Here is a 142,432-nt window from a genome sequence, read left to right as displayed (position 1 = left end):
AAGCAGCTGATGCGCTCTGCCAGCTCTCCCCTTGTCTGGGAGAGTGGACGGGGCAGGACGACTGCATCATCCCCACGACACCGGGGCAACCTATGACCGAGGGCAGAGGTCGGGACAGGGGACTGCTGGAGGACACCAGTCCAGCCCTGATGGCCAGTAGCCTGGGAATGTCACTGACCTTGAGTTTGCTCAGCATTTTCCCTTAAGGACAGAGATGCCAGTGTCAGGCGGTGTTGGAGGGGTCGGAGGTGATGACAGACGGAAGGGCAGCGGGACCCCTGCATTCTCTCGTCTCTCTATTAACAGGCGTAGCTGACAAGCCATGTGGGCGAGGGGAGTCCGTAAACAGGCTCTTCCTTCACAGCACCCACAGAGAACCAGGTCGTGCTCTGACATCGCCACCGCGCAGGGCCAGTTTCAGAGACTCCCCCCGATGCTCTGCCCCGTCCACAGCAGCCTGCGTTCAGCCTTCTCCGCGTGCCCCGCGCCCTTCCTGGCTTCTCCCCTCTGGTCCGCCTGGCTCCTGTCCCGTGGAGTCTGTGTAGTCGCCTTTGGAAGGTAACAGCTTTTCTCTGCCTCCTGTGGCCCCGGGGGTGTGTTCTGTGACATGTCAGATGTGTCCTCAGAATTGGATTCAGGTGAGGCACGTCATGCAGGACTGTCCCTACATGTCCCATGTCAACAGGCCTATGGAGTCTGTCTGAACACTGAGCATGTGGACTTTCATCCCTGGGTGGAGGTCGTGTCAGCAGGTGTCTGCACGGGGGCCATGTCCTTGTCCTTCCGCCACCATGGAGTTGAAGGAGTTGTGAGGCAAAGGGGAGGGTGGGACAATCGACCGGGAGGGCGAGAGAGTCTCAGGACAGCCCGGGAACTCTGGTGGGAGCGGTGGGGCAGCCGGCTCTGGGCTGCTCTGAGTGCCTTCATAGTCAGCAAGCAGGGGACTCGGGTCATGGGTCTGTGTCCACCTCAGACAGCTAGGATTGGGCATGGGGTGGTGGTCTCACCCAGGACCGGAATGCATGTGTGTGTGTGTGAATATATGTGGATATGTGTGTGTACATGCAACATTGTGTGTGTACTTATGTGTGAGGCCTGTGTGGGTAGGTATGTGAGCAGGTGCACATGTGTATATGCATGTGCAAGAGTGTGAGCATGTGTGTGAGTATGTGTGAGGGTAAGTCTGCCTGTGCGTGTATGCATGTGAATGTGTACTATGCTGTGAGGGTGTGTGTGTGTGCATGTGTGTGAGAGCATGAGTGTGTGTGAGAGCATGAGTGTGAGTGTGAGAGCATGTATGTGTGAGCATGTGTGTGAGAGCATGAGTGTGCATCAGCAATGGTGGCCTTGGCAGGCAGTCACACCACACATGCACCACTGCCCTGCTGGGAGGAGCCATTTGTTCCACTGCCCGACCCTCGGGCTGCACACATCCTGCGGGGAGGAGGGCGCCCAGGGGCTCCGCGTGGATGGAGGAGAAGCCGTGGGAGCCAGAGGTACCGGTGCTGACACAATCTCTGTGGGCAGCCCAGCACGGGGAAGGAAGGCCGAGCCCACCCACCAGGGAGCGGAAGCTCCTGCAGATGGGGGCCCCGAGGAAGAGGACAGTTGCCCCGACGCGTGCAGAGGCGCCCTCTTCCCCAGCCACAGCGGCTCCCTGGCTCGGCTTTCTTCGAGTGGTCTGTTGGACGCATAGATCGGTTTTCAGCATCTCGGGAAACGTAAAAGCAGCCTGCATGCCCCCAGCTGGGGTGCCCCCGGGTGAGCCTTGCACAGGTGCACCTATGCGGACCTGCAACCAGTCTGCTTGCCTGTGCGGAGGGCGTTTGTAACCCTCTGGAGCTGTGGCTGTGCATCTATTGCCCCACGTGTATGTGCACACGCACACATGCACCAGTGCACATGCACACACGCAGATGTGCACGCATACAGATGCACACACACAGATGTATACGTGCACACAGATGCACACACACATACACAGGTGCACACACGCACTCACGCACATGCACAAGCACAAATGCGCACACATACACATTTTCCTTCAGGGCAAGCACCTGAGGACTCTTTCATCCTCACCGGGAAGAAATGTTTCACGAAGCTGTTGGTCACTCCTAGGGGAGCCAGCTTGCAGGCTCATGGAGGGTCCCCTTGTGTGGGGCAGCTCTCAGAAACAAGGGGCACTCGAGGCGACAGAGGCGGCACTGTGTCCTTCCGCTGCAGCCTGGGTCCCGGCTGTGGCAGCCCCTCCTAGGCTGGACCAGGCAGCTGCCCTGGGGACGCTGCTGCCCCGCTTGTTTGTGAGCGTGGGCTCCGCTCTGCGTGCGTCCCCACCCCACGGCTCCACCGCCAGCGGCTTCCTTTGACCTCCGCCTAGCCGGGCCGCTTTCCTGAGCCTGTCGCTTTTGTAAGCACGTTGCTTATTGGTGTTTGGGTCCTAGGTGATCGCAGCACTGCTGGGGCACTGGGATTCACATGCTGTGGACAGAAGGACAGAGAATCCCGCCCAGCAGGCCTGTCAGTACATGCTGAGTGGGCTCACTCGTGTCCCCGCCCCTCTCTCTTCCTCATGCGCCTGAGTCCTGGTGATTTTAATATATTTTCTTTATTGATTTTAGAGAGCGAGGAAGGGAGAGAGAAAGAGACAGAAACATAGATGAGCATCAACTGGCCGCCTCCTGCACGCCCCCCACTGGGGATGGGCCCACAACCTGGGCATGTGCCCTGACCGGGAATCCAACTGGCAACTTCTTGGTGCAGGGGTCATGCTCAACCACTGAGCCACACTGGTCAAGCAAGTCCTAATGATTTTATAACACACAGATGAAGTATGTCGGGTTACTGAGGAAATGAGAGGAAGGATGAGGAGAAAATCAAGTGAGTGTGTATTTCTTTAAATCCATTTAAAACAACAGTCTCTGAATTTGGCCTTCCCTCCCACTCGCTGAGCCAGAGGAAGGCGGTGCCTGGGGTCCTGCCGGTGGGTTCTGCCCATGGGTTCGGCCCAGCTTTCACCCCCGGAGGGATCTGCAGCCGGCTGGCTGGGCATCGTGGCTGGGCCAAGGACCGTCTCTGGGGCGTTGCTGGGCTCAGACTACCGCGGGCCTCCAGTCCCTCCAACGAAGGCTTCTTTCTCAGGGTGAGTGGAGCCCGGAGCGGGACGGTGTCTTCCATGTAGAATGACTGCCCCCAAGTGTCCTTCCGAGGGAGACGAGAGGAGACAGGCTTGGGATGCTTGGACACCGCGGCCAGGGGAGGGTGCTGTGTGAGCAGAGCCAAGTGCCCCGGCCACCACTGCGGGGGCAGAGCCGGGTGGAAATGTTCGTGCTTCCAGGGACAAGCACTGTCTCATGGGCCAGCCTGGTCCCCTCCAAGTGGCTGCCACCCATGTCTGAGTCACATGGTGATGGAGGTGCTGTGCTTGAGGGACAGAAGGCTGCCCTTCTCTGTGGGGCCCCTTTTCCCCCAGACAAGCCTGACTGCGGGTTCCCACTGGGCAGATGGACGGGCAGCCGTGGGCGGGTGGGTGGGGGCTGGAAAAGTGACCTGGTGGTCTGTAAAACATCTTTATTGAGGTCTAATTGACATACTGGAATGCACATACTTAAAAAGTACAATTGGGTAAATTTATCATAGGCACACACCTGTGAACTGATCACCATGATCAAGACAGCAGACATAGGAATCACCCCCGGAGTCTCCTCAGGTACCCTCATGATCCTGGTCACCTCCCACGCCCGCCTCCTCCCCTGGCATCACTCACCCGCTTCCTGCCGCTGTGCACCGCCGTACCTTTCGTAAAGTTAATGGAATCTTCCAATGAAGTTGGACAAGGCTTCTTCCACTCAGTGTGATTATTCTGAAAGTGATCCTTTTGGGAGCGACGATGGATGTTTTTTATTGCTGAACGTTGTCCTGTCGCTAGGATGTATCAGTCCGTCGTCCGTTTGGACTGCTCTGACTTGGATGCTACAGATGACGCTGCCGTGCTCACGGGGCAAGTCTTTCTGTGAGCGTGGGCTTCCTTTTGTCTCGGGTAATGCCTAGGAGTGAAACGGCTGGGTTTTAAGGTTTCTATGTTTAGTTTGTCGGAAACTATCAAGTGACGCCCACAAAGCTGGCACGTTTCTTCCAGCTGCCCCACTCCCGACCGGCTTCACGTGGTCTTGCATGTTGGCTGCTTCTCGTGGCTGTGCGGTGGGTTCGCACTGTTTTTCATCCCATTTTCTTGACTATTGATGTTGAGTTTTTCGTGGGCTTTTTTTTGGTCAACTGTATGTCTTCTTTAATGAAGTTTCTACTTAAATCTTTGGGTGGGTGGTTCTTTGTTTTCTTCTTAATATTTTTGCAAGCTCTTTATAGAGTATGTGTACTAGTCTGCTTTATTTATAAAATTACAAAATATTTTAAATGTGGAAAATCAAAGATAATAATATAAAAATCCTATAAGACTGTCGCCCATATTTAATACATAATTACGTATTCTGAGATATACTTTGGATGTTATTTTAAAAATTTTATTTTTCTTTATTAGAGAAAGAGGAAGGGAGAGAGAGACAGAGAGAAACATCGATGAGAGAGACCACTGATGGGTCGCCTCCTGCACAACCCCCGCTGGGGATCGGGCTCACAATCTGGGCTTGTGCCCTGTCCGGGAATCAAACCAGCGACCTCTTGGTGCAGGGTCAACACTCAACCACGAACCACACTGGCCGGGCTCCCTGTCGTCTTGAGGGGGCAAGGATCTTGCTAGGACCTCCGCCCCCACCCTGTTCCAGAGGACGGAGTGGGAGCCACGGTGATGGGAGCTGCCCCAGCGCACGGCTGAGAGGGGAGAGCGCCCATCGCTGGCCCAGGCTTCGGGGGAATGGGTCTGCTGTTCTGTTCCTCTGGCTGCCCTGTTTCTGGTGCCTGGCCCGTGGCTGCCAATCAAGGGCCGATGTGCAGGGTTTACTCATTTCCTCTATGAGAACATGTTGACTCCCTCAAACAGAACTTCTCAGGCCATGAGCAGCAAGTATAAAGTCGGGGTGCTGACTACTTAAAACAAGAGTGACCGCAACTCATCACACGATACCTGGGTTTTCAAAGTGATGTATTCAGCTGAAATGCACAGAACACGAAATTTATTCCTTAAAAACAAGTAATTCGGTGGCATTCAGGACACAAGTGTTGCGGTGCCACCACCTTCATCTGGTTCAGAAGCATCTTCCCCCACAGAAAACCCCATGCCCATGAAGCGGGCACTGCCCATTCTTTCGTACCCAGCTCCTGGCAAACAGCCGTGTCTGTCTATGGAGTGACTGTCCTGAACATGTCACATAGATGGACTCATTCGATGGTGACCCCTGTGTGTGTGGCTCCTTGCACTTGGCATGTTTCCCTGGTCCATCCCGCCAGCATAATGCCTGTAGCATGTATTCGACTTCATTTCCTTTAATGGCTGCATAGCACACCGTCTTGTATGATATCACTATTTGTGATTTTCATCTATTCGTTCATCCATTGATGGACATTTGGGCTGTTTCTTCTGCATGTACAAGTATTTATAAATACCGGTTTTTTTTGGGGGGGGTATCTACCTAGGAGTAGAATTGAGGTGGCATATAGTAACTCTATGTTTAACTTTTTGAGAAACTGCCAAATTGTTTTTCAAAGCGGTTTCTTCATTTTACAATCCCACAAGCAGTGTTTGGGGTCCTGGTTTCTCCACAATTTTGCCAACACTTGTTATTGTTCTTTTTTTTTTTTTTTTTTTTTTTTTAATTGTAACCGTCCTAGTGGGTATAGAGTGGCCTCTCGTGGCTTTGACTTGCACGTTCTTATTGGCGAAGGGTATTGAGCATCTTTTCATGTGCTTTTGGCTATTTGTACATCTGCTTTGGAGAAATGTCGGTTCGGCTGCTTTGCCTATTTTTAAACCGGGTTCCCTTTTCATTGCTGAGTTGTAAGAGTTCGTCATCTTTTCCAGATTCAGGTCCCTTATCAGACATGCGACTTGAAATGTGTGACGCCGTCCATTCATTCTCTCTTCATTTTCTCACAGTGTCCTCTGAAACCCAAAGACTTCGATGAAACTTAGCTTATCTACTTGCTGTTTGGTTTGTCGTGTATGCCTTCGGTGTTGTACTTGGGAAATCATTTCCTAACCCAAAGACTTGAACATTGACTCCTATGTGTCCTTCTGCTATTGTTGTCATTTACAATTTCAGCTCTTGCATTTAAGTTTATGACTCCTTTTGAGTTAATTTTTGTATATGGTGTGAGGTAGGGGGTCCAATGTTATTCTTTTTCTGATAATAAAAATAATTGTATATGTTTAAGGTACACAACATGATGATTTGACACATGTGTATGTAGCGAAATGGTTCCCAGAGTCAAGTTAATTAATATACAATCTCCCTACATAGTTACCATTCATGATCTGTTTTGATCTTTATGTTCTTCTCTTACGTTGTGACTATTTGAAAACAAGAGCCATTCTGTTTTCTCACCGCTATTTGCTCGACGCCTTGTTCCACCTCTTGTACACTCAGAATAAATGAGACCTGGAGAGTCATTTGACCTGGAGAGTCAGCGTCTAGTCTGTGAACAGGAGGTCTAGACCCGTGTTCTCTGCGGGCCTTCGGGTCGTGTTTGCTGAATTATATAATGTTTTCTCTCCTGAGATAGTTTAGTAATATGACTATATATCCTTTAATAATTAGTCTAAGATTAGACAATGACCTAATTTTAGCTTGAGAACTCTCTGGAAAAGCCTACTGTTTTTCTGGAACATGGTAGCTTTTGTGGGCGAAGAGGGGCCCACGCTCAGCGGACGAGCTCAGGGAGGCCTGCGTGGGGCCATGCAGACTCGGAGACCAAAGGAGCCACAAAGGGTGGTCTGGAATTAAACTTTCTAACTAAAATCAGTTTCTGGCAGGTAGCCATGTCCTAGGCTAGAATCTTCCCTGACAAAGGTCAATCTTTACTTTCACTGAGCCTGTCTGTTGTCTTTTTAGCATCTCTGATAACATGTCTTTGGAAGGTCAAAGTGATTTTCCTTTTTCCATACTCCTCACAGCACAGGCACCGCTCTGCGGAGACCACACATTCCCTCACTGATACAGAGTTAACTGTCCTGTGAACATGCACCTGTCTATCATTGTACTTTTCATCCAGTCCTAGAGGCTCCCCGCTTTGCTCTCCCCCCTCCCTTATCTATCACCCATGGGTTACGCTCCGTCTCCTCTTCTGACTGCAGCGTATAAATCAGGTGCACGCCCGCGCTCTCGGGAGCGCTCCGTCCGCCGAGGTCTGCTTCCCAGCAGCTGTCGGCAGTTTTGACTCAAATAAACTCACAGAAATTCTTCACAGATTTGAATGTTTCTTATGTCGAAACTTTGAATAATTCTATTTTATGGCAGAACCAAGAACAGTAATCATTTCTCATCGTTGGAGACTATTCAAACACCATACAGAGCCATGCCCTTCGGGCATCCCAGAGACAGATCACTTTTACATGGCAGCCTCAGAAACCACTGTGATTGCACAGCAAAGGCACTTCCTGTGAAATACCTGGAAGCGTTCACATGAACACTTTATCTGCATTGTGCCCTTGTAAAGAAAAGGGTTGAGCCCGGCCGGTGTGGCTCCGTGGCTGAGCATCAACCCATGAACCAGGAGGTCGCTGGTTCGACTCCCGGTCAGGGCCCAGGCCCAGGCTGTGGGCCCATCCCTAGTGGGGGCGTGCAGGAGGCGGTCCGTCCATGTTCTCTCTCATCCATGTTTCCATCTCCCCCTCTCCTTTCCTCTCTCTAAAATCAATAAAGAAAAAACAAAAACAAAAAACTAAACAAAACTATAAAATGTCAACAAATCAAATTCCAAAATGAATTAGAAAACAAATCCTGCTCGACCAAGTGGAATTACTCCAAGAATGTGAAAATGATTCAACATGTTTAGCTAACTCATTACAAAAACACATTAAAGAATGATATAATTATATCAACAGATTTAAATATAACAGTTGAGTAATTTTTAGCTATTTGTAACATAAGCTGTTAATAAAATAGGACTAGGGGTAAGCTGTTAAAACATAATGAAAGCAATTTATAAAAATATCTACATATTAAATTGTTAAGCAAGTAAAATGTGGAGAAGGACTGTAATGCCCTCAGTCACCACCATTAAATGACATTATTTTGGAAGGTCTATAGAAAGTAATAAAATAAAAAGTAAGTAAGTCATATCAATGTTAGAATAGAAGAATCAAAATTATCTTTACTTGTAGGTGTAGGATTGCAGGCTGGAAAAATACAACAGACCAAATAATAATAATAACAACAACAAACACACACGCAACTCTTGAATTAAAAAGATTATTTTGTGCACAAAACAACTAAAACGCATTAGCTTTAAAAATAAGACCAATAAACAAAAATTAAGTAAAAACAACTCCACTTATAATAAAAAAAGCTGTGAAATAAATGGAAATGAACGAGAAGGCGGGTTCACAACCTACAGGCGTGATGAGCTCTGCCTCCCCGTGTGGGTTTCCTCCCCGCAGGTGGTCAGATGCCTGTAGCAAGCCCAGGCCCTTCTAATTCCCCAGGAGGGAGAAGAGAGACGGGCAGACCTTTCCCCAGAGTCCCAGCACCAGTCCGGGGGGACACGCTCACTCTGAGTCAGTCTCTGTTAGGAGCTATAGGGTGAGGCCAGTCAGGGTGACCCTGGAGCCAAGTGAGGTCAACATCTCATGAAGAACAGGCAGAGAGCTTTGTGTCCTGAACACGTGACAAGATATTAGGGTTGGGTAAAATCAGTCATTAATTTGGGAGACAACAAAGACAGATCTGTACCTTGCTATATATACATACACCCCAGAAGGTTTAAGTAGCTGACTATGAAACAAACCCACAAAAATATTAGAAGAAAATGAATAAGAAAATGTATCTAATAGCAGAGTGAGGAACAAAGAGACCCCAGAGGGCAGAAAGGGGGTGCAGGCTCACCACAGAAGTAAGCATCTCTACCCAACAAAGGGTGTTCAAAAGAGTCAAATGACAAACGATGGCCAAGCATAATGGTAAAATGATAGTGAAACATTTGCCAATACGTGTGGACAAAAATAGTTTAGCGCTCATATACGAAGAATTTTCTGCCGAAGAGGAAGAAACAAAGATGCCATTGAAAAAATATCACAGATTGAGTGGCAAGAAATATTCAGAGTGATGAACAGCAAGGACCTACAACCATGATTACTCTATCCTGCAAAGCTGTCATTTAGAATCGATGGCCATATAAAGACTTTCCCAGACAAGAAAAAGCTAAAGGAGTTCATCACCACCAAACCAGTATTATATGAAATGTTGAAGGGTCTTCTTGAAGGAGAAGATAAAAAATATGAACAAACAAAATGGCAATAAATACATATCTATCGACAATTGAATCTACAAACAAGATGAACAAACTGAACAGAAACATTCTCATAGATACAGAGAACATTTTGTTGGTTGCCAGATGGGAGGGGGTTGGAGAAATGGGTGAAAAAGGTGAAGGAATTAAGAAGTACAAATTGGTTGTTAGACTGAGGAACCTCAAAGGGAAGGGGGGTTGGGGGGAGGGAAGAAATATACCAAATAAGTTATATGCATATATGCATAACCAATGGACACAGACAATAGTGTGGGGAAGGCAGGAGGGGGTCAATAGGGGAAAAAGGAGGAACATCTGTAATACATTCAACAATAAAGATAAGTTTAAAAAATCAATATGACATATTTCAAAACAAAAAGAAAGAGAAAATATCAAAGACTATGAATAGGCAAGAGAAAACCCAAACACGGAAGCAACGTGAAAGCCCAGTTTACTATCAGATGCTAACGGTTCCGAGAAAGGCCTTAGAGAACGTGCTGTCCTTGCACTGACAGGAGTGTAAAAGCCGTCTGCCGGTGCTTCATGGGACGTTGACCTCACTTGGCTCCAGAATCTGTTATCTCTGTGATGTGGGAACCCCACTTTAAACAACAGAATTGACCAAACTAAGGGAAGTCGGACTGTGGAATGTCCCCAACTCTCTCAACAAATCCATCAGAGCAACTGGGAGGACAGTGGTCACTGTGCATGGGCACATCCACAACAAAGCTAAGTGCGCTGGTGTCCACCGAACCCCAGAAACCACAGCTGGGGTCACACCGCACCTCACACCAACCGAGGGGCAAAGGCAGGAAGACCGGGTGTTCTGGGGCCGGGTGACCAAACATGCACACCAGCTGGTGCTCTCTGGCAGGCTCCAGGCCATCACAGCTTCATGTTGACGTCCAAGGTGATGGATGGCAAGGGACCCGGCTCCGTGTGATGAGACGGAGATAGGACTGTGGGTTTGGGGTCCTGTGACCCCCTGAAAACAACCAGTTCAGACTTTCCTCCCAAACTAACCTCCTCGAGAGGAGGCGCCTGCCCTTTGCTCCAGAAACCCTCCCGTCCACGTTCCTGGGGGACCGACGGGCATTCCCTCTCTGTGACGCTGGTTTTGGTAGCAAGCCGTTCAGGCTCCATGAACCAAGGCGGAGGTTTCCACTGCGCTGTTTTCTGGAGGGGTCTTTGAAAGGTTGGCACGGGCTTTTCACTGGGGTGACCATTTGGGCTTGGGGTCTTCTTTAAGGAGAGGTTTAAGATTGTAGTTTAAGGTTATTATTTCTCCTTGGGTCTGCGGCAGTAAGTTTCATCCAATTACAAATGTGTCTGTCTTCTAAAAATTTCAATGTATTTCGACGTTATGAGTTCTGCATTGTAATTACCACCTGAGAATTTTGTGTTTTTGTTTATTTTTAAATGTTTTTATTGATTTCCTAGGGTAAGAAGGTGGGAGAGAGATAGAAACATCGATTAGCTGCCTCCTGCACGCCCCCTACTGGGGATTGAGCCTGTAACCCAGGCATGCGGCCCACCAGGGAATCCAACCGGGCCCTCTCAGTCCATGGACGACCTCAATCCACTGAGCCACACTGGCCGGGATGTCCATCTATTCCTTTTGTCTCCTTCTTTTTGGTTGAATGTTATTTAACTCTTATTAGCTTAAGAGTTACATAATCTTTTATGACGCTTACTGTGATTTTCTTAAAGGTCACTTGCCTTAACCATATGTATGGTATTACTCACTATATTTCACCCTTACCAGGCAATTCAGGGACCTCAGGGCACTGGAAACCTGTTCACTCCCTCCCATATCGATTATTTATATATACCACATCCCCTTAGGTTAGCCGTATTTCAGTCTTTCTTCCCCTCCCTGCATTCCCAAGCTCGTGTCTGTTTGTTTCCTTCCTCTCGTGGCTCTCTGCCTGCTGATTCCTTCGCTAAGTGTGTTCTGACGAGAATTCTTTGTTTATGTTTAATATGGTTCTATTTCACTCCCTATTATTATTTAAAAAACTTTTTTTTTCTTCATTGATTCCCAAAGAGAGAGGAAGGGAGAGCGAGATAGAAACATCGATGAGAGAGAACATCGACTGGCCGCCTCCTGCATGCCCCCCACTGGGGATGGGCCCACAACCTGGGCGTGTGCCCTGACCGGGAATCGAACCGGCGACCTCCTGGTTCATGGGTCAGTGCTCAACCACGGAGCCACCCCGGCCGGGCAACGCCCCTTATTATTGAAGAATATTTTCACTAGGCATGCAATTCTATTTTGGTATGTAGAAAAAATCTTTAGTATCATGCTATTGTCTTCTGGCTTTTAATATTTCTATTACAGAATCAGACATTGTTTTAATCATGGCTCCTTTGAAGATAATGTATGTTTTTCTTTGAATACTTCTATGACTTTCTCTTCATCATTGATCTTTAGCAGCTTCTTCCTATGCTCTGATTTGAGTAGGTTTGTAAGTGTGTGTGTTTAGTACTTTCAGGGTTTACGAGGCCAGTGAAATCTGCGCTCGATATCTGTGTGGATCCTGGTTCTCAGGAAAGCAGAGTCTACGGTACAAAAGGCACAGTGTCCGACAGGGCGGAGGGCGGGGGAGGCAGGTCAGGGAAGCAAATGCGAGAGTGCTGGCTGCCCATAGTGGGGGGACAGCAGGAGCCCCACATTCCCAGGGAATCTGCAGGCAGGCTGAACAACAGTGTCTCAGAGCAGCCTGCGCCAGGACGGGGAGAGGAGTCTGCTGGTGCTGGCTGGCGGGGACCCCTGCCCTCCCGCTCCTCGTGCCCCCGCCTTCTCCGCGCTGCTCCACATCGTCTCCTCGTCTGGGCTCCCGGCCGGTGCTTTCTCCTCCGCTGTGTCTGAACGGCCGGCGAGCATGGAGTCAGCCTTCCCGTCAGTAACTCGACTCTTGAGTTTTGGAATGACTATTGCTTTTCTTCGTACGTTTCTAGTTTTCTGCCAGAATTTCCCATTTTGTTCTTAATCTGACTGCCCATATGAAATGGAGTTGCTTCAAGTCTGTGACTCAAACTGGAATTGAGAGTCTGTTGAGAAATGATGGGTACTTTTATTGGGTATGATCATGGTTAGGTTGTTTGAATTGTATACTGAACCCTTAGAGGTGAAATTATATCATGTTTGGTATTTGTGTAAGATGCCCCTCCCCTAGGGTGTGTGTGCGTGCGTGCGCGCGTACTTGTTGAAGACAAATAATTTGTACATGGGGGTTCATTAGGCTACTCTTTCTTTGGTGTATGCTTACATCTTTCCAAAATTTTTTAAAAAAGAGTGTTTTAAAGTCTGGTCCTCATAACTCCATTTTGGATGGGGGTTTTCAAGAGTTTGCTTCTATTTCCTGTTGCCTTTCTTGTTTGCACTCCTGTGTTTTGTCTTGTGAGTGTTTGGTCATTGATGAGTGAGGGTCAAGTGTCATATGTGACCAGGAGCAGGGACACTGGAGGCCCCGTCCGAAGTGGTCTCCCTCCAGGGGCAGCTGATGCTCGCTCCTGCTGGCTGCCAGGCCCATTCTGCTCAGATCCACCAGAACCGATTTCACACGAGACCAGAAGCTGGGGCACAGAGCCTAACGGCAGATGATGTTCTGGGTCACCCTTACTCCCAGGATGTGGCCCTGCATGGTTCCAGGGCCACATCCTGGGAGTAAGGGTGACCCAGACATTGTGGGGGGCCCGTGAGACTCCCTCGTTCACGGGCTCCAGGCCCAGGTCCCCACTCCCAGCTCTGAGAGGCTTCCAGGAGCCTCTGGCTCCTGGTCACCTCTCGACTGCTCGGTCCGGGAGGGGCGAAGCTCTCTGGGAACACGTGCCTGGAAGCTGGGACCAGGCCCTGTCTGCTCCCTCGGTGTTTCCTCTGAGGGGTCTCTCCTCTTTTCCTTTTTAAATTATTATTAATTCATTAATTTTTTGTTACCCATTGTTTCTCCTTTCTCCCCCTAGACCCCCCATCCTGCCCCTCCTACTAGCATTGCTGTCTGTGTCCGTTGGTCATGCACACACGCGTGTGAGTTCTGTGGTCTATCTCACCCCCACGTCTTTAGCATCTCCCTGCTGTGTGCTGTGCAGGCTGCCTGGGGTTCGGGTCGGGCTCGGTTCCGCTGAGCCAGGAGCCGCGCTGGCCGTCCTCAGCCGGCTGATGCTGGCAGAGCCTCCGAGGGCCCCGCTCCCGCTCCCGGTAACCGAGGGGCTGCGCTGGGGGGCAGAGCGTGGCTGCCCTTGCAGGGCCTCCTGGACTCAGAGAAAACGTCTGCGGCAGGTGAGGGCACCTGACGGCGAACCCTGAACGCATCCAGGAGGACCGGGGAGCGGACCACTCGCCATCACGACGCCACTTGGCACGGGTCTCGTCTCTCCCAGCTGCGCCCTCGGGGTGCTTTTGGGGGCTGGACTTGGTGTGACACTGAAAGCCTTCGTCAGCACTCTGGGGGCTGAGGGAGAAACCATACGGGAGGGCCTCGGGTGCCGAGCCCGTTGGGCATGAGCCCAGGCCGAGAGCCGGCCAGGAGAACCCACCGCGTCTCCACCCCTGCATGGGCGTGGCTTGAAGCCAGAGTCAAGGGAGGGAGACACCCCAATTTTCAGAGTGTCCTAGACACAGGCACTGAGCTGATATGACTCCACCCCGTAATTGAGATTTATGGGGAGGATGTCAGGGGACAAATGGAGTTCTGCCCATGTCCATTCCCAGTCTACCCAGCGGCTCTGGACATCCACGCTGTGCTCATTTCCCTGGTTCCTGAAGGTCCAGGTAAGATACAAATGCTCGCCCAGCCGGGGTGGCTCAGCAGTTGAGCATCGACCCTGCACCAAGAGGTCACCGGTTCAATTCCCGGTCAGGGCACATGCCCAGGTTGTGGGCCCATCCCCAGTGGGGGGCATGCAGGAGGCGGCCCATCGATGTTCTCGCTCATCGATGTTTCTATCTCTCTCTTCCTCTCCCTTCCTCTCTCTCTAAAATCAATAAAGAAAAGAAAAGAAAAAGGTACAAATGCTCAATAATTGGCTGATCTGTGAACTGACTTCATTACAGAGGGTGGGGAAGGGCCCTCTGCTAGAAATGGTCAGGGAGCCCCTGGAACTACCTCTCCACGGGGACCAGGATTGGGGCGGCGTCTCAGGGAGACCTGTCGAGGCGAGAGCCACCTTCCAAACCCGTCCCTGAGCCCGTTCACGGACCAGCGCAGGACGAAGCATTTTTACAGCGTGACAGCGGACGTCTGCACAGTGGTCCATGCAGGCTGTCCTGCAGGAGGTGGTCTCTTCTTCTGAAGCCGGTTGGCACAGCCTGACGCCTGGTGGCACCTTGCATTCCGGCGGATGCCTCCTTGTCATTCAAATGAGTGAGCAGCAGCAGAGACACCTCTTCCCTGGGCAGGACCACCGTCCTGGGCGCTCCACAGGCAGGCTGCCCACGGCGCTCCGTCCACAGGCAGGCTGCCCACGGCACTCTGTCCACAGGCAGGCTGCCCACGGCACTCCGTCCACAGGCAGGCTGCCCACGGCACTCCGTCCCAGGCGCTCCACGGGCAGGCTGCCCACGGCACTCTGTCCACAGGCAGGCTGCCCACGGCACTCTGTCCACGGGCAGGCTGCACACGGCACTCTGTCCACAGGCAGACTGCACACGGCGCTCCGTCCCGGGCGCTCCACAGGCAGGCTGCACACGGCATTTCCAGACTCCGCCGCAGCTCAGATTTAGGAGATAAACAAATTTCACTTTGATTTGGGGGGGTGGGCCCGCGGGCCGAGCCGGGCCGTCTGTCTCTGTGCCAGGCACGGGAGGCTCATTGGTCCCGCATTTTCTGTGTGCGTGGCACTACGATGTCCAGCCGGGTCAGTGTGACCGAGGCCCACAGAGCCAGAAAGTGTTTCCTGGCCTTTCCCAGGAAGAGTTTGCTGGGCCTGGTCCAGAGCAGGACAGGGAGCCAGGGTTGGGGCTGAGCCCGCTCGCTGGGGCTTCTGTGCTGCTTTGTCCTCCTCCCCCCAGTGGCTCTGGGTTCGTCCTCTGGGTTTCTGCGCACCAGGAAAGTCCCTTCTCCACGTGTTGAGGCCTCGGGCTCACAGCTCTGCACTTGGCCTGCGGGGTCCAGCAATGACCTAGGAGGCAGCGATCCCCACGGAGCTAGAACTTAAGGTTTTGAAAGGCATCCCAAGAATCCTAGCCCAAAACCTGTCCCTTCAGTGATTTTTAAAACACTTACTTTCAGTATTAATGTCCAGATCCAGTATCCAGTATTATTCTTTCAGTTTCCAAGACCAAATACTGACTGCCCCGTGTCTCAATTGACGTCTACCCAAATACAGCAGCTCTCCAGAGATGTCAATCACGCACACTTTAGAACCCTCATGGACACGCTATACGTATAAATCAGAGACCAAGACACCCCAGGCTTTCATTTCATGACTTGAAAGGCAGAGGCGCGCTGTATGTGAAACCCCAACCGGTTGGGTGGAAGCCCCTGGCCGTGGTAGGAACATGACCAGACCAGCTCTCGAGTCTGCAGGGCTGGCCCACTGCTGGCTGGCGTCTGCCCTGGCCGTAGCTTCTGAGCTCCCAGACGCAGAACGTCCCTGCAGAGTCCTCCCTGCCTTCCTGAGCGAGCTCCCTGCGCTGAGGCCTGTTGCACAGGTGTGGGGTGGGGATTCGGAAAGACGTTCTCATGCACCCGGGCTTCCGCAGGAGGTCACTGGTGGCGAGGCGGGTGTGCTCAATGAGGAGCTCAGTCCTCCAGAAAACACTGCTTCACTGGACAAGAGCTGAGGGCGACACTCCGGAGCCAGCTAGGACGGGATAGCATCAGGGCCCCAGCAGGTGGGCACCGCGCACCCTTTATTATGATTATCTGATGTTTCCCAGGTGCCCAGAGGCGGGAGAGGGCTGGGCTGCAGACCGAAACCCAGGCCAGTTCTCCTGGTGCTTGGCCGTTCTGCGGACTCGGCAACGCTGCCAGCTCACCCCCGTCCCCGAGTCAGAAGACAGGTCCCCCGCCCCGACCCCCAGGCCACCGTCGCTGGGAACAGACTGAGAGCCTGCAGGAGCACTGGGTCATTCCTTCGAGTTTAGTGCAAAGTTCGAGAAGCTAGATGTCTTTGTCTTCTCCCCATCTACCTTCCCGTCAGCCTCCACCTTGGCTGACAGCCGCAGGGTGAGAATGAGCGCCTCTCTGAAAGTCATCACGGGGAGGGAACAGGGAACTGGTCCTGGAGGTAGGAGCAGGTTGGCCTCCCATCTGTCGGCACAGACTCTGCCCCAGACCACGTCCCGTGCTCGCCCTCGGGAAACGTCCAGATGGGAATTCACCTGCGCTGCCGTGGAGATGAGAATCTCTATCTGCAATTCTAGAAAAGAGATCCAGGAAATCTCTCGATCCTCCAGGACACGGTTGCACCATGGACCAGACATTGTTTTTAAGACAGAGGAGGGGATGAGTTGGCAGGTAATTTTCAGAGTGATGGCAGGTGTCTCCCCTGTGATGTCCTCAGACCCACAATTCAAGCTGCAAAGCGAAACTTTTCCTTGAGAAACAGGAAGAGGGGTCCTGGGAACCCCAAAAGCATACATCAGGGAAGCTGGAGGTGGGTAGGGGAAACGATGTCGCCTTATAAGAGCCTTGTGGCCATGAGATCATCCTTACACGATTCTGATTCTTCCTCCCGTGGTCTCCGGGAGGGCTTTCCGGCTGCTCCAGCAATGTATTTTCTTTTTTTAATAATTGTTCTTCATTGAATTTAGAGAAAGAGGAAGGTAGAGAGAGATGGAAACATCGATGAGAGAGAACATGAATTGGCTGCCTCCTGCACGCCCCCCACTGGGGATCGGGCCCACAATCTGGGCATGTGCCCTGACAGGGAATCGAACCAGCGACCTCTTGGTGCAGGGTCGACGCTCAGCCACTGAGCAACACCAGCCGGGCTCCAGTGCTGTACTTTCATAGGACACTTTCAAGCAGAAGCAGAGTAGGGGCAGACTGAACACGAAAACTTTGCCTTTGCTCGTGGGCTGCGGGGGAAATGCCACATCTCCTCCTCCGCCCCGGAAGATCTGATCACCTGCGTGTCTTTCGGCCCCACCGACTCAACCCACTTCGCTTCCAGGAAATGTTACACACACTTAGGATCATAAACAGAAATCTAACTATTTGGACGATGAAGTCTGGTTGAGTCCAAAGCATCTGAAAATGCGAGTGTTTGGTTTCTCTGTCTCACTCCGGCACTGGTGTAACCGCCCCGCGTGGAGAAGGCAAACTGTTCTGGGTGCGACATGCCCAGACCTGTTGGCTGCATGATCCCAGCCCTGCTTCCTGCCGCTCGGGCCTCTCTGGGGTCCTCCCTGCACGGCCTTTGCGGAGGGGGCCGTGTGCTGAGCCGCTCCAAGGGCCCTCCTGGGCCACACCGCTGCGTCAGGCTCCACGGCCAGCCCTGCTGCAGGACTCTTCTGTGACACTCGTGGGGCACGAGCGGAGCTGGTCCGGGTTCCGATCTCCTCTTTACAAAGAGCAGGGTATTCAGACGGGGGATCGACAGAGCTGCTCCTGGCCCGGCCGCCCGTCTGGGACGAAAACCAGTCATCACAAGCAACTGAAAACTGCAAATGTCCCCTTTGTTTTATTTTTGTTCCATACACACATGCATGCATGTCACACACACACGCGCACACGCACGCACACGCACACGCACACACACACGCGCGCACACACCCGCACCCGCACACACACGCACGCACATGCACACGTGTGCACACGCACACGCGCACACGCACACACACGCACGCACATGCACACGTGTGCACACGCACGCACGCACACGCGCACACGCACGCACACGTACACACGCACGCACGCACAGTCTTTCCCGAGCTCTCAGCCGCAGCGAGAATGAATGTGTAAACACACTGGCTGTACTCACACTCGTGCAGGTGAGTGAGTTGAAAAAGACCCCCCAGAACGGAAAGGTCCCATGGAAGTTCAGTTCGGCACAAAATCCATTGCAAGACAGCACCCATGAGGCCGCTTTTCCAGGAATTCCTGAAACTTTCTAGATGTCATACAGTGGAACGTGGGATGTTGTCATGGGTCTGAGAGACTTGGGTTCGTCACGCTAGTCCGGGAGCACTCAGCTTTACCGTGGCTTTAGCTGTGTCCTTACAGAATCCCCCCTTTCTGCTCCTCCTCTCTCCCTCCATCCCCTCGTTTCCCCTCCCCCCTCTCTTATCTCCCCCCCCCCCCCCCGTCTTGGTGCACGTGTACCTCTCAGAGGCCCTGTGTGGGGCTAGGCCGGCTGCATTCTGTAAAGACGGTCGCCTGCCCGTGCACTGCGCCCCCGAGCCCCTCTGCGGGCAGGGATGAGGACACAGACCCCCGCTTCTTCGACTGCCGAGCACGTGTGTGGAGGTGGCATTGGCTGCCGTGGGCTCGGTCACCCGGGGCGGGTCCGCACACCTGCACGCGGAGAAGGCAGGCGTTCCCAGAGCTCCTCTCAGAGTGGCGGCCGCGTCACGTCCGCCAGCGCCCGCTCCCTGCCGCACGGAGACTGGTAACTGGTAAAATGCCCTGATGACCAAAGAGAACCCCGTTTGTCCCGAGAAAGGTGTTCGTGTGTCCTGGTTTGTGGCGGTGGGCACTAGGGTCGGGCAGCTCTCTGACATGGGGTGGCCTTCGGCCCAGCTCCGTCCTGGGCCTGCCTCTGCTTCCTGCCAGGGCCTGCGGGAGGGTCAGCGGCTACCAGACGCCGCACGGGGTTGCCGTGTCAAGTCTCGTTATTTTCGATATCAACTACGAATATATCAACATAAATACACTTATCTATTATACATCATTTTCAATCTCAACTAGAAATTAGTTAAAAATGTGCGTTGAATAATTAGTCACATGATGTCATAATTACATATGCTTTTTACATTATTATCGATTTTTGGAGCCAAATTTCTTAGCCTCCTGGGTGTATGAAACAGATCATCTTTTTTTTTCATTTTATTTTATTTTATTTTATTTATTTATTTTATTTATTTATTTTATTTCTCACCTGAGGATATTTTTCTACTTATTATCAGATAGAATGAGAGGGAAGAAGAGGGGCAGAGAGAAACATCAATGTGATAGAGCCGCATTGACTGGCTGCCTCCCACAAGACCTGACCAGAGCCGGGGACGAACCACAGCCGAGGTACGTACCCTCGACCGGAATCAAACCCACGACTCACTGGCTTGCGGACCTACGCTCTAACCTCTGAGCCAGACCGGCCAGAGCTGGGTCACCTTGTCTTATGTTCTGTGATCACAAGAAGTCGGACGCCCGTGGAATGAGCAGGACTAGACACGGGAAACAGCCCTGAAGGACCAGACGAGGGCTGCCCAGCCTCACAGAGCGCCATTCCAGTGAGCGCCATTCCAGTGAGCGCCATTCCAGTGAGCGCCATTCCAGTGAGCGCCATTCCAGTGAGCACCATTCCAGTGAGCACCATTCCAGTGAGCGCCATTCCAGTGAGCGCCATTCCAATGAGCACCATTCCAGTGAGCGCCATTCCAGTGAGCGCCATTCCAGTGAGCGCCATTCCAGTGAGCGCCATTCCAGTGAGCGCCATTCCAGTGAGCGCCATTCCAGTGAGCGCCACACTCGGTGGCTGGACTCACCAGCACCCATTTATTCCTGTCACAAATCTGCTTCGGGGGAACCAACCCGGGACAGTCCCACCCGGGACAACGTGTGCTCAGGCCTTTCCTGGCTGGTTAGAGACATCCGGGGGACATGCGTGAGGCTGATGATGGGTTCCGAGGGTGCACGAAATAAACACACGTGCCCGGGGTCAAACCCGCGCTCAGGTGGCGACACAGCTTCTCCTCCCGGCTTCCAGTCCACATTCCTGGTACGGCTTCTATAAACCAAATTCCTGTTGGCAAGGCCAAACAGACATTAACGGTGCGATTCTAGTGGTCTTAACCCTAAGGTGGTTTAAAATGCATTGTCCTCTAAATCATGTGGTAACTGAAGCAGAAACACAGCCCGGCTTTCGACTTGTAAGGGCAGGTCCTGGCGGCCGGGACAATGAGCAATGACATCACTGTTTTCCGCACACAGACAGGGCGCACGTGTCTCCAAATCCACCATGGAAAGCAGAGAAGGGGAGTCACGTGCTTGATCCGAGTGTGTGAATCACCACCCAGGACACAGTGTTTCCAGCCCCAGAACCCACAGGGATGTGTAATCCCTTGGGGGAGGGACTATCCGATGGCCAGACCAGCTCGGGCATCTCGTAGATCTTTCCAGAAGCCACACTTCAGAGGAGTCAGTGGTCTCATCTGTTAGTGAGGGAGCTAACAGCGGCTGGGACTTTGTGTGCACACTGGGCAGAACCAGTCTGGGTGATGGGCTGGGCCAAGGACATCTGGGTACGAGAAGCCGTTGACAGTTTGTCCAGTGCCTCTGCAGAGGCAGGTTCAGCTCTGCAGGAGGAAGACAGAGGAAGGGGCCCTCTAGGGCGCCCACGGCTCCTCCCCTGTGATGTCCAGAGAAATTCTCCTTGGCCCCAAACTTGCATTTATCCTCACAGTCCACCTTCTCACCGTTTGTCCCTCTGTACCCTCCCACACCTCCCACGGGCCACGAACAGCCCTTCCCAGTGAATGTCCTCCACTGGTCCTAAGAGGAGCGTGGCTACGGTGTTTGTCATTCTTCACCTTAGGGCGCGTGGCACCCACCCGTCTGGCTGGAACTCAAGGGAGTTCTCTGAGAGCCAAGTCAGCAGACACCGTACAAAGTTTAAACTCAGGGCGAAGTCTGTGGTCCAGTGGGACGTAGCCCCCGCCGACAGAGCTCAGCCAGGAATGAAGCAGATTCTAGGATCCCCGTTTGAAAGTGGGGCATCTAGACAGGCTGGCACCGCTGGTCTGCGGGTGGGTGGGGCACACGGTTCTGCATGCAGTTCTGTGTGTGTTGATTTCATCCCCACAACCGCAGAGCAGCCACGCTGACATAGGAACACAGGAGGAGTGGTATTCAGTGACCACAGGCTGCTTATCCCAAATGTCCCCTTGTCTGGACTTGACTGGTACCCACAGGTGCCAGAATTTCCTGGGTGGGCTGTTAAACTTTAAGGGTATTACAAGTAGGCATCCCTTTAAACCACTGTCTGTTGTTGGTGTGGGAGGGTGCAAGTGGGTTTTCCTGAGAAGAGGGTGGGGTGGCCTCGGGGAGGGCAGGGAGCCCAGGAGCTGGGAGGAGGGGAGCAGGCAGTGGGACATGGGGTTCAGCTTCATGGCTCTCAAAGGGGAAGTAGGTGTGGAGAGCAGACTTGAAAGACGGGCAACGACAGACAGAGATGTGGCCCAGACACACTGTCTATTTCTGAAAAGCCTCAGGTGGTGCTGGCGAGGCCCCTGCACAGGGGACAGGGTGGGAGGGATGGCAGAACCCCTGGTCCCGGTCAGTGAAGGGGCCGCCAGCTGCTCACCACACCAGCTGTGGGTGGGCCCTGCACGGCACCATGTGCCGATGTGCAGCGATAAGGAACCTAAAGGAGCATTTGATTCCTCCGAATTTTGCCCTGGGCCAGGTGCTGTGCACTGAGATTGGTTTGGTGCCCAGAGAAGCTGAGACGCTAGCAATAAAAGTATGTGCATGTACGCATGTGCGCACGTAGGTGAAGACGGTGTGCGGGGCCAACCTGACTTTGCAGCACTGAAGGGAGCCCAGGCCCGCTGAGCGTCCGTGTGGACGGCAGCTCTAGTGGGGCCTGGCAGGTGCCCTGGGGTGTGAGGGTGTCTCCAGGGCATCACACGGGGCAGACAGACCCCTGAGGAGGGCCAGCGGGGGGTAAGGACCTGGTTCCGACCCCTGCTCTGTGGCTGTGAGGCTGCTCACGGGTGTGACCCCTGGGTCCCGGCTGTGCCATCCCTGCAGGGGGGTCGTGTTCCCTCCGCGGGCTCTGGTGGGCGTCAGGTGTGACGCACCTACTGTGCCCGCGAGCCAGGGTGAGGACACCGCTCCCCACTCACCCTTATTGCCAGTTTTCAAGTAATTAAAGGGGCCAAGAATGTCTTTGTAAAAATACAAATAATTGGCAGTTATTAAGATTCACGAGTCATGAGAAAGATTGGCCTTCCCCAACTCCCTAGCCCCAATGCCCTGGTAAGAAACCGAAGCAAAGCAAACACTTTATCAAACGAGTGATGCATCTCTGTGGAGAAACCCAAGCCACAGAGACGTGACTAGAGTAAAGATCCCGTTCTTAGCCCTGCCGGTGTGGCTCGGTGGTTGAGCTCAACCCTGCACCAAGGGGTTGTGGGTTCAACTCCTGGTCAGGGCACACGCCCAGGTTGTGCGGGGCATGCAGGAGATGCCAATCGATGTTCTTTCTCGTCAATGTTTCTATCTCTCTCTACCTCTCCCTTCCTCTCTCTCTAAAATCAATTTAAAAAAATTAAAAAAAATCAATAAAGAAAAAAATGAATTCTCATTAAAAAAAAAAATCCCGTCTTGGAAACGGCTGTCAGGCAGCCTCGGGTGTTTTCCTGTGCGGTGGCCCACCTGTCCACAGGCACACACACAGATCGCTTTGACAAGGGTGGGACTTACCAGGCGTAATATTTCATGACTCTCCTTTTAAAAATATAGCCTGGAGAATGCTTCCTATGTTAATCTGAAACCTCCCCCTTATTATTTTAAGGAACAAAATAATATTCTATGGTATGGACATAGCATCTTTCACTTAACCTTTTTCCTCTTGAAGAGCATGTTAATTATTTTCCATATTTTTGACACCCCCGTGTTTGTGGCCTGGTATTTTTGCAGATGGACCAGGAGTGGAGTTATAGGTGCAAGGATGTGCCCGCTCGTGGCGCTGAGCTGACCACGTGGTTCTCCGTGGACAAACGCCCTGGCGTGCCGAGCTCTCGTCAACAGTGTGTTCTTCGTTTCAATCTGTGGCGATGGGTGACCCATGTCACCTGTTCTTTATTTATTAGCGAGGTTGATTGTTTAGGAAACACACTGGTCACTTGTGTTTCTTCCCTTCTGTTCAATTCCTTTGCTGAGTTTTCTAGGCATGATCTCACTATTTGTGGGAGTTGACAGAACTTTGAGGAAATGATGCTCCCCTCCCTCGGTCTAGCTGTCTTTAAATTTTCATACTTTTTATTCAGCAGATGTTTTTTCATTTTCTCTGGTGAGTCCGTTTTTTCATTGATGGCTTCGGGGTTTGACACCTTCCTTGGAGAAGTTTCTTCCAAGTTCTCTGTGTTTTTTCTTTCTTTTGAATTTGTATCTACTGTGCAGTGAGGTCTGTTCAAGTGCCTCCTTTAGTTTAAACACATTTATTGTATAGACATCCGTTTGTTTCTGGACTTTTAAACTCTATTCTGTTGATTGATTCACCTTTTCTGTGTCAAAATCCACTCTGGTGATTGTTACAACTCTCGTGTGGAGTAGGGCACATCCCTCTCCCAGAAACTCTAGCTTGGCCATCACACTTCCCTCTCCTGGGCATATTTTAAAATCAGCTCCCCAAATTTCAAAACTGGTAATAGCGCAACTGGTATGGCTCAGTGGCTGAGCATCACCCATGCACCAAGAGTTCGCCAGTTCAATTCCCGGTCAGGGCACATGCCCAGGTTGTAGGCCTGATCCCCAGTGGGGGGTGTGCAGGAGGCGGCCCATCGATGTTCTCTCTCATCGATGTTTCTATCTCTCTCTCTCCCTCTCCCTTCCTCTCTCTTTCTAATATCAATAAAGAAAAAAATAGTTAATAGATCGTTCAGCTACTCATCAATCACTGAATGGATCACCACAGCTCAGACACACACGCGCGTGCACACACACACACACACTGAGTGACATGCCAGGCAGGAAACATAGAACTGAACTCCAGATACAGGCAAACATTCGGCTGAATCCACAGTGACCACCCCGAGGAACAGCGGTTAGATACCAGAGAGCACACACTGGGGGTCCCCTTTGCGCAAACTTCTGGAAAAGTCAGCGCAGACCCGAGGGGGAAGAAGCCGGAAGGTGTCTGCCTCGGAGCGGGAGTAGGGATCCCTGGGCAGGTGTGGGGAGCACTTTCTGGGGTAGTGTCAGTGTTTCATCTCGGGTACTCGTTTGTGTCACACAGGCGTCTCCCTCCGGAACCTTTGGGGATGTTTACTTACAATCTGTGCATTTAATTGTATGTAAATGAAAGAACACTACGAAAAGGTCAAGAGCCTAGCTAATGATATGTTTACGGTGTTTGGGGGTGAGGGTAATGAAGTCTACAACTTTGATACGAGTTTAAGCAGATGGATTGATGGTTAGGTGGAGGAATAATAGACGTCTCCTGATAAAGCAAATACGATAAAATGTTTATAGTAGAGTCTAGATGGCAGGTGTATGAATGTTCACGGTGAAACTCTTGAATTTTCCATGATAAAATATTGGGAGGAAATCCTGTTGACCTTTTGATGAGCTTTCCACTGAATGCAGAGATGTCGTTGGAGGAGAGTTTGCCTCTTCACAATATTGATTCTTCAAGAAGATACCTGTGTCTCCATATATTCAGGGGTCCTTTTGGTCTTTGAAGTATGATTTTTTTGTTTTGGAAGGTTTGCAAAGTGCTTGTAGGTATTATATGATACTGTTTCTAACGTGAATGGATTTTTCCCCATTACATTTTCTAATCGGCCATTGTTGTGTAGAGAAAAGGTCGGTGTTTCTTTTCTTTTTTAAATGTATTTATTTTATCCTCACCCGAGGACATTTTTGCATTTATCTTCAGATAGAGCAAGAGGGAGAGAGGAAGGAAGAGAGAGAGAGAAACATCGATGTGAGATGTGAGAGAGACACATCGACTGGTTGCCACCCACACGACCCCAGTCGGGGCCGGGGACAAACCGCAAGCGAGGCGCGTGCCCCTAGCGGGAACCGAACCTGCTGTAACCGCAGAGCCAAACCGGCCGGGCCGGCGTTTCTTTGTGGGTGTCTCATCTGGTGAGTTTGTTGAACTCTCTCATACAGTTTCATGATTTGTTAGGATTGTCTAAATATACAATCACTTTGTCTTCAAACAATGACTGTTTTGACTGTATTCATTTCTCTGTTGTTTACCTATTTTAACGTTGATTTCTCATTCTTCTTCTTATCTCATTGACAAAAATGCATGCCAGCCACAGCAAGGAGAGCGGCCTGGGGCAGGACACCAGGTGGAGGGTGGGCAGGACCGTGGGGGCCACGGCGGTCTTGAAGCCACGGGAGGACCTCAGACTGCGCTGTGGGAAACGCCTGGAGAGTGTGCCCTGGGAGCGACCCCCTGGGAGCGACCCCCTGGGAGCGACCCCCTGGGAGCAACCCCCTGGGAGCGACCCCCTGGGCGCTCACGGGGCGGAGCAGCTGAGCGCGGACACGCTGCAGCCAGACGGAGATGCCGGCGGCCTGGGGAGAAGGGGTGTGGGGAAGGACAGCACTAAAGGGACTCCAGGGGTTCATCTTGAGCAGTGGGGTGCTGCTCAGTGTGGAGAGCGGGGAAGCGGCTGGAGTGAACAGCATAGGCTTCACGTTTGGGCATGTTGGTGGTCCTTTCTGACCTCCAACCAGAGACGGTGATTTTGAGGGTCAGGAGGTCGGGTGGGTTTAGAGGCCGATGTGCAGATGACACGCAGACCAGGACCGAGTGAGCCGGCCGCTGAGCACTTTGCAGTTGGGGACATGGCGGGTCCTGGCCCCATGGCCCAGGAGCAGCCCTCAGCGACGGGAGGGATGCAGGGCGCTGGGGTCTGGAAGTCGCGTCTGAAGGGGGGTCACTGTGTCGGAGCCTGGGTCTGAGGGCAAAGTGGTCCTGACCTTGGGGGTGGGGTGACACTGCCATGGGTTGGCAGGACTCATTTTCAGAACTCTTTCCTGAAAGGGATGCTAAAGCTTGGGGCAGTAGCGGGGGGAGGGGCGTGTAAATAAAGGGGGACTCCTCCTCCCTAGGGGTGTGCTGCCCAATGGAGAGGGGAGAGCGGACACGCAGGGTGGAGAGGGCACAGGGGGGCTGGGTCTGGGGGGGAGGGGAGCAGAGCTTCACCCACGGTGACCTCACAGCCTCTGTGTGTGAGGTCCTCTTGCTCCTTCTGAGGACACTGATGAGGCCGATTTGGCCACATTTACGTCAGGTCCTGCCAGTCCCTCTCGAAGGGGTTTTCTCGTTTGTTTGTAGTCCTGGCGCAGTTCATGGAGCTCTCTCTGGGCTGTGCTCACATGGGGCGCTGGGCGCCCCCCAGAGCGTGGTCGCAAATGCTCTCTCCGAGGAGGTGCCCTCGCCTTGCTGTGGGCACGGTGTGGGCTGGGTCAGGGGAGCTGGCCATGCCTTCTGGCCTCTGCCCTGTTATCTCTGGGCCCACGGGAGACTCCCCTCCCCCATGCCCAGCTCCCCTGGCTGGGCCTCTGCAGTCCACCGATGGCCGCAGGGCCCTCCTGCCCCTCTGTCCTCACACCTGTGGTGGCCAGCATCTCTGCTCTGGTCCCTGCAGCAGCGTGGCCTCCCCTGACAGTCCCACAGGAATTGTCCTCCCTTCTGACCTCCCGGAGGTATTGTTTCTTGCTGTCTGCTCCTTTGTGAATTGATTCTATGACTAATTTGTCCTTATTATTTTAAATATCATGTTAGTGTAATTTGCCATCTCGATCGAATGGTTTTCAGCAGCCAGTTCCCTGGAGGGCTGGCCCCCTCTTGTGGCACCAGCTGGCTCTTCATGCCAGCGTGCCCCGGCCTCACACTGTGGGAGCCCCGACAGCGGGGCCTCTCCTTTACCAACCCCACCTCCGAGCGCGCTGTTCCGGGCTCTCCCGCTGCCGCGCCCTGGGTCCCGTCACCTGACGCTCGTGTGTTCTTTGCTTCAGGCCTGGCGCTGTCCTAGGACCTGGCCTGGTGCCCTGGCGTGGGGCCCCCTGCCCTGCTCTGCCAGCTCCCACGCTTCACCCTCAGGGCCCTCCCGACCTCTCCAGGAGCCCGACAGGGGACACTCCGGCAAGCCCAACGCACTGTCTGCTCAGCCTCCTTTCAAATCTCCCCTGATCCTGCACACATTTGGTGGCTCCTCAATGTCCCCTGGCCATATCCCGACACCCTGAGCTAGAAGACATGGAAGGAGGAGACATAGGAACCTCCTGGGTGGAAGGGCAGCAAGGAAATGTCCCTCTCTGAACACACTGTCGACACATATTGTACCCAAGGGTATTTGTGCAGCCGGCTCCTCCCGGGGACGGGAACAGCCGGGGGCTGCTCCCTCGGTCTCCAGGCCTCATTCGGAGGCGGGCGGGGACGCGCCGGCCCCACGTCTAAATCCGACCCCAGGAACAGGTGGAGAGCGCTGTGCAGGTGTGGGAAGTCCGTTGGGGCCCCTGGACATCGATATTTTTGTCTTCTTGCCTCGAGGAAGCTGGTGGCCAGGGTGACAGTTAGAAGGCTAGGCAGATAGGCACATCTCTGCTCACTCATGACACTTTCGGACCCGAGTCCCTATAATTAGGGATCCCAGATGCTGCGGTCCAGCCTCGCCCACCACAGGCAGAGGCCCCCTGCCTCCCTCAAAGGATATTTTGGACTGAGGGTTTTGATTTTATTTTTGCCTACGATTCACCTTGGATGGCAATGCCAGGGTTGATTGATGGCCCAGGCCACACTGCTGTTTTCCCCCTTGTCTGAGGCGCAGGCCGGGGCTGTGGCTTCAGTCAGCGGCAGCAGGACGCCCTCTGGACGGCTGCCGAATCCCACAGGCGGTGCCTGACTTCCGGCAGATGTCCCCGACCCCGGGCAGGACAGCCCACCACAAACATGGTTGCGTAAAGAAGGCCTGCTCAGCGTGACCTGCCAGCCCCAGGGTGGCCGCACCCAGCGGGGGGTGCAGGGTGCAGGCGAGCTGAGCCCGCAGCACAGGGCGTCCATCTCCCAGGCCGGGCGTCCCGTCCTCCGGCTGTGGCGAGTGGGACTTCTGCAGTGTCCAGCCTGAGTGGAAGGCCAGCTGCCCCAGACACGCCTTGTCCCTCCCGGGGCCGGGCTGGGGGCCAGGGCAGGACCCCGGAGGCAGCGCGATGGGCAGCCAGCATGCTCCCACATCCAGGCATGTGCAGCTGGCGTCTGCTGGGGGGACACTCGAGGCTGGCATAGTCCAGGGCAGGGACATACATGGCAGGGAGCACAGAGCTCACTTTCGGGACCCGGGGAGGGCCACCTGCTCAGGGACCAGAGAAGCCAGTTGAGTACGTAGTGTGAAGGATGGTACCAGATGCCTTGGAGAAGACAGGGGAGAGCGGGGGGCGGAGGGCGTGGGCAGGCAGGCCCGCATGGCCGGAGACAGCCTGGAGGAGGCGGCTGGGTGCGCCTGTGCAGGGGAAGGGCTGGCAGCCGCCGGCCCCCGGGGTTCACACCTTCCCTCCAAACGCAGCCCGCGCGTGGGAAGGGCTGGGCCTTGTGGATGGGACTAAGGGTCTTGTGGCTTGGCTGTTTCGGGCTGGGGTTTGAGTCAGGTCTCCTTGGTCCTTTATGGAAAATACAGGACGAGCATCGCTCTGAAAAGGGAGAAGACCCGAGGACTTCCAAGGTCACAGAGCAACGGGTCTCCTCTTTGGAAAGTATAACAACTACCCAGAGTGCCCGGCCGGTGTGGCTCAGTGGCTGAGCGTCGACCCTGCACCAAGAGGTCACCGGTTCGATTCCCGGTCAGGGCACATGCCCAGGTGTGGGCCCGATCCCCAGTGGGGGGCGTGCAGGAGGCGGCCCATCGATGCTCTCTTTTATCATCGCTGTTTCTCTCTCCCTCTCCCTTCCTCTCTCTCTAACTCAGTAACCTTACTGGTCCCCCTTCCTCTGTCCAGGTCTGTTCCCAGGGCTCAGCTCAGTCATTGCCTCCTGTGTGTTGTTCCCTGTCCCTCCTATGCCCCATTCCTGCCCCTCCCCACCTGTCCCACCCTTCCATGGTCCCGAGATGCCCTCTCTTCTCCCATGGCTCTGGCCTCACCCCTGCTCCCTGTCGGCCGGCCTGCTGTGAGCGGCTGCCGGCTCTGCTGCCTGCTGGAGCCACGCAGTGTGTGGTCCTCCGTGGAAGCCACGACCTCCCAGAAAGGCACGGGCTGGCTGAGCAGGGAGCAGGTGGAGGACTGAAGCCAGGGTGGGCCCCATCCACAGCTCGGGGGCCCTCAGTAGAGGAGGAGCCGGTTCCTGTTCGGGGGCAGAGGGCCAGCTCCGCCTGGGAGGGGCTGACCCCGCGGAGGAGTGTGGGCAGCGGAGGTGAGGGGCACCTCGCTGCTCTCCGCCGCGCGACCTCGGGCATCCACAGGCCTCTCTGCGCTCGGCCGAATCGCTGGGCGTTTACTTCCCTCCCAGGCAGAGCTGCAGTGAAGAGAGAATAAAGTCTGCAAAGGAAAGCGCACCTGGGGGTTCCGTCGAAATGGGGGAGTTCTTGAGTTTCCAGGGCACGGACATCCTCAGTGCCCAGGGAGCGGCCTTATCGGGGCTTGATCCAGTTTTTCCTTCCTGGACCGCGAACTCCTTGGCAGTGCGAGGCCCCTGGGCTCCTTCTCAGAATATTTGAAAATCTGCACAGAATCCTGAGGTGTCACGAAAACCAGCCCCGAATGTGTCCGTCTGCAAAGACGGCGGTGCTGCTGGGGAAACAGCTGAGGTTTCTAAGGCGACGAGACCTTGACCGGGGCTCGGCCTACGGTGGTGTGTCGCCCACATTCACAACCAAAGTCCGTGCTCGAGTTCAACCATAGGTGAATAAAAACAAAGATTTGTCTTTCAGATTTTAAAAAACATATATGTTTTTATTGATTTTAGAGAGAGGAAGGGAGAGGGAGAGAGAGAGAAACATCCATCGCTGCCTCCTGCACCGTGACCGGGAACCAAACCCGCAACCTGGGCATGTGCCCTGATGGGGAATCAAACTGGCAACCCTTCAGTGCACAGGACAGTGCTCAACCAACTGAGCCACACCGGCCAGGGCCTCTCCTCCCAGATTTTATGCCCATTCTTGGGGATCCATGGCCCCTGGTTAAGAATCTAGGACTCAGAAGAATCATCTCTCTAGGTGGACTAAGAAAAAGACCAGGCAGATAATTTTATTTGGACATTTAGATGAACTAATCCAAATATTAAAAGGTAAAATTAGATGAAAATTCCATATTTTTACTGAGATTTTAAAAAATTATTTAGAAGACTCCTCTAGCTATAGGGACCACGTACAATCTTGCCACTAAAGATAAAATAAGAAGGTTTGTGGCTACTTTCATGTCAGGGCTGACTTCCTAGTGGGGGCCTTGCGATTTCCACCTCGAAGTGTAAATGGTTCCTCTAAAGAGGTGGGGGAGGAGATTCCAGTGTCTCTGGGGGGCTTTGCCTGTTCCAATGGGTTCAGGTGTTTATAGTAGATCAGATCTGGGATCAGATAGGTCACAGAGGATCAGATCTGGGATCCGGTAGGTCACAGAGGATCAGATCTGGGATCCGGTAGGTCACAGAGGATCAGATCTGGGATCCGGTAGGTCACAGAAGATGAGATCTGGGATCAGGAAGGTCACAGAGGATCAGATCTGGGATCTGATATGCCTCAGTGGATAAGGTTCACGATCAGGTTGGTCATAAAGGACCAGATCCAGCATCAGGGAGGTCAGAGAATCAGATCCATGATCGCCCAGGTCATAGAGAATTAGATCCAGGTTCAGGAAGAACATAAAGGAGTAGACCCATGAGGAGAGAAGGGTATCCCTGATGGAGCACAAGGTGACCTGCCCACGTGCTTGGTGGCAAGTTCCAGTCACACAGGTGTTTGGGGAAGCCTGTTTCCTACGCACAGGCTACAAGAGCAACTCAGGGAACTGCACCATCTGCACGGGTGACATTGTGAAGAGACAGCTGAGTATGTGATGGGTGATGTCATCTTCTAAAAGCACTTGGTATGGGACATGGCAGGAATAACGACTTTCAGGGACCAGATTGGGGAGCACGATTATTGATGTGACTTGTGAAATAAATACAGGGACCTGGGTATGCATTCCTTCTATTTGAATTCAACAGGCACTTGATTTCCACTTTTCTTCATTAAATAATAAAATCACCTTTCCAGAGACAAAGGGACACAGCCAATTGCTGGGGCGGCACCCTAGATCTTTCCCACACCCTTCACCCCTAAAGCTGTGTGCCCGTCACGGGGTCTGGCCTGCCCCCCGTAGATAGGCGGCAATGTGGGGAGCTGGCATCCGTGTTGAGCCATGCCAGGACGTGGGCCCGGGAGGCTCCCCAGCAGTGTTGTACGGTCCATAGCGGGCTCTTGGGACACACAAGACCGGGCTGGGCATTGGTGAGTGCCCACAGTCTCCAGGGCACAGACACGGCCTCAGGTCTTTTGTTGTTGCTAATGCTCACCTGAGAATATTTTTTCCATTGATTTTTAGAGAGAGGAAGGGAAGGAAGGGGAGAAAGAGAGAGAGAAACATCGATTGGTTACCTCCGCACACAACCCAACCCGGGCTGGGGATGGAACCTGCAACCAAGCACGTGCCCTGGACCAGGAATCAAACCTGCGATCCTTCGGCGTGTCGGCCCCTCTAACCACTGAACCACACTGGCGACGACCCTCACATCTTTTTATTTTTATTTTTATTTATTTATTTTTTTATCCTCACTCGAGGACATTTTTGCATTTATCTTCAGCTAAAGCAGGAGGGAGAGGGAGGAAGAGAGAGAAAAACATTGATGTGTGAGAGACACATCGAGTGGTCGTCACCCACACAACCCCAACCAGGACCGGGGACAAACTGCAACCGAGGTGCGTGCCCTTAGTAGGAACGGAACCCGCGACTCTGGTCTGCTGGCCGATGCTGTAACCACTGAGCCAAACCGGCCAGGGCACCTCACATCTTTTTAAATGACTCACACCGGGCCCCCGGCTCTAAGACTGGGCACGTCGCCCAGAGGTCCGTCTGTGAGAAGGCAGCGGGTGCCAGCCTGGTGCCAGCCTCGGTGGCACTGGACCTGCCGTGGGAGCAGGCCCCTGGGACGGGAGGGGAAGATGCTGTGACCCAGGTCCTGTGCTTCGAGCATCGCCCTTTACAGCGTTTCGGTCACAGAGAGACCGGTCTCCTGCTGACGCAGCGCAGGGGGCGGCTGTGAAGCCTGGGGGGGCGCCGTCCCCTGGGCAGGGCCGCGGGCCCCATGCCGTCCGTCCCTGCACGGAGCACCGGGCGGCGGCGGGACACCTGTGCCGTCTCGGAATCAGTCAGGGCTGCTCTGCTCTCACTCTGGCCCTTTCACGCTCCGTTGGTTGTGGGACGTTTTGAGTCCTGGTGCCCCCGAAGCTCACACAGGTGGTGACAGTGTCTGCTCCACAGGGAGAGCGCGTCACCCCGAGATGGGGGCTCGGCCAGGGAGGCCCGGGGTCTCCGTGCCCTCCTCCCGGCTCACTGGCTCCAGTTTTCTTTCTCTGTGACAAGGATGGTCACAGTTTTTAGACTGATCACGGAGACGGAGGCGGTGACGCAGTTTCTGGGCGCGGTGTGAACTCCCTCCGGGAGACAGCCCCCCGTGGCCGGGCGGGAGCACGGTGCTCCGTGACGCCTCTGCTTCCCCACGGCGAGGGGTCTTGATGTCTGACCCCTGGTGGAAGGTTTGCCCCGAGCAGGGCCCAGCTGGCATCTGCTCCAGGCCGAGCCCCGGCCGCGGGCGGTGGGCCTGGGCGGGGACGCAGCTCACAGCAGCCCCGTCTCGTCCCAGACCCTGCAGGAAGAGGTCTGCTGGCCTCTGGCCCGTTCCGCCCACCAGACTTCCACGCTTCAGATCCCGGGTCTGCCTACACCATGAGGCTGGACCTAAGGAAAAACAAGCATGATTTACTTTGAACATTGATCATCATGAACCAGTTAACTAGATTGAACCACTTAAAACATAGCTTCCTTTTCAGACGCAGTTTGATTGACTGAGTCAGAGGCCGACCCTCCGGGCCGGCTGTTCCCCTGGAGACGAGGTGGATGGGTCAGGGCCTTCCAGCGCCAGGGCTCCGGCCACCGAGGCAGGCCGCGGCGTGACCTCGGTTACCAAGCCCTGGGCCTGCCGGGCAAGGCGTGCTCTCCTTCCCCCGTGTCTGCTCTTTCTGTGACCTCACACCTGCTGTGCCCAAAGCCAGGTCACCCCGACAAACTGGTTGTTCCCGACGCTGCATCCACTAACTGACTTTTTAAAAGAAATAATTTTAGAGAGTTTTAGGGTCACAACAAAGAGGAGGGGAAGACACAGCGATGCCCCACATGCCCTCATCCAGCCTGCTCCACGTCCACAGCCCACCAGAGCTGACAGTGATGACACGGCCCTGATTGTCACCATAACCGTGGTCACAGCTCACCTGGGCTCCCTCCTGGGGGAGCACATGGACACCCTCACAGCTCACCTGGCTCACTCCTGGGGGAGCACATGGACACCCTCACAGCTCACCTGGGCTCCCTCCTGGGGGAGCACATGGACACCCTCACAGCTCACCTGGGCTCTCTCCTGGGGGAGCACATGGACACCATCACACCTCACCTGGCTCACTCCTGGGGGAGCACATGGACACCCTCACAGCTCACCTGGGCTCTCTCCTGGGGGAGCACATGGACACCATCACACCTCACCTGGCTCACTCCTGGGGGAGCACATGGACACCATCACAGCTCACCTGGGCTCTCTCCTGGGGGAGCACATGGACACCATCACACCTCACCTGGCTCACTCCTGGGGGAGCATATGGACACCATCACAGCTCACCTGGGCTCACTCCTGGGGGAGCACATGGACACCCTCACAGCTCACCTGGGCTCCCTCCTGGGGGAGCACATGGACACCCTCACAGCTCACCTGGGCTCACTCCTGGGGGAGCACATGGACACCCTCACAGCTCACCTGGGCTCCCTCCTGGGGGAGCACATGGACACCCTCACAGCTCACCTGGGCTCACTCCTGGGGGAGCACATGGACACCCTCACAGCTCACCTGGGCTCACTCCTGGGGGAGCACATGGACACCCTCATAGCTCACCTGGGCTCCCTCCTGGGGGAGCACATGGACACCATCACAGCTCACCTGGGCTCACTCCTGGGGGAGCACATGGACACCCTCACAGCTCACCTGGGCTCCCTCCTGGGGGAGCACGTCGTCACCATCACAGCTCACCTGGGCTCCCTCCTGGGGGAGCACATGGACACCATCACAGCTCACCTGGGCTCACTCCTGGGGAGCACATGGACACCATCACAGCTCACCTGGGCTCACTCCTGGGGGAGCACATGGACACCCTCACAGCTCACCTGGGCTCACTCCTGGGGGAGCACATGGACACTCTCACAGCTCACCTGGGCTCCCTCCTGGGGGAGCACGTCGTCACCATCACAGCTCACCTGGGCTCCCTCCTGGGGGAGCACATGGACACCCTCACAGCTCACCTGGGCTCACTCCTGGGGGAGCACATGGACACCCTCACAGCTCACCTGGGCTCACTCCTGGGGAGCACATGGACACCCTCACAGCTCACCTGGGCTCCCTCCTGGGGGAGCACGTCGTCACCATCACAGCTCACCTGGGCTCCCTCCTGGGGGAGCACATGGACACCCTCACAGCTCACCTGGGCTCCCTCCTGGGGGAGCACGTCGTCACCATCACAGCTCACCTGGGCTCACTCCTGGGGGAGCACATGGACACCCTCACAGCTCACCTGGCTCACTCCTGGGGGAGCACATGGACACCATCACAGCTCACCTGGCTCACTCCTGGGGGAGCACATGGACACCATCACAGCTCACCTGGGCTCACTCCTGGGGAGCACGTCGTCACCATCACAGCTCACCTGGGCTCCCTCCTGGGGAGCACGTCGTCACTCCCGGTGGAGCACACGCTATGTCTTGGGACAGGTGTCGGAGAACTCACCGCACACGGTCAGTTACCGCCCTCGGAGTCCTCTGTGCCCCTCCCGACCACCACTGGTTCTTACTGCCTCCTGAGTGTCCCTGAGGTGACTTGGCTGCTTCTCCACCATCTTCAAAGACTCCTTCCAGTAGTTTTTCAAATTAATTTATTTTTGTTACAAATGTTACTCCTTTCCCCCCCATTGACCCCCTCCTCCCGATCCCCACCCTCTGCCCCGTCCCAGCATTGTTGTCTATGTCCATGGTTCCGAGTACAAGCATATACGTTCTGTGGTTTGTCTCTCCCCTCCCCCTCGGCCCTCTCTTCCGAGGTTTGTCAGTCTGTACCCCACTTCTCTGTCTTTGGGTCTATTTTGTTCATCAGTTTATTTTGTTCATTATAGTCCACAAGTAAGTGAGATCATGTGATATTTGTCTTTCTCTGCTTGGCTTGTTTCACTTAGGATTTTATATATATATATATATATATTTGTACTTACAGAGGGGACATTTTGATTATTCTTGGTATAGTACACTTCTACCTCTCTCTGTTTTTAATTTTTTTTCTTTATTGATGTTAGAGAGAGAGGAATGGAGAGGGAGAGAGATGGAAACATGGATGAGAGAGAACATCGACAGGCCGCCTCCTGCACGCCCCCCGCTGGGGATGGGCCCACAACCCGGGCATGTGCCCTGACCGGGAATCGAACTGGCGACCTGCTGGTGCAGGGGCGACGCTCATCCGCTGAGCCACAGCTGCGGGCTCTGTTTTGGTTTTGGTTTTAACAATGAAGTAGAGCATTTTGGCGAAGTGATGCCAGGCTGCCTCCTTAAGGAGGGAGGGGCTAGAGCAGAGCGGCCCCGGCTGGAGCGGGCAGCCCTGGTGAGCTGGCCCCGGGGCAGGTCTGCGGCCGGAAGGCTGTGCGACTCCTTCACTGGCTGGGGCTTTGCTGTTCGACCTCACTGGGCTGTGGTGCCCTCGTCTGTGAGATGCAGACGGAACATTCGGCCCCATTTTTTCCTGACTCGTAGACCAGGAGCTGGATTGGACAGGAAATGCTTAGACACTGCTTGTCACCCAACAGATGCCCCTACATGGGGGTGGGTGCCATTCTGTTTGCTTCCGAGCAAATATGAGGCCATCCCTCTGGGAGCCATAAAACGAAGAACCCCAAAGAAAGCATGTCGGTGTAATTCAATGTTTTAGTATGTACGCTTTTCACTCTGAGTCCTGTAGGACTGACTTAGCGATCGAGAGAAATGACTTCATATTTGTAGGGTGAGAGATAGCACTTTTTATCCTCACCCGAGGACATTTTTGCATTCATCTTCAGATAGAGCGGGAGGGAGAGAGGGAGGTAGAGAGAGAGCGAAACATCGATGTGAGAGAGACACATCGACTGGCTGCCACCCACACGACCCCAACCGGGGTCAGGGATAAACTACAACCGAGGTGCGTGCCCTTAGTGGGAGCTGAACCTAGGACTCTCTGGTTGGGGGGCTGATGCTGTAACCGCTGAGCCAAAGCAGCCAGGGCAGAGGTGGTACTTTTAAAGCCCGGTTGAGACTTGCTGGCTTCTGTGTGCCCAGAACAATGGGCTAGAGACGGGCTGGGCAGAGCGCCCATAGCAAGCCCACAGCTCTGAGGTCCTCGTTCACGGGGGTGCCTGTGGCGGTCGCCACGTGAACCAGGGTGCCGCAGGACTGCTGTCGCTGTGCCGGCAGGAGCGAGGCCTGCCCTCCTGGGTGGAGATCGCGTCCCCCCACCCGGAGCTCGAGGGCTGCTCAGGGAGAGCCCAGGCCTGCTGCATGGTCAGCGGCCGCCGCCTCTGCAGGGCTGCGGGCTCAGCCCTGAGAACTTGCTGGACAGCTTGGCCCAAGAGTAACGTGATTCCTTTCTGCTCCTGAACCGTTAGACACCGTAGTCTGTGTTCCTAGTTTTAGAATGAACCAAACAGAAATGTTTCACTTTTACTTACCACAAATACTTTGCCTTCCCTTCAAAACACACCATTTTTCTACACCATATACGTGTATTTTTGGTGTATTACTTGATGCTTTAGCCATATGTCAACGTAACTGATGACAATTGTGTCAGTGTAACTGATGACAATTGCCGGGAAGCAAAAACCTCAATGGTTGGGGAAAATGCTTCTGAGAATGGCAGTTTTGCATATTATTTTATTTCATTTATTATTATTATTTTTTAATCCTTACTGGAGGACATTTTTGCATTTATCTTCAGATAGAGCAGGGAGAGAGGGAGGAAGAGAGAGAGAGAAACATCAGTGTGAGAGAGACATCGAGTGGCTGCCACCCACATGACCCCAACAGGGCCGGGGAGAAACTGCAACCGATAACGTGCCCTTAGCGGAAACTGAACCCGGGACTCTGCGGTCCGCGGGCCGACGCTCTAACCGCTGAGCCAAACCGGCCAGGGTGCATATTATTTTATACATTACAATCAAAAGAGAAGGTGTAAGTGGGTTACATGAAATCCACTGGTGGTAGGTTGGGGAGGTGGGAGTTACACCAAGATGCTGTCTTCGGGATTCTTGGTTTTGTGGTTCCCAGAGGAACAGCCTTATATTTGCTCAGACGCAAAGCAGGAGGAGGGGAATCTCTGGGATTGGATGGAAATGATAGACACTGACCTCTTTTCATGGGCGGGTGCAGGAGAGTTAACAGTCAGCCACTAGCGTGGTAACAATGACAGCGAGAGGACCGTGTGCTGTGCTGTTGCGGCGGCTGTGCTGTGGGGTCTGGACCATGTGCTGTGCTGTTGCGGCGGCTGTGCTGTGGGGTCTGGACCATGTGCTGTGCTGTTGCGGCGGCTGTGCTGTGGGGTCTGGACCGTGTGCTGTGCTGTGGGGTCTGGACCGTGTGCTGTGCTGTGGGGTCTGGACCATGTGCTGTGCTGTTGCGGCGGCTGTGCTGTGGGGTCTGGACCATGTGCTGTGCTGTTGCGGCGGCTGTGCTGTGGGGTCTGGACCGTGTGCTGTGCTGTTGTGGCGGCTGTGCTGTGGGGTCTGGACCGTGTGCTGTGCTGTTGTGGCGGCTGTGCTGTGGGGTCTGGACCGTGTGCTGTGCTGTTGCGGCGGCTGTGCTGTGGGGTCTGGACCGTGTGCTGTGCTGTGGGGGTCTGGACCGTGTGCTGTGCTGTGGGGTCTGGACCGTGTGCTGTGCTGTTGCGGCGGCTGTGCTGTGGGGTCTGGACCGTGTGCTGTGCTGTGGGGTCTGGACCGTGTGCTGTGCTGTTGCGGCGGCTGTGCTGTGGGGTCTGGACCGTGTGCTGTGGGGTCTGGACCGTGTGCTGTGCTGCGGGGTCTGGACCGTGTGCTGTGCTGTGGGGTCTGGACCGTGTGCTGTGCTGTGGGGTCTGGACCGTGTGCTGTGCTGTGGGGTCTGGACCGTGTGCTGTGCTGTGGGGTCTGGACCGTGTGCTGTGCTGTTGCGGCGGCTGTGCTGTGGGGTCTGGACCATGTGCTGTGCTGTTGCGGCAGCTGTGCTGTGGGGTCTGGACCGTGTGCTGTGCTGTGGGGTCTGGACCGTGTGCTGTGCTGTTGTGGTGGCTGTGCTGTGGGGTCTGGACCGTGTGCTGTGCTGTGGGGTCTGGACCGTGTGCTGTGCTGTTGTGGTGGCTGTGCTGTGGGGTCTGGACCGTGTGCTGTGCGGTGGGGTCTGGACCGTGTGCTGTGCTGTTGCGGCGGCTGTGCTGCGGGGTCTGGAAAGGGACATGCTCGGTTATTGCAAAGGCATGTTGATCAGGTATGTTATTCTAGAAGGAAGAACAAGAGACAGGCTCAGTTCAGGGGAAGCTTGACTTTTTCTCAGGCACGTTCTAGCCTCGGACACAACCACCCGCCACAAACTGCTTTCAGTTAGGAAGTTCTCATTTCACACCACCCTTGGTGCTGGCCTCCGGCCTCTGAGTGTGTGAGGCCGTCACACAGGCCTCCCTGAGCTTGTCAGGCTGCCTGTGGCCCCGTACCGTCCTTACCGAGTTGGTAGCTCAAAAGACCCAAAGGATGGACGTCATCTGAGGCCAATGGGGCCTGTTGTGGGGAAGCAGGGATGGGCTGGAGGGGGGACCGGGTGGCCCTGTGGTGTTGACCTGCAGTTTCACGTGGGGGGCGTGCTCACGCTGTCAGTGTCTCAGTGGACATTAGAAAATGGGGCCTCAGGGAGGGGGGCAGTCAAAGTCGCCACCTGTCCAGGACATTCCAAGAAAATCTGCTCGTCTCAGATTCTGCACGTGTGGCCTGAGTAGGTAGTAGTAACAGCCATTCTTTTTCTTAACATTTTTTTCTTTATTGATCTTTAGAGTGAGAGGAAAGGAAAGGGAGAGAGAGGAACATGGATGAGAGAGAACTTCGATCGGCCGCCTCCTGCACGCCCCCCACTGGGGATGGGCCCACCACCTGGGCATGTGCCCTGACCGGGAATGGAACTGCCGACCTCTTGGTGCAGGGTCGACGCTCACCCACTGAGCCACACGGGCTGGCATATTTTTAACATCTGTGAGCTCATACAAACTGGAGCCCCGCGTGGGTCACACCGCAGACTGCCCCTCGCGCCTCCCCCCTCTCCTCCCTTCCCGGTCCATTCCCCACCCTGTCTGCTGACATTTTTCTGGTCAGTAAAAAGCAAACATTGGCTCCAGTTTAAATAGCCCTAAAAATAAGAACCCTCGCATCTGGTCAAATTCTGCCTCTTCCTCAGTTACAGAGTGGGAATGACGACACTCTGGGGACGTTGTGGACATTGGACAGACATGAAGGGTCGTCATTCCTCACAAGCAGAAATGTGCAGGAATATTCTCGCTTATAATAACCTAAAAGGTTGGCGTGATTCCGATGTGCCAAGTTCACCCTTCGATTGGGTGCCAGGTGGGCCCCGCTCTGTCCCAGCTGTCCCCCCCAGTGGGCAGGCCTCCCTGCTGGCACGGGGTTACCACGGTCGTCCTGGGGACTGTCAGAGCAGAGGCCCTGGTGAAAGCGTGTCAGACACGGAAAGCCCGGCGGGGCCCAGACTGACCTGGGGCCACGAGGAGCTGAGGAGGATGACCCGTGCGCCCGGGGCCCAGACTGACCCGGGGCCACGTGGAGCTGAGGAGGATGACCCGTGTGCCCGGGGCCCAGACTGACCCGGGGCCACGAGGAGCTGAGGAGGATGACCCGTGTGCCCGGGGCCCAGACTGACCCGGGGCCACGTGGAGCTGAGGAGGATGACCCGTGTGCCCGGCGGGGCCCAGACTGACCCGGGGCCCCGTGGAGCTGAGGAGGATGACCCGTGTGCCCGGGGCCCAGACTGACCCGGGGCCACGTGGAGCTGAGGAGGATGACCCGTGTGCCCGGGGCCCAGACTGACCCGGGGCCACGAGGAGCTGAGGAGCATGACCCGTGTGCCCGGGGCCCAGACTGACCCGGGGCCACGAGGAGCTGAGGAGGATGACCCGTGTGCCCGGGGCCCAGACTGACCCGGGGCCACGAGGAGCTGAGGAGCATGACCCGTGTGCCCGGGGCCCAGACTGACCCGGGGCCACGAGGAGCTGAGGAGCATGACCCGTGTGCCCGGGGCCCAGACTGACCCGGGGCCACGTGGAGCTGAGGAGGATGACCCGTGTGCCCGGGCTCCTGCGGAGGCAGCGGTCTCCCTGGGAAACGGGCCAGCCTCACGGGGCTCTGGGAGGGAGGGAGCTGGCTACCTGCTGTCTGCTGGGGTCTGGGGGCAGAGCCCAGAGGGTGGAGCAGGGGAGGTCCATGCTGTCCTTGGGGCTCTCACGTCCAACCTCTAAGGTGAGAATCAGGCAGAATGAATGAAATCAGAGTTCCCAGCGCCCCCGGGGCTTCAGGGGTAGGACGTAGACCGTCCGCAGCAGCGGCCTCAGCACGGGGAGGACACACGCTCAGCAGGCTGGTGTTTGGGCTCTGACCCAGCGATGCCTGTCCAGAGAGGGCGGCACTCTCACGGAGTTTCTGTGACATGCCAGGCACTGTGATTTACACGGGTCCTCCCAGCAGCCCTCGCTCACACTGAGCCCAGGCCTAAGTACTGGACCCTTGATTTTTTTTTAGTTTTATTTATTTATTTTATTTATTTTTGTTACAGATGTTTCTCCTTTATCCCCCATTGACACCCTCCACCCGTTCCCGCTCCCCACTCCCCAGCATTGCCGTCTATGTCCATCGGTTATGCATACACGCGTGTAAGTTCTGTGTTTATCTCTTCTCTCCCGCCCACCCCCTCTTTCAAGGTTTGTCCGTCTGAACCCTACTCCTTTCTATGTCTCTGGAACTATTTTGTTCATGATGTTCCACCAATAAGTGAGATCATGTGGTACTTGTCTTTCTCTGACTGCTTTATTTCACTCAGCATAATACTTTCCAGGTCCCTCCATGTCATCTCAAAGGATAAGGGATCTTTCTTTCTTACAGCTGCATAGTACTCCATTGTGTATATGTACCACAGCTTTTTGATCCATTCGTCTACTGATGGACACTTGGGCTGTTTCCAGATCTTAGCTATTGTAAATAGTGCTGCTATGAACATATATTCTTTCTGATTGGTGTTTCAGGCTTCTTAGGGTATATTCCTAGAAGCAGGATCACTGGGTCAAATGGCAGTTCCATTTTTAATTTTTTGGGGTAACACCATAGTGTTTTCCATGGTGGCTGCACCAGTCTGCATTCCCACCAGCAGTGCACTAGAGTCCCCTTTTCTCCACACCCTCGCCAACACTTGTTTGAGGATGTGTTGATAGCGGCCATTCTGGCGGGTGTGAGGTGAGACCTCAGTGTTGTTTTGACTATGATTTTGGGTGAAGACACTGCGGGGTTTGGACCAGGCGCTGGCTCGGAGTCCCTGGCTGTAGCACGGTGCCTTGCCCCGCGGCAAGGTGAGAGCGGACATCTTCTCAACGTGCGTTTGCAGCTCACGTCAATTGGAGAAACAGGGTAAACTCCTATGGGTACTTTTTCACGAAGAGCCTCTGATCTTAGTGTTTAGATTGTCTGGAGGAGAGCATGGAGTTTGCATAAATGCACGACGATAACCCTTCGCTCTGGAATTCCTCTCACAGAGCAGGGGTCCACACTGTGCGGGCTACGGGGTGGCAGCTGAAGGACGGTCCCGGTGGGGGTGCAGGTGGGCAAGGCAGGGCAAAGATTGGGGAAGGGAACAGAAACCCCCAAAGCAAGAGATGGAGCCCAGAGGACAAGCTGCACCCCAGTCCTTGCCCCCAACACAGTGTGGTGACTGGCTTTCCACGGGCACTCAGGACACCAGGAGACGTCTGCAAGTCACACGTCATCCTTAAAAAGTGCGGTCAAGACTAACACCGTCAGGAGAACCACTGGCCAAGGAACTGGGCCTTGAGGTCACAGGACTTCTTCCTCACACGCTGTGCGTTCGGGCTCACTGATGCAAAGGGTGCAGAGAGAAAGGTGGCCGTGTGGGCAGCGCCAGCCAGCCAGTCTGGTTGCCATGGTGACTGGTATCCGTAGCCACAAACCAGTCCTTCCTATGCCCAATGCCATGGCAGTCCTACCAACTCTGCTTCTTTATGGGAACTGGGAAGCACACAGCCAGCCACCGTCCCCCACACCCCTTCCCCCTTTCCTGTGAGTACTGGGACCCTCAGAGTGTGGACTGGGCACATGGGCTACACACGGTGTTTCCCAGCCTCCTTTGCTGCTGGTGACGGCCACTGAGGTGGGGGAGGAAGTGAAGCTACGTAGACACTGTGGGGTTGTCCCCACGGCCCGCCTGCCAGCTGGGAGTCACGACCACGGGCACTCGCTGTGGCCCGGCGTGGAAGCCGTGCCCCGAGAGGGCGGCGTGCCTTCTGCTGCCACTAGACAGGAAGCGTCGGTCCCAGCACGTGCCCTCGGTGTCTGTGAGGCCGTCGGGCTCCCACCCTCACTCGCCCCCGCCAGCCGTGGGCCCGTTCCGGTGCCGCTGGCCCAGGGGCGTCCACTGCGCCCTCTCGGCCTGCTCCTGTCTCCGCCCCGGACGCTGCCTGGCTGTCCCCGCGAGTCGGGGTCTGTGGCGAACCACGTCACACCCAGTAAGTCAGCAACTGCACTGAACTGAAAGCACGAGGGTTTCAGAAGCAAGACGGGGCGGACGCCGAGAGCCCTGCAGCCGCCCGGGCGCTGCGCACCTTGTCTGAGACCTGGAACTCCGGCCGTGCTGCTCCGTGGCTGGCGTCGGCCCTGCACCGAGAGGGCGCCGGTTTATTCCCAGTCAGGGCACATGCCCAGGCTGTGGGCACGTCCCCGTGGGGGGCGTGCAGGAGGCGGCCCGTCGATGTTCTCTCTCATCGATGTTCCTGTCTCTCTCTCCCTCTTCCTTCCTCTCTTTCTAAAAAAAAAAAAAATCAGTAAAGAAAAAATAATTAAAAAAACACATAAAAACTTATGTTCCTCTTCATTTGGATCTGAAATGATCACTGAGCAGGCATTGTACCCAGGACATACCAGGAATAAATCATACACGGGCTTTCTTCACTTGATCCAGAGAACCCGGGAAGGCAGACCCAAACGGGCAGAAAGCAAACAGAGAGGCGTTTCTCTCTGACAGGAGATGGGGTGTGCGTGGCCGGGTGGCTGCAGCAGGCTCCGGAGGTCTGGGGGCCGGGGGCCAGCGTCCAGCCTCTGCCCGGGCCTTGGCGTCGGCAGGGAGGAGGAGAGCGGTCTTCTGTCACCATCCACCAGGACCGGGTGAGCTGGGAGTCTTCAAAGATGCTTCGACGGCATATTTTGTCCCCACAGCTCCTCTGCCGTGGGATCTTGCTGCCTCTCCCCTCAGGAGTTTGGGGGGTCCAAATCCTTCCCTTGGATCCGTCCTCGTCCTGGGGTGACCGGGGCCCATAGCCTGCGCAGAAATAACGGCGCGTGACTTCTGAAGCTGTGGCGCTTCAGCCCGGGACCCGCAGAGCCCCGGGGACCAGGCCGTGAGGAGCTCCAGCCACGAGAGCCCACGAGAAGTCTTTCTGGGCTCAGTCATGAGAGGTTTCTGGGGGACTCTGGCCTCAGCCATCTGGGGTGCGCAGGGAGGCCCAGGCGCCCGGAGAAGAGCGCGTCCCCATGACACCCGCCTCGCCCCCGTGCCCAGAGCCCGTGTCGCGAGCTGCCATTTCCCCGGGGATCAGGTGGCAGCAGTGACAGGAACAGCACTGCACACCCTTCCCTCAGGGACAGTTCAGAGTGAAGTGAAAAGCGCCTCCTGAAACACTCGCCTCGAGCTACTCGTCGTCGGGAGACTTCCTGGTTGCAGGGCTGTGGGGGCAGCACCCCCGAGACAGCTGGTGGCGGAAGGAGCCGCTGAGCCCAGCAACTCCGAAAGGGCCGTCAGGGGCGTGGACACGGCCTCCGGACGCTCAGGGCAACGCACCCCGTGTGAGCCGCTCTGGGTGTCCGTGCAGGGCACCCCGATGCCCAGGACTGTGAGCGGGACGGAGGGGGGGCTGTGGGAATCAAGCCTTCACACACTGTCCCTTGGAACGCATTTGCTGTCACTCGGCGGCTCGGCACAGCTGCCCGCCTTGCTGGGACGCTTTCCTCGGAGTCAGAGCCCCGGCCTCGTGGGTACAGGGTCAGAATGGGGTGGTGGGGGCCCTCTGGGCCTTTCTGCAGGAGATGCTGGGCTCCCCGGAGGCCGAGGCTGCGGGGCCAGAGGGCCGGGCTGGAGGCACAGAGGAGCGTCAGGCCCGTCACAGGACAGGCCCCCCAGCATTGCTCCAGCCCCTGTCGCCGGCCGGGCCAGCTCCAGGACCCTCAGAACCCACGGGCAGTTAGGGCAGGGACTTCCAGACGCCGCCCTGGAAATCTTGGAGCCAATGTTCCGTACATTTGTTTTCTAATGTTGTTTTGTTTGCTCAGGATGGATTCAGATCCTTGGCAGGCCAGTGGGCGTGGGGTTCTCTGGGGTTCCCAATGAAAGAGGTTTTGCTAACTAGGAAGGAGGCTGCATTGGACGCTCTCCTTGGCACGGAGCAGGTGCGCAGTCACTTGGCTGATAAACCCAAACAGGTCTCGAGCGACAGCCCCTCCCCCGTGCCCCCTGCCCCAGCCCTGCATCCACCCTCATGAGCTGTGAGCCCTCCCACTTTCTAGAGGAGAGTGCAACGACACTTCCTTTCTTTCCCCTTCGCCCACAGAGAGCAACTTTCTCTGCCTTTGCTTCCAAGGGAGTAAGTATCCAACCATGACGTTCAGACTATTATTTAAATAATATCACTTTGAGTGCTGTTGTCACTGGGATAATTATTGTGTCAACTTAGCTCGGCTAGGAAGACCGGACGTTTGTTCAAACAGCAGCCAGGTCATGCCTGGGAAGGTACGTTTCAGGTGTGATGAACAGTTCAATTAGCAGGCTTTGACTAACACACATTCTCTTTCCTGTGTGGGTGGGCCTCGTCCAATCAGATGAAGGCCCTACAAACAGAAACGGAGGTCCCTCAAAGACGAGATTCTGCTCCAAGTCTGTGCCGCAGAAACCCTGCTGGCGCACCATCTTCCAGTCTGCCCTGAGGGTTTCAGCTTCAAGGCCAACCGCGACCCTTCCCTGAGTGTCTGGCCTGCTGGCCCACCCTGCAGGGCTGGCTTGCCAGCCCCACGGTGACCTGGGCCAATGCCTGGGGGTACATCTCTCTAGTACACATCGTAGGGCTCAGTTTCTCTGGAGAAACCTAACTATTGCAACGGTTATGTCTTTAGCGTCAGGAGCTGCTGGCTGATGGGGGTGCACGGCCATGTCTATAACTAACTTCCAGCTGGTGGAGAGAGAGAGGGCAACATGACAGTACGTGGCTCGTTGGACGCAGGTGGTGAGCTCGGTGTCCATTGCACCTGCCTTTCAGGTTCTCATGCGTCAACATTTCCCTAATGAGAGCCCGGGGCGGAACTTCCCACCTGCATTTGCACACGGGCCTTGCATGGAGGGGAGGGGCGGGGCAGCAGGGTCACACATGTGCGCCGTGTCATGGGGGTGGGAAGAGGCTGGTGCTCTGGGGAAGCCCAGCTCTGCTGCTTGTCCTCACCGCGCTCCCAGTGTCTCATCTCTGGTCCCTCGGGCAGGGCACGGGTCCTTCGCACCCGCCGCAGCATTGGCACTGTGGAGAGAGTGCAGGGAACATATAAATGAGGGATGGCGTGCCTCAGCCTAAATAAGCTCTTCTTGAGTTCATGTGTGGGTATGAAAGCAGCACCGATGTTTGTAAAATGGTTTGAATGTTGCAGCTGCTGTCTACTGGGGTGTCTGCACCCTCTGTTGGGGCTCTCCTGGCGCACAGCAGGTATGGGGATGCCCAGAGCATACACCTCGGTTCCTCATCTGTACGATGGTGACGACATGTTTGCCCACCCTAGGGTTACTGTAGACTAGGTTTGTGAAGCCCTCAGAGGGAAACCTGCTCCAGGTCTGACCACTCAGGAAATGTTATTTTTTATTTATTTATTTATTTAATAAACATGTTTGTGTCTGGAGAATCACAATTCTTAAGCACGATGAAGATTGAGACTGGGTGATGCCAAGAAGCAGTGGTCGGCATTTCTAGCACCTGTGACATCAGGCAGACCCAATTTGAGCTGAATGCAGAGACGTCGGCTTAACTAGACACAGATTTCTGACTGATAACAGGCAGGCTGAGCTGTCTCCAGCTGCTCTGGGCACAGGTGTGTTTTATTTTTTTGCTGTTCAACGGCCTTGGACACTTTCCCTGGAAAATTTACTGGTGTCTTCCTCAGGAGATGGTCAACACCTTCCCTCTTGCCTTACTTACATGGTCTGCATTCTTTGAATTCATTCCTATAGTTAATCAGGTGACTTCTTGTAAAAAACAGGTAAAGAAAATGACATAAGGGTGCTCAGAGAGATGATATGGAAACCATGAAGAGCCTTGATAACCTGGAATTGGTGCTATGGTTTCCTAAGCTGGAGGAACATATCTTCAATGGACTCTTTGAAAGAAACCTTCAAGCCCGGCAGGTGTGGCTCAGTAGCTGAGCATCGACCCTGTACCAGGAGGTTGCTGATTTGATTCCTGGTCAGGGCACATGCCCAGGTTGTGTGCCCGATCCCCAGTGGGGGGCATGCAGGAGGCGGCCAGTCGATGTTCTCTCTCATCGATGTCTCTATCTCTCTCCATCTCCCTTTTTCTCTCTCTAACATCAATGAAAGAGCCAGCCCCGGCACCGGGCTGGACGAAGGCTGCAGCTCTGCAGGGGAATGGTGGGGCGTGGGGTGTGGGGCGTGGGGCGTGGGGCGTGGGGCGTGGGGCGTGGGGCGTGGGGTGTGGGGTGTGGGGCGTGGTCCAGGTTGGCCGTCACATTGTTTGCCTCCTGTGCCATGTACACCTGTGTGCTTTGAAGAACAAATGCCTCTTTACAATTAACACTGGTTTGGGCATTTTTGGAAAACCTGCGATTTCTCAAAATGTTGGCACCCCTGCTGTCTGGTGGGGTAGCCAGCAGCCCAGAAAGCTGGTCACGTTTGAAATGTGCTGAGTCCACACTGAGATCCTGTGTGTGGTGAAGACACAGAGTAGCATGTCTCACCAGTAACTGGTTCCACCGCTGCACACGGAGCTATTTCCTGAGACAGTCGGATAAAATGTATTGTGAAAATTAATGTCACGTTGTTGTGATATTTCAACGTGGCTACTAGACCATTAAAAATGACACCTGGCTCCCATTTCTGATTTGCGTGGTATTTCCCTGGGGCAGTGCCCACCAAGACTGCTAGCCCTGGCTCGTTTCTGAATTCCGGGCGAGACGGGAGGGAAAGTGGATGAGAAGAGCTGGACTTGGTCCTACGGCCTCGGCTCCCTGGTGACATGAGCCTGGCCAAGCAACAGCTCTGTCCCCTTTGCAGGGCTGCAAACTTGGGCACGGAGACGTCTCTCACGGGAATGGGAGGACTTGGGGGGTAGTGACCACAGCGCCTGGCTACGGTGAACTCTCACCCACAGTCAGCTCCTGCCCTGGCAAAACAGAGTGCTGTTAGAGCTCATTCATTTGTGTTTGAACAGTCCTGCTGCCCTGGCTGGTGTGTCTCAGCGGTTAGAGCGTCAGCCCGCGGACCAGAGAGGCCCGGGTTCGGTTCCCGCTAAGGGCACGTACCTTGGTTGCAGTTTGTCCCTGGCCCCGGTTGGGATCGTGTGGGTGGCAACCACTCTATGTGTTTCTCTCACATCGATGTTTCTCTCTCTCTCTCTTTCCCTCTCACTCTATCTGAAGATGAATGCAAAGATGTCCTCGGGTGAGGACACAAACAAACAACAAAAAACCCAGTCCTGCCAACACCCTTTAGGAGGCGCTGGGCTGGTGGCCTGGGTGGGCATCATCCGTCAGGCAGGTGGGGCAGTGGGGTCATCAAAGATGAAAATAGTACACAAAAATATATGAATATTTTCAGTCTTTCTATTGCAGTATGTATTCCTGAATATATGTGTCTGATTATTCCTGTGTGTTTTGTGTTTATTATTATTGACTATTAGACATTTATTATGATGATGCATCTGTATTTGTTTTGGTGGTTCCCGGTGGCCCTGGTGTTCAGGCTCGTGTGCTGTTCCCTCCCCGTGAGCTTGGCCATGTGCGGTGCTTTGCCAAAGGGACATTAGCAGGACGATCGAGAGGCTAGTGAGAGCTTGCACACGGGGCCCGACTTCCGGGAGGCTCTCTCTCGGAGCCCGTCTCATATAAAAAGACCCAGCTACCCTGCCGGGACCCACATGGAGATCAGAGAACATGCCCAGCCAAGGGCAGAAACCACGTTGCAGGTGCCGGTCCCAGCAGACCCGTACGCAGCCCAGATGCCGAGTCCTGCGGAACACTCCGCCACCATCGTGTGACTCACTCAATGTTAGCGCTCTTGGTGCGCAGCCCCAGGTCATCGGGGCCACGCCGGTTACAAAAGCGGCAATAAGGTGAAAAAAGATAAAATTACTTATCAGAATTCATAAAATAAGAAAAGGTCCAATGAATCACTGAGGAAGTTAGATAGAAAAGTTAGGAGTAGAAAAATGTTCAAGCCCTAAGTGAGGCCCGCACACGGGGAGGCTGGAGACTGCACCCGGGGTGGTTGCGGGAGGCGCTGAGCCTCCTGCCCCGAAACCAGGCCTTCGAAGGGACGTGAGCAGCGAGGCGTCCACAGTGAATCAGAGCCACGGGAGTCCTGGACCACGTGTCTTTGAGTAAACACTGAGCCTTGGTTCCTGGCCTGGAGGCTTCACTCAATGGTGGCTAAGTGCAGATTCTCCTTCTATCTTCCTTTGATTGTGAAATAGAAAACACCAGCAGAACAGGACACAGAGCCAAGATAACTCATCACCGAGCCAAGACCTGCACAAGCAGCACCCCGGTCAGGAAGGAGCACACTGGCTCCCAGGGCTCCGCGGCCGCGCCCCGGCCGACAGCTGGCGATCATCTCGGCCTCGCTTCCTGTTTTCCTTCGGCTACTGACAGCGCGGGTCGGTTTGGCTGGTTCTGATCTGATCAGAATGAAGACACGCAGCGAATGTCCTTTTATCTCTGCCTTGCTACAGCCCCTGGGGACCACTCCTTGGCACCGCCGAGCACAGCACCTCATGAGTGCACATTGCTGTGAGCGACGTACGTTTGGGTGATTTCGGTCCAGGGCCATGAAGACACCCCTGCAGTGGATGTTCTGTATACGTCTCTGTGCACGTGTCCATGCAATTCTGCTGAAACACCCGGTGAAATTCCAGACCTTGCGTCATTTGTGTCTTCGGCTTCCATCCGTGATGTCACGCTGTCGCCATTTGGTGGGCACAGGGCCGTCACACTGGGCCTTTAATTGTTCCTCGTCAGTAAACCTGAGGAGCAGAGTCTGTGGGAATCCCTGGCAGAGACGGCAAAGCGCCCTGTCAGCATGCTGACCCCAAAGCTTGTCAAAGCTGAAATGGCTCGGGTGTAAGGAACATGCAAATGACCAAAGTGGCTTAAATGACCAGGGAAGTGTGTTTTCTCACAGACTGCAAATTCTGGGTGCAGGGTGGTCCCAGCGTCAGTTACTAAATCCACCAGGTCACAGCAGAAAGCACCCAGTTCTCTCTGTCCTCCAGGGGCTGGTGCACCTCACGCGCCCGCACAGCCTGGCCCCACCTGTGACAGCAGCCGGCCGTGGAGTGGGAGGCGGTGCTTCTTCCCCAGCCCCTCCAAGCCACTCTTCGTTTTTTTCTTTAAATTTTTTAAATTGATTTTAGAGAGAGAAGTAAGGAGAGGGAGAGAGATAGAAACATCGATGAGAGAGAACGTCGATGGGCCGCCTCCTGCACGCCCCCCACTGGGGATCAGACCCCCAACCTGGGCATGCGCCCTGACTGGGAATCGAACCTGTGAGCTCTGGGTGCAGGGTCGATGCTCAGCCACTGAGCCACCCCGGTCGGGTGCGTAGCATATTGTCAACAACAGCAGGTGGCAGCTGGATTGGCCCATGGAATACAGTCACTCCTGACCCAAGTTGATCAGCAACACTATTCTCGATGGGAGAAAGAATTGTGCGAAATTATGTCTTATTGTTCTTTCATTTTAATTCACTATTTGACGTAAACACTTGCTAATGACATTTTAAAGCGCCACGTTTAGCCTATGTGATGCATTTTCATCTTTTCTAGTTGGCAGGGGAGCGGCGGCCTCGGGTTGCCCTTTGAACCCCGGAAGGCGCCTGGTCTTTCGAGCGTTTCGGCCGATGTAGCCCCCGGAGCTCCCCAGCGCGTCACTGTGGCTCAGACACTGATGCTCTTTCTGTTCCTGTCGTGTGATCTCGAAGGGAGCCGGGCTTTCCTCTCCGTCACTATCTCCACGTCCACCTGGCCTTGCATTTTCACCAGCTCTGCAGCCAGGACACCCACGTGGACTGGCGCGCACCCAGCATGCGGGCAGCAGCCGCAGAGGGAGGGGTGCGCCTCGGGGCGTCTGTGGCAGAGGCTCTGCCGCCGGAGGACCGCGTTGCTGGCGAAGAGCCGTATCGCAACGAAAGCTGCTGTGTTTGCTCAGCACCTGACACCTGACACGCGGGGCGAGTCACCGGATTTTCTCTGAACCACTCTTTTCTAGAAAATGTGAATTTGACAGATTAATGACAGAAAGTGCCCAATTCCCCTCCCTCCCCTGTGATGGGCCCTTGCCAGCGGGGCGGTCCGGCCCCACTTTGAGAGGTGGGCCCTCACCCCTTGCTGTGGACAGGGCTGCCTGTGACTCACTTTGACTCGGTCTTTGCCGGAGAACAAGCCTGGGCTGGCCTGCTGGGAGGGCTGGGCGCCAGCTGAAGCTCGCCAGCCGCCAGCACGCTGACCAGTGAGTGAGTCACGGGTCTCCAGAGGCAGCAGGGAGCAGAGCCCGAGCGACCATAGCCCGCTGCCCCGGCCCCAGCGGCCCACCCGCTGAATCACCAGCTAAATAAGCAGTTACTGTTGCAGCTGGTGATGTCTGGGATGCTTCGCTGTGCAACAGTAGCTAAGTGTTATTCTTGCTGTACCACAGTCACAGTCAAAAGCAAATGAAGTCATGTGTATCAGAATGCTTTGTGAGTCATACATGGCAGGCAAATATACGCCGTGTCGTCAACTTGACAAGTTTCCATCAGAACTGAGGCCAAGCAGAAGATGCAAATTGATATGAAGTTTCCCTGATGCCCCGATGCCCACGTCAACACAAGGCAGACCTGTGTGCGTCTCCCAAAGTCTCGGTCCTGCTTTAGTGCCCGGACGCACAGGCTTCCTCCTGTCCTCAGCCAGCATTGACTGACCTCCGAGGTACCGGGGACTGTTTTAGGCACCGAGGGCACAGGCAAGGGGCAGGACAGGGAGGCGGATAATGAAATGAATGAAACAAAGGAAAGTTTCAGAAGTGAAGGCGGGCGGAAGACGGGAACAGGGAGGACTGACAGAGGAACTGGGCGGTCCTTTCAGTTGGGTGGTTTGGAAAGGAGGTGCCGAGAGCTACGGAGGGAGCAAGCCGAGGGAACGACGTGCGTGGGGCTGTCAGAGTACACGGCCCTCCTAACCTGGGGCTCAGACCTCTGGGCTGGTCGCACCGGCGTCTGCGGCTGCCGAGCCCCGAGGCCCGGCCGTCGGCGGGGGGTTGGTGCAGCGGGCATGCTGTTTCCTCGCCAGGGCAGTGCCAAGGCCTAAGGGCACTGGATTACAGATCTGGAAATAAAGGGGCTTCTATGTGTGTAAATATATATATTTGTGACCTACTGCTGTGCAAAAAGTCACCCCAAAACATACTGATTTAAAGAAAATTAGTAATGTATTGTCTGTCACAGTGGCTGTTGGTCAGGAACCTGGGGCCCCCTGGCCGCTGGTCTCAGGAAATTGCAGCCCGACGTTCACTGGCACTGCCCTCTTCTGGGCTGGAGGACCCCCTTGGGAAGGGCTGGCAGGCTGGCGCTGGCCGTTGCCCGGGACCTCGGTCCCTTCCGCTTGGGCCTCTCCTCAGAGCTGCTGGCCTGTCCTCATGACAGGTGGCCCGAGTGAATGATCCAGGAGACCAGGCTGGGAGCCTGTCTCCCGCCATACTCGGGCCGCATTCTATCAGTCACACCGGGCCACCCTCGCGTCTATGAAGGAGGGGTGGCTGCCGGGGCCTCACCCACTGCACCGGGGCACGTAGAAGACCCCAGGTTGTGGTAAAGGCTGAGGCGGTCCTCAGGCACACCCGAGAGTCATTCCTGCGGCACAGCTCCTATGAGGGCGGCTGCGGGTCTCCTGGTCTGAAGGCTGACGTCATAACTCTTCCTGGAACCTGTGTTCCTGGCCACCTGAGCGAGACGAGGTCGGCAGGCGGGGACTTGGCCCCTGCAAGGCGGTGGTCCTGCCTCCGCCACTCCCAGCCCTGCCCTGTCCTGTCCACAGGCCACAGCCTCCTCCCTCTGACGCTGTGCCCACAGCCCCGCTGGCCTCCTTGCCCACCTCGCCCAGCCTCGGACAGGCCAGACTTTCGCCTGCTGCCTGTGTGATGGTTGTTGTGGGGAACTGATGCAGTGCTCATTCGCTGTGGCTTTTAACCCCTCTAATGATGACTTTTCATGTCAAATGCTCCTCTCCTGCAGAGTAAAAGCTTTGCCTCTTGATAACTCTTGTCTCAAAGCAGGCTTCGTGTCTGCACACTGAGGCCCTGCCGTCTGGCCGATGCCTTCGTCACAGCGTGCCCGGAGGACACGTCGGTGGGCAGAGGGAGGGCGTGAGGACACGAGACGGAACGCGGACCGCGGCCACGGCAGGTGCCAGACGGCGCTTCGGCTGCGGGAGCTGGGCTCTCTGATGCGTGCTCCGCCCTCTGCCCTTCCCCGTGATTTGTTTTGTTTTGTTTTTAATCCTCACCCAAGGGTATATTTTCCTTTTATCTTCAGATAGAGCAGGAGAGAGGGAGAGAGAGAGAGAGAGAGAGAGAGAGAGAGAGAGAGAGAGAGAGAGAAACACCGATGTGAGAGAGACACGTGGACTGGCTGCCTCCTGCACGACCCCGACCAGGGCCAGCGACGAACCACAACCGAGGTACGTGCCCTTGGCCGTAATCGAACCTGCGACCCTTTGGTCCCCAGGCCAACGCTCTAACCATTGAGCAGCACCAGCCAGGGCTGCCCTGATTTTTCTTTCTGTGCAGTCCAGTCCCCTGCACAGAGGGAATTACGTCCTGGCGACCCACCGGCCTCCGTGGTTGGGGGAACGAGCCTTGTGCATTGGGGCAGTTCTGGGTGACCTCCATCGGAGGAGGGACTTCTGTTACTTCCTCCCAACCGGCCGTAAGGACCAGACCGAGACCCAGGGCTTCCCAGGTCCCTCTCCTCAGCGGGAGATGTGGGTGCTTCTCTCGTTCCGGTGCAGCTGGTACCTTGCGCCGCTTTGACCTAAGACCACCCTCCCTCCGGCTCAGGAGGAAGGAGGTGCTTCGGTCCTGTAGCTCCACCGCCCTCCCTCCAGGGTCTGTGCTGGCCAGAAAATCAGAAAACAAGCAAAACACTAAAAAAATCTGAAAACCACCCTGGCCGATTATCTCAGTGGTTAGAGCTTCGGCCCACGGACCAGAGAGTCCCGGGTTGGTTCCTGCTAAGGGCACGTACCTCAGTTGCAGTTTGTCCCCGGCCCCAGTTGAGGTCGTGTGGGTGGCAGCCGCTCGATGTGTCTCTCTCGCATCCATGTCTCTCTCTCTTTTCCTCCTCTCTCCCTCCTGCTCTGTCTGAAGATAAATGCAAGAACTTCCTTGAGTGAGGATTAAAAAAAATCTAAAAACCCTCTACTCTGTGTCAGTCACTTGGCCTCTGCCTTAGGGTCAGTGGGGAGCAGGACGCAGTGGTCAGTGCTGGAGGAAGAAACTGACGGGGACTCTGGTGGCGGCAGAGGCGACCCGCCCCGCCAGAGGAGTCCCCCTGCCCGGCAGGAGCAGCTGTGCTTGAGTAGACAGGCGGTGTTGCTGCTGGCCTGGGGGCCGGTCTCAGCTGACACCCGCCCAGAAGGGACTGGCCTCCTGATGCCAGTGGGGTGCCCTCCTGGCTGTAAAGCCGCGTGGGGCGGGGACCCCGACCAAGCTCCCGCGGGAGGCCTGGTCACCCTGGGAACACCAGCTCCTCCGCTCACCAGCTTTGCTCCTTCTGTGTTCACGGACCGACTGTGTGAGCGGCGCTTCTCCAGAGAAAACGCCCCGACGTCTGCAAACGTCAGACAGCAGTAACCATGCTTCTGCAGAGGCACAGACGCGGGGTCGCTCCCGTGCCATCCGAAGAACACGGGCACCCAGGCTGTGCATTCTCCAGGCTCAGAGGCCTCTTTGGTTTACTGCCTTTTAGGGTTCCACCTGGGGGGATTTGATTTCTGACCAGAAGTTTCCGGCAGCAGGTCCTGGCCCTGCTTGAGCGGCGCGGCGTCTCCCCGAGTCTCCGGCACCCACCCCTCCCACCTCCTGCCTCCTTGGAGCCAAGGGGCATTTTCGAGGAGCCTGGGAGAGCTGTCTGCCCACTGCCTTGGGGCAGAGCATGGCGTGGGCCGGCGCGTCCCGCACAGCCTCTGGTGGGGAAGCACCTGCGGCGTCACGCGTGCAGGCTTTTCTGAAGGAGGCTGCAGGCGGCCTTCGCTCCGCCCTCCTGTCCTGTCCTGCCCGCTCACCCTCCTGTCCTGAAGGTGAGCCCTTCAGCAGCTCTGCGGGGACTCTGAGCGCCTCCCCAGGACCGTGGGCCAACACTGCCGGCCCAGAGAAGGGGGGCCGGCTGTGTGCAGGTGCACGCCCTCTGTGCCGAGAGGGTGCATCGCGTGGGGCGGGCTTGGTCTGTTCCTACAACCTTGAGACAAGAGCCCTTCTTCAACCTGAAAATACCCCCAAGGCTTGGCCCTTGCCCCAGCGTGGGGGTGGGCACCTGCATGCCCTCCAGCAGAGGGCTGCACGGACACACAGCACGGCATGCTCACCACGGAGGTGACCCTGGACACAAGGAGGACATGGGGGTCCATGCGCTCAGGTGACTCAGACGAGAGTCTTACCAATGTGATTCGATCTGAAGAAGATGGACAGAAATGTAGAAAACTGTGTGATTCCACTTACACTCATTATAAAATCAAGGGGCGCTCAGCTATGCTGTTAGAAGTCCAGACGGATGACCCTTGGCCCTGCCGACCCTGGGGCCCCTCGGGAGTGTTGCTGATCTCAGCTCTGGCTCTGGACTGGAGCATGAAAGGAGCAGTTTGTGAGACTTCACACACTCTGTGTGCATGCATGTGTGTGCGCATGTGTGCATGTGTGTGTACACGTGTGCATGTGTGCAAACATATCTGAGATTCAAAAATGAAAACAGTGAGGGCCGGCCCAGCCAGGGGTGAGTGGTGGGAAGAGCCACACAGGCCTCTGGGAAGGGGAGGCCCTTCCCCCGCACCACGCCCCGAGTGCGCGGAGACACTTTTTCCTGCTTGGTGCTCTGGCCTGTGTGTCCTCTCCCTGGCTGAATGTGACACGCTCAGGGCCGGAAGGGAATGGCTGGGGCAGATCATGGCAGAATCCTTGAGCGGACCCCAGTGGGGTCACGGCACTGAGGTCCCCAACGCAGGGAAAAGGGAAAGGTACCTCTGCTGTCGTTGTCGACATGGAGGCTTGATTGTGCAGAACAATGACAGCCGCTGGAGCACTGCCGCTCCAAGGGGAAGATCCGGGGGCTTTGTGACGGGGCGGTGAGGACAAGGACAGCTGTGAGGGGCAGCCCGAGTCCCTGGCGCTGCGGGGGGACAGTGAGCTGAGAACCCCCGAGCCAGGCACACAGAGGGGTTCCCTCTGCCGGAGTTTGAGGATGGAAGTCAGGATTTACTACTACTATGCTTGGTATTGGTTTGATTCATGCGAAACAAAATCTCTCTTTTTTTGTTCAGACAGAGTGGGAGGGAGAGAGAGAGAAACATCGATGTGAAAGGGACACATGGAGTGGCTGCCACCCGCACGACCCAACCAGGGCCGGGGACAAACTGCAACCGAGGTACATGCCCTTAGCGGGAACCGAACCCGGGTCTCTCAGGACCGCAGGCCGATGCTCTAACCGCTGAGCCAAACCGGCCAGGGCTGAAACCAAATCTCTTAAGAGGAAGAAATTCAGTTTCTCTCAGAAACCATCATGACCAGGACACTCGTCCCCCTGAGGGGACGGGACACTCTTCCCCCTGAGGAGACAGGACACTCTTCCCCGTGAGGAGACAGGACACTCTTCCCCGTGAGGGGACGGGACACTCTTCCCCTGAGGGGACGGGACACTCTTCCCCGTGAGGGGACGGGACTCTCTTCCCCCTGAGGGGACGGGACTCTCTTCCCCCTGAGGAGACAGGACACTCTTCCCCCTGAGGGGACGGGACACTTCAGGGCTTCACTTCCTCGTCTGTGCAGAATCGCGAGCTCGCGCAGGGCTGGCAGAGACCCTGGCCGGTCTGTGTTTCTACATCTGTGCTCTGACTTATTTCTAGCTCAGAAACTGGATGGCGAGTCCCAGGTCCCGGGGCACCTGGGGCCGGCTGCTCCCGTGGCTGAGGGTGAGCAGGCCGGCGGGACGGCCGTTCGTCCTCTCTGGGACAGAACGCCACGCATCGGCTCACCGATAGCACCGACTGTGACATCATACACAGAGCCAAGGTTGCTGCCGGGCCCAGGCTGTTCTGGAAGGATCCCTGTGAAATCAGGAGATCCACTGAAGAAAAGGATAAGTCCCCGTGTGTCCCCTGGCTGCTGGCCCTGCACGGCCGTCTGTGACTTGTTTGATGGGCGTTGTCTGGAAGATGCTGTTGGGAGCTCTGGTCGCATCCAGTGCATGAGGCTGAGCCATTCAGCAGGAGGCTGCCCACCTTGGGAGCCCTTCCACTTCCAGAGCCCGGCCAGAGTGAGTACGCGGGAAGGGATTTCACAGACGATCAGATCGGGGTGCTCCCCACAGGAATCAGGGTTCTGGAGCTGACAGGCCATCCGGACAACCTGGTCCCTCAGCTGCTGGTCAGGCCGCTTGAAGCTGGGCACCTGTCTCAGGAGGCCCAGGGCCAGGCTGGCATGAGCTGGGACTGTAGGAGGAGCTCTAGGGGTCGGGGGCACCTCCAGGGTTGGCACCTGCTGTGGTGACTGCTGTACCCCTTGCACTGAAACACTTGCTTCCACAAATAAGGTCCAAACTGACAAGTGCCAAAGGCAAAAAATGTTAAAACCATCAAGTCAATTGAGGCTCTCATTTCACAAGTAAGAAACTAGGCGCAGAGAAACTTGCTGGTGCAAACGAAAGACGGGTGAGATCCAAGACCTGTCAACACCAGAGCAGAATGAGCACTGGGGAAACTGACCACCCGTCTCAGCAGGGAAGACACGCGCGGTCAGACGGCGTGGTGAGGCGGTGACAGTCAGCATGTTCAGGGGGGTCGCAAAGTATAAGCTGCCCACGGAACAAGAAGAGGGGTTGCACCTGGCCAGTGTGGCTCAGAGATTGAGTGCCCACCCCTGCACCAAGAGGTCGCCGGTTCGATTCCCGGTCAGGGCACATGCCCAGGTTGTGGGCCTGATCCCCAGCGGGGGGCGTGCAGGAGGCGGCCAGTTGATGTTCTCTCTCATCCATGTTTCTCTCTCTGTCCCTCTCCCTTCCTCGCTCTCTAATATCAATAAGGGGAAAAAATTTTAAGAAGGAAGAGGCGGTTATGAACTATATAACATTGAGGTTTTTAAAGTAGGCGTTAAGGAAAGCTCAATGAATAGGTTCAATAGCAAAACAGGCCTAGCTGAAGAATGAACCAGAACATAGAGGGTTCTCCCAGAATGCCCCAGGACAGGGGACCGCAGTCAGAGAGCAGCAGGTGGGGCCAGAGTTCCCGGGGAGACAGGCCGGGCAGACTGGCCTCACCAGCTCCCAGCGGCCTGGCACCTCTGCCCCCCACTGGCCCCGTGCTCCAACACCTCTCCCTGGGTCTGATACTCTGAGGTCACCACAGTGAAATTGTTGCTTGGACCTTTGAACTGTATTTTTAATTTATTTTTCTTTATTGATATTAGAGACAGAGAGAGGAAGGGAGAGGAAGAGAGAGATAGTAACATCAATGAGAGAGAACATTGACTGGACGCCTCCTGCACACCCCCCCCACTGGGAATCAGGCCCACAACCTGGGCATGTGCCCTGACCGGGAATCGAACTGGCGACCTCTTGGTGCAGGGTCAACGCTCAGCCACTGAGCCACACCGGCCAGGATGAACTGTGTTATCAAAGGAAGGCCCATGACAGGGAAGCGTGTGTGGGCAGAGGGGAGCGGGCACAGCTGGCCCCTGCCCGTCTCTCCGTGTTTGGCGTCACGGCCACAGCACGCTCCAGCCCAGCCCCTATGGAGCAGGTGTGTGGTGTCAGTGAGACTCCAGGCCCGTCCGGGTTCGTGCGTCTCCTTCACGGCTGAGCGAGTGGGCTGTGGACACTCTAGAAGCAACGCCCTTCGTCTGAATGACCACTTGCCTCCTCAGAAACACCAGCAACCAAACCCCGTCCTGTTCTTTCTCCCCAGGTGCGCCCTGTGTCCACCAAGCTCGCACCCGAAGGTGACGGCCAGGAAGACAGGGAGCACTGGGAAGGCCCAGGGCTCCTCCCCCCGAAGGCTGCCCTTCCCTCTGACTAAGCCAAAGTGTCGAGAAGTGAACTAACAATGGTAGAGTTCGTTCTGGGCAGCACGTCTGCTGTTCTTGGAGAGCACAGATGGGTGCCAGGCATGCCCCTGCTCTCCCACACACACTGCAGTGGCACGGGTCCTCGCGCGGGCTGCACGCTCTCCCACGCACACTGCAGCGGCACGGGTCCTCGCGCGGGCTGCACGCTCTCCCACGCACACTGCAGCGGCACGGGTCCTCGCGCGGGCTGCACGCTCTCCCACGCACACTGCAGCGGCACGGGTCCTCGCGCGGGCTGCACGCTCTCCCACGCACACTGCAGCGGCACGGGTCCTCCCGCGGGCTGTACGCTCTCACATGCACACTGCAGCGGCACGGGTCTTCGTGCGGGCTGCACGCTCTCCCACGCACACTGCAGCGGCACGGGTCTTCGTGCGGGCTGCACGCTCTCCCACGCACACTGCAGCGGCACGGGTCCTCCCGCGGGCTGCACGCTCTCCCACGCACACTGCAGCGGCACGGGTCTTCGTGCGGGCTGCACGCTCTCCCACGCACACTGCAGCGGCACGGGTCTTCGTGCGGGCTGCACGCTCTCACACGCACACTGCAGCGGCACGGGTCTTCGTGCGGGCTGCACGCTCTCCCACGCACACTGCAGCGGCACGGGTCTTCGTGCGGGCTGCACGCTCTCCCACGCACACTGCAGCGGCACGGGTCTTCGTGCGGGCTGCACGCTCTCACACGCACACTGCAGCGGCACGGGTCCTCCCGCGGGCTGCACGCTCTCCCACGCACACTGCAGCGGCACGGGTCTTCCCGCGGGCTGCACGCTCTCCCACGCACACTGCAGCGGCACGGGTCTTCGTGCGGGCTGCACGCTCTCACACGCACACTGCAGCGGCACGGGTCCTCCCGCGGGCTGCACGCTCTCCCACGCACACTGCAGCGGCACGGGTCCTCCCGCGGGCTGCACGCTCTCCCACGCACACTGCAGCGGCACGGGTCCTCCCGCGGGCTGCACGCTCTCCCACGCACACTGCAGCGGCACGGGTCCTCCCGCGGGCTGCACGCTCTCCCACGCACACTGCAGCGGCACGGGTCCTCCCGCGGGCTGTACGCTCTCCCACGCACACTGCAGCGGCACGGGTCCTCCCGCGGGCTGCACGCTCTCCCACGCACACTGCAGCGGCACGGGTCTTCCCGCGGGCTGCACGCTCTCCCACGCACACTGCAGCGGCACGGGTCCTCGCGCGGGCTGCACGCTCTCCCACGCACACTGCAGCGGCACGGGTCCTCCCGCGGGCTGTATGCTCTCCCACGCACACTGCAGCGGCACGGGTCCTCCCGCGGGCTGTACGCTCTCACATGCACACTGCAGCGGCACGGGTCTTCCCGCGGGCTGTACGCTCTCCCACGCACACTGCAGCGGCACGGGTCCTCGTGCGGGCTGCACGCTCTCCCACGCACACTGCAGCGGCACGGGCCCTCGTGCGGGCTGCACGCTCTCCCACGCACACTGCAGCGGCACGGGCCCTCCCGCGGGCTGCACGCTCTCCCACGCACACTGCAGCGGCACGGGCCCTCGTGCGGGCTGCACGCTCTCCCACGCACACTGCAGCGGCACGGGCCCTCGTGCGGGCTGCACGCTCTCCCACGCACACTGCAGCGGCACGGGCCCTCCCGCGGGCTGCACGCTCTGCGTCTGCATCTGAAATTGGCACCGCACCGAAAGGCAAGCGCGGACATCCATGCTCGTCCCGGGAAATGTTAACTCACTTTGAGTGGCACTGCATGACAGAGCACCTGGCAAGTCAGCAGAGAGGCTGCAGATGAGGGGCCGCCTTTATCTGCTGGTAACTTGATGTTCTCCTGCCTTTTGAACAAGGACCCTGTTTTTTTTTTGTTTTGTTTTTTTTTATCCTCACCTGAGGACATTTTTGCATTTATCTTCAGATAGAGTGGGAGGGAGAGAGAAACATCAGTGTGAGAGAGACACGTCGACTGGTTGCCTCCCACACGACCCCAACCAGGGTCGGGGACAAACTGCAACCGGGGTACATGCCCTTAGTGGGAACCGAACCCGGGACTCTCTGGTCCGAGGGCCGACGCTCTAACCGCTGAGCCAAACCGGCCAGGGCAGGACCCCGTTTTTAATTCTGCGTGGGTCCTGTGAGTGAAATGTAAAAGGGCCTGGCAAATCCAGAGCAGAATACATTTTAAAACTATTTCAAAACTTGAAAGGTGAAGCGGACTTTCTGCGGTTTCCAGGGAGAGCAAGCCTTCACTCAAGAGGGACAGCGCCCGCGGGGATCACCAAGGCCAGCACGAGCTGCGGCTGCGCAGGGCGGGGCACCGGGCCCTCAGGGAGGGGCGGGTGGGGGCTGAGGGCCAAAGCGGTGGTGACCGGAGCTGGGTTCGTTGTCTTGCAAAATCTAAGAATGAATTCACAAAGGGGTGAGCGGAAGCAAAATTTATTTGAAAGATAGACAGACTCCCCGCGGCAGGGAGGGGCCCCAAGAGGGTGGCCGGTGAGGGTCCTCTGTCTAGGGGTAGATATGGGCCTTGCTAGCCTCCAATTGGTCCTTTCAGGGAATTCTGCCTCAGCAACATCCACACATTTTAAAGCTTGTGTTTCCCGCCTGACTGGGTGTAGCCCAGGTCGTCCAGCTCTGAATCCATATTGCCCTTCTGGAAAGAGCATGTGTGGGCACCACTGGTCTAAAAGGCTCATCCTGCCCTGGCTGGTTTGGTTCAGCAGTAGATCCTCGGCCTGAGGACCAGAGAGTCCCGGGTTCAATTCGGCCATGGCCATGTACCTCAGTTGCAGTTCGTCCCCGGCTCTGGTCTGGGTCGTGTGGGTGGCAACCAGTTGACGTGTCCCTCTCACATCGATGTCTCTCTCTCTCTCTCTTTCTCCCCCTCCCACTCTATTTGAAGATAAATAGAAAAATATCCTAGGGTGAAGATTAAAGAAAAAAGCCTTGCTCTATCAGGTGAATTGGAGCAGATTGATTAGCAAAGATATATTGTCCCATAACATTCCCTGGTTGGAAGTGGACAGGTTCTGATTTGGAAACAGACATTGAGCCTGGCCGGTGCGGCTCGGTGGATTGAGCGTGTCCCATGGGTCCCATGGACTGAGAGGTCCCTGGTTGGATTCCCTGTCAGGGCGCATGCCTGGGTTTTGGGCTTGATTCCCAGTAGGGGGCGTGCAGGAGGCAGCCGACTGATGTTTCTCTCTCACAAGGATCTTTCTCTTTCTCCCTCTCCCATCCTCTCTAAAAAAAAAAAAAAAAATAAGAACATATTTTAAAAAATTAAAATTAAAATTAAAAATAAAAACAGACATTGAAACAGAAGCTTTACTACTATGGAAGAGACAACTTAGTTGGGTGTGGTTTAGAACAAATAAAGTAGCCCAGGTATCTGTAGGGGCCTTCATGGCTTCCTTTTTATGATCATTTCAACTTCTCCCAGACTAGTAGTGGGAGGAGGGGGAACACCCTTGGAGCATCACTATCTTTGCTTTTGGCTTCTTTTCTAAATACAATTTTGGTTTCCTGTTCTCCTTGTTAAGGTAACCTTGCTTTCTGCAATAGAAACACACCCTATAGTTTCACAGCAGAACTCAGTCAGCAATCCTGCTGCCTTGCTCCCAGAAACCAGTAGGTATGCTAATTGGAATAGGTCAAAATCACCAGCACTATATTCTTTAACAGTAAAAAAAAAATTTATTTGCAAACCCATCAGGGTCCCAGAAAAAGGAACTATACAATCCATCGCTGTTCCCCCTTGTCTGAAACCAGCCTTTCCGGTTTTATTTATTTTTGTTATGCAAGTGACCCGTGATCCTTCCAGGAGCTTCTCATTTGCAGTCAAGACCAGCTTTTCATTCTGTAAGTCAGGAGTGTTCACGGGGGCTGGGAGTTCCTGGCCTTGGAAGCACAATCTTCCGTGTTGATTTTAGTTTTATTTGGAGATCTGTAGAGTCTGAACAAACCTCCTGATCACTGTGTACTGGGTTCTGCCTGTGTGCCCAGCCCCAAGTCCCCGCGAACCTCCACAGGTGTCTCAGCCGTCCCTTCCCATGGCCCCTCCCTCACTGTCCACCCTGCCTCTGTCCCCTCACTCCTTCCAGAGCCCCACTCAGTGAGCTGGTTTGGGTGGGGCCCAGAGCCTGCGAACACCAAGTGGTTCTCAGGAGCAGCCCAGGCCAAGCCTTGTCTTTCTCTAGTCTAAGCAGCCAAGGACGCAGAGAAGACAGCAGCCTGCAGGGAGAGTAGGGAGGTAGACAAGCCCCTGGGCGTCTCCTCACAGACCTCGCAGGGCCGCCCTGGAGCCAGGCTGGGCCCTGGGATGTGCCGAGGAGCTGGGCTGCCCCTGAGGGGCTGCAGGCAGTGGCCACTGCTCCAGGACCGGCTGGAGCACAGCATCCCACTCCTGTGCTGGACACCTGGCCCAGCAAGTGTCAGGAGGCCAGAGGGCCCGGTCAGGCTGCAGCCACGCCCAGGACTGACGGACACTCAAAATGCCTGTCAGCTGGTGGCCAGGGTCGATTCTCCGCACCCTGGGTTCACTCATGGTGCACAGCACGCACCTGGAAACACCCACCCACCGGCAGACACACAGTGATACCTAGAGACATATAGAAACATACACACGAACACATATCTACAGGCTCACACATGCATACACACAGACACAGAGAAACAAAATAACACACAGGAAAACATCTACAGAAAGACACAGCTACCCATAGGGATGTATGCACACATCATACACGTACATATACAAACAAGCACACAGACCAGCAGACCAACATGTATACATACATGTGTGTGCACTCACAGACAGACACACAGACACATGCATGCAGTGTGTTCTTCTTTGGCTCTTCGAACACAGACATATTATGCAATCACTTTGGCCAAGTGAACTCTAGGGGCTGGTAGGGGACCAGGTTGCTGGGCTTCTGCCTTGGTCCCATCCACATCCCCCGGGGGCAGGCATGGATTAGCCCGCCCGGCCAAGCCCTCCAGGAGGAGGGACACGGTAGGCAGTGGGGGATGAAGTCTAGCAGGCCGGGAGCCTTGGCCGGGCTCTGCACTGGTCCCTGCCTCCCAGAGACTGGCAGCCTAGCGTCCATGAACACGCACCGGCAGCTGATAGGGTACTGTGAGCAGACCGCGAGGGAGCGGACGGGGCTGGGGAGGAAGGGCGGTTTGCTGGGGAGAGCTCCGGCTGCTCTGGCTGGAGGAACACAGGGAGGAGGGCATGAAGGGTGGGCCCGCCACAGAGCCAGGGGCGCGAACAGACTTCTAGCAGTGCGTCCTGCTGGCCGGCTTTCATGTTTTTTTAAAAAACTTTTTTCCTTTATTGATTTTAGAGAGAGAAGAAGGGAGAGGGAGAGAGAGAGAGAAACATCGATGAGAGAGAACATTGATTGGCCGCCTCCTGCATGCCCTACACTGGGGATCAGGCCCACCACCTGGGCATGTGCCCTGACCGGGAATCAAACCGGGGACCTCTTGGTGCAGGGTCGATGAGCCACACCGGCCAGGTGGCTTTCATGTGTTTGTAAAAACAGATGGAATCCCACCGGCAGTAGCCTGGACAGCTCGCCCAGGTGTCGGCTGCCATCTAGTGGACACTTGCGGAGCGGCACCCATCTGGAGCTCTGGGCTGGCCCAATGGCTCTCTGTGCCGGCTGCCTCCTGCCAGGGCCAGGCCAGCCCACCCCTACGCTGGAGACTTGGTGAGGGCCCTCCTTCCCTTCCTCCTCTTGTCTTCCCTCCCCTCTCATGGCCTACAAGAGGCTCAACCCAGAGAACAGCCCTGTGTGCCGAGGTGACTCAGGAGCACTCGGGCTCTGCACTGGACTTCCAGTGGCAGCCCTGCGCGCTGGGCCAGCGGTCCTGCCCCCCCCCACCCCTCCGGCTCTGGGGGAAGCTGCATCTGGTCTCATCACCTGCTGTGTCCTTAGGCTGTTATAACGGGGTGCCCAGGCTCCAGCACTGGCCTGCTCTGATCAGCCCCGTGGTGACTTTGGAGGGCCCTACAGCACAGTTCTCCCTCAGCGTAGCATCACACAGAGCCGCCACCCACTCCGGATGGGCCCACAGGGCCCGGCACTGAGGGCCCAGCCTGGCTCCCCTCCGGGCTCTGAACAGTCTCCCCAAGCACACGGGTGTTCAGCTCCTCCCCTCTCCTCGGTGCCCAGCTGCGGCTGCTGCTTTACGATCGGAGGCAGGGCCCAGAGACACGGCTTCCTCAAGGCCCAGGAGGGACCTCGGGGACTGGGGCTGGGGACCACCCCGGCACTGGGCTCCAGCCCCCCTTGCCCTCCCAGCTCTGGGCTCCAGCCCCCCTTGCCCTCCCGGCTCTGGGCTCCAGCCCCCCTTGCCCTCCCCGGCTCTGGGCTCCGGCCCCCCTTGCCCTCCCGGCTCTGGGCTCCGGCCCCCCTTGCCCTCCCAGCTCTGGGCTCCGGCCCCCCCTTGCCCTCCCAGCTCTGGGCTCCGGCCCCCCCTTGCCCTCCTGGCTCTGGGCTCCGGCCCCCCTTGCCCTCCCGGCTCTGGGCTCCGGCCCCCCCTTGCCCTCCCCGGCTCTGGGCTCATCTCCACTGCAGCCAGCACCGCCGGGCTGCCCCTCAGATCACAGCTCCAGCCCTGTTCCGGGCACCTGGACACTTCCTGTTGCCGGTGTCCTCTGTCCTGACTGGTGCTTTATCTCTGCTGCGCACACACGCACACATGCAAACACGCGCACACGCACACGCGCGCACACTCACACACGCTTGGCTGAGGACCAGAGTTTCGGTGGCATTTCTTTGACCTCCAACCCCTCAGGTTGTTTCACTTGGGATGGGCTGGGGAGCACAGGGGCTCCACCCCGTGGCCTGCCAGGTAGGGTTATTGCTGACCACATCTGGGTTTCTGGGGCCCTGCAGGGTCAGAAGGTAAGCCAGACTGTGCCAGTTGCACTGGGCACAGTTGCCCCCCAGATCTGGCTGGGAAGACACCCCCCAAAGAAGCCAGAAGCCACAGCTTATGAGGTGCTGAAGCTCCCCCTTGATGGCTGAGTTCAGGACCCTGGGAATGCCCTCATGACCTCATGGCCGTGATCCTCTGCAAAGCCTCGACGTTCAGTACGGTCACGCTCACAGGCACTCGGCTGGACTCCAACTTCCCGCTGGGGACGCACCATAACGCTGCCCGGAGTGTCTTGGGGTGAGGCTGGTGCCACCACCGCAGGCACAGGGGCAAGTCCCTAAAGGCTGCAGCGTCCAGTGCCCCCCGTGGGCTTCGGGGTTCTCCTGTCAGCTCCAGCATGACCCCAGCTGGGAAGGCCCGGCAGGCCGGTCAGCGCAGCCTCTGTGCCTGGCAGCGGGCTCGGTTGGAGCCCAGAGGACTCGGCCACCTCTGAGCGAATGGAGGACACAGCGTTCTGTGCGCCACGTTACGGCTGAGCCACGTCCCTCAGATGTGTGTGGAGTCCCAACCCCTAGTCCGAAGAATGCGTCCTTCTTTGAAAACAAGGGGACTGCAGGTGTATTTCATTAAGGTAAGGTCACAGGAGACTAGGGTAGTCACGTATAAAAAGGGAAAATTTGGCCCTGGCCAGTTGTGCTCAGTGGTTAGAATGTCGGCCCGCAGACCAGAGAGACCCGGGTTCGGTTCCCTCCAAGGGCACGTAGCTCGGTTGCAGTTTGTCCCCGGCCCTGGTTGGGGTCGTGGCAACCACTTGATGTGTCCCTTTCACGTCGATGTTTCTCTCTCTCTCTCTTCCTCCCTCTCTCCCTCCCGCTCTATCTGAAGATGAATGCAAAAATGTCCTCATGTGAGGATAAAAAAATAAATTAATTAAAAATAAAATAAAATAAGGGAAATTCGGGCCCAGAGCCAGACACACAGAGGACGGATGTGAGGACACAGGCAGGTCGGGTGGTCTACCGCCTCGGGGCAGTGGCCTGCGGGCACTCTGACTCAGACGCCAGCCCGCGAGCCGGATGAGAGAAGTCGGGCTGTGAGCTTGTCGGCAGCCCTGGGTCGGGACCCACGGAGGCTGACGGGGAGCAGAGGTGGTGCTGCTGGCCCAGGGAAGAGCATGTGACACCTGGCCTCGGGCAGACCTGATGGCCACACCCAGCTCCAGGCACGCACAGGTGTGCGGGCAGGTGCAGCAGGTACAAGTGGAAAACCCCTCGGAAAGGCCTGTGAGATGCGGGCTGGCCGTGGTCTCCCGTGGCCTCTGTGGCGGGCTGCTTACCGGCATCTCTGGCCTCCGGGCGACGTGTGGGACCCTGGGGTGCTCAGCAGTGGGGTGGGGTGCTCAGCAGTGGGGTGGGGTGTCCGTAGGGGCTGGTGAGCCAGGGATGCTTCCACCCTCTCCACAAACCTGGCTTCGGTTCCGTCCTCAGGCGGCGAGGCCTGGGGAGAGGAGGCTGGGGAGCGCTGGGGGGCTTCTGGGAGCAGGTGCCGACGGGCGGAGCCCGGCCAGCGGGGCTGCGAGGAGCAGGGGTCCAGGCACAGCCCCGCTCCGGCGCAGCAGGTGGCTGCCTCGTGGGGCACTGGCCCCTGTCTCCTGCCCCCACCCACAGCCCCGTCCAACCTTCCCTGCCTCTACCCCTGCCGCCTCCCCTTCCCCTCCTCACTCCCCCCTCTCCTCCGGCTTCTCTGCGGGAAGCCAGCGCTCCCACGCTCCTGGGGCTGGGAGAGACACCCCGCAATGCGGTCACGTTTCCAACAGGAAATTCCCAAGTGAGTTCCCTCTGCGCCCTCTCAGGACAGCGGTCTCTTCCCACCCCCTGGGACACACGATCGGAGGAGATGGGCCGGGGCCTGAAGCCGGGCCGGGGGTGATTTGTATGGTTTCCGGTCCCTCCTGCAGGCAGCTGCCGCCAGCGCACTGAGCACCTGGCAGGAGACGGGAGGCGGCAGGTGACAGGTTGCTCCCAACACCTGGCCGAGTCTTTCCTCTGTGCACACCTGGGCCAGGGCGGCTCGGGGGCACTGCTGGCCTCTCTGTAGCAGCGGCGGCACTGTGGGCGGACCCTGTCCACAGCCGTGCCCCTGGGGCTGGGATGGCGAGAGGGACACCTGCTCCCTGGCCTGAGGGAGGGACCCGCCCACGATCTCTGCGCTGTCGGGTGACCCATGTGGCTCTCCGCCGGGGTTTGTTTCAACTTCGTCTGGTTGAAATCACCTTGGGTTTTGCTCACTGCTGGGCATCTCCAAGCCGTCGGGGACTCAGGTGCTGGGCGTGGCATTTGGGCTGGCATCTCCTGATTCTTCTGGGCAAGGCCCGGACCCCACAGGTTCTGCTGAGACCCCTGGCTTCCAGCGTGGACGGGCAGCTCACGACATTGCCTTCTCCGTGCTCCCGAGTTCCCCGTCCTTCCACCGGGAGGTGAAACCGGTCACGAAGAAGTGACGGCATTTCACAGTGGAAACAGGCCCGAGGCCCCACCGCGGAGCCCAGAAGGAAAACAGGCCCGAGGCCCCACTGCGGAGCCCAGAAGGAAAACAGGCCCGAGGCCCCACCGCGGAGCCCAGATGGAATACGGGGCATTGGGTGACCACTGTCAGCCAGTTGGCTCCCCTTGGCCTTCAGGGAACTGAGCCTGCTGGAACTCAGGCCTGGCTCTGACCCTCAGTCTCCTGCCCGGGGTCCCCGAACGTTCCAAGTTCCCATGTCTGAGTGCTGACAGGTACACTGATGACGGGCCACACAGGGGTCAGGGGCTGCCTCGCCTCCTGGTGCCCGAGAGACCGTCCCGCCTGGGGCCCGCCGCCCGGCGCACACCCCAGACCCATACCCTCAGACCCCGCACACTGTAGAGCAGCGGGCCAGCGCTCTCTGCGATGGGGCGCGAGCAGAACCGCTCACACGGATGCACACTTGTCTGTGCTTACATCAGGACTGCGTGCTGGTCGGCCCAGGGTCAGGGAGCAGCCAGGGGTCAGGGAGCAGCCAGGGGTCAGGGGTTAGGGAGCAGCCAGGGGTCAGGGTGCAGCCAGGGGTCAGGGGGCAGCCAGGGGTCAGGGAGCAGCCGGCGGTCAGGATGCACCCAGGGGTCAGGGTACAGCCAGGGGTCAGGGGGCAGCCAGGGGTCAGGGTGCACCCAGGGTTCAGGGTACAGCCAGGGGTCAGGGGGCAGCCAAGGGTCAGGGTACAGCCAGGGTTCAGGGTACAGCCAAGGGTCAGGGGGCAGCCAAGGGTCAGGGTACAGCCAGGGGTCAGGGGGCAGCCAGGGGTTAGGGTGCACCCAGGGGTCAGGGAGCAGCCGGCGGTCAGGGTGCATCCAGGGGTCAGGGTACAGCCAGGGGTCAGGGGGCAGCCAGGGGTCAGGGTGCACCCAGGGTCAGGGTACAGCCAGGGCTCAGGGGGCAGCCAAGGGTCAGGGTACAGCCAGGGTTCAGGGAGCAGCCAGGGGTCAGGGGGCAGCCAGGGGTCAGGGAGCAGCCAGGGGTCAGGGTGCACCCAGGGGTCAGGGAGCAGCCAGGGGTCAGGGAGCAGCCAGGGGTCAGGGTGTAGCCAGGGGGCCAACAGAGCGTCCTGCAGACATTCGGGTACTTTCCCAGGCTGAGGATGGGGAGAGAAATACTGGCACCCACAGATTCTAATGTCACCCTCAGGTGGCCTGCTCTGATTTCCCTCCTGGGAGGCCTCCAGGAGTCACCAGTGGCCGAGGCCTGGGACCCCTAGCCAGGGCTGGGTGCCAGGTGTGGGGGACTGTGGGGTGGTGTTCCTCTTCAGGCCACTCACCCCTTAGGGCGCCGGTGAGGGCACGTGCTTACTGAGAAGCCCATTCTGCGAGTGAGGCTGCCGCTCAGCCAAAGCCCGGGCTCCCCGAGAGGGCCCTGCGGTCCGAGAGGACGCCCTGCCCCCGTGAGCCGCGAGGCTCAGCCCCTCCGCCCTCTCTGCTCCCAGGGGGCCAGAGCATGGCCCCCAGGCCTTCGCCTGTGAGCGGAGCATCTTGGTTCTCAGGGGGACTTACGTGGACGTGTCCGGCCCCAGGTCCAGACCCTGGGGGGTGACGTGGTGACTGCCAGTCAGCGGGGACATGAGTCTGAACACAGTGACGTCTGTCTCACACACAGACACACGTTCCTGGGAGACATTACAAAGAGTGCTTCCAAATTACGGCGCAGAGAGTAGGAACTCTGAATACAGTGGACTCAGTGGTATTGGGGCACCCCCACTGAGCAAGCAGCCTGTGGGAGACCACTGCTCAGGGTGTGGGCGCCCCCGAGAGAAGATCTCACCACGGAACGAACGTCTTCCGACCTCAAGAGAGGAGTGTCCCCAGTGAGCGCATGTCTGAGTGAGTTGATGGCAGAGAAAAGCTGGATAAGACGGTTCTCTGCTGTGCTCTGACCGGGCCGCGCTTCGTCCTGGAGGACTGTCCTCAGCTCCTCCGCCCCACGAGGTCCGACGTGGAGGTCGCTGGGACTGGCTTCCTCGAGCATCTTGCCTTCCTGTTCTTCGGGTTGGATGTTGGCAGAAGTGAGAAGCAGGAGGAGGTGGGTGGGCGATGGGCAGCTGTTCCCTGACATGCTGGCGGGTGCCGGGGGCCTATGCTGCTGGGGACAGCCCAGTGCCAGAAGCCAGGCTCCCCGGGTGCTGCCGGTGCGGGAAGGGAGGCTACCCGGTTGCTCTCGGAGAAGCTCGGGTACTTGGGCCCCGAAAAACAACTTCCTGAGCAGCACAGGTTAGGAAAATGTCTTCCTGATGCCTTTCCTGCTGCTCACTGCCCATGACATCCAGGCCTCGCCTCGGCCCTGGGCAGGGAAGGAGGAATGTGGACGCTCGGTGGCTTCCAGGGACAATGTCGTCTGTGCCAGAACGGGCTGTGTATGAATGAGGAAGAGTCCCTGTGAACAACACGCACTGTTCACTCATGTTCCAGTTCCGTGACGGCCATAGAAGCAGTCCTTTGAAAGACGGCAAGGGGCGGAGTCCTAGGGCTCGTGGCTTTGGTGCAGTCATGCCGGGCTGGAAAAATCGCCCTGGAAATGTCCCTGGCGGAGGCCCAGTGGCTGAGAGCATTCCGGCGGCGCCCAGACAGCAGTGAGTGCAGAGGAGTGCGGGCGTCGGATCCGGGCTCAGCTGTGCTGGGCACCGGGCACTCCCTGGACGTGCTGGTGGCTCTGGACGAGTGGGCTTCTTCCTTCAGGGTGCGATCCACAGCTACCAACCGCCCAGGGAGCGGCCTCCAGGAGCGCTCGGTAGTGAACCACGTCCCGGGGCCGTCCTGCCGCAGCACCTTGGCTGTTCCCTTAGAGGACATTTTTATTATGTGCGTGAGTGAATGCATACGTGAGTGTGTGTGTGTCTGTGTGTGTACATGAGTGTGTCTCTGTGTGTATATGTGTGTTTGTGTTCACATGAGTGTGTGTATGTGTGTTTGTATATGTGTGTGTGTTTATCTATGTATGTGCATATGAATGTGTGGATGTGAAAGTGTATGTGTGTGTATGATGTGTGGATGTGGATGTGTGTGCTTGATGTGTGTGTGGATGTGTGTGGATGTGTGTGTGGATGTGTGGAGGATGTGTGTGTGTATGATGTGTGTGTGGAGGTGTATGATGTGTGTGTGGATGTGGGTGTATGATGTGTGTGTGTTTGATGTGTGTGTATGATATGTGGATGTGGATGTGTGTGGATGTGTGTGGATGGTGTGCATGTGGATGTGGGTATATGATGTGTGTGTGGATGTGTGTGTTTGATGTGTGGATGTGTATGATGTGTGTATGATGTGTGTCTGTGTGGATGTGTGTGGGGTGTGTGTGTCTGTGTGTGTATGATGTGTGTGTGTGGATGTGTGTGGGTGTGTGGGTGTGGGTGTGTGTCTGTATGATGTGTGTGTGTGTAGATGTGTGTGTATGATGTGTGTGTGTGTGGATGTGTGTGTATGATGTGTGTGTGTGTGTGTGGATGTGGGTGGGTGTGTGGGTGTGGGTGTGTGTGTGTATGATGTGTGTGTGTAGATGTGTGTGTATGATGTGTGTGTGTGTAGATGTGTGTGTATGATGTGTGTGTGTGTGTGGATGTGGGTGGGTGTGTGGGTGTGGGTGTGTGTCTGTATGATGTGTGTGTGTAGATGTGTGTGTATGATGTGTGTGTGTGGATGTGTGTGTGTGTCTGTGTGTGTATGATGTGTGTGTGTGGATGTGGGTGGGGGGTGTGGGGGGTGTCTGTGTGTGGATGTGTGTGTGTGGATGTGTGTGGGTGTGTGGGTGTGGGTGTGTGTCTGTATGATGTGTGTGTGTGTGTCTGTGTGTGTATGATGTGTGTGTGTGTGGATGTGGGTGGGGGGTGTGGGGGGTGTCTGTTTGTGTATGACGTGTGTATGTGTGTGGATTGTGTGTGTGTGTGGGTGTGTCTGTGTGTGCACGAGAGGAAAGGGAGGACATGACGTAGAGCACCCCCGTCTGAGACCCTGACCGCGGGTTTTGCAGCTGATGAGAACATGGTGGGTAACGGTTTCCTGGCTGATGTCAGGGGCAGGACAGCATCAGGTTCCCGGAGGCCCCCAGTGTCCCCCCCACTGCAGAGACGCCTTCATCATGAGCGTAAGAGCGGTGCGCCCTGGTGTCCAAGGAAACCGGTCCATCCTGCTAATGGGCATCGGGCAAAATGGTGATTAAGTCTGTGGTCAAAGAGGTCAGGAAATGCTGGAGATCTGAACATAGGTCTGTGCGGAGGCTCCGGGAACTGAGGGGAGCGGGCGTGGGGGCCTGGGGTCCAGCACTGGGCACTACCGACCAGGGAGCCTGCTGCCGCACGGCGGGAGCCGTCCTTCATACTCACGTCCACTGGGAGACCCTGGGAGGTAGTTTCGGGCTTCCCTTTGGGCAGGGAGGAGGAGGACGGCCTGAGGCCCTCTGCTGGGCTCTACCTGAGAAAATGCTCTGATTTAAGGGAATTTCTGTCCCCGAAGCAGGGACGGATCCCTGTCCTGGGGCCACAAGCCAGCGCGGGGAAGCGGTGACAGCCACCTGAAGCCTGCGCACCCCAGGCTGACAGAGATCTCACTCTGGCTCTCAAATCGCTTTCTTCCCGTCCGAGAGGAGGACATGTCCATTGACCCTCCTAACCTTGGGAAGGCAGGCTCGGGTCTCCACATCTCCCCGTGTCCAGGCCACCTCATGCCACCGCTTCCAGTGATCAGCACGTGCAGAACAGCAGTGGTTTCGGCCCACCCGGGGTTGAAGGTTCCCAAGTCCGAGGTCACCCCTCTCCTGAGTTTTCACAGGATGCCCTCTGCTGGCCTGCAGAGCCCCCGCTAGGCTGCCGGTGGCCTTGGGGCCCAGACCGTGGCTCCTGCTGACTTTGTGAGAACATGGCCCCTCGCCTGTGCCTGTGCCCGGGGGAACCCCACCTGTGACTGGCAGACCAGCTGAACCCCGTGAGCCGCCCGGGCGGTGCTGGGCCCGCTGTGCCGTGCAGCAGGCCGCCCTCCCCCTCCCCCTGCCCGGCAGCCGGGCCCCTTCCCATCCGGTGCCGCCGTGGTCTCAGGGCTCCCGTGGGAGCGCCAGGCCCGCCACCCCTGCCGCCTCCAACCTCGGCCGGCCTGGCGGGCACCTCCGGTGGCCTGGGGAGGGAGGAACCGGGGGCCAGGCGGTTCCGGGCAGAGAGCTGAGCACAGCCCGCACCCGTGTGCACGAGGGAGGGGGCTCAGGCACGGCCCTGCCGTGGGCCCTTCGGCTTCTGGTCCCTTCCGCCGCCTTCCACTGGGGCGGATGTGGGCTGTCAGGACCTCTGGGGGCAGACCCCGTGCCCGCGAACAGGGCATCCCGGCGGCCTGGGCCCCTGACCCGCCTTTCCCTCCTGTGGACGGCAGAGGCTCACGGCCCAGCCCCGAGGGCCCACAGACACGCACCACTCTGGGACACGGCTGGGACTCACCGTTTGAACACAAACCAACGCGTGGCCCTGTCTAGGCCACGCCACCCTTACCTGACGGCCTGTCAGATTCCAGCCACGCCCACGAGAACCACCACAAGTCTAAACTGTTACTGAAATCACAGCGTCAAAGAGGAGGGGGTGCTGCTGGCTGGCCGAGCGTGCTCTGGGAAGTGGGGCCCGGAGGACCGGTGGCTGGCCGTGTGCGTGGAATTGGGTAGAGCTGCGGGCCTTGGCTGGTCGATGTCATTGAGGTCACCAGTTATCAGTCAAGGAGGCTGGTGATAGCACGTGTTGGGAGGGGCGTGCTCAGATGAAAACCACACACGATTTTCAACCACAGGACAGATTATGTTTCTGTCATGAGGACCTGCGGTCGGCTCAGGCTCAGGGTGTGCGTGGCCCAGCGGCCGGCGGTGCTGGCCTGGCCCGGGCAGCCAGAAGGTCCATGATGCCCTTTGCCCAGAGACAAGGACCGGAAGGTGAGAGCAGGTGGAGAGAGCCCAGCCCTGTGTACAGACGTGGCCAGAGCCAGGCGAAGGGCCGCGCATGGGAAGGGCAAACGCAGGCTGGCGCCCCACACGGAGCCCTTCCCTTCCCAGGTCAGCCCGCCGCATCATAAACCCTCCAGGAAGCTGCCTTCCCCTCCGCGCCCTCCTCCGGAACCCAGGACAGGGCCTGGCACTACGAGGCGCACACACGGCCACAGAGGGCACCCCCCACACAGGAATGCCCCCCCGGAGGCCGAGGACAACGCCCCCGCTGGGCCTCCTCCCCTTGTCCCCACAGCGGGTGTTCTGACCCCAGACCTCCGGGTGGGCGGGCGCTGCTGGAGGGTGGGGGAGAAGCAGGCTGTGAGCCGGTTCCGGCAGCGCGTGGCCCTCCCTGCGGACACACTCGGAGGACAGAGGCCACCGCAGGCAGCGGCCCAGCCGCTCAGAGGGCATCACTGCTGCATCTGACACTTCCTCCTACGGGTCTAAATCCACATCTCGCCTGACCACACAGATGTTGTCCTTCATCTTTTTATTTTTTATTTTTCTTTATTGATTTTAGAGAGAGAGGAAGGGAGAAGGAGAGAGAGAGAAACATCGATGAGAGAGAACATCGACTGGCCGCCTCCTGCACGTCCCCCTCCCCCGGGGATGGGCCCACAACCTGGGCGTGTGCCCTGACCGGCAATCGAACCGGGACCTCTAGGTGCAGGGTCGACGCGCAGCCACTGAGCCACGCCGGCCGGGCGTCATTCGCCTTTTTAAATCAGGATCTGTAAGGGTATTGCCACTGTTCTGAGTGTGCTCAGCACACGGGCATCCTCTTTCACAGTTACGAAACCACAGCGAGCACAATTCTACGAGACGTGAATGTTCTGGAACGCCCTCCGCAGACGTTCTGAGAGCAGCGGTGTCTTCTGGCCGAGCACGCGGGCGGACTGCTGTCCCCAAGCCTCGCTGCCCCATCAGGGACAGGCCCCCCCTGCTCACGGCTGGGGTGCGCTTTCAGCGTCTCAGGGGAGCTGAAGATCAGCCAGTCTGAGTGTGCGCCTCGACTGATCTAAGGGTGGCTGACCAGCTCTGATTCCACAGCTGCACCAAAACGGATGCTCAGTGGCTGATGACTTGCACAAGATCAAACATTAGTTAAGGATTGACTAACACTAGGGGACTAGGTAATAACTCTTGGGTTTTGTATCAAAATCACACTCAATGAAGCCTCCTTGTGGTGAGGAGCAGGGTCTGTGACTTTATTATGAATTAACACTTTCTTTAGAAACTCATCTTTATCTGCAGAGGCCCGCAGGGCGGCCCCACCACAAATACAGAAAAGAACAGGAGCTCCGGCCGCATCCTCTCTTCAGGTTGAGGAAGCACGGACCTCACCAGCTAGACAGCAGGGGCAGCTCACAGCACCCTGCGGGTCCTCCGTCCCTTTCCTGCACCGTCCCGCTGCAGCAGTCTCCGCGGAGGTGCGGCTCCGGGGTCAGCGAGCCGCCGATTCCCGCCCGCGCCGCACGCGCGCAGACGCGAGGCTCCTGGCTCAGAACGCAGAGGGCGAACGCAGCAGCAGGCTCCGTCCCCCTGGACGGGCTCCGCCTTCCAAATCGCAGGTAGAACTTGACGTTTTAAGCTTCAAAGCACTTTACCGTCGGGAAAGCTTTCCAGGGGCAGGATAAGTCAGGCAGCCTGTTCGAGCCAAATCCCCTCTCCTGTCCCCACCGGCCCCCCACGGTGGGCACCCCGGGGCCCCTGGCCCTGTGGAGGCTGAGCACGCAGGGTGAGTGACCTCCATGCACCTGGGCATAGCTCCAGGCTCCGGGCGCCAGAGGCAGCCCAGGAACCAGAGAACTGGAGAGACGGCAGGGACATCTGGACACAGGTCCTGAAAAGGCCTGCGTGAGAACCACCCAGACGAGAGATACAGGCGAACGGGTCCCTGCGGCCCTGCTGTCCGCCCTTCTCCCACGCGCTGCAGGCCACGTTTGTTCTGCGGAGGGTAGCTTCCGGGACAGGCTCTGGGAACCACAGTCACGGGCGTGTCCCCATGAGGCTGGCTCTCCCGGCGGGAGGGGGAAAGCGGAGACTCAGAATCAAAGCACTGTGGGGTTGTGAGGTGTCTGCCGGAGAGGACGCATCTGCTCACTGGTGGTGGGTCCAGGCGGGGGGCCTCAGTTCACCACATCGTAGTAGTAATTGCGCAGGCGTAGTTCCACCGCCACGAACCCGGGCCTGTTCTCCACGCTGGAAGGGAAGACACGCATTACGTACTGTACCGTTGGCCATTGTGCTGGTAAGAGCATGAACTCAGCTGGGGCTCCGCAGGCCCAGTGGTAGCGCCCCCTGGTGGCTCAGGCCGGACCCTGCAGCTCGCAGCATGTCCCTGTTCCCCAGCAGTGGTGGTGGGGGGACCAGAAGAAGCCTGTGGGACCACAGGGCCAGGCTCATACCTGACCTACAGAACCCAATCTGCATCCCACAAGACCCCCCAGGTCACTCATGTCCACCTTAAAGATGGAAAAGTTTTCCACTCAAATTCCGGATCCCTTGATCTGCCTCCTCGTGATCGAGCAAAACAGGTGTGTCTCACAGACTCGGTCCGTAAGCTGCAGACGTGCCTCTAACGTCTGACTTACACCCTTGTTTAAAAAAAGGAAACAGATTAAGTGTTCCCTCCCCACCCCCAACTAGAGGGCTCTGGATTTCTGAATATGTGCTATGAATGTGGGTTTTTTGCTTTAAAAATTTTTTTTCCTTTATTGATTTTAGAGAGAGAGGAAGGGAGAAGGAGAGAGAGAGATGGAAACATTGATGAGAGAGAATATGGATGGGCCGCCTCCTGCATGCCTCCCACTGGGGACGGGCCCACAACCTGGGCATGTGCCCTGACTGGGACTCGAATTGGTGACCTCTTGGTGCAGGGTCGACGCTCAACCACTGAGCCACACCGGCCAGGCTGGATGTGGATTCTTATGAAAACTCAAAACCTGTCCAGCAGAAGCACAGGTGTGGGGACTGCCTATTCCACATTTTAGCACAGCAAGGCCTTACGTATCAGTCACCTGTCAGGTGAGGTAATGACGTCAGTCAACTATGGGTAAACGTTTTTCACAGTTTGAAATCTCTAAACAAACATCAGCGACATCTCTGCTTTCTGTCGCATGGGAGCACGGAACAGGACCTGTCGCAAGCCAGCCTTTCTTAACATTCAAAGAATTTATCCTTGTTTGGAAACAACTTTTCTTATTTTTGCAAGACTTTCAGCTATAATATTGCAAGTGGGTAAAACTGCCCAATAAGGGAAACAGACCTTGAGAGTAAACTGTGAACTGTCCACATTCAACCTTTTGGACCTACAACTGCACTTCTAGAAGGATCCGTCTAAGGTACGAGAACCGGCAGGAAGCATCCGCGAGGCCCAAGGGTCACTCACCAACGTAAGGGCAGAGAGGTTTCTACAGAACCAAAATGGGTTGTTTTGCCAAATGGCATCAACATACAGGAAGTCCTCAAATGTGCCTTTAAGGGAAGCGACATGTAATGACACGCGGGAGCGCAGGATAACTGACAACAGCTGGAGTCAGGTCTCCACAGCACCTCGTCCACGTGGTAACAAAGTGACGCTACTCGAGAGCCTGCTGCGAGTTCTTGCGCCTACAGCTTTCGAGAGGAAGCAGACGCTGCTTAAAAACACCAGCCTGCAGCCCGGCCGGTGTGGCTCAGTGGTTGAGCATCGACCCTGCACCAAGAGGTCATCAATTCGATTCCCAGTCAGGGCACATGCCCAGGTTGTGGGCCCATCCCCAGTGAGGGGCGTGCAGGAGGCAGCCACTTGATGTTCTCTCTCATCAATGTTTCTATATCTCTCTCCCTCTTCCTTCCTCTCTCTCTAAAATCAATAAATACCAGCCTCCTGTGGGCATGCTGGGCCCTAGGTCCCTAGCCACCAGGTGTTCCAGCAGTGAGTGGGACGGCCAAGCCCTGGGGTACAGAAACACACACAGAAAACCCGTGTCCCTCAGACAGACAGCCTTGGTTCTGCTCCAAAGAGAACACAAACGGATCATCTTTGCCAAACAGAACATTCTGCCCCAACTGGGAACCCAAGTGCACAGAGAACATGTCTGGATCCCGGGGTGCAGGTTCATTCACCCAGCGGCTGAGCACCAAGAAAATGAGTGTAGAGAAGCGGAACACAGGCTGGGCCTCAGCAAACACACCTGGTCAGGGGCTGAGCGGCCTCTCCTGTACTCTGTGGGCCAGGCTGCCGGGAGGACCTGGGCTGTGGCCCTGAGCGTGGGCAGAGGGTGACCGAGTGTCCTGTGTGTGCTTCTGCCCACGCAGGCCAGCAATGCTCCCTCCACCCTCCCCCTTGTGCCCAGCACACCCTCCCCCTCATTTCCCGACCCCAGGCTGCCCACCTGCCGTCGTCAGGTGGAGGGGCCCTCATGGGGGCGAATGCAGACCTCAACAGGAGTATGTCCCCTACTCTTCCATTCCCACTCAGTGCTCCCATGGTTTGCTCTCTAGCACCTTCCACAATATGCCACCTGCTTGTTCGTGTGCCCCTGAGCGACCCAGCCTGGAATCGTGACCCCACGAGAGAAGTGTTGATCACGGCTCATTCACAGGGCTCAGCAAATGGAGGGCAGTCAGCAGGTGTGTCAGCGGCAAATCTGAAGGTGTATGTGTATGTGTCTCTCTGTGTAAATTTTTGTTTCGTATCTATCTATCCTGCCTACCTACCCCTCCATCAATCCATCCATCCATCAGGTATTGACTTATCGTCTGTCTACCTGTTACCTCTCTACCGATTTTCTATCCATCCATCATCCACCAATCAGTGTATCAAACTATCCATCTGTCCATCCATCCATTCACTTACCCTTCCTTCCGTTCTTCTATTATCTATCTATCTATCTATCTATCTATCTATCTACCTACCTACCTATCATCTATCCACTGACCTCCCTACCTGCCTAGCTGCCTAAGGCTCCATCCATCACTGTTCACAATGGGGAAGCGTGGGGCCCACGCGGGGCCCACCGGTGTCTGTGTTACTGCATCCCCAGTTTCTGGAAGCTCTCTATGCTTCCACGCCCCAGGCAACCACTCCATTTCCTTCTGAGAATACCTGCCGAACGGGGTGCCCTCACGCACAAGCGCAGCACCTCCCAGGCCCCGTGTGCTCTGGCTTTGAAATGCCCTTGGAGTTCGCCTCTGGCCTTTCTAAGAGACAAAGTCCAATTTGCCATTGGTTTCAGAAGGACTTGAAGTCCGTTGTTCTCGGAGGAAGAGAACAGGAAGCAGCAGGCTGACTGAAAAACTAGCAAATGGTCACAGGCCGACTCGCCCGGCGGGGTGTGCTCCCCAGGGCTGCGCCGGCTCCTGACCTGGGGTCAGCGATGCTACCAGCACCGCCTCCTGGCCACCAGGGCCCCCCACCCCCCGGCCAGGTGCGCAGCACACACCACCTGCTAACCCCGGGCACGCCTGGGCCGCTCTCCGTGATGTTACGGAATCAGACGCTGCAAAGAGAGCGTGAGGCCTGCCCTCATTCGGGGGTTCTGGGGAGGTCTCAGAGGAGAGGGTGCTTCCATCCTCTGCCCTGCCTTTCACAGGCACCTCACAGCAGGAGAGCTGGGGCTTGGATCAGCACAGGTGCCCGGGGCAAGGTCAGGTCTGTACCATCCCTCAGGGTCGTCTGTCGTCTGTCTGAACGAAGTTCCTAGCCTGACCTTTGAGATCCATTTTGAAAATGGCTGTGACCTACCTGTTGATAATTTTAATGATTCTAGTTTGGGCCCTGGTGGGGGAGGGGTTTAGTCAAGACTTCAAAGAATGGACATTCCCCACCTAAAATCTATTTCTAGCCTTTTTCTCTTGCTAGCACACTGATACCCCTTCAGCACAAACAACCCAGGTTCACGAAGTCCCCCAGGGCCCAGACAGGCACCTATGATATCGAAAGGGCCTTTCTCTGAACAAGGTCAGCAGCAGCAACTGGACATACTACCTGTCTGTTCTTGGGGCTGACCCCAGGCTGTTTTGAGACAACAATGAGATCCTTCCCTTGCACCCCCAGCTGTGGATGAACACAATGTAGCCTTGTGATGTGCATTCTCGCGACCTGGGCAGCCCAGGATCAAAGTGTGTGTGGACAGACAGGTTTGCCTGGAGGGCAGGAAGATGGTCCTGTTTGGAACTGAATGTTTTGTTTGCATGTAAATAGATAAGATTTGCATGTTAAAGGGTTGGAAGACCTCCCCAAGAGGATAATGGGTTACTAAGCCCAGGCGAGGTTGGATTTGTTATTTTTAAAAAAATATTTGATGTTTCTTTGCTGCAAAAAGCAAGAGACAGGGCTTGGCTGAATGGTCAGCAGAGGCACCATCTCAAGGAAATAATGACCTAATCAACATGTAACCTGGGGAACCACTCTGCAAATAAATTGGGCTGCAGCCAGAGATCTGGAGCCTTTACTCCCTTGCAATGCTCCCCTCACTCTTACCAGCAAGTGCTTGTAGCTCACAGCGTTGCGCAGACCCCTGGCAGGCTGAGACACTGCAAGGTCTCTCATCCTCAGGATGCTCCTGCATTCCCAGCTGGGGGTCTCAGAGCAAAACTGATCCTCGAGTGATTAAATCTATTGCAAATATATGAGCTCCTCCTGATTACAGACCGGCACTGTTGCCAAACCGCACACAGCAATGCCAGAGGTTCAGGGCCATGCTCGGGGCTCCCCACGCTGCCCTCACAGGCTGGCAAGGCCCATTTCCCAGGTGAGAAGGATTTCCCGTCCTGCTGAGCGCCCTGAGATGGTGTTTGCTGCAGGCAGGGGCATCGCAGTGCTGGGCAGACTCTGAGGGCCAGGGCTCCCAGGTCTGAGGTGCGTCTCAGGAGCCTCTCTTGCCAGCATCCGTGGCCACGCCCACTCCTCAAGGCGGCTGGGAACTGGGAAAGCAGGTATTTCCCCTCAGTACCTCTGCCATCCTCTGTCTGTCTAAGATCAGACTCTTAGGAACATCTTTCTACTTCTGCCACCACCCCTGCCAACATTACCTACATTTACATTTTGATGAGAACGATCGTCTCAACTTGTGTTTTAGACTCAAGAGTAGAAGCGCAGGGTCCAGAAAGCACGACCTCTCCGCTGCTGTTTGTTGAGAAGGCAGTGCAGCCTGCCTCGTGGGAAGACAGAATTCATGCTTCCTTAGAGCCCAGACAGCCTGCATTCCTCCGAGCGTCGGGAGGGTGGGTACTCACTCGTAAGTCCAGCACAGGTTCATAAGCTCATACATCTCTCTCGGACACCCCACGGGGCACCCCATCCTCTCTCCTTTCTCCAGCATGGCGGAAACGTCACTTCCTTTCATCCCCTGAAACATGCAAAACATACCTAAGTTATTTAAACATAACATTCGGCAAAAAAAGAGACACAAACACATCCCATCCCGCATCCCCACCAAGAAACAAGGGAGTCCATGAAGAGCAGTTTCAATGATAAAAAGTACAAAATCTGGCACACCTAACCTACCATCTAGAATTCAGGAAAGGTTACCCTTGGGGGGAGGGGATGCAGGCTCTGTGGCTTTGGGGGGCTGGTTGCATGGCCACGTTCCATTTGTGGAGGTTTTCCAGCTGAACCCTGGCATCTGTGTACTTTTTCGTATGTGTACTTTGATTTTTTTAAAAATCTCAAAAAATAATGAACTGCCAATTTGATAACTAGAGAGAGCCATTATATCTATTTTAACTTTAAATAAGGTTGATTTGGGTATATTTTATGCATGGTTACATGCGTAACATATAATGAAAAAAAGATATACTGTTCGGTTAACATGACATGTTTCTTTAGAATAAACGGAGGTCGTATGAACTGTCAAGAAATAGCCAAGGACTCGGAAGGATGCCGGGCTGCGGTTCTCGGGGTCCTCAACGAGAACCGGGGCCCGTCTGTTCCGACGGCTGCAGAGCAGCGAGGACAGGAGAGCAGGGGCTGACCCGATACGGCTTCTGCCCGTAGGAGAACGCTTCCCACATGAGCACCCCGAAGCTCCAGACGTCGCTCTTGCTGGAGAACTTGTAGTAGTTGATGCACTCCGGGGCGTACCACTTCACCGGCCACTTCCCGTGGGTCTGCGCCTGCGAGCGAGGACACGGGCTCCGTGACGGGCCGTCCTGCCGCCCGCGCTCAGGGCGGCACCGTGCACGGGCCAGGAGGCGGCAGCCGCCCGAGGGCCACTGGCGGAGGAGTGGACACACAGAATGGGGCCCCCCATAAGTGGAGTGTCACTCCGCCTTGTGAAGGAAGGGTTCTGACTCATATCCCTATGCTGAGTGAGACGGGCCTGTCTGGTCACAAAAGGGCAAATACCATCCGAGGGCCTACGCCTCCGAGGGCCTCCGAGTAGTCCAATGACGAGACAGAAAGTAGAACAGTGTCACCAGGGGCTGGGTTGAAAAGGAGGAATGGGAAGTTTGTGTTTATTTTATTTAAATTATTTTCTTTATTGACTAGAGAGAGAGGAAGGGAGAAAGAAACATCGATGAGAGAGAACATGGACTGGCCGCCTCCTGCACGCCCCCCACTAGGGATCGAGCCCAGAACCTGGGCATGTGTCCTGACCGGGAATCAAACCAGCGACCTCTTGGTGCAGGGTCGACGCTCAGCCACTGAGCCACATGGCCGGCGGGAGTTTGTGTTTGATGAGTACAGTTTCAGTTGGAGAAGTTGGGAACGATTCTGGAGATTAGCTGTACACAAAGTGAATGTACTTACCGCTACTGAATGGTCATCTTGAAAACAGTAAGATGGTAAAACTTATGTTCAGGGTGTTTTACCACAACTTGAAAGGATGAGATCATGACTCATGGGCTGCCGTGTGCGCACATACACGTGTGTGTGTGTTTGGTCTGGATCTTACACTTCCGATCAAATCCTAAAATCTCAAACTTTTCATTTTAAAAAGGATAGATACAAGGATAGATTTCCTTGTATCGTTGGGCCGTTCTCTCAGCTCGCCCTCTGGCGGCTTCGTGAGCTGTACAGTACGAAGGTCGAGCTGAGTACCTCGTCCTGGCTCCGGGTGTAGGGCTGTCCTCAGGAACACTTGTCCATAGTTTTAAGTCAACACTAATTACTTTGGCATAGACTGTCTACTAGTGCCATTTTAAACTGGCTCACATTTCCTAATTTAAAAAGTACGAGTCGCCCGGCTGGTGGGGCTCAGTGGACTGAGTGCCGTCCCGTGGACAGAGAGGTCCGGGTGTGATCCGGTCAGGGCACATGCCTGGGTCGTGGGCTCGATCCCAGTGGGGGGCGTGCAGGAGGCGGCTGATCATGTTTCTCTCTCACCTCGATGTTTCTATCTCTCTCCCTCTTCCTCTATCTCTAAAAAAATCGATAAAAGCATATTTTAAAATAAATAAATAAAAAGCATTAGTAAAGAGAGAAAACGTGTTCACACCAAAGCCCTTTCCTCTGGGGCTTGGGGTTCAGTGGGTGCGGGTAAGCCCTGCTGCCTCCTGAGGGTGTCACTTGGATCTGGGTGAAGTCTCCCGGGGCAGAGGGAGGGGGTGACTTGCCCTAAAGTGGGTTAGGAGGGGCAAGTGGGTGACATGGAGCAGAGACCATAGGTAGTAGTTCTCCGTGGGACACATTGGCCCTACCTCTGTCTCATTCATGTGATGCATTATTCTTAGATTTTCATTTCAAAAGTGTACAATATAGTCATACATGTTATTTCAAGTTTATTCTGAATTGTGAACTTATAGTAAGATTAACCTTGCACAAATCTTATATATGATGAATGGTTTGTCTCTGTTCGCCACCCCTCTAAATTCTGGTCTACAGAGACAACCACGCTCGGCAGCTTCTCCGGATCCTTCCAGAAAAGTACAGATACACATATCAATAGTGAACATATACTTTTAGGAGGATAATCAAATTAGGGGCTTATCCTTTTTGCACTTTACTGCTAATATTTTCTGCTTAACTATGCATCTTAGATATATTTCTGTCAGTACGTGTAAATAAAGTCACTTTTAGAAGAGTTCATTGTATGCTACATACGAATCTCCTACAATTAATGTAACCAGCCTCCCACTGACAGCCCCTGAGGTGGCCTCCTGGTCTTCGTCATCACGCATCAGGCTACAGTGAACATCACTGACGGCACGGAAGGCAGACTGGAGACACCACAGCTCAGCTCCAGGCCGCCACAGTGAAGAGTCACACTGCCTGGCCGGTGTGGCTCCGTGGCTGAGCGTGACCCTGCATCAAGAGGTCGCCGGTTTGCCCTGGCCGGTTTGGCTCAGCGGTTGGAGCGTCGGCCTGCGGTCAGAAGAGACCCGGGTTCGGTTCCCGCTAAGGGCATGTGCCTCGGTTGCGGTTTGCCCCCGGCCCTGGTTGGGTCGTGCAGGTGGCAACCACTCGATGTGTCCCTTTCACGTCGATGTTTCTCTCTCTCTCCCTTCCACTCTACCTGAACAAAATATAAAAAAAAAAAAAAAAAAAAAAAAAAAAGAGGTCGCTGGTTCGATTCCCAGTCAGGGCACAGGCCCAGGTTGTGGGCTGGATCCCCAGTGGGGGGCGTGCAGGAGGCGGCCAATTGATATTCTCTCTCATCGATGTTTCTCTCTCTCTCTCCCTCTCCCTTCCTCTCTCTCTAAAAGCAATAAAGAAAAAAAAAAATTAAAAAAGAAAACCAAAAAGAGAGTCACGTGAACTTTCTGGTTTCCTGAGCATATAAAAGTTATATTCACACTGCGTTGTAGTCTACTGAGTGTGCAAGCGCAGTGAGCCTGAAGGAACCATGTTTATACCTTAACTAAAACCCTTTATTGCCAGAGTGTGGTAACCAGGCTTCAGTGAGTGGCCCTCGCTGCCGTGGGGGCTTGGCTCCATGGTGATGGTCCTGGCTGGTCAGGGTGGGGCCGCTGAAGCTGGGCGAGGGGGGCTTCTGTGGCAATGCCTTGAACCTGGGCAGCGGTGAAGTCCGCCGCGTGGACCGACCTCCTTGCTCGACGGCGTCTCTGCAGCGCCTGGTGCATGGCAGCAGTCTGTGCCAGGACTCCCGGAGCTGGGGTCCGGTCTCAAACCTGTGCTGCTTCACCAGCTAAGGCTACACATCATTCCGAAGCCTGTGCTGTCCTCTCAACACGCTTCACAGTGTCTCCGTCAGGAGTCGATTCCAGGTCAAGACTCCGCTTCCGTGCTCGTCCACGAGACGCAGCTGTCACCCTGAAAGTCTCACTGGAGACTGCGGCCGTGTACCCCATCTGCGGACTCCTGGCTCACCCTCGGTCTCTGCCGTCTCTGCCACACCTGTGGCAACCTCTTCTTCTGAAGCTGGAGCCCCTCGCGGTCTCCATCACCTTCCTCCAGACTCCTGGTACTGCTGATAGTCTGACCTCTTCCCATGACTCGTGAATGTTCTCAGGGACATCGGAGGTTTTCCGTCCCCTTGCCCAGATCCATCGGAGGACTCGCTCTCTGACAGCTGCAGAGGCAGCTGCGGGGTTCATGATGGGTCTGAGTTCCACACTGTGGTGTCTTGGAAGCAGGGAGGGTCGCAGAGAAGGGGGGGGAGGGCTGGTCGCCGGAGCAATCGGAACACACCCAGCATGGATCAAGTCTGCTGTCTCATGTGGGTGCAATTCACGTTGCTCCAAAGCAGTTATAAGAGTAACATCAGCCTGGCCGGTGTGGCTCAGTGGTTGAGCGTCGACCCTGCACCAGGAGGTCACCAGTTTGATTCCTGGTCAGGGCACACGCCCAGGTTGTGGGCCTGATCCCCAGTGGGGGGCATGCAGGGGGCGGCCCATCGATGTTCCCTCTCATCCATGTTTCTCTCTCTCTCCCCCTCTCCCTTCCTCTCTCTCTAAAAACAATAAAGAAAAAATATTTTAAAGAAAAGAGTAACATCAAATATTACTGCCCACAGATCCTCAAAGCAAAAATAAAAATAATGAGAAAGTTTAAATGTGGCAGGAATCACCGCAAAGTGACCCAGAGGCACAGAGCGAGCGACTGCGGCTGGAAAAGCGGTGCCGCGAGACTCGCAAGGCGCAGTCACCAGACCCTCAGTGTGCAAAGACACGGCCTCGCAGAGCAGTGCGCCGGGCGGGCGGCCTTGTGCCCCGCGCGAACAGCGCCCGGGGCGCGCGTGCGTCTGCAGCCTGGCGCTGGGTCTCCGAGGGCCACGCGCTTCGCTTCCCGCACTGTCCTCACTCTCCCATCCTGTCAACGTTTTCTTTCCATCTCATTTTGCTTTGTTTTCCTAAGAAAAATCCTCCTCCGTGTCACCAGCTTCTTTGAGGGTGCCGTCTGCTTTTGCACATTCTCACTTGGCTTTTAGGTTTCGGACAACAGGGTGATTTGAGGAGCCTGTGGTGGACGGTTCACAGTAACAATGTCGGCGGCACATCCTTTGCCTGACATAGTGGCCTTCGCGGTTGTCATGGTGAGAACAGGTGGTATATACCCTCTTAGCAATTTCCAAGTCTGTAACACGGTGCTGTTACTTGTAGACACCATGCTGTACATCAGCTCCCAGAACTTCCTCGTCGGACAGCTGGGGGCTGTACCACCTCCGTCCACTTCCCTGCCCCGCAGTCTACCCTGTTGCAATGTGCTCAGTGTTTTTGGATTTCACACATCAGTAAGATGACAGAATATTTGTCTTTTTCTGTCTGACGTATTTCACTCAGTATCATCTATGTTGTTGCAAATGGTAGCATTTCTTTCCCTCACCCGAGGACATTTTTGCATTTATTTTCAGATAGAGTGGGAGGGAGAGAAGGAAGAAGAGAGAGAGAGAAACATCGATGTGAGAGAGACACATCGAATGGTTGCCACCCACACGACCCCAACCGGGGCCGGGGCCAAACTGCAACCGAGGTACGTGCCCTTAGCGGGATCCAAACCCGGGACTCCCTGGTCCGTGGGCCGACACTCTAACTACTGAGCCAAACTGGTCAGGGCAGTATTTCTTTCTTTTTAGTAGTTGAATAGTGTGTGTGTGTGCGTGTGCGTGTGCATTTCTGTATCCATTTATCCACTGACAGATATTTAGGTTGTTTCCAAATCTTGACCACTGTACATAATGTTGCAATCAACATGGATAGACAGATCTCCCTAGCAGACAGTGATGGTATTTCCTTCAGAAAAACACGCAGAAGTGAGATTATTAGCTCACAGGCCAACTCTATTCTCGATTCTCTGAGGACCCACCATACTACTTTGTATAGAGGCTACGCTGATCCACACCCCACCCAGAGCGCACGCATGTCCCCTTCCCTCCCCGTCCCTGACACTTGGTATTTCTTGTCTGTGAATAGCAGCCACTCTGGCAGGAGTGAGGTGATAGCTCACTGAGGAGAGGTCTTTCACCTCCTTGGTTAAAAGTATCCCTACACAGTTTTTATGCCTTTTGCTGCAACTGTAAATGGGATTGTTTCCTTAATTTCTCTTTCTGATACTTAATTGTGGATTCTCTGTTGTCCCAAGGAACATCTTTTGGAAGAGACTATGCTGAGCAAATCTCAAGTTGTGATATATTCCAGTATTTCCATTTTTAACAATAGAATCCAAGTTTAAGAAGAACACTTCTTTTGCATAATTAATTTTAAATAGGAAAATTGCTTCCGGAAACCCCACCATGATCATGTAAAAGAGATACATTTGCATTTCAGATTTTTACTATCTGTTGTCCTGAACACCAGCTCAGTCGCTCCTACCTTGTAGTAGTTTTCATCGGCACGAAGTGCTTTGGAAAGTCCAAAGTCACTGATCTTGGCATAATGTTGAGTAACAAGCAATACATTTCTTGCAGCCAGATCTCTGTGTACAAAATTGCACTCCTCCAGATACTTCATTCCCATGGAAACCTGATGGACCAGCTCGATGATGTTCTTATCTTTGACGTGCCTGCAAGTCAAGTGCGTCATTAGTGACAGTCGTTGCGGAACCGACTGGCTCCTCATAGCCGGAACACAGGTCCTCTCCTTTCCTACTCTTCCTAGGCAAGATTTGCGGACGATGACAAATCACCTTGTTACCCTACAGCGGTTCCAAGTGAACAGCATTCTCCTAGTGTTCAACTGGTACAGTTCCAAGGCTTTGAACTGCATACTAGGCTGGTCAGACCTGGCCGAAGACGAGCCGGGCTTCAGCTGGAACCCTTGTTGTGATATTGGACAGACAACCAAACCAACCCGTCTCAGTTTTCCACCTGGGAGGTGTGAGTAACACCTCCCTTCTATGGAGACGAAATACACAATCTAAGTACAAACACAATGTAGCAAATGAGATCAAGTAACCAGTAGCTATTATTATGAGTATCTCACACATGTTCTTCCATCTCAACAATGGCTTTAAATTTTTTTTTCATTTTTTTAGAGAGAGAGAGAGGAAAGGAGAGGGAGAGAGAGAGAGAAACATCATGAGAGAGAACATGGACTGGCTGCCTCCTGCACGCCCCCCACTGGGGATCAGGCCCACAACCTGGGCATGTGCCCTGACCGGGAATCGAACCGGCGACCTCTTGGTGCAGGGTCGACACTCAACCACTGAGCCCCACCGGCCAGTCAACAACGGCTTTAGATTGGAGCACAGCAATGGATGTCTTCAGGAGCAGTTCCTCGTGGGGATGGAGAGGTCCGCCAGACGACGAAGAGATCACTGAGCCTTGTAAAACGTCCCTTATCCTTGTGAAAAGCATGTTTCTCCTAGTGCGGTGACACTGGCTACCAAGATATTCCCCAGCTCATTCTGCCCCTGGGCCAGCAGAGCGAGCAAAGGACAATGAACACCACAGTGCTCCAGAGAGGCTTTTGTGCGTGTGCTACAGGAGCTGAAAACACCGATCCAAAGCCACAGCCGCGTCCCTCCTCGCCAGGCCCCGGGAGGGAGGAGAGGGCCTCTCCGAAGAAGCCAGGCTGCACTGCGGCCGGCAGCTGGCCCTGCCCCTCGCAGTACCGGCATCGGGGGCCCCAGATACCTGTTCTGCTGCAGATACTTGTTGAGCGGACCGAGCTCCGCCATCTCCATGACCAGCATCCAGGACTCGGCTTCGCAGATGCCGATCATGCGCACGATGTACGGGTTGTCCAGCTGCTGCATGACGTTGGCCTCCGCCAGCAGCTCGTCCTTCAGCGCCGGGTCGTTGGCCTCGTTCTTCAGGATTTTCACGGCCACCGTTTTCACACCCCTGCGGAAGGAATCAGGGCACGTGGGAAACTCTTCCAGGTGGCTCTCTTCTCAGTTAAATACCTCTTAGAAAAGCACTACTCAAATAACGTCGACAGAGAGGACATGCATCGTGAGAAGCCACGTGACACGTGACCAGTTTTCCAACAATGTCCTGTCACGTTACAGACAAAGAGAGGAGCACTTGACGAGTTAAAAGTAATGGGGTTGCCCTGGCCGGTTTGGCTCAGCAGTTAGAGCGTCGGCCCGCGGATCAGAGAGACCCGGGTTCGGTTCCCGCTAGGGGCACGTGCCTCGGTTGCAGTTTGTCTCCGGCCCCGGTTGAGGTCATGTGGGTGGCAACCACTTGATGTGTCTCTCTCACATCGATGTTTCTGTCTCTTCGTCCCTCTCTCCCTCTTGCTCTATCTGAAGATAAATGCAAAAATGTCCTTGGGTGAGGATTAAAAAAAAAAAAGTAATGGGGTCTCCCAGGGTGGTGGTGCAGAGTGTCCCCACCGAGCAGAAAGCCTCGTCTGACAGAATATGTAGATAATTCTCAAGTAGACCTTACGCACCATGACCTAAGTGGGTTCTTGCACCATTTTGACATTTCCCATCTTGGGTAGGTGCAGTGCCTGTGAAGACCACGCTTCTTGGATACGAAGATGCAGGAATGAAAAGAGACACTTGACACTGCACTTTGTGAATTTTAAGTGTGCCCCCAAATGCGCTGTGTCTTGTTTCTAATAAAACATCACACAGCTCATGCCGGACTCTTGAACATCCTACCAGTGCAGGACTCACGTAACGGATGGAACTTAATGACTGTGATCTGAAACTGCATTTCCCTGTGATAGGATTCCAACAAATGCAGAAAGCATGCCTCTTCTTGACTCCAACATGGGAGAATAAAACAAGATCTGTCGACTGAAACAGACAGGAGAACAGCAGAGCAGGCCTGCCACAGGCCCGGACAGGCAGGGCGGGCGGCGCAGAACGCAGGGGAGGTCCCACCGGGCGCGCCCAGGCTTAGGGCCTGCACAGCGGGAGGAACAGGCAGCACCCCAGCCCCCACCCCGCCCCCTCCGAGACCAGGGACATACTGCCCTGCGCTTCTCCACACAGTTCGCTGTTTTCCCCGCACATGTCTGGTTATGTGTATGGTGTGAAGGAGGGGCCAAAATTAACAAGCAAAAATCTCATGATTCTTCCCAATGATTAAGGAAAAAAATAACACCCGCAGCCTCATCCAGGACGGAAGAGGAAGGAAACTTCATGACTCATTTTTTTTCTATCCTCACCTGAGGATTTATCTTCATATGGAGTGAGAGGGAGAGAAGGAAGGAGAGAGAGAGAGAGAGAGAGAGAAACATCAATGTGAGAGAGACACATCAACTGGTTGCCTCTCATATGACCCCAACCGGGGCCGGGGACAAACTGCAACCGAGGTACGTGCCCTTAGCGGGAACCGAACCTGGGACTCTCCGGTCTGTGGGCTGATGCTCTAACCACTGAGCCAAACTGGCCAGGGCCCGACTCATTTTTATACGGCCAGCATCACCCTGATGCCAACACCAGACAAAGAAATTCTAAGTAACTTACTGAACACAGATGCAACATTTCTATGAGAAATAATAGAAATTTCAGTGAGTTATAAAAAAAGAAATGAATATATAACCCATGGACAACATGAGTTTATTCCAGGAGTGCAAGATGGGTTTCATATTTGAAAACCAATCAGTGTACCCCAGCTGGGTGGCTCAGCAGGCTGGAGCATTGTCTGGGCACAAATAAGGCTGCGGGTTCGACCTGTTGGGGCACATATGGGAGACGGATGTTTCTCTCTCACATCTCTCTCTCAAATCAATAAACATATCCTCAGGTCAGGATTAAAAGTGTAAAATGAAAATAAAATCAATCAGTGTATAATTTACCACATTACATAATACAGGAGAAAAGCTAAGTCTATCCCAGCAGCAGAAAGGAAGTATTCAATAAAATAGAATACACGTACATGATTAAAAACAAATCTCAGAAAAGTAAGAATAAAGGGAAACTTTCTTAAGTTCCATAGCTACAGCCCGGCTTCTGGGGCTCCGTGGCTGAGCGGTGACCTATGCAACTGGAGATCACTGGTTCGATTCCCAGTCAGGGCACACGCCCAGGTTGTGGGCCTGATCCCCAGTGGGGGGCGTGCAGGAGGCCGCTAACCGGTGTTCTCTCTCATGGATGTTTCTATCTCTCTCTCCCTCTCCCTTTCTCTCTCTCTAAAATCAATAAAGAAAAAAACAATGATAAAAACATAGCAGCTACAAACCTGATGAGACACCGCAAGTTTCCCCCTGAAACCTGGATGAGGAGGGACAGCGTCTGTCACCCTGCACTACCCACAGTGCCTGGCTAACAAACAAGGCAAGGAGGAACACAACATGTATACGGACTAAGCAGAATGAAATAAAACCTGTTCATAGATGACACAGTTCTGGGTGAAAGACGGCACAGATAATCTCTTAGAAACGACAAGTGAGAAATGGGAGATGAATTTAGCAAGGTGGCCAGGTATGAGGTCAACGGGCAAAGCCAGCTGTTTCCGTATTCAACCGACACCAAGGATACGCAAATAAAAGTTTAAAAATTATACCATACATATCGACATCCGAAGTACTTAATGCGTACACATGAATCCAGCCCCAAAACGTCGTGCAAACCCTCGACACAGAGAACTAAGCTCTGCTGAGCGGGATGTAAGTGACTCAGGTTAGTGGAGGGCTGGTCATGTCTATGGATTGGAAGACTCGAGATCGTGAAGACCTCATTATGGCCCAAGTTGACCCGTGGGCCTTGCTTCTCCCCAAACCCTCTAGTTTAATGTATGTATCTAGAATCATGTCTATGAGAATTTACATAGACAGTGAAACCAGAAACGTAACTATCACAAACTAGTTGTGAAAATGTACACTTTCATGCAGGATAATTTAAGCCCATTTTAGAAAATGACTGGGGTGTGTATATATATGTGTGTGTGTATATATATATGTATACACACACACACACACACATGTATATTTCCTTTATTGATCTTGGAGAGGAAGGGAGAGATACAGAGAAATAGAAACATCGATGAGAAAGAACATCGACTGGCCGCCTCCTGCACGCCCCCCAGTGGGGATCAGCCCACAACCTGGGCATGTGCCCTGACTGGGAATCAAACCAGTGACCTTTTAGTGCAGGGTTGACGCTCAACCACTGAGCCACACCAGCCAGACTATATATATATTTAAAACACACACACACATAGAGACACGTGGAAGAAATAGCTTTGAAAGCAAGATGTTTTGTGCCTACTTTTCTCTATATTCTTGACCCTTGAATCATGTTAATGACCCACTCAAAAAAATGACAAAAATTCCTTAGATTTAAAATAGGACGTAACAACAAAACCAGCGTTATTCATATCAGTAACATAGTGATTCAGACACAGAGGGTCTGTGCCAACGGACTGCAGAAGCCAGCACTTTTACTGATCGTTCTATGTGGGATGCCTTTCAAGGACAGAGGCGGTGCCAAGAGGTGTCAGTCGTTTGGCAGTTCTCATTGTTGTATAATATGTACTGTTATTTGAAATGATAGGATAAAGCAAATAAATAATTATACTAATGATATTTGAAATAAGACATTTTCTGGGTCAGAGAAATGAGACCCAATTTAAAAAAAATTCGCCCTGGCTGGTTTGGCTCATCAGAGCATCGGCCCGCAGACTAGAGAGACCCGGGTTCAGTTCCCGCTAAGGGCATGTACCTTGGTTGCAGTTAGTCCCTGGGCCTGGTTGGGGTCATGTGAGTGGCAACCAGTCAATGTGTCTCTCTCACATCGATGTTTCTCTCTCTCTCTCTTCCCCCCTCTCTCCCTCCTGCTCTACCTAAAGATAAATGCAAAAATGTCCTTGGGTAAGGATAAAAAAAAAAAAATCAAAGACAACAAGTCAATAACACTGTTAGTGAATGACTGCATTTTAATTAAATAACACGTGTGTGTGTGTGCATATAAAGATCATATGCACACACACACGGGTTACTTAACAATAGCGGTATTTGGGTGGTACAAACATGACATTTTTATATCCTTACATGTTGCTTATTCCTATTTTCTACATCTATAAAACTTATGTAAAATGTCCAAACTACCTTATATAATTACTATATACCTTCTTAACATACATAATGAATGTTTGCATGGTGACTGTATCAGAAATCAGCAAACATTATACTGTTAATAAAAAGAAGTGCAGCCCTGGCCAGTTTGGCTCAGCGGTTAGAGTGTCGTCCCGTGGACCAGGGAGTCCCAGGTTTGGTTCCTGCTCAGGGCATGTAGCTCGGTTGCAGTTTGTCCCCGATCCTGGTTGGGGTCGTGCAGGTGGCAGCCAGTCGATGTGTCTCTCTCACATCGATTGTTTTCTCTCTCTCTCTTCCTCCCTCTCTCTCTCCTGCTCTATCTGAAGATAAATGCAAAAAAAAAAAGGTCCTCGGGTGAGGATTAAAAAAAAAGAGGTGCAGCCCTGGTGAGTTGCGTTTGGTGTTCGGGTTAAACACGTGTAATGTTTGGTTCACAGTCGTTTCCAGCACGCACGCGCACGAGAGTGAGCGTGGGTGATGGGGTATGAAGCTTTAACTCACTTTTTCATCTGGTAGAAACCCTTCTTCACGGTGCCAAAGTTACCGGAGCCCAGTTCTTTGTCCTCCAGGGTCAGCAGCTTCCGGTCCAGGTAGACTTCCTTGGGCCGGATCTCCTCCGGGTCCGCGTAGGGGCTCTCATACACCTCCGTGTCCATGGGCATGGCTTCCCTCTGGGCTTCTGCAACAGAGTCAGGAGGCCCAGACTGGGGGGGTCCCCAGGGAGAACCTCCTCTCTGCCACTCCTACCTCCGGGGTGGTCGCAGCTTCCCTTTCGAGATCTTTGGGTAGTTACGGTGCTGGTGAGCACTCAAGACAGGGTCTCACCCAGCTTGTAGGGGGGCAGCCAAAAGCCCCTCATGCTCACTGTATTGACCCCAGCCTTGCGTTATGTTCATTAACATGGAGTCTTTCATGTCAGAAGCAAACGTGGACAGGGCCCTCCTCCTGGGCTGTGGAGACTTCAACTCCTTCTGAAATGTTGACCCTCCTTCCACTGAGAGGGGGGGTCTGCCTCCCCTCCCCTCGGTGGCCTTTCTAACTGTGTCAACTAACAGTCTGTCAGAGGGATGTCTCTGGCCTCCTCAGGAGGGGTCCGAAAAGGCTGTGTGCTAGGTATGTGGCTCCGGAAGCTTCCGTCGGCACACCAGAGCCCACCGCTGACACCGTCTACCTGTGAGGCAGCGAGTCATGTGGAAGGACCAGGAGAGAGGCCCCAAGACTGAGGGGGGACAGGCAGACGGGGCCAGCCCCCAGGCCCGCCTCACCATGGCCTGTACTCCCTGGGCCCAGTGTGACTGCGGGGCCTGACCCACAACCGCCCAGCCGGGCCCTGCCCACTCTCACGACCTGCACCAGAGAATCAAAGGAGACATCCATGAAGTCACTGTTGTTGTTTTAAGATACTAAGTTTTAGGGTGGCTTTTGTAGCAAGAAACAGACCAAGTTCACCAATAAAAACCTGGCTGGAGTCACTGGGAGAACCCGAGAAGGTCATCAGAGGCCCCGTTTCGGCCACAGGTCCAGCAGAGGGATGCTGAGGCCATCGAGGTGATGGCCCCGAGCTGCGCCTCAGGGCCTCACACAGCCGCCGCTCCCTCGCGCCCCCCACGGGGCGCCCACGTCTGCAGGGCACACCTCGGATGGGGCCCCAGAGCGGTGCCGGCGGGCGGAAGGTGCAAAGTTCAGAAGGAGCAGCGGTTCCCCGCGAGGGTGTCTGTGCAACCGCTGTGCCAGCCCCAGCCCCAGCCCACAGGGGGGCTGGCGAGGGCTCTCACCTCTCTCCGAAGCCCAGGGTCCCGCCTCTGGCTCGTAGGGATTAAAGGTCACGGAGCTCTCTGGCCGGCTCCCCTGAGGTGCTGGGCCCTGAAACACACCAAGCACCTGTCACCTTTCTTCATTGCTCCGCAGCTGAGTTGATCTGTGGAACTTCTTTTTATTTCCAATAGTCACATGTAACACAGGCACAGAAGACACGGGGGAGGAAGAAAGCGGGGGGACGCGGCGTGGCTGAGCTCATTCTCCAGGCAGTGGCTTGGCCCCCGTGAGGCAGCGCAGGGTCCCTCACCTCAGGGCCTGCCGGGGCCTCCGGGGCCGCCGTGACTGCAGGCCGGATGCCCTTCCTGCTCCCAGCCTTCTACATGCTCTCTGCACCCCGACTAGGGGCCGTGGCTTTGCATTATCCCGCGGACTCATTCTCCTCGAGCTCCCCCCTCCGTGGCACCACTGGGGAGTCAGGTGGAAGCAGGCACGGCTGCCCGCCGCTCACCCACGCGCCCCGCGGTCCGAGCCGCGGCCTCTACTGCTGGCTCCCGTGGAGCCCGAGCGGCGCCCGGGTGGGCAGTACTGGGCAGCCCGTCGCCATCGTCACCATCATCATCATTACGCACTGAGGTGGGACCCCTCGCTACCTATGGAAAGTAATTCTTTCTGGAACCCAGAGCAGGTAACTGAAGCATATCTTCCCTATTATTTCCTTGATTTACATAAATTTGCACCATGAAATGATGGGGGGAAACATGTAATCCTGATATTCCTGTCATCTTTTCCCTTTGAAAGTCTCTCTCTCAAGTCTTCCTTACCCACCCTCACCCTCAACTTAGACAAAAGTACTGCTACCAAATTTGGCTCAGGGAAACGCACGACGCGAACAGTGTTTCGGCGCGTGGAGCGGGAATGTGTCCCGGGCCCTCAGCAGCGCGCAGGCCTGGCCCGGGGACGTGAGACGGCGCCAGTCTGCAGGGAGTCAGAGAGGGAGACACCCTTCGGCACCCTGACTGTCCCAGCTCGCTGACCGCGTCCCGGGCACCAAGGCACCACCACGAGGTCGCAGTGGCCACAGCCCCCACTCGGCCACTCGAGTGTCTCCTAGACCTGGACTTCCTTCACGCTGTCCACCGCGCCCAGCACTGCCCACGGCCGCCCACTCGACAAGGCTAAAGGACACCGGCTTCCGTGTCAACAGCGCGTCATTGGGTCCCTTTTCCCACGAGCCCCTCAGCCCTCCTCCCAACTGCCGGGGGCAGCAGCCACGCCCTGGCAGCGGCACACTCACTGCCTCGGCGAGAGCACGGCGCCGAGCTCCCAGGCGTGTGGGGACACACTCGGTGCTGAATGCGCCCAGAGGGGTGAAGTGTGAACTCAGGGGATTGAGAATGAGTTCTCCTCTGCCCGGCCGCTGTGGCTCAGTGGGTGAGCGTCAACCCTGCACCAAGAGGTCGCCGGTTCGATTCCCGGTCAGGGCACATGCCCAGGTTGTGGGCCCATCCCCAGTGGGGGGCATGCAGGAGGCGGCCCATCGATGTTCTCTCTCATCTATGTTTCTATCTCTCTTCCTTCCTCTCTCTAAAATCAATAAAGAAAGAAAAAAAAAGAGTCTTTATACTAATAGGGAAACAGGTGTGGGTAAATCCAAATGACAAACTATGTCTTTCAGAAACATCCACATGGCGACAGGACTGTTGGATGTGCTGAGTTCATGTCTCGTTGTCATGTAGTCACCCAGGCTGGGCAGAACTGTCCTAGGAGAAACTAGGCAGTTCCCAAGGCTCTCCATTCCCCCCCCCACTCTGTTCCCTCCTGAAATCAAACTCCAAAATAAAAATAGTTTGCAAATTAAAAAAAAAAACAACTCTTTTTGGTTCACATTCTCTCATTTACTCTCCAAGTAGGAAAGTTATGAGACCCAAAGACAAAACTTCAAGACACCGGGACGTGAAGAGGGCCCCAGCCCCTCTCCTTCACCGTAACCCTCCTGCCCTACAGCCTCTCCCTGACCGAAGGTCTCCAGGCAGGAGGACTTCACACAAGCTGTTGCAATGAAGCCAGAATGCAACGATCTGGCATACCCCTCCCGTGGAGAACCTTGAACAAGTGGGGTGCAAAAAATACTGATTGAGGGTCCCCTCTGGAAAGTGGGGCCCCCATTTTCACCCGAGGCGGCTCAGGGCTTCATCTCAATGCTGCCTGCACAGACACCCGCGGGGTTCCAGCCTTCAGAGGCCAGCCGCGCCCCAAGGCGCCCCCAATGACCCCGCAGCTCCCGCCCTGCTCCCTCGCCTCCCGCGCGCGCCAGCGCAGAGGATGGCACTGCCCGCCTGGGAGGATGTTCTCTGGAAGACACAGAGGCTTTCTGACGCGTCAGTTCAAGGGCAGTGAACATACATTGTATCTTTCCGAAAGCACTGGATGAATGTGTCATTTAGCAGAACAGCAGTAACCACACAAACCTTCTGGAACAGGATGCTCGGGGGAAAAGAACTCGAGAGCGTAGCAAAGAATGCCATCCAAGGCGTCATGGTAAATACAACTATTGATTAGTATGTAAAATGTAATGACATTTTACTCTAATGAAAAGCATATGGTTAGTTCACTATACCACTGGTCATTATCCGACGTGCTTTGTATTTGCTGATTTATTTTGCCCTAATCAACAGCATCACCTTTTCTACTTAGAGAACAAGGTATAAAGAATGCTGACAATTGCCTTTTTTTTTGTTACCATTTTTGCTAATATTCAAAACAGAAGTCAAATAGGCCGGACACCACTAGGGAGCACTAGCTGCATGCACTTCTGGTAAGAACAGCTCACACCACAGTAACAAAATAAAAACTAGGTTATAAATGATAATCCCAGATCTCTTCTTTTTGGCCAGGATTAACTGCAAGTAGAAAACGGATCTGACAAATCTCCGTCGTGTGCCGAGGTTTACGAACTGAGGCCTCAGCAGTGAACGAAAGAGGAAACACGGGTCACTTCTGCCAGCTCATTCAGTTTAAAGGGGAGCCTCGGGCTGCTCTGGGGAGGCCCAGTTCTGGGCCTTGACGTCTTGAAAGACGTTTCTGAGTCAGGTGAAAGCAGCAGTGACGATACTGAATACTGGTCACCAGTGCAGTAGCAAAGAGAGCCCGTGGGCCTCAGAGATGCCGCTGCCATGAGCCGACCGCTCTGGTCTCAGAGGGATGACTTGCCCCAGAGGGAAAGGCCCCACAGCTGAGAGCAGGTTTCCTTCAGATCCATGAAGATTAACCTTTGACGTTCACCTCAGAAGCCCAGATATTAACTCGTGCCCTTCACAATATTCCGAGGACACATTTCCAGGGCCTGTCCCTGCTCTGGCATTCCCAAACCAGTAGGACTTGAGACCTTTCTTTCTTTCTCTCTCTCTCCCAGCTGAACCCTAGCAGACTGTGTATTTATTTATTTTTTAAATTTTTTTCCTTTATTGATTTTAGAGAGGGAGGAAGTGAGAGGGAGAGAGAGAGAGAGAAACATCGATGAGAGAGAACATCGACGGGCCGCCTCCTGCACGCCCCCCACTGGGGATCAGGCCCACAGCCTGGGCATGTGCCCTCACCTGGAATCGAACCAGTGACTTCTTGGTGCATGGGTAAACACTCAACCACTGAGCCACACCGACCAGACAGATTGTGTATTTAAATGTCTTCAAATATTCCAGTCAATGCTTGGGGTGGCATAAAGCCGGGAAGTGGATTGTAATTTGAGATTCTGGAACACATTTCCACAGTGAAGACAGAGCGGGCCCTCCGGCCCAGAGAACGGGCCTCTGAGATGTGGGCACGCGCTTCAGCAGCAGACACGGGGACTTCGGGATGGCCGGTCGTCCAGGCCAGTGTATGGCGGGCGCAGGGGAGGGCGGCCGCACCTCTACTCTTCAGTGAACTTCAGTTATATTTTTAAGTCTCAAAATGTCACTAATATCTAAAAATAAGTGTAAAATACACCTGCCCTTAAGTGTTTATTATAAACTTTAAAATTATTTGATTAATAATCATCTTCAAATCAAAATATACTTTTCATTAACTACCTACATGCTAGATTTAATCCAAGCTTTAATACGTACTTTTTTGTGTGCCTGAATTATTAAAAACTATGTCGATCAAATGAACACATTCAAGAAAGTTATTTGTACCTTAGCTAAACAAATGAAATATCTGACATAATTCCTAGTAGTCTTTTCTCATAACTGGTTAAATAATGGAAAAATCCCCTTCTATTTGTGAAAACATAGATATTAGTTCTCCTAAAATATTTCTGATGAGCAATGACACTGGCCAGCCTGATAAAGTCCTGTTATTAAATCAAACCATGACCTTGGCACTGCTGGAAGGGATTTCACAGATGTAATTAGAATCCCCAATTCCTTTATTTAAATTGGAGAGTTACACTGGGTGGGCCGGCGTTCAGTCCAGAGCCCTCAGAAGCGAGTCGAGGCTTCCCGGGCAGGACGGGGTCCCGGCTGAGCCCTGGCCGAGGGTGAGAGCCTCGGTTGTGCCGAGGGTCCGTCCGGCCTTGATCGGCCTCCCGACGGCCTGCTCACCGGCTCCTTCAACTGTAAGGCGAGTCCCGGTGTCGAATCTATCTGTGTGTGTGGGTGTGCGTGCAGACAGATGGGTGTAGATATCATGTGATGTGCATGTGTGCATCATGCATGTGCCTATACGTGTGTGTGGGTGTGTGTGCAGACAGATGGGTGTAGGTTTCATGTGGTGTGGATCATGTATGTGCCTATACGTGTGTGTGGGTGTGCATGCAGACAGATGGGTGTAGATATGTGATGTGCGTGTGTGCATCATGTATGTGCCTATACGTGTGTGTGAGAGCGTGTCTCCTCTACACATACATCTGCCTGGTCACACACCTGGACACCACAGAACTAAGACGGACGTGGGAGGCTGTGTCTGTCTAAGTGAGTGCGCTCCCTCTGGGACGCGCCTGGGCGGGCCTGCGCGGGCACGAGGATTGGGCCGTTACCACAGTGATGGACGAGTGAGGGGGACTGGAGGGGGCCATGCCCACAGGCGCCTCAGGGCTGCCGGCAGACCCTGTGGGCGGAGTGGCCAGGGAGCGGGGGTGAGGGGCTCTGAGTCTGCTGACGGGACGCCCGGCCCCGAGTCACCAGCCGAAGCAGCCTTTGATGAAGGACTCTCGGGTCCTGGGTTTGGCTGCCCCACCACGGTGGGAAGTCACCAACTGGACCTGAGTTTGTAATCATGACCTTGGAAGGATAATTCACGACTCAAAGGCACCCTAACTCAGAACACATTTGAGATACCTCAGCGGCTGGGGTGCCATCTGGCCCATGTCCTACTGGATTACTGTCCTGTAAGGTGCCATCCTGACAAAGACAGGAGCCTGCTCCCAGGAGAAGGGGCGACTGTGGACTGGGGTCCAGGGCCAGGCGGGCCAGAAGGTGGCGGCCACGGAACTTCTGCCTCGATCATGGGGAATGCCGACCTGCTTAAGGTCAGAGGCTCGGCTACCGCCTGGCCCTGTTGGAGAACCAGTGCCAGGCTGTAGGGCAAGAGGACCCGACAGAGAGCAGGGATCACCTTGACGACCAGGTGCCCGACTCCCAACAGGCTGCCCCTGGCACGAGGGGCCCCTCGGCGACCCCCGAAAGCGATGCCACATCACAGCCGATGTAGCCGTGGGCTGGCCCACACTGACCGGGCCGGGGCGTGGCAATGACGCCGTTCCACCCCGATCATCACACTGCCCCTCACACCTCCTGCGCCTCAGGGTGTGCGGTCTTCTACGCCCAGTGGCCATCGGGACTGAGGACACACTGGGCACGATGCCCACCTGGAATTTTACTAAGTGCCACCTCAGGGCTTGTGTGCTTTTCACTTGGCTCCTCCTAAGTCTCAGCAGTCTGCTCCTGAGCTCATGCCCAACGAGACGCTGCAATGTTTCGGAAAATGCCAACCGAGGTGAACATGGAAAGACTTAATGCAATAATCAATTTCATGCCACCGATGATAAAAACAGAAAAGGGAAAAAAGGGAACCCATATACATGACATATGGACTTTGATGGAGGTGATTTGTTATAAATAAGAGTCATTAAAAAAACACTTTTCCCTCATAATTCAATCATACAGCAAAATCTAAGAGGCATCATAGGTAAGCCTGACTCTCATCAGCAGAATCGTGTTTCCGATCCTTCGATCTCATTGTACCTTTTCCTGGGTTATGGTGAGCATTCTGCGTGGGCATTTACAGCCACGATGAAGCTAATGAGGCCCGACACGTATGAAACACCCGGCGTACGCCCGCACCGTGCCGTCCTCCGCGTCCCTCCCGTCCACGTGAGAGCTAGACCGTCAGGTGCCGTACGTAACACTGCGACACACACAGCTCTGGCAACTCCGCCGTGACCCGGCTGACTCGGAGAATCACCTCCCACCTGCCACGCTGACTGGAATGACTTTCAAGCACACACGTTCGTTAGCAGACAGCGCGAGCACAGCGGTGGACGTGCGTGACAGCGAGGGACCAGGACCCACGTGGAAAGCAGTGTCTGCCCCGAGGGCGGCACGCAGCAGGGAGGCACGGGGCGGAGCAGCGGGGGTCAGGCGACACACAGAGGCGGCAGGGCCAGCGGGTGCCGAGCTCGGGTCAGTACTACCAGGCAGGGACAGCAAACGGGGCATGCTTTAGCACCTTTCTGTGGCCAGGCTTTGGGAAGGAGTAGGATTTGATCCTGGAGATGATTCCGCCCGCGGACCAAGTCTGGAAACCGTAACAGCAGAGAGGAACAGTCAGTGTTGAGAAAACAGTCTCCGGGACCTAACAGGCTGCGTGAACTTGCTTCAGCTACAACGCCAGACCTCGGGCTCAGCGCCGCGGCTCGCGACTCACCAGGACTCCCAGGACAGCTGGGCTCCGAGCAGAGGGGCCTGCCACACCCATTGGGAACTACTTTCCACAAAAGGCGGTGACACTGCCGCTGTTACCTTAAATAGCTCACACTTCATAGAGGATCATTAGTGAAGCTCCAGGTGAATCATTCTAAAGAAACTGGAGGTGCACCGACTCCAGCTACGCGCCCCTCGGGGCGCGGCTCCAGCTGCTGTTGGGAGCTCACTGGCTGGAACCCTCAGGACACGGGCATTTCTTCTGTGTGCATCTCATCCGTCAACAGAACGTCGGGCCAAAAACCTAACTTCCTGAAGCCACTGGGTGATGTGTGCCTAAACACAGGGCTTGCTATTCTTCGAGACCCCAGCGCTGACCCGGCTTCGGGGAAGAGAATCTGCCTCACGGAGTACAGGTGGCCAAGCAGACCTGACAGGCCCACGAGCCACAAAAAGGGCAAAATAAAATGACCCCTCAAAAGTGCTATAGTTTAGACCTCGATCCTATAGTTCACTGACGTTTAGCACATTCCCGGTCCCCCAATCTGGTGGCAAGTGCTGCCCTTGGACAGCCTCTCCGTTTCAAGGTGGGCACAGCTTCTGAGCGGCTCCCGGGTGCCACGGGGGTAGAAAGCGCATCCACATTCTGCGGATTTTTCATTAGTGGACAAAAAAGAGGTGTCAGGTGCACAGCTCACATGGGGTGATTTTTACACTTCGCAGGTGACATAGAAGGGCATCAAAGGTCCCCAATAAGGTCCTCCAAGAGGGGCAGGAAACCAGTTCATGCTGAGTCTGAAGCTGTGCGTCAGCCCCAGCAGTCTGCAGGGAGGACACGGGTGACCCTCTCTCTCTCTAGGGACCTCGGGCACATTTCGGGCAAACCCATGAGCAGTATGGATGGGCCACCTTCTCCCCGCCCACCGACAAGGACGGGAGGCGGGTTCTGGCCGAGAGCTGGGGTCTCCGCCCCTCCGGGGCCTCTGACGCCATGGAGCGCTGTCTTCCTGAGCCTCCCTCGCTCGGCCTGTGGTGCGCCAGCTCTCCGGAGAGGGCGGGCTTCTCCCAAGGGCGTCTCGTGGACTTAAGCAAACGACTGGCTGACAGCGTCACCGAGATGTCTTATGTACCAGGCTCTGGCACCAGCCACACACGTGGGCACAGACGGTTCAGGGCTGAGCCTGCACACGCTAGCACTGTCCTGATCTGCCAGGAGCTGTGCTTATGACTGAACGCTGGGTCTCGTGGCCGTTTCGTGCACGTTCAGGAAACAGGGAGCTGAACCCGCCAGGAAAATCACCTGGCTAGCCTGGGGCGGAAGCAGGCTGGCTCCAGCCGCCACCCGCCACCCCAGGTCATCGAGCAAGAGAGGCACAACAGTGACACGGCCCCTGTGAGCCTAGACATGCCTTTCATTCCGCCACCAAGCTGCTCCGCCTCTGCTGGCATTTCAGGAAACACTTACCGCAGGGTTGGCGCTTGGAAACTGCAGACGACCTCCGAAATTAACATGTCCTGGTGAGAAAGAGCGATTGATTACTGCTGTCTCCGTGAACAGCGCCCACAACCCCTCCCGCCACAGATCATGGGTCACGTGACGACATGTGCCCTCGAAAAGCAGGTGCGGTGCCTGCGGACATTCCTTGTCATTACCGTCTCCGACTCCACTTTCTCACCCAGGCTATTGGCACTGGTTTTTTCAAGTTAAAGTCATTGCTATTTTTTTTTTAATCAATGATATATGTAAAATTGGACCCCATTTTTGATCATTCAAGGCCTCAGCCCACCTGAATGGGCAACGGGTCAAATCTAAGGCACACTGATTATCATCAGATTGTGGTTATCACCCCAAAGATGGACATTCCAATGTCTTCGTGACTCACCTGTTTGGCCAAGTTTTTGACACGGAACTGTAAGAACTCTTAACAAACCATCTGGCTTATAAGAATAATGCTCCACTAGCTACAAGAGAAGAGAGTAAGAGGTACAATAAGTAACAGAGTGAGGAATGGGATCCTGATGGAGCAGCTGCCTCCCCTCTAAAGTCTGGACATGATCAAGGACAGCCCTTAACTCCCTGGGTTTGTCTGCCTGACCCCACCCCACTGTCTCTCCCCTCCCTCCCCCAGACTCGGGACAGCAGTCACAGGCAGCACCCCCTTCTGGATCCTCTCTTTGTCTCTCTCTCTTTTTTTTATAGCAACACGCACTTACAGTATCTGTCATATTCTCCTACCTCTGTGTGACATTATAAAAATGACTCAGCAGTCAGTCAGTCATTCAACAAACACTCCGCTTCCCTGCGAGAGGCCACGGGGAAACCATGGTGAACTGCACACACGTGCTGCCCAGCAGGGCTTACTTCCATGTGAGAAACAGACACAGAGGCATGGTGTAGGCCGACTTCGGAAGGCCCAAGTCACTCCGCCCAAAAGTGTCAGAGAGGAGCTGTCGTGGCACAGGTGACGGAGGAGCGGACGTGGGGAAGGTGACCTTCCGGAGAGTAACCTTACAGTCACAGGACGTGGGCATCCTTGGCTAACAGGTCCTGGAAAACCATGACTACGGTCTCTACTTTCTACGTTAAAAATAAATTCACGGCAAGTAGGCTAATTTTTATTTTATTAAAACTAGGCAATAAGACAGTCCTGAGATTTCACCTTTCCTTTTCTCATAACTGATATTTCTCTTGATAACGGAACATGTTCACATCTGGTATCTCTTCCCTGTCTGACGCTGATGGCTTCTCCAGTCCCCAACTCACCTACTTGGGTGACTGTGTCAAATGCATATAGTTTACCTTCCAGGGAACATGCTTTTTCCAAATGTTAATTCCTGTGGTAAGAACACAACACGAGACCTACCCTCTCAATAAATGTTCCAGTCGGGTCAGCCCTCACCTGCTACTGGAAAGGACCCCAAAGCGCTCCCTGTTCTGTTCAAGGCCAAGAGGACTGAGGTCCCTGGAACAGGCGGGACCCCCCCCCCCCGGGTCATTCCAACGCTCCGTGATGCTTGTTTCCAGACCGTGTATTCTGCAGGGGTGGCGGGTGGTGGGTGTGCAGGTGGGGTTTCCATTGAGCAGGGTCGGCAAACTCTTTGTAAAGAGCCAGATAATCATATGCGAGGCCTCTCAGGCCACACGCCACCTCGGTCACACAGTCCTTTACCGCGAACAATCCTGCCAGGTACAAAGCCACGTCCCTCACGGACTGCCCCGAGCCGGCCAGGGCCAGGGCTGCCCGTGTCTGCTGACCCTGTGCTACAGTGAGGACACGCGTGGCGTCGTCACCAACTGTCAAGAGAAACAGCCCAGCCTGCTGGCGCGAGGCACGGCGGCGCGATGACCCTGCTGATAGGAGCGACCACGCAGGGGAGCACGCAGAAGCGAAGGCAGCTCTCGCCTTTGCATCGCCCCTTCTCCAACGCTGCGCTACAAAACGCACAGCGGAAAGGATTTCATGCGGGCTGCACACGGCCGCGGGCCACAGAAACCAATGCTCACGGGCAGTCTCGGGACGGGACTCCCACCAAGGACACGGCCCGCTCTGGCGGGGTGCACAGCTGGCCCGTGAGCAGGTCACGGAGGCGTCCAGACCTTGGTGGGAAGTGAAGACCCGAGGCCGGGATCTCTGCGCCTGTCTGCGGTGGTGGGTGACCTGCCGGCCTACGTCCCTTTCCAATGGAACCACCGAAACCAAGCAAAGTCTGTGGTGCATAAGGAGCCATAGGCTTGAGGTACAAACCGAAAGACAAGGTCCGTGTCATAACGACTGTGAATAATATTATAACGTCCAGCATTTGGAAAAAAGTGTTATCAGTTCCGGCATTAGGAACCGAAACGCAGTCGGTGGAGGTGGCTCCCAGCGCACGAAGGGGGGAGGGTCCCTGGCCTCGGCAGCTGAGCAGACGGGACTTGGGCTGGGACCTTTCCTGGCTGTCCCCACCTGTGAGGTTCCCGCCAGGCCTGGGAGGGGGGGTTCTCACACCAGTCACCCCCAGAGCTCGGTGTCGCTGCTGCTCTCGGGGAGGCAGAGCCCCCGGCTCTCTGTCTGCCCCACTCCGCTTGGCCGAACAGCACCCATGGTGCTGACATCTCCTCACACAGGGGCGATCTAGTCAGAGAGCAAACTGTGCCCTGGCGGCCCCTGGAGGACAGCGGCCATGCAGGGTTAGGGCTCGCTGTGCAAAGAGAAGTCCCAGGGCCAGGGGAGCGACCCCGCGGGGGGTCCCAGGGCCAGGGGAGCGACCCCGCGGGGGTCCCGGGGCCAGGGGAGCGACCCCGCGGGGGGTCCCAGGGCCAGGGGAGCGACCCCGCAGGGGTCCCGGGGCCAGGGGAGCGACCCCGCGGGGGGTCCCGGGGCCAAGGGAGCGACCCCGCGGGGGGTCCCGGGCCAGGAGAAGGACCCGACTAGAGCAGCATGGAGCAGGCCTCCCAGGTGGCAGCTGGGCTCAGGAGAGCTGCCCGGGTCTGCATGGCCTTGAGGGCAGTGGGGACTCATTCCTGGGTCAAGGGACTGACATGTTATGTTCAGCTGGGCCCCTCCCAAGTCAGAGAGGGCCTGAGAGCATCGCTGAGGCTCCGTCCGCCGCACACAGCCTTAGGCCTTGTATCTGCCTTCCAAGCCCTGCCTGGCCCCAGAGAAGCTACAAGACCTTCTGGAACCTCATGAACCCAACGTGGTGACTCTAGACCAGCACGTCTTGAACTTGGACGCTGGTCCGCGGCCCCCAGAGACTGCTGGGCAGGCTCTGGCTGGGCAGGGACCCTGGTGGGCCTCCCCTCCCTCCCGAGGGCCGGCGTACCTGCCAGAGCGTGTCGAACTTCTTCCCGTCGGGGATGGACAGCTTGCCCGTCTTGTCCTTGTCGATGCGGTAGTGCAGCACTTTGCCCTCGTGCAGCAGGCACAGGGCGTAGGACCCGTTGTTGTCCCGGGCCCTGATCCTGGGAGAGAGGAGCCATCACTCAGGAGCCTGCCCTCTCGCAGGAAAGTGCCCTCAGTGGGCTGCCAGCCGCCGCATCCCCACCTCAGCGTCAAGCGCTTTGCCCTCCGTGCTCAGGGAGGCCCCACACAAGCTCGGTGACCCCAAGAGCTCACAACTAAAAGATCCCATGGTCTGGGCGGGACCAGAGCCAAGGCTCAGGGCGCCCGAAGCCCCAGCTGGGCATCCGGAGAGGCCAAGGTTCTCCTGGGCAGCAGAGCCGCTCGGGGCCCAGCACCTGAGACCGACAGGACCGCGGAGCTGGGGGTCTGCAGACCGTCCTCACCTCCTCTCTGTCCTGAGGGCAGAGTCCCAGCCGGTGGGGTGTTTGACGGGCGCTTTACTAGGAACTTCTGGACCGTGGTGGGAGTGTGTGAGGGCCCCCTCCAGGGCCTGCTTCACCCCCTCACACTCTCCCTTCTGCACGGAGGGGATTTCAAATGTTGCATCTGACACAGTGAGATTAAGCCACCGGAGAAGACAGTGTCGTCCACTGTGCGGTGGGCATGCCAGGCAAACGCAGGGACTGCCCGGCTCTGCTTCCCACCCTGGTGGGACCCCTGGGCAGCACCCCTTCCCGCATCCAAGGGAATGCAGCCTGTGCATCCAGTCGCCAGCAGGGGGCACACTACAATGCACAGTGCAGGGACTTCTGCCCTCAGGGAGGAGAGTGGCCTCCTGGGAAGGCTAGGCGGGGCCACACAGGAGCAGATGGCGTGACCCCCACCCCTAATTTAGCTGCTTAGTCACCCCACCCTCAGCCATTCTTCCCTTTGAGCAACTCGAGCCCATTGGGTCATGAAATCAGAAAGGGTGAGGCTGGAGGTGCTGAACAGACGCCCAGCCCTGACGCTTTCTAAGACGAGGGAACTGAGGCCCCAAACAGTAAGTGCCCAAATGCAGTCTATTTGGGAAGCATTCAACTATGCCAACCTGCCAGAGACCTTTGGGTTGCCTCCCCCAGCGGCCAGCGGCCACACGCAAGATGGGCTTTGGAACAAACATGGTCATATCTTCCTGTCCATCTTGCAGCTTCACCTCAAAAGCTAACCCAAGACATGAGAGCTGAGCTGGGGTATGTGGGGTGAGACTCGGTTTAAAAGTAAAGTTCTCACATCATGCCCGGCGGTGCACACTGGCGGGCCCCCTCCTAGCCCGCGGCTCAGTGAGCTGGCACGGGCGGAGGGCACCGACCTCCCGCCTCGGCAGGGCCACTTCTGGGGCTCGGCCCTGAGACCACAGCTCCTCCGCCCGCCTCGGCCACACTGCCGGCCACACAGCCCATGAAGGCCAGGGGGTGGCGGTCCAGTGAGAAGCAACCACAAGAAAAGGAGAAACAGGCTTCTGCGTGGAGAACGGAGTCGGCCTGGTGATGCGGGTGCAGGACTGCGTGGGTCCTGTCTGCCACGGCAGCACGGGTGGTGAAGCAGCAGGCCGGACTGCAGTGTGGGCACTGCCCGTCTCTTCATCTCAGGTCACGGACGTGTGTGTGCACATGTGGACGGGCAGGGGGACGCACGCCGAGGCCGCCCCAGCTACCACTGTCCTTGGTTCAGAGGCCTTCACGTGGGATGTGAGCTCAGGTTCCGATTTATGTCCGATCCCTACCACTCCACCTTGACTTGTGCCTTGACGAATCTTTTCTCATTAAAACCCAGTCTGGCCAGTGTGGCTTAGTGGCTGAGCATCGACCCTGCACCAAGAGGTCACCAGTTTGATTCCCAGTCAGGGCACAGGCCCAGGTTGTGGGCCTGATCCCCAGTGGGGGGCGTGCAGGAGGCGGCCAGTCCATGTTCTCTCTCATCGATGTTTCTACCTCTCTCTCCCTCTCCCTTCCTCTCTCTCTAAAATAAATAAAGAATAGAAAATTTTTTTTAACTGAGACAGAGGACCACAGAGTGCCCAGGGAGAGGCTGTGGTCACCTCAGGAGAAATCTGGGGAATGGACGTGAACCCGCCATGGAGGAATGGAGCCTCGGTACGCCGCTCCAGCAGGCGAAGGTGGAAAGACGGCTTCCTTCTGCGTGTTGCCGAGAACGGGGGGCCATGCGCGCCTTTGTATTCTGCCGGGGGGAGCATGAGCCCAGCCACCCTGGGAAACAGTTCAGAACTTCCCACAAATTGGACCCACTTGTCCTGTGAGAGTCAGCAATCCCCTCCCAGGGGGTACCTGTGATCCCCCAAAACTGCGTGACCCGTGCTCACTGACTGCGGCCTGAATGCTTCAGCGGTGACCGGTCACGCAGCGGGGCCCCCAGAGCAGAGAGCCGGGCCGCGGCAGCACCACAAAGCTCGGTGACTTTCACGGCATGAAACCCACCCCCGCGTCCACATCCACACAGCTCCCTAACAGGCTACAGCAGATGGCTTTACTCAGGGGTGCACAATCGGTCTTATGCAGTAAAAAAAAATAAAAAACTAACGACAACAGGAAGAAAACGCAAGCACGCTGGACACCAGAGCCCAGGAAGTGGTGTCTGCGGGGGCAGGGTGTGAGCAGACACCTGGAGGCTGCTGCTTTCCCTGCTGACCCCAGCGGTGCGGGGGCTGGAGATTCATTCAGGCGCACAGGCGGAGGGACACTCCAGCGTTTCACGGTCCACGATGAGCACCGCGCGGGAAGGGGCCGGCGCAGTGGAAACAGGCTGTGTTTGGCCTTGGCCAAGCGATGGCCTTGAAGGCACTCACTTCTGTGAGGCTCTCTGGGTCCTGGGGGACAGTCCCTCCTGCAGCTCCAGTTGGACAGCCTGTGCCAGCTCCCAGGTCAGCACTGGCGACGGCCACCCTGTGAGCACAGAGGACGGCAGGCCAGGGACAGGCTGTGGACACGCAGCCGAGCGGCCCCCAGGCAGCTGGCAGGAAGCAGGGCACAGAAGGGAAACCCACAGGCCCAGCAGCTGGAGGTGGCGAAGACCAGACACTTGGTGACAGTAACGGCCGGCAACTGTGAGGCGTCTGCTGCCTGCAGGCAGATCCTGGGCTGGGCTGCTTTTCATCGGAAACACAGGAAACACGGGCTCAGACGCTGAAGCAGCTCCTTCTCTTGGCCCGTTTCTCAGGAAGGTGCCCCTCGGCCCCCCACATCCACCAGGCTTGTCACACAGGTGTCCGAATTGGGGTCCAACCTCCCGGTCACTCTCAGGGCCACTGGCCTCGGTGAGTGTGCAGAAGCCCCAGGGTGGCCTTCCCTGCTGGAGGCGCGAGCTCGCAGCAGGCTTGTGTTGCTAGCACAGAGCGTGGGCGTCCATGCTCTGACCGGAGCTGGGCTGTGAGCTGCCTCAGCCGGCCTGGACGCTGTCCTGATGTCATGGGCTATGAAGACCCCCCGGCTGAGAGACCAGGAAAGCCACCCTTCCCCAAGGTGGACCGCCTGAGGCTCTGTGATGAGCAGGAGGGGTGGGGAGAATGTTGATTCTGCAAGAAGAGGCTGAGCCCCTCGGCCCCCCTCGACCAGAGACAGTGTGTGGGGGTTATGCCCAGACACTGGCAGGGCCACGAGGACCCGGGAGCTGGTGGGCCCTGAAGCAGCCTCCACTCCCCAGGTGTCAGGACACGGCAGTGTCCGCAGCAGACAGAAGAGCAGAGCTGGGGCACGCCCCGGCCCCTCGGCATTCTCGTTCTGCTCACGGCAGAGCCCAGCAGGGCCGGCTGACGGGGCAGGCGGGCTCCTGGGACGGGCAGAGGCTGGATGCTCCCTGCGGTGGGGGTGGTCTGTGCGGGTAGACCGCAGGGGCGCCATGGCAGCATTCGCCGTCCCGTCACGACCTGGCATTGCATCACGTGGTCAAAATGGCCACAGGGGCCCACAGCAGCTTCTCAAAGAGACACAACTGGGGAGCCGGGAAGGAGAATTTCTGGGAGTGACATGCTGGACAATGGGATGTGAATAGGAGGACGAGAGCCCCCTGACTCAGGAGAGGTACCAGCCCTAATGACTCACAAAAGACATGAGGAAGTGCACCATCCGGATGCTACTGCCTCGAGCCAGCAGAATCAGGCACACGTGCATTCCACACAAGCAGCGAAGGCAGGAGCCGTACTGAGCACAGGTCCCAACCTGGGGCCCTGCCAAGCTGCCTCCCACATCTGCCTTCCAGAGGCTGCACCTCAGACTCCCCTCTCCCTCTCTCTGTGCACTGGCTCACGAGGTGGAACTGGGTCCCTCTTCTCTGTCAGCTTCATGGGGACCTTGATGACACCAATGAACTGACTTTGACATCAGTTCACCACCCCTCTGAACTTCCTACTTCAGACAGGTTGGAACTATCTGTGCTAATCTGCAGCTACAAAACCACATTCAGATGAAATGGGGCACTTTGATCAATGACAGCAGCCCATGGAGGTGCTGATACGCAGCTTTTACTTTCACATCTGAGACTCAAGACAGCCATATGCTATCTCATTCACCCATGAACCAGGGTAAACTTTCTTTCAAAACCCACCTTTGCTTTTGAAATTCCAATATAGAGCAAGAAGTGAGTCAAAATCGGAGCAAGGAAAAGTGAGTGGTAAATGAGAGAGAGAGAGAGAGAGAGAGAGAGAGAGAGAGAGAGAAGTGAGTTGGGCCTGAGGGCACATAGCAGGGTCACCACTGCCGTGAACAGAGGGACAATATCTGGGCCAGCAGCCATGAGGCCAACTGACCCCGAGAGCCCCACACTGAAGCCCAGACTTGTGGCGAAGGAAGCCTTTCGACTCTGGAGAACAGCATTCCCAACAGAGGATACTCCCCACACCCCCAGATGAACAGTGACCAAGTATGAGCTCAAAAAGCTCACCTGGCACATGTGGAAACATGAGTTATGAGAGAGGGAGTGCAGAGAGAACGAGGGCCAGAGAGATCGAAATGTGTATCCCCAAGGTCTTTCAGTACTGTGCCCGTCAGATACGGAACACAGATGAACTGTGTATGAAATCTTCAAAGAAACATATGATGGAGCCACAAAATCCCGCAAGAAACAAGATCCTCTCAAAAATGCCTACAGACATCGGAAACAACAGCAACAATAACAAAAAAAAAAAACCAGACAGAAATAAAAAAAATGCAATTGGTGGGGGGAAAAATTAGTAAATAAGTTTAACACCAGATTAGACACAGATGAAGCAAAAATTAGTGAACTGGAAGGCACATCTAAAGATATTACTGGAATGTGGTACACTCAGAAAAGGCAATACAATATAAGAAAAAATGTACAGGACACATTGAGAAGGTCTTACCTATGTTTAATAGGAGTGTCTGAGAAAATAAATGGTTAGAAAGAAAGATAGTAATATCTGAAGAAAAAGTAGCTATTTTCCAGAACTGACAAAAGAAAAGAATCTACGGTTGTAGGAAGCAGAGATACTGTATCTAATCACCACTGACTTAGATTTATACACATTACCTTGTTCATCCCCAAAAGAACTCAGATAAAACACCAGTTTCCCCATTTTGCCACTGAGTAAACAGAGTTCAGAGAGATGAATCAAATTGCCTTCACAGAGCTAAGTATCTGGGTTTGTCTGACGTCATGACCTGGGATTCTTTACTATGTCACTTAGGTTTCTACTAACAGAAGTGCTTTTAAGGTTATTTAATTCAACCAGTCAAATAACACGGGTTGTGGGGTGTGTTGCAGGAACATTTTCTAGTGCACATGGATATGGTTAGAGATCCTCCAATGAACCCTGAACATCTCCAATGATCATTATTTTGAATCCAGTGTAGGTGGGTATTAGGCTTCTCCAACAGGCCCCAATGTGGTCCCCAGGCCAGCGTCACCTGAGGACTCGTTAGAAATGTAAATTCTTGAGCCATAACAACTCACCAAGCCTAGTAAGTAAAATCTTGGGGAGGGGGTGACCCAGTCATCTGTGCCTGTCACCAGCCTCCAGGTGGTTCCCTCCCACACAGACGGCTGAGACCACCGCTTGCAGAATCTCCTTTGGATTCTGTGTCCATCTTGTGGACACAACTGAAGGTAGCTTCCTCATTCTTCACTCTTTATCCTGATTGACATTTGTTTCTTGCTCACGAGGAACACAAGTTACATTCTTATGAGCGATCCCATGTCTCTGAGACGTGTGTCTTACTGTGAATACTTTTTGATGGCCACCTTACACTGAGTTGCACTAGGGAGGCGTCCACCTGCGATCTCGCCCACCTGCTGGGCAGCGGGAGAGGGAGGGGCAGGGCACTGTGAGAGGTTTGTTCTAATATTCAAGGGTGTGCCCTCTGGTGTCCCTGAGTCAGGTCCTTCCTGGGCAAGAGCTACATGGCTCTGATGGGCACCCCTCTGCTTCTGGGTGGACACAACCCTTTTCCTTCGAGACCGGTCACCGAGTCCTCTCGTCCCTAGTTGTGTACAGAACTGTGGACGCGCGCCAGCCCACCTCTGCTTGCTCCATGCTTCACCAGCAGGGCCTCCCACAGGGCCCCCCAGTCAGCGGCGGGAATGGTGAGCAAATGTGTGCAGAGCGTGTGTGAAGGACAGACGGCATGGAACAGGACATCGTGAGAAGGCAGGAAGAGGAGAGAAGTCACGAGGGCGCACCCAGAAGGCATGCCCCAGAGATCAGTGTTAATTTCTTCCTGGAAGGGATGGGAAGAAACGTCAGGGGCGCCTGAATTTCAGAGGCAGAGCGTGGACGCGCTGGCCACACAGACACAGGGGTAGTCCCGTGGGGACCGGACACTGATGGCTTCTGGAGGGTAAACCATGCCTGCACTGGCCCCTGCTCAGACGCCTACACACGGGGACCAGGGCTTCGGGGGATGATCTTAACTAACGTATTAAAGAGCCATGACAGGAGAGGAGTGTGTCCAGGGGTCACACCCATCGTGTGCAACCATCACAGGCTGGTGCCAGGTGCTGAGGCCCAAACCAGCTGCAGGGGGTGGACCAGTGAAGCCCACGGGCCACAGCGCCTCGCCTCCGTCACACTTCCAAACACGCACGTCTCAGGGCACTGAACTCAAACTCTCCTCGACTTCCTCTCTGCCTCAGTTTCTCACCGTCCCTGCCCTGCTCACGCCATTAGCTATTCCACAGGTAACACTCTCGTCAGATTCCCACACACTTCTGTGCCTGATCTAATGCTTGCCTCTGAGCTGCCTCTCCCCAGCAGGACCCTCAGGGTCACTGCCCACCCCTGGAGAGGTCTTTCTCAGGACCTGCCCAGGCCCCCGGATGTGACTGGCCTACTGGTCTGGCCCAGGAGGCTCTGCATGGCAGCACCCCCTTTCCATTCTGCTGCCACCCAGGAAACCCCACTGTCCTGTGACCTCCTCCTTGAATCCCTGCGCCTCCTGACCCCACGTCCACACCAGGCACTCCCAAAATCATATGTGCAGCCAGTACCTCAAACTCACTCTCGGGTTTGGAGGATCTGTCAGAACTCAGCCCCAAATGGCACAATATTTACCTGGGGACTGAACACAAAGAAAGCAACAATTCTTTTTCTTTCTTTGGCAGGACATGGACTATTTGGAGCATTTCCTTGTAAAATACTTCATGAAACAAAGGGCACAGGACACGAGGAGACGCGCTGCGCCCTAGAGGAGCGGCCGTGCCCAGGGCTGTGAGCTGCCCGGTGACGCAGGGGCGGCAGCTGTGCCCGGGCCCGATGACCACCGCCCGCCCCAGCCTCTGCAGCCCAGGCAGGGCGACGTGACCACCCGGCTTTAGCGTTTTGTCTACTTCGTAAAGGAGGCCTAATCACAGCCATAGACGCCTGCTCTGGATTCTACTCCGACTCCCTTCCCAAAGCTGACGACAGTGCTGAGAACCTGTGAGCAGGGCCCATGCCGCTGGGAACCCAGGAGAAGCTGTTTCCTTCCCTGGAGGCGGGCAGGGCAGGGCCCAGTCGGACGCACACAGAGGTGCTCAAACCCCTGCAGCGAAGAGAGTCAACGGTGCTGCCAAGATGCAGAGATGCGTCAGGCAGGTAAGTGAGAAATTGTATCTTTCTTTTTTCTAAATTTTGCATTTGTAATATTTACCAGCTTTAAACATTATAATTTAGTCCGGCTAGTGTGGCTCGGTGGTTGAGCGTTGACCCTGCACCGAGAGGTCACCGGTTCGATTCCCAGTCAGGACACATGCCCAGGTTGTGGGCCCGAACCCCAGTGGGGGGCGTGCAGGAGGCGGCCCATCGACGTTCTCTCTCATCGACGTTTCTATCTCTCTCTCTCTCTTCCTCTCTAAAATCAATAAAGAAAAAGAAAAATTTTTTAAATTATGATTTATTGTGATTATTTTTCTTATTCTAAAAAATATATTTTGCACTTGATTTTGTATTTTTTTTAAAAAGAAGGTCTCCAGATTGTATATGCTTTGAACCCCACCAATGTTGGATCCTTCCTTTGGGGAGGGACTCATACTTTTTGGAAAATAGGCTTTGTTTCTAACAAATTTGTTATGTTAGAATTAGTGACACCTGAGCTATGACTAATGTCTAAAAATGGCCAATTGTGCCATCAACAAGACCTCAGAGAGCCAAGGGGGACACCCTCCAACACAGCCTCAGTCCCCGTGTCACTGATGGACAGGACCTGGGCTGAGCACCCCGTCTGGTGCTCACGTGTGAGGGTGCTCACTCCACTGTCTCATCTCTCCACCCAGCCAGACTGGTCCTCTGGAACCTCAGTTGGATCTTCCCTCACACGAGCCCCAAAGTGGACAGACGGACTTGCCCAAACCAAGGCCTCCGGCTACCTGCAGGCCCTCTGGGCCCAGTCCTGCCTCAGGGCCCCGCCCACTCCCTGCACGCCCTCTGGGCGCAGTCCTGCCTCAGGGCCCCGCCCACTCCTGCAGGCCCTCTGGGCGCAGTCCTGCCTCAGGGCCCCGCCCACTCCTGCAGGCCCTCTGGGCGCAGTCCTGCCTCAGGGCCCCGCCCACTCCCTGCACGCCCTCTGGGCACAGTCCTGCCTCAGGGCCCCGCCCACTCCCGCATGCCCTCTGGGCGCAGTCCTGCCTCAGGGCCCCGCCCACTCCCTGCACGCCCTCTGGGCGCAGTCCTGCCTCAGGGCCCCGCCCACTCCTGCAGGCCCTCTGGGCGCAGTCCTGCCTCAGGGCCCCGCCCACTCCTGCAGGCCCTCTGGGCGCAGTCCTGCCTCAGGGCCCCGCCCACTCCCTGCAGGCCCTCTGGGCGCAGTCCTGCCTCAGGGCCCGCCCACTCCCTGCAGGCCCTCTGGGCGCAGTCCTGCCTCAGGGCCCCGCCCACTCCTGCAGGCCCTCTGGGCGCAGTCCTGCCTCAGGGCCCCGCCCACTCCCTGCACGCCCTCTGGGCGCAGTCCTGCCTCAGGGCCCCGCCCACTCCCGCATGCCCTCTGGGCGCAGTCCTGCCTCAGGGCCCCGCCCACTCCCTGCAGGCCCTCTGGGCGCAGTCCTGCCTCAGGGCCCGCCCACTCCCTGCAGGCCCTCTGGGCGCAGTCCTGCCTCAGGGCCCCCGCCCACTCCTGCAGGCCCTCTGGGCGCAGTCCTGCCTCAGGGCCCCGCCCACTCCTGCAGGCCCTCTGGGCGCAGTCCTGCCTCAGGGCCCGCCCACTCCCTGCAGGCCCTCTGGGCGCAGTCCTGCCTCAGGGCCCCGCCCACTCCCTGCAGGCCCTCTGGGCGCAGTCCTGCCTCAGGGCCCCGCCCACTCCTGCAGGCCCTCTGGGCGCAGTCCTGCCTCAGGGCCCCGCCCACTCCCTGCAGGCCCTCTGGGCGCAGTCCTGCCTCAGGGCCCCGCCCACTCCTGCAGGCCCTCTGGGCGCAGTCCTGCCTCAGGGCCCCGCCCACTCCTGCAGGCCCTCTGGGCGCAGTCCTGCCTCAGGGCCCCGCCCACTCCCTGCAGGCCCTCTGGGCGCAGTCCTGCCTCAGGGCCCCGCCCACTCCCTGCAGGCCCTCTGGGCGCAGTCCTGCCTCAGGGCCCGCCCACTCCCTGCAGGCCCTCTGGGCGCAGTCCTGCCTCAGGGCCCCGCCCACTCCTGCAGGCCCTCTGGGCGCAGTCCTGCCTCAGGGCCCCGCCCACTCCCTGCACGCCCTCTGGGCGCAGTCCTGCCTCAGGGCCCCGCCCACTCCCGCATGCCCTCTGGGCGCAGTCCTGCCTCAGGGCCCCGCCCACTCCCTGCAGGCCCTCTGGGCGCAGTCCTGCCTCAGGGCCCGCCCACTCCCTGCAGGCCCTCTGGGCGCAGTCCTGCCTCAGGGCCCCGCCCACTCCTGCAGGCCCTCTGGGCGCAGTCCTGCCTCAGGGCCCGCCCACTCCCTGCAGGCCCTCTGGGCGCAGTCCTGCCTCAGGGCCCCGCCCACTCCCTGCAGGCCCTCTGGGCGCAGTCCTGCCTCAGGGCCCCGCCCACTCCCTGCAGGCCCTCTGGGCGCAGTCCTGCCTCAGGGCCCCGCCCACTCCTGCAGGCCCTCTGGGCGCAGTCCTGCCTCAGGGCCCCGCCCACTCCCGCATGCCCTCTGGGCGCAGTCCTGCCTCAGGGCCCCGCCCACTCCCGCATGCCCTCTGGGCCCAGTCCTGCCTCAGGGCCCGCCCACTCCCGCATGCCCTCTGGGCGCAGTCCTGCCTCAGGGCCCCGCCCACTCCCGCATGCCCTCTGGGCGCAGTCCTGCCCCAGGGCCCCGCCCACTCCCGCATGCCCTCTGGGCGCAGTCCTGCCCCAGGGCCCCGCCCACTCCCTGCACGCCCTCTGGGCGCAGTCCTGCCTCAGGGCCCCGCCCACTCCCTGCACGCCCTCTGGGCGCAGTCCTGCCCCAGGGCCCCGCCCACTCCCTGCAGGCCCTCTGGCGCAGTTCTGCCTCAGGGCCCCGCCCACTCCCTGCACGCCCTCTGGGCGCAGTCCTGCCTCAGGGCCCCGCCCACTCCCTGCACGCCCTCTGGGCGCAGTCCTGCCTCAGGGCCCGCCCACTGCCGCCGGCTCCCTCTGCCTCCCTGCTGTTCAGAGCCCCCCTCCGGCAGCAGGCAGAGGCAGAGGCAGAGCCAGGCACCTGGCCGCATGCCGTCCCCTGCGCTCCAGCGGCCTGTGGGGCTCCACTAGCTGCAGGCCCCACGAGGCAGGAGCTGCTCCGGCTCCCGCCTCCGCCCCGAGGCCGGGCACCTGGAAATGCTAGTTTGAAGGGGGACAGGCCAATTTAAATGATCGGCAAGCCCTGGCTGGTTTGGCTCAGCGGTTAGAGCATCGGCCTATGGTCCAGAGAGCCCCGGGTTCGGTTCCCGCTAAGGGCACGTACCTCGGTTGCAGTTTGTCCCCGACCCTGGTTGGGTCGTGTGGGTGGCAGCCACTCAATGTGTTTCTTTCACATTGATGTTTCTCTCTCTCTCTCTCTCTCCCTCCCACTCTGTCTAAAGATAATGTAAAAGCGTCTTCAGGTGAGGATAAAAAAAACAACTGACAAGTAGACAGAAGACACGTTCTTAGGACAGTGTGAACGAGGCCTGAGAGGAGCCAGCGGGGCAGAGAAACAGCGGCCGCACCCCTTGCCCACGCGGGGGCTGCGGCCTCCCTGACGGCAGCGCCAGCAGCCCCACTGTGCAGTGTGGGCTGACCTCGTGCTGTGGCCCCGTGACAGTTGTGTCGGAAATGATCCTAAGAAGATGGTGAATGTCCAAACCCCAGGAAAACTGGGCTGACAGGTGTCACCCCGAGGAAAGGTGTCTCCCGACCGCAGGGTGCCTGCTGGCGGCCACAACTGCACGCGCTTGGCCATCACTCCTGTCGCTGCAGGGCCGGCTGGGCCCTCTGCCCTGCTCTGCGGCTACTTCTTGAAACAAGGTTGTGTTTATGATCATTTCTTAAATAATCGGCATACGGTAAAGTCGAAGGAGAAGTCTTCAAATAGACACTTGAAAGAATGTTGTTTTTGAGGAAATGTTTACATGTCAGGCTCTGCTTGTCCGGGGGCGACCTGGCCCTGGGGTATCGTGAAGGGAAGGGGGCACTTGTCCACGGGAGCACCAGGGGGTACGCCTGGAGGGTCCCTGAGCGGTGCCCGGTGTCTCCCTGGCTCAGGCACCACGGGAAATAAGGTGGACACCTGCCCATGTCAGCTTCTTCCCTTCTCTGGACCATGGGCCCGCCCCGAGGGGGCCTGTACCTGCAGGACCCGAGCACAGAGGTTACCTTGACCACTAAGGATAACAACGCATGGGACTCGGGGTGCTCCCCGAGAGGACGACGCTGAAGATGGCAAACCGGCTTGTGACCAGACCTGCTGCCTCTCACAGGGCTACCATAGTGAGCTTGTTTTTTTTTCTAAATTCTCACCCAAAAATATTTCTGCATTTATCTTTAGATAGAGTGAGAGGAAGGGCGGGGGAGGGAGAGAGAAACATCAATGTGAGAACACGTTGGCAGGCCGCCTCCAGCACGACCCGACCATGGCCAGGACGAACCGCAACTGGGGTACAGGCCCTTGGCCAAAATCAAACCTGCACTCTGGTCCGCAGGCCGACACTCTAACCGCTGAGCCAAACCGGCCAGGGCCGTGAATTTCCTTTATTTATTTATTAAAAAAAATTTTTTCTATATTATTTTGAGAGAGAGAAGAAGGGAGAGGGAGAGAGAGACAGAAACGTCAATGAGCAAGAACATCGACTGGCCGCCTCCTGCGTGCCCCCCACTGGGGATCGGGCCCACAACCTGGGCATGTGCCCTGACCGGGAATCGAACCAGTGACCTCTGAGTGCAGGGTTCATACTCAACCACTGAGCCACACCGGCCAGGGCAGTGAACTGCCTTGAATGTACTGGTACTTGTTCCACGTAAGACAGACGTCAAGTGTGAGGCCCTGTGGACACGTGACTGAACAAACATGTCTGTGGATTGAAGGAACAGCTCAGGGGCTGCCTGCCGCCAGCATCACACAGAACGCAGACTGCGAGGCTGAGGAACAGTCTTTTTTTTTTTTTATCCTCACCCGAGGACATTTTTCCATTTTTTGTTCAGATAGAGCAGGAGAGAGAGAGAGGAAGAGAGAGAGAGAGAAACATCGACGTGAAGGGACACATCGAGTGGCTGCCACCCGCACGACCAACCAGGGCCGGGGACAAACCGCAACCGAAGCACGCGCCCTTAGCGGGAACCGAACCCTGGTCTCTCCGGACCGCAGGCCGACGCTCCAACCGCTGAGCCAAACCGGCCAGGGCCTGAGTAACAGTCTTTAAACTCTGTCTCAGTGCCCAAGGAGAGTGCTCACTTTGGGGTCAAACTGGGCAAAACAGACACTGAATGCAAGGGTCAGCTTTGATCAGAACCGTCCCCCACAGGCTGTTTCGGGTGAGAGCGTGCGGCCCTCCCCGGTCGTGTGGGGCAGTGACGGAGAGGCTGGTGGTAAGGGGGGAGAGGAGGCATAATACTTACAGAAATTTTCCGTTTGTCTTCGATCCTATGAGGACAATCTGCTCCGATTCGTCCCGCGAGATCTTTCCGTGGAACCAGGGCATTTTCTCGTGGGCGGTGGTGGCGATCAGCTTCTCCAGCTGAGGCTTCTGGCTGATGATGGCCTGTTCCAGCGCTTGGCCCTGCGTGCGAGGGGGCGGCCTTCAGTGCGAAGGGCACTGACGTCAGCCCCGTCCGCTCCGGATCCGCTCAGTGAGCACGGCCGGTAAGATCTCACGCATTGTTTGCGTCCCCTCCTGGTAAGGCTCGGGCAGACTTCAGGGCGCTGGGACGCACCGGCTTTCTGAACGTGTGCCCGCCTGAGAAACCAGCTGGTAGGGCCCAGGCGGCCCAGCGAGCGTCCCCACCCTCCCCGGGCCCGTCGTCTCCTGGAATGGACTGTCCTGCGTTGGACTGGCAGCGAGTGGCCGATGATGAGGCGCTAAGATGTGTGCCCTCCGGCTGCCCTGGAGGCGGGGCGGGGACAGGGTGTGCCGGGCACAGCGGACGCGGCACCGGGACAGGGGAAGCAGATGCGGGAGAGGCGCTGACCCCGGGGTGGATCGCATCCCCTGCTCGTCCTGGGAGAGGAGCACATATTCCATACCCACACAGCAGTAAATGAAGAACCAGAGTTAGATTATTTGAAGTTATAAAAAAAACCACAAGAAATGACAAATAAAAATATAACCAATGCAAACGAGGAGAAAGAAAGGAGGAGGGAAGACAGGAGGGCTGGTCAGGTGAGTGTGGGGATTCGTCCTACCTCACACATAAGACAAAACCCAGAGCAGCGAGGTGACGGGCCAGGGGCCTCAAAGCCAGGCGAGCGGAGGTCAAAGCGAGAGCTGTGGGGGATGCTCCCCAGGACAGAGAGCGCCCAGCGAATGCCAGTCTGATGGGGCCACCTGCTGTGAATTTGTTTATATGGCGTTCTGGGATGGCAGAGCCACAGGGCAGAAGTCAGGTGAGGGCTTCCGGCTGGGCTGGGGCTTGGTGGGTAACAGAGCCGTTGTTTACCTTGACTGCAATGGGGGCGACATGAATTGTTACCGATAAAGGATACATTTTATGGTGTATACATTGCAACTCAATGAACCGGATTTACCTGACTTTAAAAGGAGTCAGAGTGTGGCCTCACACACCCAGGAAATGCGAAGGGAAACGGCCGGGCACACGCTGTCACTGCACGTGTGCAAGGCTGAATTCAGGACAGCAGACACTGCGGCGTGCACAGAGAGCATGCCTGTCCCCCTCACAGCCTGTCCAGCCACAGCTCTGCACGGGTCCCCTGGGATGCAGCGGGGAGCACACACCGGGAGCAAGGGGGCGGCCGAGCACAGGCGTCTGAGCGGGAGACCGCGGGAATGCACGCGGTCACCGCGTCCGGGTCTTTGTGGGTGACAGTCGTCGGTACGCGGATTGAACACATGCGCCCTTGGCTGTGGCACAGCCGTCTGCTCCGGTCTCTCCTGCAGACACGGCCTGACAGCTGGGACGGTGGGCGCAGCGGGATGTTACGAACAGCGTTATTTGTCAACAATGCCAGACACATAAACTAGTGCACAGGAGGGACTATCAGGCAGCCAGACAGTTAGGAGACACGCATGCTGCCACAGAAGGTTCTGCGAGAGCGGTTACGGAGCTATGGAATCCAGGGCCCACCGCCTGTCTAGTGCCACCCCGGGGGTAAATACGGGACAGGGTGCCTGGCGTCTCTCTGAGAGGGCCCAGCATGAGCTGGGTGGCAGTGGTGTCCTGTGGCGGTGCCCGCATGGCTGGCCTGCAGGGCCGCCCTCTCCACTGCACCACAGAGGAGGAAAGGCTGTCTCCCGAGAGAAGCAGTTCTCGGTCCGAGCTGGTGCCTACGGTGCTATCTGAGCCAGCACTGCAGGCGCTGACGGAGGGACAGGGCGGGACTCCCGCGGTGGCTCACCTGCAGGTTCCAGGTCTGCTTCACGTACTCCCGGATGAGGTTCTCCTTCAGGTCCTCGAAGGGCCCAGTCTTGGGCTGCACGCCGGGCGGCCGGCTGAAGGGCTTCTTGAGGAGGCAGACCAGGCCATCGGACTCCCGGGAGTGGTACAGGCAGAGCTCGGCGGGGCTGGCGTGCGCCCGGCCGCCCGCGATGGCATAGGTCCCGTTCAGCTCCCGCTCGATGGTGTAGTGGTGTGCTTTGCGCCCGTGCGCCACCGACAGGGCGAAGCCGCCCAGGTAGTTGCGGCTCTGGCGCAGCAGGTAGAGCCCGTCGCTCATGCCGCCCTGGACCAGGTAATCCTCGGCCTCCTCCCGGGTGATGTTGCCGAAGAAGAAGGGCAGGTGGTCAGCCACGCCCGCAGCCATGCCTGTCTCCCCTCACGGCCAAGCGGGCACGAAGTCCACCTGGGCAAAACAAGGAGGGACATTGGTCAGCACCCGAGCAGCAGGAACGGTGGTACAGCTGCCAACTTCCGACACGGGCCCTCCCTCGGGGGACTTCCCTCCAGGGACTCGACCTACGGCCCTAACGAGCGTGCTGTCCACCCATCTGCTGGACGACCATCAGCTTTCCAGAGACACTTCCAGTGCGGAGCCTGAAAACAGCTGCATGAACACGGCCCTGAAACCTCCTTCCCCTGGGCGGGCAGAGGATTCTAAGCGACGCATCTGAAGGAGCAGTCCTACTGCACAGCAGGGCTTAGGGGCGGCCAGCGGGAACCCTCGCGAGCCCGCGCCGGCTGCTCTCTCGGACAGAGACCGCTCTCCGGAGCACGGTCGGAGCTGCGCGCGGGGACACACCCAGGCTCCGCCGTCCCGCACACTGTGGTGAGACACTAGGAGCGGAAGCGCTGGGCATGTGTCCACACCACGTGAAACTGTGACGGTGGTCACCACGACCTGTACACCTTGGCCGAGAGGGGACCTCCAGGCCTCTGCCCTGAGGCATGAAGAGGGACATCCTCTCAGGACCCCTGGCCTCAGGCTGCACATTGTCACCTCCCTGCCCTCCTCCAGAGCACTGTCAGGCACCTGCCGTGTACCATCCCATACGCAGGAGACTGCGGATTTCACATCTGATGAGGAGACACTCTTCACTAAACATACACACACACAGACACGCACGCACACACAGACACACAGACACGCACACACACACAGACACGACAGACAGAAACAGAGATACACAGACACACAGACACGCACGCACACACAGACACACAGACACGCACACACACACAGACACGACAGACAGAAACAGATACACACACAGACTCGCACGCACACACAGACACACAGACACGCACACACACACAGACACGACAGACAGAAACAGATACACACACACACAGACACGACAGACAGAAACAGAGATACACAGACACACAGACACGCACGCACACACAGACACACAGACACGCACACACACACAGACACGACAGACAGAAACAGATACACACACAGACATGCATGCACACACAGACACACAGACACGCACACACACACAGACACGACAGGACAGAAACAGATACACACACACACAGACACGACAGACAGAAACAGAGATACACAGACACGCACGCACACACAGACACACAGACACGCACACACACACAGACACGACAGACAGAAACAGAGATACACACACACACAGACACGCATGCACACACAGACACACAGACACACACACGACAGACAGAAACAGAGATACACACACACAGAGATGCACATAGATACACCTATACACACACTCACAGATATACACACACACAGACACAGAGATACACACAGACACACACAGACGCACATACACAGACACACACAGAGATATACACAGACACACACACGGATAGACACACACACACAGATACAGACAGAGATACACACAGACACACACACACACAGACACATATAAGAGATATACACACACACACAGACACACACAGTCACACTGACACACAGACACACCGACACAGGATGTGCAGTGGCCTCTTCTGAACACGAATTGCCCACAGGTCTGTAACGAGGGCACAACTGCTCAGTGAAGGTGGCGGACTTGTCTCCAGGGAGCATCGCCAAACCAGCGCCCTGACGGACCCTGAGGACACGTCAGTTGACTAGAACTTGATCGGACAATAGATAATTTTCTTGCTTCTGACCTCTGACTCTCAGTGACTGCCTCCTCTGTGCAGTCTGCAGGAGTTCACGCCTCAGCAAGCGTGTTCAGTTGGTGGGCACTTGCGTTTCGGGGTAGGAGCATGATTCGTGAGGGGGCATCTGGGGACGGGGACACGTTTTCCGGAAGCGTCTGGGCTTCCCTCCGCCTCTCCCGCTGTCCCTCAGTGGCGCTCGCCTGCAGGCCGGCGCTGTGCCCTCAGCACACCCTGCCCTGGGCCGGCAAGGGCTGCAGGCCTCCGGCGTCCTCGCAGGGGCCCCTCCGCGTGCCAGCTCTCCCGCGCCAGCGCCCGATTCCCCGTGTGTGCACCGCCTGACTCGGAAAAGGCCTCGGTGGTGCTGGCCCCTGACCGCGCCTCGGCCAGCCTCTCCGCCGCTCCTGCCCTCGTCACCCGGCGCCGCCTGGCCAGGGCCCCTCCAGACGCCGGCCCTCTCGGGCTTGTGTGGCAAACGTCTGGGGTGTGAGCTCAGTCTCTTCGTGTCCGTGACCAGTGGGCTGGACCACATCACCCAGCTGCACGGCTGGAAGCACACGGCTGCCTCCTTCCCGTCCTTTTCTCCTCCGCTTGTCTGCGCCCCAAGATTTCCTCAGCACGGGCCAGAGGGGCATCGCCTGAGACCCCCCGTGAGGTCGGCTGTCCCTGTACCCGGGACCCTTGGCATAGCTGCCACCCACCAGGAGCCCGACCAACACCATAAGCCTTCAAGAACAATATTTTGTGTTAATGCTTAATCTATAAAAATCTCAACCCGGCTACCGTTGGTTAAATGCATCGGTTTGTCACGAACAGTTCATGGGTGCTGGCCCATGCTGGGAGTCCCACACCAAGGTGAATCGACATGAGGCAGACAGGCTGTGACACGGGGCCCGTCCTCCAGGTGCGGTGGGGCACTCCGCGTGGCTCCGAGGGATGCTTTGGTCATCGCCAAGCAGGCCCCCGGCTTCCTGGGGCGGGGCGGTCTGCCTGCAGTGGGTGGTGTGGCCCCATGCTGCTGGTGTGACTTCCTGTGCTGAGGTGACGCCTGGCTGTTGGTGGCTTGGACAGCAGAGCTGGGTTACCGCAAGGACAGCTCAGGACAGGTTCTTGGGCTACTGAATTTGGGGGAGGAGTCCAGCTGGTGTGGCGCAGAGGTTGAGCATGGACCCAGGCACCAAGAGGTTGCTGGTTCTATTCCCGGTCAGGGCACATGCCCAGGTTGTGGGCTCGATCCCCAGTGAGGGGCATGCAGGAGGCGGCCCATCGATGTCTCTCTCTCTCTCAACCTAAAATCAAGAAAGGAAAAAAATTTAAAAAAGAATTTGGGGGACAATCCTCTGTTTGAGCCTTCTCAGGACTGGCACCCACCGGCGGGTCCTCCTGGTCCCCAGCCTCCTTCCATAACACAGACACGGTGATGGGATGTCGCCTCCGTCCCGGCCACTGTCCACAGGAGCTGTCCACACTGCTGCTCCCAGCCCTGTCTGCGGACAGCCGTTCTGGTTCATGACGGCACCCCGAGTGCTTCGCGCTCGCCGTGGCCGGCACGAGGACCCCGGCCAGCCGCCCGGGCTCGCCACGGGCGCCGCTGCCATCGCCTCCTCCTTGGACCCCAGGGAAGGCAAGCGAAGAGGCGCCCACAGCTGTCCCAAGCGGAGGCTCAGGTTACTGTCAGGTGAGCTCCGAGACACCGTGCGGCCTCACCTGCTCTCGGGGCCTCTATGACCGGGTCAAACGTGCGTTCCGTGACAGACGCGTGTTCCGACGCGAAGTCATGCTCTGTGATGCCCGGCACCACGGCCTCAGCCTCCCGTCCGCTCCGGGCACCTCTCCGCAGGCTGCCCTCCACCCCTCACGGCCACCCGACTCTGGGCGGGCTCCCTGGACAGCCAGCTCGGGGGGCGGGCGGGGGTGCCCTGCTCCCTGCCTGTCCCGGCCCGGGCATCCCTGCACGTGGCCGGCAGTCCAAAAGCTCTAGGACTGCGTGAAAGCCGGTGTCACCAGGAGGGTACAGACCGTCCAGTTCTGTTCTGAAAGGCTCCGTGTGCACACACGTGTGCTAACACACACACCAAGAGTGAGGAGGAGAGAAAATCCGGCTGACGTCCTGTGCCTGTCCTCTGCTCTTCCCGCTGTCTCCGGCCTCCACGTGGCCCCGCCCACGGTCACCCCTCTGGCCCTGGCTGCTGGCCGCCTGGCACTGCCCACCTCGCTGGCTGCCCCTCCCCTCCGCGGCTCCTTTCTTCTCTCCTCTCTCCCTGCTGCACACGTCTCATCCACTGAGTCACAGGCGTGTTCTACCAGGTGTGCCCACCCCACGCTGGGAGGGGTGCCCCAGGAAGCCTGAGCTCTGGGCGGGGACCCGGCTGCGCGGGGCGGTCTCCAGGGGTCTCTTACCAGCTCTCCTCTGACATAATCCCGAAGCCCGGCTTCTGTGTCCCCCGAGACCCCCTGGTGGAAGCCTCTCATGTACCCGGTGGAGGTGCCGTCCGGTCCTCCCTCCCACCGCCCCCCTTCCTGCCCACTCCTGACACGCAGGGGCGAGAGGCTGGGGCCAGATCTCATCCCTTCACAGCCCAACCCCCTGGAGCCCTGGTCCCCACATGCCTTGGCCTGAGCCCTACCCCATGCTCACCGCGCCCCTTCAGCCCTCCTTCCTGTCCTGACCCCAGCGGCCCCACTTGAACCTGCTTGGTTTCTCCTTCTCAGGCTTGTGGTCTCAGCTCACGGCAGCTCAGACAGGTGCACGCTGGGGACTGTGTCTGCCGTCGCTCATCCCACCGAGGGGTTGATCCCCCAATCGGTCAACACAGGCCTGCCCCCTGGCCCTGACGCAAGCTGGCCTCTGGACGGCTGCCCGGCACCGCCCCCTCGGGCTGCCCGGCACCGCCCCTCGGGCTGCCCGGCACCGCCCCCTCGGGCTGCCCAGGTGCTCACAGCACCTGCCAGTGGAAACACGCCCCCCCCTCTTCAGTTTCTGCGGCGAGGGCACAGACGTGTGCAGCGCGGGCTCTCACGGCGCAGCGGCTGCTCTGGCCAGTGGACAGCGCGGTGCTGGGACCAGACACGCCTGGAGATACGCCTCTGCCCGAGGCCCCCCGCCCCACTGACGCACGACCCCAGCACGACGCTCACTGCCCCCAAGGGCACCTGCTGCAGCCTGGGAGGCACATGCCTGGTAGAAAAGGCTTCCTCCAGCCTGCAACCCTCTGCCCATAGGCAGCACAGGCCTCCCAGCGCTGCACCAGCTCTCACCCTCCCCCCACTTCCTGCTGTCCCACAGCGTCCACTCTCCTGGCCACTCTGCCCCCGCAGTGCCCACGGCCCTCCCTGGGCCCACACTCAGCGGCCCAGCACCGCACCTGGCCTGAGAAAGGAAAGCCGCCCCTCCACGGGGCCGCGCAGGAGCAGGCCTGCACAGCCTCACCCCGCTCACAGTCCTTCCTCCCCTCCCCCCCCTTCACTTGACCCACACCCCACTGGGTCAGCTCCCCTCGGCTCAGGCATCCCCCCTGGGTTCTCAGTATTCGGGCAGTCAAGTCCCATAGAGTCACCGTGAGCCCCGAGTTCCCCGCCCTGAGACATCCCTCATGGCTCCGGGAAGAATCTCCCTGCAGGCCGTGGCCGCGGCGGTTCGGTTCGGGCCCCACCGATGCGTAACCGTGTGCGATGTGAGCTCCTGTTCAGACAACGCAGTCTGCGTGTGCTGACCGAGTAACACCGGGTGAGAGGCCGACCGCGCGGTGGCCGTGGCCAGCCAGAGCCCCCCTCACGTGGTGCCTTCTCCGGGAGGCACCCCACACCCAGCAAGGCGCTGGGCTGCTCCCGCAGAACCACCAGACAGCACAAATGCCGAACAGAACGGCTCGTCGCACCGAAGGACACCAAGTGCGCCTGAGCTGAGGAAGGAGGCAGCACCCCCCTCCGCCTCGGCTGGGAACGCCGGGGGCGACTCGAGGGACCCCACAGGTGAGTGTGTCTCCATCTGGAGTTTCCGCCACTGAGGGGAAGGTGAAGGTGTAGATACAGGTTTCATGAATGAGGGTCGTCTGTAAGTGGTTTTCTCTGCTCTCGCCTCCTGCAAAAAGACCCAACCTTATCTACAAGGACACGCCGCTGCCTTGGCGAGACTGTTTTCCAAGGCACTGTTCTTGTTTCCTGAATCTGTGTTCATTTCAGTTCTCTGGAATCTTTTTCTTTTATTGTTTTCCTTTATTGATATTAGAGAGAGAAACATTGATGTGGGAGAGAAGGAAACATGGATGAGAGAGAACATCGACTGGCCGCCTCCTGCGTGCCCCCCACTGGGGATGGGCCCACAACCTGGGCATGTGCCCTGACCGGGAAGCGAACTGGCGACCTCTTGGTGCAGGGTCGATGCTCAAGCACAGAGCCACACCGGCCGGGCTGGACAGGAGTATTTAAAGAAGGAGCAGGAGCAGAGAGAGCAGCAGACAGGCCCCTGGGGGCTGCAGTGCTTCCTGCTGCCCGCACTGCCTGTCAGGGACGTGGGCTTCTCCCGGCGTCCACGTGTGGCCAGCGGAGGGCAGGAGGGCCAGTCTCCGAGCTGACAGCCTCCTTAATTGCACAGTAAGACGAAGCAGGTGCACCCCGAGGACAAGGACATGGAACAGACTGGAGTCTAAGAGCTGATGGACTTGAAATGCCTTCTCCCAAGAGTTCTCCCCAAGCGAACTTCATCTCCAGCTGCTGAGCCGGGCACACCTGCGTTCTTTGTCATTTCACATTTTGTAAAAGCCCTGGGAACTGTGCCATCAGATTCCAAACAGGAGAGAAACCCCGTCGAGGCCGACTCTGAGACCTCAGGGTGCTCACTCTCAGCGGGACTGCGCAGGCCTGGCCCCTTCGTCAGGGCGGGGTGCCAGGGCTCGGACCTGGCCCCAGATCTCCAGGCACACAGCTCAGAAGCAGCGGGAGACACCCCTTTACAGGGGGCTTCTGGTCATGTCCCTCAGGTCGACAAGAGGTGCTTCTCCAGCGTGCACTGAACGTGCGCGGACCTCAGCGGGCCGGCGCGCCGGCTCCCTCCAGCCCTCGGTCTCCCCCGCTGGGGAAGCAGCCAGAAGGCTAGCCCCGCTTCTTTCCCGAACATGCACGGACACTCCCCGGAGACTCGAGCTGGAGAGGAACCCTCTGCAGACCGGGGCGCGGCAGGAGCCCTGTGGACGGGCTCACAGGGTGCCGAGGGTGTGCTCCGAGGTGACAGGAGCCAGCCTGCGCGCCAAGCCTGAGGGACGGCAGCTCTCGGATAAAGGCACTGCCGTTGGCAGGGGACAAACTTGAAGCAAAGGGACGGTCACCGAGGTGACGAGGTCGGCCACCGGAGGCTCCCTCAGGGCGCCAGCTGGCATGCACCCCCACCAGTCAGGGGCCCAGTTCTTCCCCATTCGCAGACTGGGCCTCGGGCTGAAGGTGGGCGCCACCTCCCGAGGACACACCGGCCAGGGCGAGGCGGTGAAGGCCGCGCCGCCCAGGGTGCAGCCCGCGGGCACGCACAGGCGCGTGAACGGGCTCCTGGGCCGGCACAGCCCAGTGGGCTCAGGCTTCCCTGCCAAACCGGAGCCCTGCGTGTGCCGACAGTGGGGGTTCTCGGCGCGCAGCCTGGGGAGCCCTGCATCGGCCTCGCCAGGAGCCTGTGCAGACGGAAGCGCCCAGGCCGCGCCCTGACTGGCAGACCCGGAGGCTCTGGGAGGGGAGCTCACGGAGCACGTGGGCGGGAGCATGCCGGCCATGGGACCTCTTCCTAGCGCCTTCTCCACGGCCCAGGGAGTAACACAGTCCCGTCCTTCTTACCGCCGACCTTCCCGCCTGTTCCCACCCCAAACCAAGCTGGTCACACCCCTTCTCCGCTGAAGGCCCCCACGGTCCCCCATGCCCTCGGGAGAAACACGCCTGCCCCCAGCAGGTCAGCTCGCCCTCAACCTCCCTCCACGGGGCTTCTCTGTGCAGCATCCTCGATGCTCTCGGCCGTCCGACCCCTCACGGCTCCCCACACTGCTCCGCAATACCGACCACAGTATGACTTGATTTCGGCTTACTTTACTGAGATGTTTATGACTATTGATGAACGCCTGTCTCCCCGACAAAGGCAGAGATGACATCTATCCATCTCGACAAGCAGACTTTCCATGTTGGAATGTCTTGAGGTTTACGGGGAAAGTGCAAAGATAGTGCAGGGTGTCCGTCGACCCCAGAGCCAGTGACCCCTGTCATCCACACCCCACGTGACTGTCACGGTGCACTCCTCACAGGCGGGGAGACAGCAGTGCCGCCTCGCCACGAACTGAAACCCACACTTGGTCACTTTCCTCGCCTGCCTTTGTTTTTCCGAATGTCTGTTTTCCTGCTCTGGGACCTCACGCAAGATGTCACGCCAGGGCCGACGCTACGTCTCCTGAGGCCCCTACTGGTCGCGACAGCGTTTTAGACTCTCCTTGTTTTTGACGGGTGCTGGTCAGGGCGCTTGCAGAATGTCCCTCACTGGGGTCCGTGTTCCTCCTGGGTAGACTGGGGTTAGGTGCTGGGGAGGAAGACGACGGAGCTGATGTGCCAGTATCCTCACATCCGATCAGGGGTGCGCGCTGCCAGCCGGCTGCTCGCTGTGATGCTGACGACACCTGGCAGCGTGGGCCGTTCAGGTCCCTCCGCTGGAAGTTCCTCCCCGCCCGTCCTCGCTGGGAGGAGGAACCTGCACAGCCGCACTTGAGGGGAGGAGGAGCGCTGGGCGTGAATGTCACCCTGTGTCACCTTCGGCAGAGCAGGTTTGTCTACTCTCCTCACTGATTTATCCATTCCTTCACGTACTTGCATAAATAAGAATCCCAGAATATTTATTTATCATTATTACTTTTTAAAGTATGTTTTTATTGATGTTTTAGAGAGAACGGAAGGGAGAGAGAGATAGAAACATTGATGTGAGAGAGAAACATCGATGAGAGAGACCATCGACGGGCCGCCTCCTGCACGCCCCCCACTGGGGATTGAGCCCACACCCTGGGCATGTGCCCTGACCAGGAATCACACTGGTGACCTCTTGGTGCAGGGTCAACGCTCAACCCCTGAGCCACACTGGCCGGGCCTGACAACTTCTTTTAATATTTTTTTGTGAGGCCAGTCAGTGATCCATTTTCTCACTGTTTGTCTAAGAAAGTCTTACTTTTTCCTCACTTTTGAAGGAAAACTTAGCTGGATATAAGGTGAGGGTTGGGGCTTGTTTCTTCTTTCTTTCAACATTTCACTAGTCAACTCCGGTCCTCGTCGTCTGGGACAAGAGGTTGGCTTGATTCTCATGCTTTGCGGTCTGTCGGTACAGGCCATCTAGACAGGTGCTTACCTTGTAACAGACGGTCCACAGTACCTGTCAGAGGAAGGCGTGAATACACGGTCCAGATTTCCCATAGTGGACGGTCCCTCATGTCGGATGTATGAGCAGATGAATGAATGAATGAATGAACGATACAGGGTTATCTGGTCCACACACATTTGTCAAATGACAAATGAAGTAGTGACTAAAATGTGACTGTAGTCTTTTCCTACAGGAGCCCCACCTGCTCATTTCAAACCTAAGGCACCCACAGGACTCGGGTCCAGTCCACCCTATTTTACTTTAAGTCTTGAGAGAGCCCGAGCTCATTCCCTGGCATGCCCACCCTTTCTGCAGATATTTTTCATACTCCCCCCAACGCAATACACTCAGCAAACCTTGCTATGTCCCATTTCCATACTACCTAGTATCATTTTCTACCAGGCTCATTAATAAACATAACCTTGTCCCAAAGTTTGGAGACACTCTGGCCATTATCTTAACGTCCCTCTTTTCCTCATGCACAGCCTTTAACAAAAGTCGAGGTGTGAACCCAGAAAACGACGATGACTACAAAATTCAGGGCCTGGCGACAGCAAGCGTTTCCCTCGGAGGGTCTTTGCTGCGTCCAACACACGGGTGCCCGGCAGGCCCAGCCCTGGAGCGTGCCCGGTGGCCTTCCGTCCCGTAGAGCACGGGAAGGCAGTGTCGCGTCCCCACCAGGAGGAGGCCCAGCCCTGGAGCGTGCCCGGTGGCCTTCCGTCCCGTAGAGCACGGAAGGCAGTGTCCGCGTCCCCACCAGGAGGAGGCCAGCCCTGGAGCGTGCCCGGTGGCCTTCTGTCCCTCAGAGCACGGAAGGCAGTGTCCGCGTCCCCACCAGGAGCAGGCCCAGCCCTGGAGCGTGCCCAGTGGCCTTCCGTCCCCTAGAGCACGGAAGGCAGTGTCGCGTCCCCACCAGGAGGAGGCCCAAAGCTTTTGTGCGTGTGGGATATTTATGGTTCCTCCAGTCCAGATGTGACGTACACATGAGGGGCCTCCTGGGGACCACACTGCCACACAGCCAGGAGGGAAGGGCAGCCCTGGCGGGGCCGGCATCTGCCATTACATGCAAATGTCGAACCCAAGCCATCCGTGGGATGAAGGACAATGTCCTTTGGAGGGTAAAATGCTGGTCATTCATCTAGCAGTGGGAGGTTTTAGTGAACAGAATACTTCAGGTGATGTCATAACAACAGACATTTTTTGTGAGGCTCTGTGCTTTCAAAGTTTGCTATGCGTGGCACCTGTGAGCTTGAGGGGCTGTGCTCACCCCATTTACCCAGTGGGGTCCCAAAGCACAGTCTATCGCTCCCTGTGCCCTGCTGCCCGAGTCGCCGTGCCCGGGACTCGGCCCTCGCCACCGATGGGGACTGCTCAGACCTTGCCTTGAAAGCTCATGTTATGTAGGGTGGGTTTTACGCTTTATTTTTATATGCCTGCATGAAAAAGCTTACATTTCTTATAATGAATACTTTCTCATATGCAGACGGAGAGAGAACAGTATAATGACCACGCCTGTAGTCATGACTCAGATGTCATAGTTTGCTATTATTTTTGTGAAATCTTTTTTAAAGTAAACTACAGATCATAAAATCTCACTCCCGAAACACGTCAACATCCCTCTTTTAAAAACACCACCACTGTAAGAAGGCAGGATCTCAGCTGACCCCGCTGGCATGAGGAGAACCCTGCGATCGGGGCGATCCCCGGGCCGGCCTGCGGCGGCCGGACCCTGGAGCTGGTGGAAAGGCCTGTGTCACCCCTTCCCGGGGTGACGTGCAGAATCTACGGGAGCCGGTCTTTCCCAGCAGAAGAGTGGGGCGCACACTGAGCCACCCCCTGCCCACCTCCGGGACACTCGTCCTCAGTGCCAACGCGGGTGTTGATCAGGTGCCGGCTGCTCGCGGGGAGCCCTTCGGGGGGCCTGGTCATGGGGTACCGCACTAGTCCTTGAGGGGTCTTTGCTACAGCCCTGGGTCTGCAGAGGAGGAGACTGAGGCCCGGCGGAGAGGCTGACAGCACAGAACCAGGTCTGTCCCAGGGACGTACCACGGACCAGCCTCCACACGCCAGGCTCTCTGGGACTCGGCCACAGGGCCCTGCCCACAGGCAGGCGTGGAAACCCAGCTCACCCTGGCGACGGGAAGGAAGGGGAACACTGCTCTTACCCTGACACCTGTGCCCGACCTGCGCACCTGCTCACCAATGTCCTCCCGGAACCAGAACGGTGCCAGCGTCAGGCGAGCCCTCGAGAGAAATCTGCCGCGTAACTAACATGAAGCGCAAGGCTAAGAGATTTGCAGGTTGGAAAACAGTCAATTTGTTTCAAAGTCGTGTCTCATACAGTCACACTTGACTTTGTTTTAAAAATTGTTTCCTTGCTTTGTACAAGACAGAAAGAAGGCAGTGTTTGTGATGTGTGATGGCGATGCTCCCTCACACGGCTTCCCCAGAGAACACAGCTTGGTCCCGGGCCTCTGGTCACAGCGCTCTCTCCGTCATCAATGCACCACCTTTTAAAAAATACATCTTTTCTTTCTTGCTTTAGAGAGAGAGGAAGTGAGAGGGAGAGAGAGAGAGACACCGATGCGAGAACATCGACGGGCCGCCTCCTGCACGCCACACTGGTCGGAGAGGCCGACAGGAGTCGCGGGCTGCGTGTCCTTTGTGGCCATTTTGAAGCTGTTTTGTGTTTATTTGTTCTTAACTTTTCCTGCAGACACTTCGCTGTTCAAGAAAAACACTAAGTAAGGACTAAGGTGGTCTGTAAAATAAACATCCACGTTTCAGATAGCCGACAGTAAGATTTCAACACCCCGTTCTCTCTGAAATCCCCACAGGACAGAGAACTGCATGGGATGAGCAGACACCTCGAACCTCAAACCCAGGGCGAAGGAGCCCGACGCAGCAAAGGCGGGACCTGGGCGCATGGAGACCCTCAGGGAAGATGGTCCCGAAAAGGCAGCTGCACCCCTGGGCAGAACCTGCAGAGCGGGAGTGCCAACAGCCCGGGAAGCCATCTTCTTCTTTTTTTAAAATATGTTTTTATTGATTTTTTTAGAGAGGGAGGAATGGAGAGAGAGGAACATCGATGAGAGAGAGAAACATCTATCAGCTGCCTCCTGCACGCCCCCTACTGGGGATCGGGCCCGCAACCTGGGCATGTGCCCTGACCGGGAATCGAACTGGGACCTCTCCGTCCATGGGAGATGCTCAGTCCACTAAGCCACTCCAGCTGGGCAGCCAACATCTTCTTGAGGGTGGAAAGGAGATTCTGAACGGCCAGCAGCCGTCCGGGAAGACAGACACCTGTGGCCAGTCGCACACATGCACAGCACCCGTGACAAGGGGGCAGGAGTCCACCCGGCTGCTCCCTGCCGTGACTCCCTTCCGGGGAGCCCCCCGAGTCTGTACAATTACACCAAATAAAAGGAGAGAAGCAATAAGAGAAACGTACAGCACATAGAAAACACTCTGCAGAACGCCATTTGAAGACCACACACACCGCCCTGACATCAGAGACCTTGAAGACAGCAGTCGCTCTGTTAAAACAACAGCTCCAACCAGAGCCACACAGAGGATGAAGGGTGGGGGGTAAGAAAAAGTCATCAGAAATAAGCTGGCAGAGATCGGGAAACGGAGGAAAGAAAGGATGTTATTTCAATAGCAAAAGAGGATAGACGTCGGATTGTAAAGAACACGGTGGACAGGATGGAGTAGCCTGAGAAAATGAAACGGGATTAACAAAGAGCCACCGAATTCAGCAGAAAAACAGGAGGCCCAAGAGGATCCCAAACAGGCACGACGGATACCCCTGGGGCAGACGCGCTGAGGAAAGGGATGGAACGCGTGTTCCGGGTTACGATTACAGTCCACGTCCAGAAATACAAGAGGACCTTTCTCCTGGGTTCTCTTCTCCAGGAGCCCACCAAGGAAAGGAAGTCCCGCCCCCGCGCCACACTCCCAGCGGCAGACAGCGCGGTGGCGCCCCACAGGGGGACCAGGGGGACGAGCACTGCTCCAGGCTGCTGGGAGCACGGGGTCTGGGCTCCTAGATGACAACAGTGGCAAAAAGTAGGAAAGTGCTGATCCCTACGGAGAACCAGGCCTTGGGGGTCGTCACACCTTCTGGACACCTGCTTCAAAATCCCTGCAGAGACTTCTTCTTTTTAATTTTTTTTTTCTACATTGATTTTAGAGAGAGAGGAAGGGAGCGGGAGAGAGAGATAGAAACATCGATGAGAGAGAACATCGACTGGCCGCCTCCTGCACGCCCCCACTGGGGATGGGCCCACAGCCTGGGCATGTGTCCTGACAGGAAACTGAACCGACGACCTCTTGGTGGAGGGTCGACGCTCAGTCACCGAGCCACACCGGCTGGGCCCTCCGGAGGCTTCTTACACGTGTCGACGCCGGGCCTGGCCCCGGTGTCTCCTGTGCCCGTGAACCCGGAGGGGCGGCTGCCTCCATCAGCCAGAGCAGTGACCGGGACCAGACTAAGGCGACCCCTGGACCAGAGCGGTGATTCTCCACCTTCGCTGCAGGCTGGGGTCCTGCGGGTGCTGCGTGGTTAACGCACAGGTAGCCGGGCCCTGTCCCAATTGCTCAGAACCTGCAGGGGAGGCCCACGCAGCAGTACTTGGGGAGCTTTCCGAGTGGCCTGGCAGCGGCCGGCACGCAGGCCCGCTACCCGAGCAGGCCCACCTCGAGTCGGGGCCTGGGACTCAGAGCTCCAGACGGAGCTGACACCGCCGTGGGCAGCCACATGGGGCAGCCGCGAGGGGGACATGCCAGACGAGGTAAAGAGTCAGGGATTTCTGCCCTGGCCAGTTTGGCCTGGTGGGCAGAGCCTCAGCCTGAGGACTGGAGGGTCACGGGTTCGATTCCTGATCAAGGGCACATGCCTTGGTTGCAGGTTCAATCTCCAGCCTGAGTCAGGGTCGTGCGGGAGGCAACCAATCGATGTGTCCCTCTCACATCAATGTTTCTCTCTCTCTCTCTCCCTCCCACTCTAAAAATAATGGGAAAATATCCTCAGATGAGGATTAAAAAAAAGAAAAAGTTGGGAATTTCAAATAGAATACCAAAGCCATAATTCCAGAAACACTTTTAGTTAACAACTACCCCCACAGAAACATTTTTTAGACATTTGTGTTAATTCTGACCCAAGGATATTTTCCATCAATTTTTAGATAGAGTGGAAGGGGGGGAGACAGAAAGACAGAGGAAATCGATGTGAAAGAGACACATCTATCGGTTGCCTCCCAGCGACCCAGGCCGGGGACTGAACCTGCAACCCAGGTAGGTTCCCTTGACTGCGAATCAAACACATGGCCCTTCAGTCACGGGCCGATGCTCTCACCGCTGAGCCAGCCCAGCCAGGGAAATGCACACATTTTCGGACGTCTCGATTTTGGTAACACAGTGCCCGGGCGAAGGGCGGGCCGTGTCCTTGCCCACATGCATGCCCGAGGCCAAAGGAGCAGCTCACGGGTTGCCCCACTTCCTGCCGTCGGGTTGAGTCATGAAAGGAAGTTCTCTAACCCACCACCTCCTAAACTGCTTCTCTGTGGTCTTTTATCTTTCCTCAAATTCAGCAGCTCCGGAATTCCAGACACAAGATGCTGCCTGTCACCCGCCACCCTGATGCAGAGAAGCCAGGGCATAGCAGAGGGTGCGGGTCCCCCTCGGCCAGCCCGGGCACCTGCTCTCGGCCCCCCTCTGCAGCTCCCACGTTCTCCAGTGGGCACGTGCACACCTTCCCAGAAGTGAAAGTCTTCTCTTGTGTTTGAAGGAACAGACGAGGCCAAGCAATAAGAATTAGTTTCTTCACCTCACCTCCACGAGGGACAGTCCCTCTTTGAATCTTTCTTGTGAACGGACAGAACCTTGGGTCCCAAATAATTTGAGAAAATGAGGTTGGACATGTTTTCACTGCAGAGAAATTACTTAGTACTAAGGTGTCTCCACTTCCTGAGACGGCTTGAGCAAAGACTCCAGGGAAACCATTCCAGTCCCTGTCACTGAGCCAGACCGTCGTGATGTGGGTGATGTGCGTGTGCGCTGTGTGTGCGTGTGTGCGGGAGGCTGTTGTGTTGAGCAGGAGACTGTCACCAGCTGAGTATGAAAGGACCAGACCAGATCCAGGTGCCACCGTCAGAGCCCCTTAGGGACATGGGAGAGCTCAGCGTCCACCGTGGACAAGCGGCAAGCACTACCATGCAGTCACTGTGGCATTACAATTACGAGAGGTGGGAGGGGTAGACACTGGCGTCCCTCCCTGAACCCCCAGGATGGCCCCGTGGCTCAGGATCATGTGGCACCTGGATGTCCCATACACTGCACTGTGGTGACCAAAACACTTGTCCACTCTGCCCCGCACAGAGCCACAGGCCACATTGGCTGCTGCCTTCGGAATACGGCTAGTGTGACTGAGAACTGAATTGTAGATCTAAGTACCTGAATGTACATGGCCACGCGTGGCTGGTGGGGACACCCTGAATGGCACGGTACCAGATTCTCAGCCGGGGATCTGGGAAAGGCCTGTCTTCTCCCGGGCCAGGTGTAAGAGGCAGAGTAGCACCCAGGCTCCCTGGGACCAAGGTGACCGGGCTTCAGGGGGGCAGAGGGAGTCTCGCCAATTCACCCAAGAAACAGGCTGTGCACACACCACCTCTTCCAGACCGTTCTCCTTCTAGGGCCAAAGGTGGAGATTCTAGGTTTTCTTTTTATGAAGGAGAGACACATTTTACTGCAAATATCTAGTTTTTGTATCCAGAGATCACGTGACTGGCTGAGCTATAAGGAAGGACCCTGAAGAGCACCAGCACGCACAGGGAATGCCCACAGGGAATGCCCACCCTGGGCGCACAGAGCACACGGGCTCTGCAGCGTGGTCTCCAGCCGGACGTTTTCAAAGTGCATGATCAGGGCCAGAAACAGTCACCAAGTGCTTCTGTGCTGCAGGGGAAACGCTGCCATGAGCCCTGGGGAGCGGGTGTCCAAATCCAACGCCTGGGGCAGGACACAGCTGAGGAACACTCCCAGGTGTCACTTCATGAAGCCCAGTAGGGTTCCCAAAGGCATCATGAGGGAACAGATTGGCTTCATGGTCAAGCGACACTGTGGGGTAGGAGCCACTGTTCCTGTGACCTTCCCACTGAGTTTTCTAAAATCACATTGTCACTGAGATCTGGAAGCAGCCCGAATGTCCATCAGTAGGCGAATGGATAAAAAGCTGTGGTACATGTACACAATGGAGTACTATGCAGCTGTAAGAAAGAAAGATGTCTTATCCTTTGAGACAACATGGAGGGACCTGGAGAGCATTATGCTAAGCAAAATAAGCCAGTCAGAGAAAGACAAATATCACATAATCTCACTTGTTTGTGGAGTATAATGAACAAAATAAGCTGTCGACCAAAAGAGATCCAGAATCATGGAAATAGGGAACAGACGGACAAACCTCGGGGGGGGGGGGGGGGCTGGGAGGGGAGGGAAGAGGTAAACCACAGAACTCATATGCATATATGCACAACCAATCCACCAGGACACTAAGGCTGGGGAAGGCAGGAAGGGGGGAGTGGGAAGGAGGGGGTCAATGGGGAAAAATAGAGGACATCTGTAATACTTGCAACAACAAAAAATATATATAAAATCAAGTTGTCCCTAAAACACCTGTGTTCTTAATTCCCAGGTAGCAGAGGTTATTTAGTTCCTTAACCTCCTGCAGCCAACCAGGACCACCTGGCAGGGGCCTCTTCTCTGCACACCAGGGTGCTCCGTGCTTTGCCAGCCTGTCTCTGAGCCCCATGCCCCCCAGGGGCGAGCATCTGCAGCCTGATTCTGCAGGTGAGGTGGCCAGAGCCTAAGCCTCCAGCAAATGATGGCATCCAGAGCTGTGTTCCTGGTTTGCTTCTGCCAATCATGCCACCCCTCAGAACTGGACATTCATAGGTCAAGGACCTGCTCCTAAAAGTTTTATTACAAAGTATAAATGCAGGTGCATGATGAGCCCTGGTGCTCCCCACTCGAGGGCTGCACAATGTGTGTGTGTGTGTGTGTGTGTGTGTGTGTGTGCATGCACAGTCGGGGCCAGGGAGGACACGGCTACAGAGCATCCCAAAATAGTGCTCAGGTCACCATCTGCTGCAGCCCTAGGGCCCAGAAGCCAAGCCACATACCCCGAAAACCCAGCTGCCAGCCTGGGGCAAGCCTGTGTCCCCGTAAGGATCCACAGGAAACAATCAGGCAGCAGACTGTCTGGCGGAAGATACGTCCGGTGGGAAAGGATAAAAGCCACACTTCCAGAGCGAAACCATTCACTGCCTGGTGTAGACAATGTTACAGGTGGGTATCCCATCACACCACACACGCGTTCTTCCCCTGAGAACCCTCTTTCTCATTAGTCTCCCACAGGTCACGGCACTGCTGAGAACACATAGCCATCCTCACCCGGCAGGCTTCCTCCAAATTTCACAGTCCTCCTGACCTCAAGAACACAAGTTCCCACGGGAACAGAGCCCACGACATAAAACACCAGCTCCTTCTCTCCCTCTCAGTCTCTCTTCTCCCTCTCCCCCTCAATCTCTTTCTGTCTCTGTCTTTGTCTTGCTCTCTTCCCCCCTCTCTCTTTTGCCCCCCCACCGAGTCTTTGAATAAAAGGCACACACAGTACACCCCACATCCAGCATACTGATAAATTCACCATTTGGTGGAAACTTTGTTGCTTCAAAGATGAATCAGATGAACCAGTGGCTATAAAACCACCCTGCTGGCTGGTTCCAAGCCAGTGCTTCTCAACCCTGGTGGCCCCACTTGGTGGAGGAGGGGAGGGGAGGCCTTAATAAGGAAAGTCCAAAGGCAGGCTGCAGGCCAGACCACACCAGAATCCGAGGAGATGGCCTGTGCAGCAGCGGCTGAGACCAGTGTGCGTGACGGCCATGCACCGGCCAGCTGGGGAACCTGGCTGAGCAACTCTGGGCAAGCCACCCTCCTGTAAGCCGAGTCCTTGCTTGGAGACAGAAGGGTCCCCACAGCCGTGATGATGCCCTGGGCTCAGTTAGTGCTCTTCCTGCTCACCCCCCACCCTCAGCAGACAGTCTGATTTTATTATGATCGCTGCAAACTTCTGTGTGCAAAGCAAAAACATGTATTTCACCTCCAAAACGAGTCCACTGTCCTAACTGCTGCTCACAGTTTGGTGCCTTTGCTACCAGCTCTCTCTGCATATTCACACACACACACACACACAGACACTGACACACACACAGACATACACAGAGACACACATAGACACACAGACACACACATAGACACACACAGACACACAGAGACACACAAACACACACACACACACATCTGCATAGACAGACCTACATCTGTATGTAGCAAATAACAATTCACTGTAGCTGACATCATTTAGACCATGTATGTGTTGTAAAAAATATATTACATCTTGCTTTTTAACTGAACATAACTTGGACGTCTTTATAACTCGGTTCACAACGATCCCACACTTTTAGAAAGACCACATGGGATTCCAGTGCATGTACGTGCCGTGGTGTATAACAGGCCCCTACTGACATGCCTTTCTTATTACTTTCTTCTTCTTTTCATTGCTCTTACAAAATGAAATGTTGCAATGAATTACTGTATGTGTATATTTCTCCACTTTTGTCAATTTGTGTGTGTAATAAGTTCCTAAAAATAAAACTGTTGAGTCAAAGCCCATGTGTGTTTTAAAGGGGGAAATGAGGGAACCTGTAAGTGTCA

At 56.3% G+C, this 142,432-nt stretch overlaps 1 protein-coding gene across 1 annotated transcript; it reads right to left on the bottom strand.

The window, feature by feature from the left end:
* Positions 1–75,544: 75,544 nt before the first annotated feature.
* SYK (spleen associated tyrosine kinase) lies at positions 75,545–123,685 on the bottom strand. Its single transcript, XM_036278497.1, has 14 exons — positions 123,661–123,685; positions 123,104–123,547; positions 121,150–121,310; positions 107,649–107,787; positions 104,726–104,804; positions 104,308–104,357; positions 102,649–102,717; positions 95,961–96,048; positions 94,687–94,864; positions 89,823–90,032; positions 88,561–88,750; positions 82,822–82,962; positions 82,084–82,196; positions 75,545–77,061 (listed from the first exon to the last, which is right to left on the bottom strand). Exons 2-14 carry the CDS (start codon positions 123,506–123,508, stop codon positions 76,989–76,991), a joined length of 1,896 nt encoding a protein of 631 aa, XP_036134390.1. The 5' UTR covers positions 123,509–123,547; positions 123,661–123,685; the 3' UTR covers positions 75,545–76,988.
* Positions 123,686–142,432: the final 18,747 nt, after the last annotated feature.

The sequence above is a fragment of the Molossus molossus genome, unplaced genomic scaffold (genome assembly GCF_014108415.1).
Source record: "Molossus molossus isolate mMolMol1 unplaced genomic scaffold, mMolMol1.p scaffold_m16_p_29, whole genome shotgun sequence".
NCBI classification, from domain to species: domain Eukaryota; kingdom Metazoa; phylum Chordata; class Mammalia; order Chiroptera; family Molossidae; genus Molossus; species Molossus molossus.
This window is presented reverse-complemented; position numbering and strand designations above follow the sequence as displayed.

Coding starts and splice junctions, on each gene's coding strand:
- SYK (XM_036278497.1), bottom strand. CDS start 123,508: ATGGCTGCGGGCGTGGCTGACCACCTGCCCTTCTTCTTCGGCAACATC. Junction 104,358..104,725: donor TCAAAAACTTGGCCAAACAG/GTGAGTCACGAA, acceptor CTTTCTCACCAG/GACATGTTAATTTCGGAGGT. Junction 90,033..94,686: donor GGTTTCTACCAGATGAAAAA/GTGAGTTAAAGC, acceptor TTCCTTCCGCAG/GGGTGTGAAAACGGTGGCCG.